The 144,179-nt window shown below is 44.2% G+C and overlaps 2 protein-coding genes across 4 annotated transcripts; both read left to right on the top strand.

The window, feature by feature from the left end:
• The first annotated feature begins 3,531 nt into the window (after positions 1-3,531).
• Positions 3,532-29,158, top strand: BCL7B (BAF chromatin remodeling complex subunit BCL7B). 3 transcript variants are annotated; one of them, XM_077480620.1, is made up of 6 exons: positions 3,532-3,755; positions 7,251-7,335; positions 10,427-10,502; positions 14,064-14,147; positions 25,815-25,894; positions 27,984-29,158. In XM_077480620.1, exons 1-6 carry the CDS (start codon positions 3,664-3,666, stop codon positions 28,071-28,073), a joined length of 507 nt encoding a protein of 168 aa, XP_077336746.1. In that variant the 5' UTR covers positions 3,532-3,663; the 3' UTR covers positions 28,074-29,158. The 3 variants fall into 3 exon arrangements, with proteins under 3 accessions (XP_077336746.1, XP_077336744.1, XP_077336745.1); XM_077480618.1 differs by having other exon boundaries at positions 3,540-3,755; positions 14,064-14,216; XM_077480619.1 differs by having other exon boundaries at positions 3,543-3,755; positions 7,251-7,326; positions 14,064-14,216.
• An 18,884-nt stretch (positions 29,159-48,042) lies between these two features.
• MKS1 (MKS transition zone complex subunit 1) lies at positions 48,043-135,407 on the top strand. Its single transcript, XM_077480617.1, has 18 exons — positions 48,043-48,216; positions 48,292-48,410; positions 55,631-55,695; positions 65,211-65,366; positions 66,500-66,597; positions 66,708-66,836; positions 89,874-89,978; positions 90,277-90,385; positions 91,696-91,752; positions 96,486-96,528; positions 97,261-97,323; positions 106,095-106,165; positions 108,974-109,043; positions 109,123-109,227; positions 113,492-113,625; positions 115,407-115,489; positions 128,094-128,191; positions 135,170-135,407. The coding sequence occupies exons 1-18, from the start codon at positions 48,140-48,142 to the stop codon at positions 135,271-135,273; spliced, it is 1,686 nt and encodes a 561-aa protein (XP_077336743.1). The 5' UTR covers positions 48,043-48,139; the 3' UTR covers positions 135,274-135,407.
• Positions 135,408-144,179: the final 8,772 nt, after the last annotated feature.

The raw sequence follows: 144,179 nt of genomic DNA, 5'->3' as shown, positions 1-144,179 counted from the left end.
AAATGTATTTATGGTGAAAAAAAAAAAAAAAAAAACAGCACACCTCTCTGAACAGTGTCTGGCAGGCTGTGGTTGCTGCTGCACAAAAAGTTGATCATCAACAGATCAAGAAACTTACAGACTCAGTGCATGGAAGACTTATGACTTTTATTGAAAAAAAAAGGGTGGCTATGTTGTTCACTGAATTTCTTTTTTTAAATGTTTATTTGTACATTTTGAGTTTATTTTCATCTGTTAAATTGAGAATAATAAACAAGTGAGAGGCGAAAATTTCCGTATTTCATTTAGTTGCATATTAATTCTGCACACTTAGGCTGTCCATACATTATACCATTTTCTGGCACAATTTTCCTTTAAATTTAACAAAACCATATCATATGAGGTCAAACCTAAACACTTGCAATTTGAATGTAACCAGTCAGGCCCTGCACTACATTTGAAGGTAAATCTAAAGGAAATTGAATAAGAAAATTGTATATGGGTTGCCCAATAATTGTGCACACATAGATTCTCCTAAGAAAGACAAAACCTCACTTTTACTTTCTTAAATATTCGGGTTTGAGGTTTATTAACATTTTGGATTGCCCAAGAGCACTGTAGTTGTTCAATAAGCAAATGAATCCTCTAAAATACAACTTGCAGAATAACTGTGCACACAGTGTAGATTGCCAAAACACCAGACCAGTGCAGCCAAAAGTTTTCCTGATCACTGCCACACCTGTCCCAGTGTCACCAGTCCTGTGTAAGCCAGCAACAGTGTTTCCAATCACCGCCAAACCAGTCAGTATCACCAGACCAGTGCAAGCCAGCAGTAGTGTTCCTCATCGGGACCAGATTAGTGTAAGCCAGCAACGGTGTTCCTCGTCGCCACCAGACCAGTGTAAGCCAGCAGTAGTGTTCCTCATCACTGCCAAACCAGTCAAATTGTCACCAGACTAGTGTAAGCTACCAACAGTGTTCCTCATCACTGCCAAACCAGTCCCAGAGTCACCAGACCAGTGTAAGCCAGCAACAGTGTTCCTCATCACCGCCAAAACAGTCAAATTGTCACCAGTCTGGTGTAAGCCAGCAACAGTGTTCCTCGCCACCACCAAACCATTCCCAGTGTCACCAGACCAGTGTAAGCCAGCAACAGTGTTCCTCATCACTGCCAAACCAGTCCCAATGTCACCAGATCAGTGTAAGCCAGCAACAGTGTTCCTCATCACCCAGACCAGTGTAAGCCAGCAACAGTGTTCCTAATCACCGCCAATCCAGTCAAACTGTCACCAGTCCAGTGTACGCCAGCAATAGTGTTCCTCATCACCACCAAACCAGTCAAACTGTCACCAGTCCAGTGTACGCCAGCAACAGTGTTTCGTGCCACTGCCAAACCAGTCCCAGTGTCACCAGACCTGTATAAGCCAGCAACAGCATTCCTCACCACCGCCAAACCAATCTCAGTGTCACCAGACCAGTATAAGCCAGCAACAGTGTTCTTCATCACCGTCAAACCAGTCCCAGTGTCACCAGACCAGTGTAAGCCAGCAACAGTGTTCCTCATCACCCAGACCAGTGTAAGCCAGCAACAGTGTTCCTCATCACCCAGACCAGTGTAAGCCAGCAACAGTGTTCCTCATCACCCAGACCAGTGTAAACTAGCAACAGTGTTCCTCATCACCGCCAATCCAATCAAACTGTCACCAGTTCAGTGCACGCCAGCAATAGTGTTCCTCATCACCGCCAAACCAGTCAAATTGTCACCAGTCCAGTGTAAGCCAGCAACAGTGTTTCGTGCCACTGCCAAACCAGTCCCAGTGTCACCAGACCTGTATAAGCCAGCAACAGCGTTCCTCACCACTGCCAAACCAATCTCAGTGTCACCAGACCATTGTAAGCCACTAGCAGTGTTCCTCATCACCGCCAAAGCAGTCAAATATGTCACCAGTTCAGTGTAAGCCAGCAACAGTGTTCCTCGCCTCGCCAACAGTCCAAGTGTCGCCAGACCAGTGTAAGCCAGCAACCTTGTTACATAGTTAGTCAGGTTAAAAAAGACACCAGTCTATCTAGTTCAATAAAAATAAAAAAACATACAATCCCATATACACAATCCTTTACCCACAGTTGAGCCAGAGGAAGGCAAAAAACCCCAGCAAAGCATGATCCAATTTGCTCCAGCAGGGAAAATAATTCCTTCCTGATCCCTCGAGAGGCAATTGGATATTTAATGGATCAACTTTTCCTATAAATGTTAGTGCCCAGTTATATTATGTACATTTAGGAAAGAATCTAGGCCTTTTTTTTTAAATCAATCTACTGAGCTGGCAAGAACCACCTCTACAGGGAGTCTATTCCACATTTTCACAGCTCTTACTGTGAAGAAACCTTTCCGGTATTTGGAGATTAAATCTTTTTTCCTCTAGATGTAACGAGTGCCCCCTTGTCCTCTGTGATGATCTTCAAGTGAATAACTCAAAAACAAGTTCCCTATATGGACCACTTATGTATTTGTACATGTTGATCATATCCCCCCTTAATCTCCTCTTCTCAAGAGGGAATAGATTCAGTTCCTCTAATCTTTCCTCATAGCTGAGCTCCTCCATGTCTCTTATCAGTTTGGTTGCCCTTCTCTGCACTTTCTCCAGTTCCCTGATATCCTTTTTGAGAACTGGTGCCCAAAACTGAACTGCATATTTCAGATGAGGTCTTACTAATGATTTGTACAGGGGCAAAATGATATCTCTCTCTCTGGAGTCCATACCTCTCTTAATACAAGAAAGGACTTTGCTCGCTTTGGAAACCGCAGCTTGCCATTGCATGCTATTATTGAGCTTGTGATCTACCAAAACCCCCAGATCCTTCTCCACTATGGATTCCCCCAGTTGTACTCCCCCTAGCATGTATGATGCATGCATATTCTTAGCTCCCAAGTGCATAACTTTACATTGATCTACATTAAACCTCATTTGCCACAGTGTTCCTCATCACTGCCAAACCAGTCCCGGTGTCACCAGACCAGTGTAAGCCAGCAACAGTGTCCCTGAATAAGCCACGTACCAGTTGGCTATAATTGAGCAGGTGGTGTGTTCCAGAGACAGGTCTGTGATTGGTCAGGGGGTGTGGTGGCTGAACAGTCTACCCAATACAGGCATGTAGTGTGTCTGCACAGTGTCCTGTACCTCTGAATGGCCAGCCAACAGATAAAACTGACCATTCTAATACAGAGGAGCTTCTGAACAAGGAAGAAATGTGACTGACAGGATAAACCAAGTACTTCAGATGGAAGAAATACATGAAAATGACAGAGACTCTGTTTATAAATGGCACACGTGAACACATACGAAAACATTCAGGGTGACATACACTTCTAGAAAAAGCTGTAAATGTAAAATTAATAAAATGACATTAACATGGTAAAAGATTATATAAGAATTTAGTAAATTTAGTTCCCATCTCCTTTAATTGATATCAGTCCTGCCTTCTCACAGAACTATTTGGCTGACTAGAATGCCATGTACTGCGCATGCTCGGGCACAGTTGCACTCAGGAGGAAGAACAGATAACTTTGTAAGACTTCCCGCCCAGTCCTATCTCCAGAGGCGTGCGTCTCGTCCTGCGACGTCACTGGCGGAGTGCTCTAAAGCCACGCCTATCCAGGCGTCAAGCAGCGGTGCCGAGAAGAAAATGTCAGGCCGCTCAGTTAGGGCAGAGACCCGCAGCCGGGCCAAAGATGACATCAAAAAAGTGATGGCGGCCATCGAGAAGGTCCGCAGATGGTGAGCGTTATTCGGGACTCAGGGGAAGTGCCCTCCACTAGACTCCAGGAGGGGAAGAGTCGCTCATGTAAATTGGGGCTCCAGGAGCCGGCAAATAACTTACTAAGAGGGAGGTGCTGATTGGCGGAGCTGCTGAGTGACGTGGCTAACAGCCTGTCAGGCGCCTCTGTTACAGGGCTGAGCTGTCAGTGTCTCATTTCAATAGGACAAGGGCGTGTCTAGGGGTAGTGATGGGATTGGTGGAGCTCAGCGGCAGGAGGGGCTCAGTGATTGGACGAGGAGATCCTTGAGAGATCGCTAAGCCTGTGGAAGGGGGTCTAGTGTTGGTTGCCATGGGGATGGGCGAGAGATGCAGTTGGAAGGGAAAGTTGGCTCATTCTGCTGGGATGTTTACTGGTGACGTAATGACTTGTGTGTGCTACGTCACCATCATAATGATTGAATATGTGTGGGGCCTGTATGGAGCCAACATGTTCCAAGGAGAACGTTGTGATTTATTAGATGTACAAATATTTCTCAGATCAATAGTCCAGCCATCATTCCAAAGGGCAGAGACCACCAGGAATACCGTTTTTAAAGGGGAACTCTAGATCCAGTATTTTATTTTTTTTATTGCTATGTTCCCATAAGATGGATTTCCTTTGTGTTGTCACTAAGGATGAGCTCAGGCGTGTTCGCACAGCCCACGTGTAGAGCCCACCAGGAAGTCAGCGCATCTCTGCGCTAATCACAAGCAGTGAGACATTGTTTTGTGCAGCTGCAGAGATCGGGAAATGTCTCACTGCTTGTGATTAGCACAGAGCAGTGCCGGCTTCCTGGCACGTGGGCTGTGCCAGCACACCGGAGCTCATCCTTAGTTGTCACCAGTTTAGAATTCTAAACTTTTAGGGCTCATCCACATCAGCTTGCACATCAAAACCCCAAGTATGATGTGTCGTCCCAATCAGTGCTGGGACAAGGTCATCTAGTGTCAAGGGGCGAAGATGCCAAATAGTGCCCACCTCGAAATGTATGAGCATTGTGTGTCAGCAAACCCCCCAACTGTGGGGGCCCCCCAACTCACATTTTACCACTGTGCCTAGGGCAGATGCCCCTCCTGCTCTGGGCGCAGTGGTAAAATGTGAGTTGGGGGGCCCCCACATGCTCAAATTTTTGCTCAAAATTCCTGCACCTAGGACTACCACTGGGCGCAGTGGTAGTTCTGGCAATGGTTACAATGCATCACATTGTTTATTACTTTCTTAACTTTTAATGAAGTGTCACAAAATGGCACTTCTTTCACGTCTGTGAGCCGTAGCGCAATCAGCGTGAAAATTTAGATTTGCTCCTTTTTGTTTTGCACCATACTACAATGCACATAAACAGTGTTCTACTGAGAACAGGACACATAAAGAACATTTATAGTCAACGTGTTCTTGCATTGATCTGTACAACGGATATGGTGTGAAGGATTACAGGAATATTAGTGGAGGGGTCATCCAAAGGGGAACCTGTTTTTGGAATGCCCTATACACACGGTCGGACTTGACGACGTCAAAATCCGTCAGATTTTTTTCAGACGGATTTTGACCCAAACTTGTCTAGCATACACACAGTTGCACAAAGTTGTCCAAAAATGAAAGGGACGTACCTGTACGCCCATTTGCCCAGCTGTGCCATTCTGTGGACTTAAACCTACAAGCGGCACTCGGCAAGTGGTTAACAACGCCTGCAAACGAAACACGGCTAAATGTTAACACCCGTTTACAAGCTGTTACAGGCATTTGGAGTTTCAAATGCCTCTGCACATCCGTCTTTGCTTTCCAAAATATTCTTCTAAACTCCACTGCCTAAAAATGACTATAAACGACCCTGTGTACATGTACTGATAAGATAACACAGAGGAGAGTTCAGGAGCAGCTGAAAAAAATGCCCAACTGCTCCTAAAGATCTCTTTACCAGCAGCAGTGTACATGAGGCGTAAAGCCCCATACACACTATCAGATTTTCTGCTGATTTTTGTCTTCAGATTTACCAAAACCATATAATATGAGGTCAAACCTTTAGGAGTTTCAATTTGTATGCAATCATGCAGGCCCTTGTACTACATGGTTTTGGTAAATCTGAAGGAAAAAATCAGCAGAAAATCTGATAGTGTGTATGGGGCTTTAGACTACTAAAATGAACACGAGGTTGGGTACCTGGGCTTTTTTTTTTTTTTTTTTTTTATATGACAGGTAGAAAGAAGAAGAAAGCAAAGGGGGGAGGAAGGATACAGATAGAGACTGGGGGAAAAATGGGGGGGGGGGGCAGTGAAGGAGCAAACTCGGTAGCCAGGGTGGGATTTTTAAGGCTGTTGTGGGGAGACCTGCCTTCATCTGAATCTATAAACGTATTCCAGTGGAGCCACGTTTTCTTATAATGTTCATGTTTGTTTCGCGTAGTTGGCACCAAGTCCTCAATTTTTGTTGATATCCTCAACCTTTCTAAGGCTACTTTCAGACTGGGGCATTGTGGGCGTTGGCAGTAAAGCAGAGCTATATTTAGCACCGCTTTACCATCGTTTTGGCAGCGCTATTTGGCCACTAGCAGGGAGGTTTTAACCCCCGCTAGCGGCTGGAAAAGGGTTAAAACCGCCCGCAAATCACAGCTGCAGCAGCACTTTGCCGGCGGGTTTGCGGCTTTGCCCCATTGTTTTCAATGGGAAGGGGCGCTTTAGGAGTGGTGAATACACCGCTCCTTTATGCGGCTTGCAGGACTTTTTTGACCGTCCTGCAAGCGCACCACTCCAGTATGATAGCACTCGGGCTTTCACACTGGAGACACAGGAGAGGCGCTATACAGGCGCTATTTTTAGCGCTGTAGCACCTGTAAAGCGCCTCAGTGTGAAAGTGGCCTTTGTCATGTTGGGATAGTGGGAGGGTCAGGTTCCTTCCATCGCAAAGTGAGAATTGTTTTCCCTAGACAATAATGTGAAGATTTTGATTGTAAATATACACACGGGGTAAATATACACACGGGGTAAATATAAATGTTTTATGGATGGCATTTCCCTACAGGCAGGCCCTTCTGATCTACAGGTATGTAGGAAACCCTCAGTGGTCATATCCTTCTGAGCACCCTACAAAAGTAAAGCCACAGATTTTCTTGTGTGTACTTTTACATGTTGCCCCCCCAAATTACATCCCACTGCTGCTACCACCCTTCTCTTTTTGGAGCAGTGTGGCTTGGGTAGAACGTGGTCTATATGTGAAAACTGCTGTACAGCAAGAAAACCAGCTTGGTATATCACCCAATGCACTGCAGTATATGTAATACAGGTAGTTTGTGCTCCATCATCTTTCCAAAAGATGTGAAAATGACCCCGTGTTTTTAGTGGACTTCGTTCTGAAGACTTGAATGTTAATTCACTGCAACTGAATAACAAATGTGTTAAAGGAGGTGAACAAGAAACATGAAAAATTCTAGTTTAAGCTTTGTATATCGATATCAGTATACTGTTTGCTTTTCCTGCAGGGAGAAGAAATGGGTAACAGTTGGGGACACCTCCCTGCGGATTTTTAAGTGGGTTCCTGTTATTGATGGAAGAGATGTACGTACGGTAAAGGCATTATGAACCTTCCTACCTGCACCTTGTGTTTTTCACTTGCATAAGCTGTGCATTGATCATATCATTCCATGGTGTCATTTGTGTGTATATGTATATGTATGTATGTATATATATATATATATATATATATATATATATTTTAGTGCCTTGCGAAAGTATTCGGCCCCCTTGAACTCTTCAACCTTTTTGCCACATTTCAGGCTTCAAACATAAAGATATAAAATTTAATTTTTTTGTGAAGAATCGCCAACAAGTGGGACACAATTGTGAAGTGGAACGAAATCTATTGGATAATTTTAAACTTTTTTTAGCAAACAAAAAACTGAAAAGTGGTGCTTGCAAAATTATTCAGCCCCTTTACTTTCAGTGCAGCAAACTCACTCCAGAAGTTCAGCGAGGATCTCTGAATGATCCAATGTTGTCCTAAATGACTGATGGTGATAAATAGAATCCACCTGTGTGTAATCAAGTCTCTGTATAAATGCACCTGCTCTGTGATAGTCTCAGGGTTCTGTTGAAAGCGCAGAGAGCATCATGAACACCAAGGAACACACCAGGCAGGTCCGTAATACTGTTGTGGAGAAGTTTAAAGCCAGATTTGGATACAAAAAGATTTCCCAAGCTTTAAACATCCCAAGGAGCACTGTGCAAGCAATCATTTTGGAATGGAAGGAGTATCAGACCACTGCAAATCTACCAAGACCTGGCCGTCCCTCTAAACATTCAGCTCAGACAAGGAGAAGACTGATCAGAGATGCAGCCAAGAGGCCCATGATCACTCTGGATGAACTGCAGAGAACTACAGCTGAGGTGGGAGAGTCTGTCCATAGGACAACAATCAGTCGTACACTGCACAAATCTGGCCTTTATGGAAGAGTGGCAAGAAGAAAGCCATTTCTCAAAGATATCCATAAAAAGTCTTGTCTAAAGTTTGCCACAAGCCACCTGGGAGACACACCAAACATGTGGAAGAAGGTGCTCTGGTCAGATGAAACCAAAATCAAACTTTTTGCCCACAATGCAAAACGATATGTTTGGCGTAAAAGCAACACAGCTCATCACCCTTTAACACACCATCCCCACTGTCAAACATGGTGGTGGCAGCATCATGGTTTGGGCCTGCTTTTCTTCAGCAGGGACAGGGAAGATGGTTAAAATTGAGGGGAAGATGGATGCAGCCAAATACAGGACCATTCTGGATGAAAACCTGTTGGAGTCTGCAAAAGACCTGAAACTGGGACGGAGATTTATCTTCCAACAAGACAATGATCCCAAACATACAGCAAAATCTACAAAGGAATGGTTCACAAATAAACGTATCCAGGTGTTAAAAATGGCCAAGTCAAAGTCCAGACCTGAATCCAATCGAGAATCTGTGGTAAGAGCTGAAAACTGCTGTTCACAAATGCTCTCCATCCAACCTCACTGAGCTTGAGATATTTTGCAAGGAAGAATGGGCAAGAATTTCAGTCTCTCGATGTGCAAAACTTATAGAGACATACCCCAAGCGACTTGCAGCTGTAATCGCAGCAAAAGGTGGCTCTACAAAGTATTAACGCAAGGGGGCTAAAAAAATTTGCACGCCCCACTTTTCATTTTTTTATTAGTTAAAAAAGTTTCAAAAATCCAATAGATTTCGTTCCACTTCACAATTGTGTCCCACTTGTTGGTGATTCTTCACAAAAAATTAAAATTTTATATCTTTATGTTTGAAGCCTGAAATGTGGCAAAAGGTTGAAAAGTTCAAGGGGGCCGAATACTTTCGCAAAGGCACTGTATGTGTGTGTGTGTGTGTGTGTGTGTGTGTGTGTGTGTGTATGTATGTATGTATGTATGTGTGTGTGTGTGTGTGTATGTATGTATATATATATATATATATATATATATATATATATATATATATATATATATATAATATATTTATTATTTTTTCTTTTTTTGTAGTTCAGTAAATTGTCACATTCTGGTGTCAGCAATTTCTGTTTGTGTTCAAACACGAGGCATACGGTATTGCACTGCACATGTTCATGCAGGATCTCTGTCTGTTATTTGCAAACTAAAACTTCCTGTGATGAAACTACATGTCTCACAATCCCTGGGTCTCTCAAGTCTAGTGCTGGCGCAGGTGGGAGTGAATTGGATCTGACAGTCACAAGCAGGCAGAGCCTTCACAGACACAGAGAGCTTACTATGAAGCTGGAAGATGGTTTTGTATTACATTAGCATCCCATATTTGTGATGTAACACAGAGCGGATGGCAATGCATGCACTGGATACTGTGATCTGGAACAAGAAGTTGTATTGTCTCTTTGGCAATTTAGGGACAAGCTAGTTGTAGCAAACAATGGACATAGGGAAATCAATCAGTCATGACACTACAAACTGCAGCCACAACAAATTAGCCCATTATTACAAGGTAAGGCAAACAGCACATGGGATATAACTTCCCTAATACCTATTTTAAAACAAAAACACAAAAAGGACAACAATCTATCTGTTCACTTGTTTGATTTTACTGGGTTGTAGGTGGGCTCTCGGCATCCTCATGTACAGTGTAGGGCTGCTGGTCCTGCATTGTACAGTCTGATAGCAAATCTGCAACCAATCGGGCAGCAAAGGGGATTGGGTTTGAGGGTCCGGCAAATGAGAAATATATTGGACTGCCATTTCTAACCTCCTTCTGAAAAATATTTGTTGCCTGACTTTTTTTGCTGATCCTCTGATTTCAGTATAATTCATGGAACAGCTATGCTAGCTTAGAAAGCCCTTGAGAAAAGTCAGAGGTCCTTTATATTTTCATAATTGTTCTGGGTCAGTGAGCATTAAAGAAAGAAGCTCAGCATGACAACCAGACACCTGGCATATTGAGAAGGAGAGGACATCTCCATGTTTTCCCAAGACAGGTTTCCATTCAAGAACATCCATGAAATGCAAAACAATCTGTGTGGCTACATGTACTGTATAGAACATTCTGAACAATACAATCATAACACAAATGTATGTGCTACAAAGTTCTCGCTGCGCCTCTTTTATAGTTTGCCTTTCTTATTCACAGATCGATTTAAACATTTCTCTTTTGCAGAAAGAGAAGGTGAAAGTAAGCACACCTCGGGGCAGCTCATCCACCTCCAACAACTCTCTCCTGCTGGAATTTCAGGGTAAGGTTCATTTTCTCTCTTACTCAAAAGCCACAAAGATTCTTTCATTTCGTCAGTAATTGTACTATATATTACTTCACATCTGACTAGTCATAATGTTTGTATGACTGCTGTCAAAACATAAGCTGGCAAGCTTCCTTGGAGGCAAGAACGTATGCTATGGTGAGCAATGGCAGTTTATTCTGAGCCCTGGCCTTGATTCATGAATTTCTTCATTGGTTCATTAATGTATTGGGTGCCCCCCATGGCCAATTGGAAAGCTCTGTTTAAATTGCAAAGATTTTTCTCAGTTTTACATTAAAGTGAACCTATAAATTGTCTGTACTGGGCACAGATAACACACACTCTAAAAGAGGATTTTATAATAAATTTGTGTTTAGCCTAGTGTTTTAGGGATCATATAGTGTAAACAGTAATCTAGAAGGAAGATATATCCTAAATGGGTATAGAGTCAGTTAAAGTTGACAAGGTTGTTGCATTTCATTTAAAAAAAAAAAACTTTACTGAAATATATAAGGGGTAGGGTGGCTGCCGTTCCTGACCTCTAATGCTAATTACATGGCTGCTATGTAGATCCCAAGACTTTAATACATTCTAAGCTTTTGGGGTGAAACTAATATAGACTGGAGTCATAAGTGACGTGCATGCCTTTGTCATTGACTGCAGTGAGGGGTGCGTCCACTCTCAGGATTAGGTCACAGTGACCAGATCGCTCCTGAGGGACTAAATATTTGGGGGGGGGGGGGGTGGGTGATCTGCGGACGAGAAGCTCCTCCTTCCTAATATGAGTTTTTGCAGGTTGGGATGTCTGCTTATGAAAAAAGATCTTGTGGTTTTGTACATATTGTCTTTTTTTATTATAGTCAGAACAAAAAAAATAAATATATAATAACATTATTTGGATGCTTTGGAAACTGTACATACAGTAGATCACTTATGCCAGGGTTTGCAAGGAAGATGCATTTGTTTGCATATCTTTTTTATAAAGGATAAACATAGGGGCCTACCTTTCTATCTGTCTCCTAGAGGAACACTTTTTTTTTTTTTTTTTTATTGTTTCAGATCTCAAGGAAGTCCTAAAAATAATTTTTGGTCTACAGCTCATAGAACATTAGTGTGATCAGTAAGTTATACATAAAATAATAATTCAAGGTCGGAAATTGTGGGAAATGTAGACTTTTTTTGGTTTTTAGATGAACGAATACTCAATTCTCAGTTCAACTAGGGCAGGGGGTCTCCAAACTTTCTAAACAAAGGGCCAGTTTACTATCTTCCAAGCTTTAGGGGGGCCGGACTGCGAGGTTTGATAGTAGAAAATGCCCCATTGTCAGTGGGAGTAAACAATGCCCTATCACTGGAATGAGTGGGAAGAATAGTGCCACACTCTTGAAGAATAATGCTCCATTGATGGTGTCAGTGGGGGGAATGGTGCCCATTATAGGTGTTATTTGGAGGAAATGTGGCCCACAGGGCCCTATAAAAGCAAGCAAAGGGTCACATTTGTCCCCCGGGCCACAGTTTGGAGACCACTGAACTAGGGGATTAAGCAAAATAACGGTAAGAAAAGGCATGCACTGACAACTGTTTGTTTAGTGCCAAGAATAAATCTGCATTGGTGTTCAGTGGAAAAGCAAAATCTGTATTGATATTCATTTTCAAAAATAAACTTGCATTGGTGTTTTCTTGTGCAAAATTAGGGTTGAAAGTGTTTGTCAATTTCACAGCTATCACAAGGAACAACATAATAGTTACAACTTGGTGACAACCACTAGTAAACATAGGCAATGAGTCAGCCTGATGGCCCATACCTTGACTCCCCACTAACAAACAATGCATTGTAAGGGTTGACAACTGTTGTCTGTTGCGAGGAGTAGTTCTGTCTGGAGAGCCTTGTTCATAATAAAATTATATGGAAGAATAATTAGAAAATAAAAAGGGGCGACCAATTCAGATAAAAGGGGGAAGGGTGTAGATAGAGAGAGGGACGTAAAGAAGGGGGGGAAAAAAGGATCATAGAGGGGAGAGCTGCTGGGGATACACTTGTAGAGAGGTAGATAATGGACAGAGGGTGAGAAACCAATGGATAGACACCTCAACCCTCCCTATGGTTAGGCTATGTATTAGGGTGACCCTGTCGGGGTTAAGAGCATAGTCATGAGGGTATCTGAAGTGGAGCCAATTGGACCACAACACCTTGTACTTATCAAAGGTGTCGTTGTCTAAAGCCAACATCTCCTCTCCTCCATTCTCATAGTATCGTTCATACTCAAGACCCATTGTGACCAGGGAGGAGTGGTGGTTGTCTTCCAAAAAGATGGAATGAGCTGTCTTGCTGAGACATAAAAAAAAAAAAAAAAAAAAAGGGAGGAGATTCTGTTTCTGCGACGTTATAGACCCAGGGAGTATCACGAGGAGGGCAGTCATGGGGGTAGGCGATAACGTTTTCTTGTGCAAAATGAATGCAATACAAATTAAATTGGTGTTGAGGTACAGTATTACACTTGCTTTTGGTGTTCACTTGGTATGTTAAAGAGGAACTGCAGTCTTTTCACATAATTTGTAATAAAACCATTGTTGCATTCTGAAGCTTCCTTCCAACCACTTTGCATATATTTATTTATACTGTAATTCTGTACTTGCCGAATATGATGGAGAAATCTTCCCTCCACGGAGTCTGGTTGCATCCATTTTAACTGTGGGTATCTGAAGCTACTGCCTGGATTTACACAGACACACAGAGGCAAGGCTCCAGCTCGGCAGCTCTCATTGGCCCTCTTTTGACTCACCCCCCTCCCTTTTTGGCAAACTCTCACCAGAGTTAGAGAGAGAGAGAGAGAGAGAGCTGTGCATGATGTCAAGCATTTTACCAGACACAAAACGGGAAGTGAGCTGTATTAGATATTTACTGGCAGAAAAAAAATATTTTGCTATCCAAAGTTAAAAGAACAAGGGCAGAAGATGGAAAGATGAAAAAATTACTGAAGATCCACTTCAAACTTACACGGCTGTTCAGTGGCAAGATTAAATCTGCATTGGTGTTCATTGGTAATACTGCTGCAAGTCTGCTATGCCCCAGCTTGTCATACTTTCCTGAGAGACTAGAGCTGATTCTCTCCATAGTGCCATCAGCACCACAACGCTAAAAGTATCATCAGACAATTCAATTTACTGCTTCAGCAGGCGGCACTGAAACAAATGTACTGTCGTGAATATGAATCTGCCAAAATGGTAGCTACTGGGGGAACACTGAAAGCGTTGATGAGATATGACTCTGCAGTGGTAGCCAGGGACAGACCCCTGGGACCTCAGTTGAGAAAGCTGGCTGTTGTGTGCAATAGGAGACCCTGAACCTTGGAGTACTTGGTAAACAATGGCTGCCTCTGATTCAGAGATGGAGTTTTGCCGCACACCCTTGCTTCCATCAATCAGTGCAACCAACCCTCTTAACTAGAAGTTGTTGTACTCTTGATGTATTTTATATTCTTCTGTAAGCAGTGAATATACTATATGATTTCCTTTTTTATTAATGAAGTGTGTTTTTCTTTTTTCTTTTTTTAACAGATGAGACCAGTAACCAAAGTTCCTTTTCTGATGTATACCAGCCAAAGGTAGAAAGCAGCAACTCCAGCCCAAGCCCCCCACATAGTGAGTCTCCCAGTCCAGTGCACACATCTGACTCTCAGCCCCCAACCCTGGGACAGGAGAGCTTGGCTGGTAAGAATATGTGATCCTGAGACGTTGTGTGAAGAGGCGACGAGGGGCGGCACCTGGATCACACTACTGTACTGTCTATGTGTCAGAGGGTTGGGTAGCTGTCAAACACACATTAGTGAACCAAATGTGTATATATTAGCACAGAAAAACTGATTGGTATATTTGATAACTGCAAAATCACATATTAAGTTGATTCTGTAGTTGTAATAAATATGGGAACTTTGTAAAGTTGGTCATATTTGTAAGGTGCTATAACCTACTGATCCACTTAGAATCTGCTTTTGGAGCTCCTTCACGGAGTCCCTACTTCATGTTATGGGGAGAATAAGCACTCTGCCTCTTGCATTCCACAGTCCAGTGCTCTGTGCCTGACTAGTCTATGAAAAGACTCAAGCCTAGCTAAGTTGGTGGGGGTTTAGCTCTGTAAATACCAGTTTTGCCTATTCATTGATACACTATATTGTCAAACGTATTGGGACAGCTGCCTTTACTTGCACATGAACTTTAATGGCATCCCTGTTTTTAGTCTGTAGGGTTCAATGTTGAGCTTCAACTCTTCTGGAAAGGATGTTCACAAGGTTAAGAGTGTGTCTATGGAAATGTTTGACCATTCTTCCAGAAGCACTGATGTGGATGAGAAGACCTGGCTCGCAGTCTCTGCTCTATTTCATCCCAAAGGTGTTCTATTGGGTTCAGTTCAGGACTCTGTGCAGACCAGTGAAGTTCCTCTACCCCAAACTCGCTCATCCATGTCTTTATAGACCTTGCTTTGTGCACTGGTCCAAATAATTTGATGGCGAGGGGATTATAATGTGGGGTTGTTTTTCAGGGGTTGGGCTTGGCCCCTTAGTTCCAGTAAAGGGAACTCTTAAGGCGTCAGCATACCAAGACATTTTGGACAATTTCATGCTCCCAACTTTGTGGGAACAGTTTGGGGATGGCCCCTTCCTGTTCCAACATGATTGGGCACCAGTGCACAAAGCAAGATCCATAAAGACGTGGATGAGCGAGTTTGGGGTGGAGGAACTTCACTGGTCTGCACATAGTCCTGACCTCAGCCCGATAGAAAACCTTTGGAATGAATTTGATTGGGTTGAGGTCAGGACTCTGTGCAGACCAGTGAAGTTCCTCCACCCCAAACTTGCTCATCCATGTCTTTATGGATCTTGCTATGTGCTATGGTGCCCAGTCGTGTTGGAACAGGAAGGGGCCATCCCCAAACTGTTCCCACAAAGTTGGGAGCATGAAATTGTCCAAAATGTCTTGGTATGCTGATACCTTAAGAGTTCCCTTTACTGGAACGAAGGGGGCCAGGCTCAACCCCTGAAAAACAACCACACATTATAATCCCCCCCTCCAACAAATGATTTGGACCAGTGCACAAATCAAGGTCTATAAAGACATGGATGAGCAAGTTTGGGGTAGAGGAACTTGACTGGCCTACAGAGTCATGACCTCAACCCAATAGAACACCTTTGGGATGAATTAGAGCAGAGACTGCTAGCCAGGCCTTCTCTTCCACATCAGTGCTTGACCTCACAAATGTGCTTCTGGAAGAATGGTCAAACATTCCGATAGACACACTCCTAAACCTTGTGGACAGCCTTCCCAGAAGAGTTGAAGCTGTTATAGGTGTAGAGGGTGGGCCAACTCAACATTGAACCCTACGGACGAAGATCGGGATGCCATTAAAGTTCATGCACGTGTAAAGGCAGGTGTCCCAATACTTTTGGTAATCTGGCATGTAATCTATGGGCGCTCTAAGGTTTGCAAACAGAATAGCACAAGTATGATCTTGCACATTATGGTACGTGTGTCTTCTCTGCCAATGTAATTCAAACATTTTACCTTCACAAAAGGGGTTTACTCTAACTGTATTATCTGTTACTTGTTATGCACAGACAAATGTCATGTTTTATACTATATATGGACCAATTTTTTAATCAATTTTGTATAGCAGTTTGGCAATCTATTAGTAATCTTGTTTATAATCCAGAAGTGGTCTTGCATGCAGCACAAACCAGCCTTAAGTTCTGATTCACTGATACATCCAAAATGAAAAGTGAAACAACACTACATCACATGAAAACGGTTAAAGCAAAACAAAACCCTCTTATCCTTTACAGTCAAGGAAGCTGCCATCTTAGCCTCTGCTTGATTTGTATTTGCCATAGTGCTACACATGTAATCAGTTACGACACCAGCTATTTGATGGCTTGTCAGTTCAGTTACAAGATGACATACGTACTCTGGTTTTGGGAAGCCTGTAAATCGATGGGTTTGGTTCCCCGTTAACATTTACAACTATATACTCTAAAGTTGCAAAATCTTAATCAGAATTTAGATATTCTTCATACTGATTTAATTTTGCTGTGCAGGCTGCCATTTTATGTTTGCAGCTATTGGATGCAAAAAGGTACAGGAAGCTGGTTTCAATTAACAAATCTGTTTTATAAGTATACATCTAACCCTTTTTACCTTATTTTTTTTTTTTCCCATTATTTTTCTAAAAAGTGAACTTATCCTTTAAAGACCTTCCTCATTTTCCTAACAATGGGAGATATTTACTAAAGCTGGTGCACACAGAATCATGTGCAGCTGGGGATAGTAACCAATCAACTTCAAGGTTCCAGTTCATACCGAATGCAGCTTTCAAAGCCACGACTTCATGCACAGATGTCAATGAAATAAAAACCTGACAGAGGCTTTAATCTACCCCTGGGCTATCCAAAACAAACAACAAAAAAGGCAGAAGCTGAGCTTTTAAGCAGACCTTGCTTATTTAAATTCTAGCCTCGTTTTGATCTGTAGTTGCCATGGTGCTGCACATGTGATCAGCTATGGCACCAGTCATTTGATGGTTTGACATTTGGGTTGAACACCAAAATAAGCACACTAGTAAATGTAACAGTTATCATGCTCTGAATGTAATTGTTTTGCAAAACTGTTAAATTAATGGGTTTAGCTTTACTTTAGAGTATAACTTTTTTTTTTTTTCCTGTTGTTTTTTTTTTGTGCCAGGAGATTTTCTTCACTTCCTGTCCCATAGCCACAACAGTGAGGGAAATCTGTGGTAGTCACCAGTATTACCAGAACTAGTGTCCCTATTGGTAGATTTCCCATTTATTCCTGTTCTGGCACCCACAAATGTGGCATTTCAATATTGGTGATAATGGACAGCAGGAGAAGTTGAGAGGGTGATGGCAATAAAAACCTGACAGGTGTACTAACCCCTCTCCACTACAATCCAAAACTAGAAAAAAAAATTGCCTTTAGTTATACTTGTCACAGATTCCCTGTCGCACGACACTTAAGTGCTCCTGTCAGTACACCAGTTCCTCCAATCTGGACCTTCAGATATTGGATATTACAGCCCATATATTGTAACTAAGAACCGGACGAGGCTAGCACAGATTGAACATGGAATCTTTATTAGAACAAGAATACAGGCTTATGTACAATTCAGAAGGAGGTTCTCCCCCCCTCCTGATCATATTACCCTACCAATTAACCAGAAACATAAATTAACATGAGGTAATTAACTAGTCATTTACCCAGCCTAGGTGGCTCAGAGGTTTGACCTTTCTGGTCAGCCTTGCCGTCTTTTAGCTGAGAAGACCAAACACACATTATTGTAATTCTAAACACATGACACCTTCACATAATAGCAAGAGCTCTCAGAATTAGAAGACGGTCTGTCTCTTACACTGCAGACCATGAAATCCACATCCAAGCTAATCAGGGATTGCAGACGTCCTAGCAACAGTCTACAAAACTTTTACAATGTTCAATCCTTCTGATAGAGTGGAATTAATGTATCATATATTTCTTGAGGGATATTGTTGAAAAATATTACTGTTCCGTTTAAGGTAATCCAAACCACATTCTTAATGTCCATCATTTTCTTGGTCACTCTGTGCCCCCAATAGACACAGGGTAACTTAGACATAGGAGGTGCATGGGGAGCTGGAACAAGGGTTTCTGGGTTCTACGGGCCCCCCACCCAAAGTGACTCCTGTCACAATACTTTTAATGAGGGACTTCCTCCCCCCACATATCAAAAAGCTGAAAATAAAAGAAACACCCGTTGGTGAAAAAAATTTATAAATTGACTGTGCCTCCCTTATGCCCATGGTGCTAAGGTGAGGGTAACTTCACCATCCTTCTGAGATGCTGGGAATGCTAAGAAGACCCTCCTGTACTGTGCTGTAGTAACATGGGATTCAGAGTAGTTGTCATTCCCTGGGATCTCTTTGGAAGGATTGTGATGTCCACTTCTGCAGTACAAAAGCTAAGGGAAAGGTATGTTTTAACTTTTTTTTTTTTTTTTCCTCAGTGGTTTAAGGTGGAAAATGGGTTCTGGAGTGGAAAGCCAGCTTTATTATCTCAAAATATTAATACCACATGGCAACCCTTCTGCCACTGTTTTCCCATTTGAAACTGGTTCAGTCAGAATCAGCATCAAATTCACACAAAAAAACTGCAACTATAACAACGAAAACCTCAAAGAATGTGTTCATGAAAACATGTTCTTTAATTCATGGTGCACAGAGACACTATAATGGATACAGCATTAAAGCTGCTATAGAAATCTATACAGGACATTGTACAAAGTGCTAAAAGTAACACAACCAATATATAAGACACAAACCATGTATATTGAATAAAGTCCATATATTTAATTGGAACTATATCTTTTAGTTCATACAACACATGTATCTTATTTAGAAGTCCAGGGATGTTTCCAAAACTACTGGAGATAAGGTAACGTCATCATGTTTGGGTGAAGCTGAGATGTGAGGCCTTGGAGACTGTTTACAGCAGCGTCTCCACAAGCCTGGAATTACCTGTTTTGTAATCATTTTTATTTTGTGTGCTTTTACATGTTAGTGTGTTCTTTTTGGGGTTTTAATAAAGAGATTTTTTTTTTTTTTATCTTTATGGAAAGTTTCCCCTCTTCTGAGCTACCCATCCCGGAGAAATATTATAATCAGTCCAGATCCTTGCCATTTATTGAGCTGCAAAAAATGCAGCATGTCACACCAGTGTTAGGCCAAGCGCACATCTATATGCAGGGCCGCCATCAGGGGGGTACAGCCGTCACAACTGTAGGGGGCCTGGGGCCTTGAGGGGCGAAGGGGAGCCGTGCTGTGCAGTACAGAAACGATTTCACAGCTTCTGCTGTTCTCGTCTCATTGAGCTCAGACATCAAGCTCTTTACTGCCACCTCTGGCTACTATGTGTATGTGCACCCCTCGTGTGATCTGTACTCTCAGCAACATGTCAGCTTTGAAAACGGGCTGGGACTAGGTAGGAAGACCTTCTTTACAAGTTGGGGCTGTGAGGGAAAGGGAGGGGGGCTGTTTGTGTACAGGGAGGAGCCAGAGCCTGGTGTGTTAACAGATTTGTGTATGTGTGGGGCTGGCATATATACAAGTGTGTGGGGGGGACTGACATATATACAGGTGTGTGTCGGGGGCTGACATATATACAGGTGTGTGTGTGTGTGTGTGTGTGAGCTGACATATATACAGGTGTGTGTAGGGGGGGGGCTGACATATATACAGGTGTGTGTAGGGGGGGCTGACATATATACAGGTGTGTGTAGGGGGGGGCTGACATATATACAGGTGTGTGTAGGGGGGGGGCTGACATATATACAGGTGTGTGTGTGTGGGGGGGGGGGCTGAAATATATACAGGTGTGTGGGGGAGCTGACATATATACAGGTGTGTGTGTGTGGGGGAGCTGACATATATACAGGTGTGTGTAGGGGGGCTGACATATATACAGGTGTGTGAGGGGAAGGGCTGGTGTTTGGATTCGGTGGGATGCCCCGTGGGCAAGCCCTGGGGAATCTTGGTGGTCAGGCTCGGGGGGTCCTAATGCTGTGTAAGGGGCCCCAAAATTTCTGAAGCGCATTTACATGCATTTACTTTATTGGGCATTACAGCACATGAAAATACACAGAAAAATAGTCATGTCTCATTTTTTAAACAGTACCACACCTCATAGATCTGACCAGCCTCATTGAATAACATTTCTTCTGACGACACATCTGTTTCGCTTGACAACACACAATAAAATCTAAGGCTGGGTTCATGCTATTGCGAATTAGATGTGGCTTACATCACATTCAGTTCGCAGAACATTTGAAAACATGTTGTTTTCAATGGGTATGGTTTACATATGTGCGTGGCATCCGCACTCCGCATTGCACAAAATTTGTGTGCATTTTCTAGGCAGTGCGGTGCGAATTGCAGGCACAGTATCTTCAGTGGGAAGGCATTTGATTTGCAGATGTGTTCTGTTCTGAACACGAATACTCAACCCCCCCTTCTCATTATACCTCCTCCCCCTCTCCCTGGTCAGCTGATCTGCAGCTACAACAGAGAGGAACCGCTGAATGAATCATTTTTATCTTTGGAGGGAAGCCGGAGCTGCAGTTCGCATCGGACATGTGTGAATCCAGCCTGAAGGTGTGAACAGGGCCTTATGCTGTGACTGGTGCATATAGAAAACAATCATTTTCTATGTATTTAACATGTGCTGTGATCATAGGGTGAATGAGCACTCAAGGTCCAGGGCTTGTTTACACGCATCACTCGATTTTTGACAGCTTAATTGGCTGTTTGAATGGGAATACTGCTCCACAATTGCGAGCCTAGCATTTGGCTAGTGGTTGCAGTGTTGCCCTCATTCACTTGGATATGTTGAGCTCGGGGGTACTGCCTAGCAAAATGTAACAGGGGGATCATTTTTGGTTGTATACATCCTAGAACAGCTGCCTTTTTCAGCTTAAAGCGGAGTTCCACCCACAACTTCTGCTGATCCGGTAACCCCCCCCCACGCCAGTGTTACATTTGGCACCTGTCTAATGCAGGTATTTGCTCCCACTTCTGGCGAAAGAGCACCACAGAATCTGCAGCGTAACTACACCATGTCCGGCCCCTCCTCCATCCCCCTGCTGTCTTCTGGGAGACACACAAGTCCCAGAAGACAGCAAGGACCAATCGGAACACACAACATGACTCGCGCATGTGCAGTAGGGAAACAATTTGTGAAGCTGCAAAGCTTCACTTCCCAATTCCCTTATTGAAGATGCCAGCGCCTCCACCCGGAGCCGAGGGACAGGTTGGCTTTGGGTAAGAACATTACGGGCACCCTGGACAGGTAAGTGTTCTTATTTTAAAAGTCAGCAGCTGCAGTATTTGCAGCTGCTGACTTTTATTTTTTTATGCTGCCGGAACTCTGCTTTAAAGTGTTTGTAAACCTCAGACATGAAGTATGGACAAAGCATATACACCTATAGTGTATACTTGTCTCAATCAAGAGCACTAAGTGGCATTTCTCTCCTCTCCATTTCTCTTTTTTTGGCTTTGTTCCTCTCCTATCAGCATGAGTCACTTCTGACAAGTTTTCTTGACACCAAGAGAAAAAAGGTGACAGGGATGGGAGCTTCAGCTGATTGACAGAATCAGCTCTGTTCCTGTTTGCTGTATAAAGGGGGTAGGTCTCTTCCTCCAATCAGCTCTCAGAGCTCTCCTCACTGAGCACTGCAGAGTGTAGCTTCAGCTGTCCACCCCCTTTTTCCTGAATGCTCAGACAGCTTAAAAAAGATCTGGACTTTCAGTGGATTTAGAGAAGCAAAGAAACTGCAGACAAATAGGTACAACTTATGTAGGGGGATTTGTTTTGTCTCTGTGTATCACCTGAGGCCAGTCTCTTCACTGGGTATATGGATGGGTATAAGATGGTTGGGGACAGTAAAAATGAATTTTTTACAATTTTATTTTTACAACTACGGTAGATAGATGGAGGAATGCCCTCTACCCCCGCCCCCACAGGACATTGTATTCTTATGGCGTGGGTTAACCACTGTCAGAATGCAGCTACTGATCGACAAAAGTTTTCCAAACATTCACATCCCAAATGGGCAGCCATACATAGATTCAAATTTGGCCAGTCCAGCTATAGCCAGCTTAAGTCGAGAACTTTCGCACACAGTGTGGAACATCACTGGTCATAAGCACCTGATAACCAGTAGTTTTGGTAACATCACCGCCCTTACACATAAGATATTTTTAATGTCTGTTATGGTGTCTTGAAGAACAACGCTATTGGTTATATAGTTGTGTTTTTTTTTTTGTGTTACTATAGCGTTGCACTTAAGTTGAAAACGGTATTAAACCCAAAAGCAAACTTTTATTATATTTCAGTTCATTAATTCTAAGATGTGATGGCTGTGTTAGTTTTCTTTTTTAGGCTTTATTTCCTTTATTTTCATCTGGAGATCCAGACAGTTTTTCAACAGAACAAGTTCTCCTGCAAATGTAGCAGTTACAGGGATGAGACAAACCATTTACAACTAAAGTGGAACTTTCGCTCATTGGAACCCTACCCCCCCCCTGGTGTCACGTTTGACACCTTTCAGGGGGGAAGGGGGTGCAGATACCCGTCTAAGACAGGTATTTGCACCCACTTCTGGGCATAGACTCCCACGGGAGTCTATGCTGTTTCCTGTCCCACCGCACTGTCTGCTGGGACACACACGGGTCCCAGAGACAGCGCGGACCATTCCCATTGCGCTGCACGACTTGCGCATGCGCAGTAGGGAACCGGAAAGTGAAGCCGCAATGCTTCACTTCCTGATTCCCACACCGAGAATGGCAGCAGCAGCAGCCGAGAGCCGAGCGATCGATCGGCCTCGGCTGCCGACATCACTGGACCCTGGGACAGGTGAGTGTCCATTTATTAAAAGTCAGCAGCTGTAGTATTTATAGCTGCTGGCTTTTAAGAATTTTTTGTTAGGTGGAATCCCTCTTTAAGCCTGGGTTCACACTGGTGCAATCACAGACATTGTATGTGATTCGCACCGCATTGCTTTGCACGTCACATGCAATGTCTGTGCAATGCGATTTCAGCCACTCAAACTGTATGGCTGAAATCGCATCATATTCACACCAAAATGGGGCAGGACCCTTTTTTTGGTCCAAACTGGAATCGGATAGCTTGGGTGTTCACACCCATGCGATCCGATTCCTGTACCAGTTCGCACTGCGATCTCCAAACCGATTTGGGGGTGTCATTAACTTTACATTGACACCCACAGCAGTTTGCAGATGTCTGTGGGAATTGCCTGAGATTCAGGTGTGATGCGGGAACCCGCACAGGAATTGCAGGGTTTCCCGCATCGCACTAGTGTGAACCTATACTTAATCTGCTTGCAACAGGATTTTGACAGGTTGACCACTCCACTGCAGTTCAGACATTAAAATGTAAATAAACGCAGGAACAAAAATATTCATAGTCATAGTAGTTGACTTCAGAAAAACTGTTAGGAATGCAACTTTCACATTGCTTGACCAAATTGTCAAACCATCAAATGTCTGGTGTCATAAGTGATCACATGTGTAGCATCATGCCAGTTGAAGATAAAACTGAGACTAGGATGGCAGCTTCCTTGGCTGAAAACTATAGATTTTAAAATGGTAAATCAATGGGTTTCATTCCAGAACTAAACCCATCATTTTAAGTTTCAAAAATGTTTACATTCCGCCACATTTCGGGAATCTAACTCACACTGGTTATGCTCTCAACCAAATTGCCAAACCATCTTCTGTATGTTCTATTATTTTATCCTTTAGACGGCTTTGACACCGAGCCGCGTTGGCTGTAAAGCGGCACTATTCGGCTTGCCAGCGCACCGCTCCAGTGTGAAAGCCCTCTGGCTTTTTTTTCAGGCGCTATACAGGTGCTGTAGTGCCTGAAAAACACTGACAGTGTGAAAGAGGTCTTAATAAAGAAATCCCAATTGTCAAAAAAAAAAAAAAACTGTCAAGCCATCAAATGGCTGGTGTCATAACTAATCATGTGTGCAGCATCATGGCAGTTGAAAATCAAACAGAGGCTAATATGACCACTTCCGTGGCTGAAAAGGATAGGAGGCTTTAGTTCTGCTTTAAGGTGGGCCTATGCTCAAGTATTAATTCAAAGTGAACCGTGGCAAAAAAAAAAAAAAACAGAAACAGATTCTTGCCTGGCATTGCAGACATTTTTAGCATGCACAGCAATTCTACTATTTGGTCTAGCATTCCAGGATCCTTAAACATCAGTGTGCTTGTCTGCCATAAACAAAGATTAAAGAGGAGCTCCGGTCTGCAAAAAAAAAATAAAAGTCAGCAGCTACAAATAATGTAGCTGCTGAATTTTCATACAAGGACACTTACCTGTCCAGGGATCCCGCAATATCGGCACCCCAAGTCGATTCATCAATTGGCTTCAGGTGCAGGTGGCGTCATTGTTAGTAAGGGAAACCAGCAGTGAAGCCTTCAGGCTTCATAGCCGGGTTCCTACTGCGCATGCACGAGTCACGCTGCGCTTTCTGGATGGTCCCACTGTTTTCTGGGACCTGTGTGTGTCCCAGAAGGCAGCAGGGGGAAGGAGGAGGGGCTGCAAATGCAGATCTTACCCGGTAGGTGGTGCTAACCCCCCCCCCCCATCTCCCACTCCACACTGTCCATTACTTTCATGGGTATCCTCACAATAAGGTGAGGGTGAGCCAGAGCCATCAGTCAGCTAGTTACTGTTTTCAGGGAAAATATTCAAGGCTGTTCACTGATCCTGGGGCATTAAACAGAGGACAAATGGTTTGCAATGACCTGAAGAAGCCTTCAACACAGGGTATCCATTTTTTTAACTGGTCATAGGTTCAGTTTATAGCCTGACATGGATAAATAATGAGCAATAACCAGCAATAGAAAGGGTGGCATACGTGACTTTTCTTCAGAAAATGCTGTTCCATACTCCGTCCGTTGAAACTTGCTTAACCATAGATCATAGCATTTTATTATATGATCCCTGCTGAAGGAGAGGATTTGCCAATCCGAATTCCAATCTTCCTCTGTAGTAGAACTGAAAGGACCACATACATACTGTACACCAGGGTTTCTCAACCTGGGTTCTGTGGAACCCTTGGGTTCCTCTATGGGTTGCTAGAGGTTCTCTGAGCAATTGTCAATTTCTGCCTCTCGGGTAACTTTTCAAGGACACCATTGATCTTTTAGTTATCTGTAAGGGGGTAATTCTTCCCGATAGCCACAAGTGTAAGAAGCATTCTTCTCATTGACCATCACACTAATGTATGATGAATTGTAGATTTTTCATTTTTAGCAGGGGTTCCCCAAGACCGGAGAATTATTTCCAGGGTTCGTCTGTGTTGAAAAGGTTGAGAAAGGCTGCTGTAGACTCTTGGTTTTATGAGCAGCATCATAACTACATTTTCTGGCCAGGCTCTATTATTCTTTATTCATCCTGCCATTGAAGTATAGGAATGTTATTTCCACTGTGCTACAATCTTCTTCTTGTGCCGTTTTTCTGAAAGTTGGTTCAAGCTATTCCTTGGCAACAATCCGTTTTACAAGCTTGTGTTAAGAAGACTTCTGCACAGTCTTTCTTCAAATTTATATCTTTTAATCTTGTTATGTAGACGGCATAGGAGTAATGTAGTGGAATATGTAATATGGGGGAGTGGATGGTAGTGACAGTTCATGAATACTATTTGATGCAGGATTTGATTCTTTGTGTATGCTTTTTCAGAGCCTTCTGTTGCTGTTTCTGAGGGAGCTGATGAACCACCTACCCTGACCAAGGAGGAACCTGCTCTGTCTTCCGCTCAGGTACATGTTGATGCTAGATGTTATAATACCATGTCCAATCCTAGTAGACCTTTACTTCCTAACAAAGCCACTCATGTGAGTCAGTCTTAATACCAATATCACATCATTTCTTAGTGTATTCAAAACATACTAAATTGTGGTGGATGGAGAAAATTCTCCCACCAGGACATTGTAGTCTGACAGCAGAACGCGGTGCCATCAGAATACACTGATCAACAGCTGCATCTGATCAGCAACAATAGTTTGCCAACTTCATTCAACAGAACAGGGATGGCCGCACACTGATCAAATTAAGCTGGTCTCTGCTGTCGTGTTTCAGTCCTTCCATGGCCACCTTTAAGTAGAATTATAGACCAAACCTTTTTTGCCATTTTGGATACAGCAAGGGATGGTTATAACCCATAATTATTTTATTTTTTTTGGCATCTGTGTCCCATTGCGGAGATTTTCCTTAAATTCCTGACCCATAGCCAAACAGGAAGTGAGAGGGGATCTCTGCAAATTAAGGGAATCCCTTGACCCCCCCCCCCCCCCCCCCAGGGGACCAAAACTAATGTCCCCATTGGAAGATTTCGCCTCTATTACTTTTCTAGGGACAACCCAAATTTGAGATTTTACTTTTACTTTCACTTTCAAAGATAATGGTAAACAGAACTAATAGGGAGGATGAATTTACTTAACAGGAGCACAGGTAGAAAAAAAAAAAACAGGTGTTCTAACCCCTTTCAACTCTTTCCAAAACAAAAAAAAAGTTTCGCCTTTAGTTGTACTTTTAAAGTAGAAGTTCAGCCTAAGACTAACTCGAAATGTACTGACGTCCACATTCTAAGACTAACCTATCTAACCCTGTGAAGAAAAAAATCTCTATACATATCTTTTCTGCAGCCACGCTAAGCTGTGAGTGGTGGCTTCTCTGTGTACGAGTGTGCAGGAGAGGCAGCCAACAATGGATGCCCCATAGTAACTTTATGGGCAACGTCCCTTTCCAGGCATTTCCCAGCCATTGTCGGCGGTTTCTTGCACACAGCATCTGCCTCTGGAGACTGGACCGGAGCAGCTGCAGAAAACATATGTATAGCGATCTTTGCTTTATAGGGTTAAATAGATTAGTCTTAAAATGTGGCTGCCAGTAGATTTAGAGTTACAATAAAACCTTGGTTTGAGAGTAACTTGGTTTGAGAGTGTTTTGCAAGACGAGCTAAATTTTTAAATACATTTTGACTTGATATATAGGTGTACCATCACGTCACAAAAGTGAAGAGAGGCGCCTCTACGTGTAGCAATGTGGTTACATTTAATGAAGGTACAACATTTAGCAACTCATATGGTTGATGATTAAAACAGGCACATCTAAGTATGCAGGCATCCAGGGTAAAGCTGTCCACATAGACCATCCTCCTCGACGCCATCGACGTCATCCCTTCCATGCTGCGCTCCACGAGCAGATCAATCGCTCTACTGCAGGGTAGTCTTCCTGGTCATGATTGCAGACTGACAACGGTGAGAGTCGACTGTGTGGGGGATGGTCTATGTGGACAGCTTTACCCCGGATGCCTGCATACTTAGATGTGCCTCTTTTAATCATTAACCATGTGAGTTGCTAAATGTTGTACCTTCATTAAATGTAACCATATTGCTACACTTAGAAACGCCTCTCTTCTCATTTATACTCTGTAGCTCCTGCTAGAGTTTGCTTCTAATCCCCTTGTGGAGGCTGGCATTTGCGCATGGACATTTTATGGTTACACAACCTATCACATTGCTATAATCTTTTTATATGGACTTTAAACTGAAGGACTTACGAATAAATGGTTGTGGAACAAATCATTTGAGTTTCCATTATTTCTTATGGGGAAATTTACTTTGATATACAAGTGCTTTGAATTACAAGCATGTTTCTGGAACGAATTATGCTCGCAATCCAAGGTTTTGCTGTAGTTAGTTTCAGGCTGAACTTCTATTTTAAGTTTAAAAGTACAGATTTTGTTGCATTCTGCCAATTGCATGTCTTAATAAGAAGGATGTGGTTACAATGTATCTAGCAGTGATGAATGATACCTAAATGCAAAATTCATTTTTTTCCTCTTAGCTAGAAGATCTGGATGAGTCTGGAGCACCACCACTGAAGAGAGCATGCCCAGATGTGCCTTCCCATCCAACAACAGCTTTAAAAAGCTAGTGCCAGTGTCAGCATGCTCAAAGCAGAACTAAACCCTCATGTCCTATCCTTGAGGAGGGTGCCATCTTAGCCTCTATTTACATTTGCAATTGTCATGGTGCTACTCATGTAAACAGCTATTGCACCAACCATTTGAGGGCTTAAAAGTTTGGCGGAGAGCAAACATACGCACACTGGCAAGTTTTACAGTTATCACTAGAGGCATGCCTTGAATATAACCGTTTTGTAAAACAGGGAACCCAATGGGTTTAGTTCTGCTTAAATTGTCTTGCTGTCAAAGTCTTTAAAAGCCTTAGCTGACAATGTTTGCACTTAAAGGGAATATGTCAGGATGGCTGTTATTTGGCACAAGTTCAGAGCTGGAGCCTCCACTGCGTTATGAGATCCTGGGCTGTGAAGGATAACAGATGTCCTGATAAGTTTCATTAAAGGCTGGATGTTGTGCAATTACTGACCATATAGCTTTCAAAGGGAGGAAATTGGAACCTACCTGACTGAGATGCAGTCCAGACTGCAAAGTGTAATGGTAAAGTTTTGCTTTATTGCCACATTTTTAAAGGCACTTTTAAAATAATGTTTTATCGGTCCCCTGAAATCTGCAGATGCCAACTATGTATGCTGTTTCCATGCAATGTTCTCATCTATCTTCATTGCCCTCCTTTATGGAGTTTATGAAGAATTATGTCTAACAGTTGTGTGTCCTACCCTGTGTGGCCTAATCATCACCTGGCCAGTAAACAGAATAGACTTACACAATTGCACTTTGTCAGACACCTTCCAGAAGATGAGAGAATTGGAGCTAAAGTACATCTTTTATCCATCATAAACAGTTACATTCTTTCATTTGAAAGAGGAAATTTGATCATAAAGAAGTCTCAGTGTCTCTTGCCTGCCACTAAGAATAGAAAAAAAAAATGTCCATGCATTATCAAACTATTTCATTCCTTAAATCTACAGAGATCCTATATATTGTGTTAAACTTATTTCATAAGAGTTATAGTACTACCTGTTCTATGACATTTAGAAGTTTATGAATGTGTTTCAGCACAACAAAAGATATTTTTAATAAATTAAGCTATTTGAAATGAGTTTCCTGGTTTATTTCTTATGTTAAAAAAAAAAAATATTTACACAGATAAATGGCACACAAGGCAAAGCTTTTTTTAATAGACTGAGTGGGAAAGGATTGGAACTTCTCTCTGCAATCCTGTTGAGAGATTTGCTCTCGCTTCCTAATATGCCTCTGGGACCAGATAAGAGAGAAAACCTTTCCAATAAGGACAAAAGCTAGGAAAAAAAATCAATATAGGAGGCTGGCCTTGCAGACGTTTTGCAGTCTCATTTTGCAAATGCCAGATGCCTAGCTGCCATTCTACTCCTCTTGCTTCAATACATTGGGGGTTATTTATGAAAGGCAAATCCACTTTCCACTGCAAGTGCACTTGGAAGTGCAGTCGCTTTAAATCTAAGGGGTAAATCTGAAATGAGTGGAAGCTCTGCTGATTTTATCATCCAATCATGTGCAAGCTAAAATGTTGTTTTTTATATTCCTTGCATGTCCCCCTCGGATCTACAGAGACTTTACTTCCAAGTGCACTTGCAGTGCAAAGTGGATTTTCCTTTAGTAAATAACCCCCATTGAGTCACTGGGAACAAATATTGAGAAAAGGACCTCGGACGTTTGTCTAACTTTCCTTCCATGTAAACTTGTTTGAGGTCAATGAGTACTGAAGCCAGTGACACACTATAATAGCCAAGCAATCAACAATGACATTAAGGGCCGGTTCACATTGGTCCAACAAGCACTGCAACTTTGATAGCACAAGTCTCATGACATGTCAAAATCAATGGTTCCCAATGAGAGTCTTAACTGGACCGACTTTGAAAATGGTTCCTGCACTACTTTGGTCCAACTTGGGCACGATTTCAGCCATCTTAACTGATCCGACTTGTGGCATGCGACTTGTGCTCTGAGATGACGTGAATGCAATGTTACCAATTTAAAATCCCCCAAAAAATGGGATGGGATCCCTCCCAAATCCACACCAGGGCCCTTGGGTCTGGTATGATCTTAAGGGGGAACCCCACTGCAATTTTTTTTTTTTAAAGCGGCATAAGGTCATTCTCACCCCCCAAGACCATACCAGACCCTTTCGGTCAGCAACGGAGGAGCGTTTTTATCTTTTTATCTTCGGGTTGGTGGCAGTGGAAGAAGACAGCGTGATTGATGTTGGATCCACATCGGGGGGGGCGACATTATTTTTAATAAAGGACTTTTATTAAAAGCCGTCTCATGTTTTTATTACATTTCACTGGGTTTTTCTTTTGGGTGGGGGTTACAATGGGGGGCATGATTCTTTTTGACTTGTCAAAAAGAATGTTTTGTTTTTATTTACACTACACTGTTTTTTTGGGGGTGAATGAGTAAGGCTACAATGTACCCCTACTCTTTCACACTGAGGGGCGGGATCTGGGGGCTCTTTTATTAAAGGGGGCTTCCATTTGAATAGAATAGAGTAGAAAAGAATAGAATAGAAAAAACAATAGAATATAATAAAATAGAATATAACCATCTTCCGATATTCAAATTTCTAATAGAATGCATTAGAATGCAAAATAATAGATTAGATCAGAATAGAAAAGAATAGAATAAAAAATGAAAAAACTGCAGAATATAATAAAATACAAAGAATATAACTATCTTCAGGAATTCAAATTTTGAGTAGAATAAATTTGAAATCGAATAGAATAGAAAATAAAAGAATAGAATAGAAAATAATTCAATAGAAAAAAAAATATTAGCATAGAACAGAATAGAAGGAAATGGAATATAACCTTCTTCCGAAATTTGAATTTCAAGTATTATTTTTATTATACAGGATTTATATAGTGCCAACAGTTTGCACAGGGCTTTACAACATGAAGGCAGACAGTACAGTTACATTACAATACAGGAGGAATCAGAGGGCCCAGCGAGTCACATTTTAATAGGTTACTGTAACAAGGTCCCAGGCCTCCTCTAGTCTAATGAGAACCTATGGAGCCAAAAACTGCTGACATCCTTCCATATAGAGTGGGTTGTAAGGCACATTGGGTGCAATGCAAGTTAGATTCATGGGTACCAGACACTTCTTGAATGCAAAGAGAATTTCTTTCTCTTAAACAGAACTTTGGGAGAGAGGGTTAGGGCCAGGACACTCTTAGGTGGTTGCAATGTTAATTGGCAAACTCAGAGACTTCTACAGGTAGACAGCCATGCAGGGAAAGGCATCCAGCAAGACGTCACATCTGCATGTGTAGGAATGCTGTCTCCTATAGCAACAGTTTATAACACAAGTTGTAACAGCTCTGTCACTTCTACTACAATCTCTTCTTGTAGTTCTTCAACCCGCTGAGCTCCCAGTCTCTCTCACTAGATTAGATGATTCACTGCCACTGAATCCCTCAAGCTCTTCCAATCTTCACTGTAGTATCTTCCTCAAGCGTCACTCCCGCTTCTCTGCTGGGTCCCTAGCTTGGCACTCCAGATACTTATCAAGCTTCACCCCACTGGCCTGCTCGGTCCCTGGCTTGACACACAAGGCTGCTCTACAAGGGTCACCCCTGCTGGCTGGGTCCCTGACTTGATAATCGCTGAAGATTCATTTTTCACCATCCCTGATTGGTGAGAATTCTGCTCTGAAACATGCTTCAGCTACTCATTGTGGTCCCTGGTAATGAGGTGGATGGTCCCTTAGTGGCGACAGCTTCCCCTCTACCTCCGATCATGACAGGTTCTCCGGCCGGCAGAACCGTCACTTCTGGTTGGACTGCAAGCCGCAATCTCAACACTGTGCTGCTCTCTTGCTTCTGGATAGGCCCTCAGACAGCCTAGCAGCCACACGTGCCCAAGATAGACCCAAACTCCGGCCTAACAGCCCAGGTAGTACAACACATGTCCACCCAGACAGCCGTCCAGGTGGCACAGAACATTGATCTTCTGACTCCACCCAAATATATAGGCTCTCCCAGCAGGCCAAGGGATTCAAGAAAACCTCTGCCCATCGGCTGGGATACCCCATATACTCCTAATCTGTCCTTGCTTTGCCCTTGTTTTATCCAATGCCACCAGGTGCCCGGGCACCTAGCAGCAGAAGAGAGAAGCGCAGCAATTCTAGGCTTGAAATAAATTGATCCCTAACAATGAGCTAAGGTAACTACACCGGGCAGGTAAATTTAGGACCAACCCTGCCTAAACATCATGGTGCTACATCATTTTTTGCTTAGAACACGCATTACAATATGTACAATTTTTCTTGAATGAAAACCACATCCACAGTTAGAATTTCGTACATTTGAGAAAAAATTTCCATCCTACTCCTAATTTTCCTAACACTATGGTTGATTTATGCCCACTAACTATTACAAAAACAGAGTTCTGAAAATAAAAACGTTAGAATGTCCCAGGGAATCCCCATTGTGTGATACGTAGATTACCACCTGCTGAAGCTGGCAATGTAGCACAGAATATCCATCCAGATCCTTTAAATGTGATTGCTGGAACCAACTCAATATCTGGATCTTATCCTAGACACAGCTAAAGCCAGAGTTTTTCTAACCCAGGAGAAACTTCAGACTGTCTGCTTCCAGACTTGGACAGTTCAGGAGTACGGACTCTTCGTTTCTGTATGAAAGTTTTTTTTTTATGTAGTTTGCATTTGCCCAGTTCCACTCTAGACACCTACAACATCCTGACATTTTGGGACAAGTCAGTCCAGTCCTTAGATTGATTTCCTTGGCACCGAAGACCATGTAATCCTTGGCGTGGTGGCTCAGAACACTGATCTGGAAGGTCCTCAATGGATGCCAGCCTTTAGGGCTGGGGTGGAGTCCTGGATACCCTGAGCAGGAGACTTGGACACAGACAGACTTTTAATTCCCAGTGAACATTCTGGAACTTTGGACAATTTGACTGTTCCTGCAATGCTGGACACCCTGAACGGAGGGTCACCTGATTAGGATTCAGCCAGATAGTGCCACAGCAGTGACATACATTGAATATCAGGGGAGAACTAGGAGTCTTGTTGTGGCAAGAGAGGTAAAAAGACATTCCTTTGTCATTCCTTCTTCAAGGAATCACTGATGGCACGTTTGCTTGGAATCCATTATTTACCTGTAATGAAGAAGAGTTACTATAGAGCAGGGGTCCAAACTTTCTGTTCTGGTGGCTCAGATCATTATACGCTGATCTACACATCTCTATGCCCCTAAATCCCCTTCGCCATTAGGTTTTTTTTTTTTTTTTTAAACATTTTATTGGGAAAAACAAGGGAAATAACATAAGCACATAGGAAAGTAAAGGACATTCCATCATATCCTACGGAAACTCATATCCAATGGCTGTAAAACAGCTAATACCATAAACAGTTATCAGAGTGAACATGTGAACACTTACATGCACAATCGAGGAAATAGATCTGAACCACAATTACCCTGGAGGTGTGATGTAGCCAGATCATGTGTGGTACTCGAATAAGGGTGGATCTAATCTCTCTTCGTAGTCGGAGTACCTTCCCCAGGCGACTTCCAAAGAGGCCCAGTATTATGGTGACATGTAAAGAGTAAATAAAGACAGCAGGGTACAAAGTACACTTCCTATACTACTCCTGATAAGCCATCACATTGGGATTCTTCAGACATACTTGGTACAATATTGTATCTGGTTCCCGTATTTTACACGTTGAGATGAATGTCTTCAAATTCTCAGGAATGCCTATGCGTGGGAGAGGTGAGGGGAAGGGGTAAACAAAGGGTCAGAGGCAGAGGAGGGGAAAAAGGAAAAAGAGAAAGAACGATGAAAGGAAAAGAAAAAAAAAAAAAAAACATACACACACACGAGGGGGCATATATAAGAGTGGGGTAATAATCCCTTAAGACACGGGGGAGAATGTCGCTCTCTGCTAAATCATCGATTCTGCCACTTCCCCCATCTCAGAGGTTGCCTTGACAAGTTCGTGAGGTATTCCGTAGAATAGAACCTAATTATATTCTTGGTGGTGCCATGACTCCAGTGTATTTTGGGGTGGACGTGAAATGTTTCCAGCAAGACCAAATTATGTTAAATTTTTGAGTTGTATCTCTGGAAATGTGAATCAGTTCTTCCATGTCGGCCATTTTGTTGATCCTATGAAACCATTCTTTCAGTGTGGGGACCCTGGGGGAGCCCCATAGGATGGGAATGCATTGTTTCGCAGCGTTAAGCATAAACATTGCCAGTGACTTGTGATACGTGCTGTGTGGTAGAGGTGTCAGGTGGAGCAGACATTGGGCTGGAGTTGCGTCTATCTGGTATGATGTCACCTGGGAAGTAATTTGACAAATGTCCTTCCAGAAAGCCTGTATCAACGGACACGTCCACCAAATGTGCATAAATGTTCCAATGTCATTCCGGCACCTCCAGCAGGTGTTAGTGGCCGATGGGTAGAATTTTTTAATGAGAGCGGGTGTGCGATACCACCTAACCTGAATCTTGAACCCGTTTTCTTGCGTGTTCACATTAAGTGAACCTGAATGGATATTCTGGAATATGTGTTCCCATTGATCATCCGTCACCGTCATCGAAAGATCCTCTTCCCACTTCCGGCAGGGCTTGCCCGAACTGGGACGTACATCCTCGAATAGGAGGTTATGTGTGATAGCAATAAGATGCCGCTGTGGGGCATTCTGAGTGCATAGTTTTTCAAATGTGGTGAGTGGCCTAGAGCAAACCGAATCTTTGTCTATCGATTTCAGGAAGTGTGCAATTAGCAGATAAGACCAGGGAGATATGGGTATTTTATCCATTTGAGTTGCAATGTCTGATGTCGCACGTAGTTTACCCGAATCGAAGAAGTGAAAGGCCTGAACGAGATTTTTCGACCAGCTGTCTACAAGGAATTGGGAAGACATCCCCGGGGGGAAGTTAGGGTTGAGCTTAAGTGGCGTGAGGGGGCCTGGTACCGACGAGAGCCTTGTTTGGGAGCAAATTTGCTTAAAGCACGTTAAAGTAGGACCTATCAGCGGATGTTGGTATAGTTCTGGCGGGATGTGGGTCTGCTCCAGCCACGGAATAGTAGCTAAAGAGAGACCGGTAAAGGAGGCTTCCAATGCGATCCAGTCCTTGTATTGACTGTGAAGATTCAAATCCGCTATTCTAGCTAAATGGATCGCCCTATAGTAATTGTAGATGTCGGGGAGGCTGATCCCCCCCAAGTGTTTAGGATAGGTGAGATGTCTGAAGTTAATTCTTGAGGTTTTTCCCGCCCATAAGAATTTGGTGCATATATTCCTATAGGACTTAAAAAAGGAGCTAGGCAGTTGTATAGGGATTGCCTGTAGCACATATAGCAATCTGGGTAGCACATTCATCTTTAAAATGACAGCTCTGCCAAACCATGAGAACGTGGGTCTATTCCATCTGACAAGGTCATCTGTTAATTTACACAGTAAGGGTAAGTGGTTTTTAGTATATAATTCAGACAGGTCCGATGGGAGATTAATTCCCAAATAAGGGATACAATCACTTCTCCAGTGAAAGGGGAAGTTAAGTTTGCATTGGTCTTTCGTCGTTTTATGTAGAGATATGTTCAAGGCATAAGACTTGTTGTAGTTAATTTTAAGATTAGCTATCGACTGAAAGTACTCAAATTCTTTAAGGACCACCGGTAGGGAGGTCACGGGCTCAGAGAGGAAAAGAAGAATATCATCCGCAAAAGCGGTATATTTAAATTCTCTATATGGGGTTTGTATCCCTTTGATATCTGGATTGAGTCTAATTTTTTGTAAGAGGGGCTCCAATGTTAAAATGAAGAAAATTGCTGAGAGAGGGCAGCCCTGTCTCGTGCCATTCAGGATGAGGAAGGCGTCTGACAGAGTATTATTAACCCTGACCCTAGCAGTTGGGACTGAGTACAGAGACATGATCAGATTGAGCATATGGGGGCCTAAGCCCAAGTTTAATAGCACCGCTTCCATGTAGTCCCATGCTACTCTGTCAAACGCCTTCTCCGCATCTAAAGATAGAAACATGGCCTTCTGCCCTGATTTAGTAATTAGATGGTGTAGATTAATGGCCTTAATTGTGTTGTCCCTCGCTTCACGGCCAGGGACAAAACCTACTTGGTCAGTGGAAATTAAAGAGGGAAGAAGTGGAAGGAGCCTGTTAGCCAAAATTTTAGAAAAAATCTTGATGTCCACGTTTAGGAGGGATATGGGTCTATAACTGCTCACGTTAGTGGTATCTTTGTCCGGTTTAGGTATGACCGTAATATGTGCTTCAAGGAGTCCCTTTGAGAGAGATCCAGAGAGGTGGGGGGTGTTGAATGCCTTTAGAAAGGGGGTCTGGAGGGTTTCCATAAAGATTTTGTAGTAAGCCGGCCGTCAGGGCGTCAGGCCCAGGACTTTTACCCGGCTTCATTTGTTTCACTGCCTTTACCCATTCTGTGGATGAAATTGGGGCTTCTAGGGCCTCTGAAGCGTCTTTAGGAATTTTCCCCACTGGTATGTTTTCCAGGTATTTTATAAAGTTTTGCTGCCTCCGTTGCGTGTCTTGGGTATGTGAGGAATGCCCATTCAAATTATAAAGGGACGCGTAATATTTTTCAAATTCACGCGCTATTGCAGGATTTGATTCGTGTACATCACCCGTTGTTGATCGGATCTGGTGGACGGTGTGCTTGGCTCTTTGCGCCCGCAGAGCTTGCGCCAGTAAATGGCCTGTTTTATTGCCCGATTCATAAAAGAGCTTCTGGGTTAAGATGTATTTCTTTTTGGCGTGGCGATTTAGTTCTTCCTGGATGCAAGTACGGGTTTCTGTCAATTCAACTTGGGTATCTAGGGCAAGGGAGCGTTTGTGTTGCGCCTCTAATTTTCTGAGTTTGGCCAGTAGGGCTGTCATTTTAGCTTGCTTCTCTTTACGCATTGCAGCTGCAATAGCAATCATTTTCCCCCTCACTACACATTTGTGGGCTTCCCATTGCAGTTGGAATGATGTGTCGGGTGTATCGTTCTCATGAAAGAAGTGTTTTAAACAGTCTCGAATTTCCATCTCCCTAATCTTATCCGTCAGAATGCTCGCGTCTAACCGCCATATATTGGATCGAGTCAGCTTGTCGGGAAAGGAGAGTGTTGTGGTGACAGGATGGTGGTCCGAGATTGTCATGGGTTCTATGGTAGCTCTCGTTAGATGTTGGAGACCCTGTTGCGAGACCATAATGTAGTCTAAGCGCGAATATCTATTATGAGGAACAGAGAAGAATGTATAATCTTTTTCTTTGGGGAAGAGTATGCGCCACGTGTCATGAAGAAAAGCCTCTTGTAAGCATTTCTTAATTTGCTTAATGGCCCGGAAAGGGATGCTGGAGGTGCCGGAGGACGTATCAATGAGGGGATCAAGTGGTACATTAAAATCCCCGACCAGGATCAGTAGGCCTGCTTGAAATTCGGATAGTCTGTTTATCGTTTCACGGAAGAAAGGCACTTGTGCGGTATTAGGACTATAAATATTAGCCAGTGTAATGTTCCTATTTCTAAACGTTCCCTTGATGAAGATGAACCTACCTTGTTCGTCAGCTAGCGTATCTGTTATTTGAATGTGGGAATTCTTAGCAAGGAGAATGGACACCCCCTTGCATTTTGAGGTGGGGGAAGTGGCATGGTAGCAGATGGGGAATCTAGGGCTAAATAATTTCGGGATTGACTTAGAGCAAAAATGAGTTTCTTGCAGGAAGACAATGTCTGCCTGCAAAGTTCGCATGAGGGAGAGCACTTGAGTGCGTTTCTCCGGGATATTAAGCCCTTTTACATTCAAAGATACTAGTTTCAGGCTATCGTACTGTTGGCGTGGAGTGGGGGCAGGCATTATCAGTAGAGGGGAGGAACGAAGAAGAGGACAGACAACAACAAAAAAAAAAAAAGGGGGGGGGAGGGGTGGTAGTCTGGATAGATGGGTCTTTACGGAATGGGGAGCGGGGAGACAAGGGTCAAGCCGAAGAGTAGGTTGAGCTCGTCAACCTTCTCGAGGAATCCAAATTCGGTATGGTCAACAGGGACTACCAGCGTCCGTTGTGTGGGGGTGGCGGACCGAGTAGCACGAGGGGAAACGAGCTCTGGGTCCCGATAAGGCCTAAAGTGACATATAGATGGCGGGGTGGCATATACAACAGGTAGAGAACCAAGAGGGGAGAAAGGGGCCATGAGCAACTTTATCTCCCTTCTATACTCAACCCCTACAAAAGAGCTGGAAGGAGGTCTACGTCATTAGAAGTAACAAGGAGATGAGAGGGGTAGCCCACCATAGGTTAAACTGGACACTAGAGGGTTTGTGCGTCCACTGGAACGCACACAAACAAACAGTGTGCTTAGGGTAGAACGTGGAAGGGTGTCATCCAGTGGAAGGTGGTAATACCTAAGGTGTACAGAATACCTGGGATTCAGAGTTTGCGCCCGACAACTGAAATGGCCTAATTCATGAGCGAGGTTAACTGTTACATGGTTGATATAGACTAGTACGCAAAGGGGATGACCTGTGTAGGGGCAGCGTATGGTTATGGTACTGGAAGCAACAGCCTAAATAACATGTAGGAGAACATAACTGGTGCATAACAAGACTTTAAATTGAGCAAGCAATCGCCTTGTTGGCAACAATGAGGTTATCAAAAAGAAAAAACAATTGGCATAACAAAAAAACAGAACAAAGTAACGAAGCCACAACGTTGGAACCAATATTCAAGCACCCAAAACCGCTGGACAAAACGAAAGAAGAAAGAAAAAAGAAGTCAACAAACACGAGGGTAAGGAATCTATGCATGTTATTCATCTCACAAGCCTTATCGAAACCTATGCGACCAGATTGCCTGGTGCGTCAGGTGGAACAAGGGCTTGGGCCCAAATGCATAACATAAATGATTGAATACCTGGCGAACGTTCTCCACAATTTGGGGATCTTCCGATCAGGGGAGGGACTCGCCCTCAGGTACACTATTCCGGATTCCTTCCCCTCGGGTGTTACCCTACGGCAAAAATCTTCATTGTGAACTGGACTGCGATATAAAACAGAACCAATGGTATACAATATAACATTTAGACTACATCCTAAGCTGCCAAGGTCTGTAGCCCAAAAACAGAAGATACAAGCAAGGGGGTGGGAGAGGAGAGTTAAAGTAGGCAGAGGTTTAAAGGAAAAGAGGATGAGAAGGTATAAGCAAGGGTGACAGAAGGGAAGAATAGAAAGGGAAGAACATGGTGGGGGAGGGAAAGAGTCGTAGCACCAAGGTAGCACATAACCCTCCCCTCTTCCCCCCCTAATATAGAGTCCTTGTGCTAAGAGTTTTCCACGTCATTCAATGCAATGGAGTGAGGATCTTCTGCAGAAATGTCTGTGGAAACAAAATTGCCTCGTGGACGAAGAGTCAATCTGGTGAGGAACCAGAAGTCTATGTGGGCAGGGGCTAGCCTATATGGGGCGACCAAGTCTACCGTAAGTAGAAAGGATCACTTAGTGAGGTTAGGAAAGTCCGATTGTAGGGCCTCCAGTCCTGCCCAAACCAATGTGGACAGGTTATAGGTAAGTCTGTTCCGAGGTAGGGCAGATGGTTTCAGGGAAATAATCGATCAATCTCAGGGCAAATAAGTCAGGTCATGTAAGTAAGAGCACGCTGAGTACCTGGTCAATTATGTCTAGGCCTTCGGTGAACTGGAGATGCGGTGGGACTGCCATTTCGTGGGGCGTCCAGGGGCCTCCGTGGCGAACGAGGAGGGGGAGGTTGTTGATGGTCTCTGCGCCGACGGCCCATGTGGAAGTTACCCGCTGCCTCCAATCCTTCCATGGAGGAAACTCTCGTTAAAGAAGGGAGCTTGAAATCGCTGTACCAATCAGGTAGTTCCACTGCAGGAATATCTAGGGCTGCGCAGAAGTGGTCTAAGTCCTCTGGTACCCTAAGGGTTGCGCTACGGCCCTGATGAGAGGCTGACAGGCCAAAAGGGAATTTCCAGCGGTACTGGATGTCTCTACGCCGGAGAACCTCCAGGAGGGGCCTTAGCTCCCTCCTGCATTGCAATGTGATACCGGAGAGGTCCTGAAAATTTTTAATGGTGGCTCCCCTGTACGTGAGCTGATTTCTCTCCCGGGCTTTGCGGAGGATCTCTTCTTTTAGCTGAAAGTCCATTAGACAACATATTGCGTCTCTCGGGGGGTCTGTATCTCTACCCCTCGGGCGAAGTGCTCGGTGAATGCGTTCGAAAGCCACTAGAGTTTCCAGGGGTCTTTCCAGCAGATCATTAAAAATATGAGTAACTGCTTGAGTGAGGTGATCAGGTTCAACTGATTCGGGGAGACCTCTCACCCTAAGGTTCCGACGTCTCCCCCTATTGTCCAAATCCTCCATGTGCCTGTTGATATCTCTTAGATGGATGGCGTGGGACCCAGTAATCTGCTGAACGTGGCACAGGGAGGCATCATGGCGGGCCTGGACAGATTCGATTTCTTCCACTCTGACTGACATGGAATGAATGTCCTCCCTTAAATCAGCAATCGCGGCGGATAGCGTGCCTTTAATGTCGGCAGCTACGTTCCTTAGATCGTCTATAGTTAGCATTTGAGGCTCCCGAGCTTCGGGGTCGGCCCTCGGGCGTAGCGGGCTCCTGCTGTGGGAGCGCGATCTACTCGAGGCCGCGGCTTGCGAGCCGCCTCTAGGCCTCGCGCGGAAAAGGTCCGGTATTTGCCTATTTGGCTGGGTATGCTGCTCCGAAGGGGAGCGGGACCTGGCCGCCGACATCCCCTGTGGTGGCCCCTGCTTACCACTGAGCTTCTGGCGTCTTTTCCCCGCCGTGGTTACTGTGTGCTGGGCCTCGTGGACAGGAGCTCCAGGACTACGCCGCCATCTCGGAACGCCGCCGAGCCACGCCCCAGGTTTTTTTTTAACATTCCTTCATAACTAAAAAGAAAATAGTTTTGTTTAAAATTAGTTAGACAGGCATTTGGGCGTATAATGGTAAGGAAACAAACACAAATTCTCTTATCAGTTTTAAAATGGTTATTTAGCTGTGTCGCAGTTCTGAAACACACATTGACAACCTAAAACAGCGTCTAAGTGGCCAATTACCATTTGGGAGGATTGACACCTATCTTTATGCAAAGATAGACTTTCTAAAGCCCCATACACACTATCAGATTGTCTGCTGGGTTTTTCCTTCAGATTTACCAAAACCATGTAGTAGAAGGGCCTGACTGATTGCATACACATTGAAACTCCTAAGGTTTGACCTCATATTATATGGTTTTGGTAAATCTGAAGGAAAAACTCAGCAGACAATTTGATAGTGTGTACCGGGCTTAAAAGTCAGAATTTGCATAGGATTTTTTCCTGTTTGGGCTCCATCAGCATTTTTGGAGTAGTGAAAAGTACTATGTGAACAAAGATGTGAGGGGTGTACACACTTTTGTATAAATACTGGATTGTATATACAGTATCTCACAAAAGTGAGCACACCCCTAACATTTTTGTAAATATTTTATTATATCTTTTCATGTGACAACACTAAAGAAATGACACTTTGCTACAATGTAAAGTAGTGAGTGTACAGCTTGTATAACAGTGTAAATTTGCTGTCCCCTCAAAATAACTCAACACACAACCATTAATGTCTAAACCGCTGGCAACAAAAGTGAGTACACCCCTAACTGAAAATGTCCAAATTAGGCCCAAAGTGTCAATATTTTGTGTGGCCACCCAGAGCTGTCTTTAATATTGATTGGACCCTGGGCAAAAATAAATGCTCTGAGACATACAATAAATAGCAGCTAGACTTAAAATCAGTTTACTGTATATAATCAGGCAGCAATTGCGATTGGTTGCCAGAGGTTACAGTGTATCATTACCGCTTACTGACTGGTTGCAACACACATTAAGGCTCACTGATTACTAGTTGCTAGAGGTTACAGCACATGATTTCTGCTTATTGATTGGTTGCTAGAAATTACTGTACAGTAATAATGCTCACTGATTGGTTGCTAGAGATTACTGTACAGTAATACTGCTCACTGATTGGTTGCTAGAGATTACAGCACATCTTCACCTCACTGCAGGGGGGCATGATATACATATGAATGCTGCCTTTAAGTACATATCAACGCCGTCGGCCTCGGCTATTTACATATGAATGCAGCTACTATTTACATATGAATGCTGCCATTATTTACATATGATTGCCGGTTGTTTACATGTAAACAGAGGGTCTGCAGGTGAATCATCTGTACACAACAATAGGGCAGAGCTGGGCAGCATTAGTAGCAACAATTTTAAACCAGGGCAGTTGGCAAGTATGAGGCAGCTACTTTGGGCTCCACAACAGTGACAGGGCCCAGGGGCAGCTGCCCCTTTTGCCCTGCCTTAAAGACGGCCCTGGAGCCACCATTATTTTATAGCATTGCCTTAACCCTCTTGGGCATGGAGTTCACCAGAGCTTCACAGCTTGCCACTGGAGTCCTCTTCGACTCCTCCATGATGACATCACGGAGCTGGTGGATGCGAGAGACCTTGCGCTCCTCCATCTCCTGTTTGAGGATGCCACGCAGATGCTCAATAGGGTTTAGGTCTGGAGAAAATGCTTAGCTAATCCATCAGCTTTAACCTTAGCTTCTTTAGCAAGGCAGTGGTCGTCTTCGAGGTGTGTTTGGGGTCGTTATCATTTTGGAATACTGCCCTGCGGCCCAGTCTCCGAAGGGAGAGGATCATGGTTTGCTTCAGTATGTCACAGTACATGTTGGCATTCATGGTTCCCTCAATGAACTGTAGCTCTCCAGTGCCGGCAGCACTCATGCAGCCCCACACCAAGACACTCCCACCACCATGCTTGACTGTAGGCAAGACACACTTGTCTTTGTACTCCTCACCTGGTTGCCGCTACATACGCTTGACACCATCTGAACCAAATACGTTTATCTTGGTCTCATCAGACCACAGGACATGGTTCCTGTAATCCATGTCCTTAGTCTGCTTGTCTTCAGCAAACTGTTTGGGGATTTTCTTTTGCATCATCTTTAGATGAGGCTTCCTTCTGGAATGACAGCCATGCAGACCAATTTGATGATGTGTTTGTCGTATGGTCTGAGCACTGACAGACTGACCCCCCCATCCCTTCAATCTCTGCAGCAATGCTGGCAGCACTCATACCTCTATTTCCCAAAGACAACCTCTGGATATGACGCTGAGCACATGCACTCAACTTCTTTGGTCGACCATGAAGAGGCCTGTTCTGAGTAGAAACTGTCCTCCTAAACCGCTATATGGTCTTGACCACCTTGCTGCAGCTCGGTTACAGGGTCTTTGCAATCTTCTTATAGCCTTGGCCATCTTGATGTAGAGCAACAATTCTTTTTTTCAGATCCCCAGAGAGTTATTTACCATGTGGTGCCGAGTTGAACTTCCAGTGATCAGTATGAGAGAGTGAGAGCGATAACACCAAATTTAACACATCTGCTCCCCATTCACACCTGAGACCTTGTAACACTAATGAGTCAGGCCGCGTACACATGCGGGGACTGTTCGCTCAACTTTGTCCGTCAAACAGTTTCAGCAGACAGTCCGCTCAAAATTAGCATGGACGGACTTGCCCACACACGACGAACGAACAGTCCGCTGAAACCGTGCGCGATGACATGAACGGCACGTACGATGGGACTAGAAAACGACGTCCTATACACTGCAATGCAAACTTCGGCGTGTAAATCCTTTCTGAGCATGCGCGGAACTTAGTTTTCGACGAACAAGCCTACACACGAGGGGACTGTTCGCTGAAACAAAGTTTCAGCAGACAGTTTTTCGGAATTTCCGAAAAACTTTGTTCAGCAGACTGTCCGCTGAAACTGTCCGCTGAAAGCCCACACACGAGCGGACTGTCCGCCGAAACACTGTTCAGCGGACAAAGTTGAGCGAACAGTCCCCGCGTGTGTATGCGGCCTCACAAAACACTGGGGAGGGAAAATGGCTAATAGGCCCCAATTTGGACATTTTCACTTAGGGGTGTACTCACCTTTGTTGCCAGCAGTTTAGACATTGATGGCTGTGTATTGAGTTATTTTTAGGGGACAGCAAATGTACACTGTTATATAAGCTGTACACTCACTACTTTACATTGTAGCAAAGTGTAATTTCTTCAGTGTTGTCACATGAAAAGATATAATAAAATATTCACAAAAATGTGAGGGGTGTACTCACTTTTGTGAGATACTGTATATATATATATATATATATATATATATATATATATATATATATATATAATATATACTGTATATATCAAATACACTGTCTGCACGCCACTAACTAAGCTGCCTAATCTCTCTTCATTCATTACACTATACGGCCGTGGTGTAAGCAGCAGCTTTATATAGTGTGGCGTGTGGACTTAGCCCCCTGAGCCATGATTGGCCAAAGGCAGGTGGCTCTCTCAGCAGAGTGCACTGTGATTGGCCAAAGCATGCAGCTCATGTGCATTAATCATCATACAGCAATGCACTGTAATCTGGCAGTGCATTATGGAGCGTTCCGCGGAGCTCGAATTTCCCACGAATGCCACATATGTTCGGTTAGTTTTATAAAAAACGAACACCCGATGTTTGAGTCGAACTGTGGGATCATCCCTAAACTATAGTTTCCTTTTACTGCAGGGAAAGAAGAGAAGATATGACATTATTCCTGCTGTTACAACTCCTTGGCAGAGCAAACTCTACAAATTCAGCAGTGCCTACAAACTGAGAGCAACTGAGCATGTGCAGAGTAGGGTGAGACAGTGTATTACCGGATTTTAACCACTTGAGATCTGCGCTATAGCCAAATGACGGCTACAGCGCGGATCTCCTTTTCCGGGACGACGTCAATAGACGTTGTCCCGTGTACGAGCGGCCTGCGCGCCCTGTGATCGGCGAGTCCATGAGACTCCCCTGATCACCGATCCGTGCAAGGGGTCGATCCCGACCCCTTATCACGTGATCAGCTGTCAGCCAATGACAGCTGATCATGTGATATTACGGAGCCGGTAATCGGCTATTATTCCTTCTCGCGCTGACAGCGCGAGGAGAAAAAAAAAGCCGATCACCGGCGGCCGTGATCGGGACATCAGTCCCGATCACGGCCAGCCCTGCTAGCGCCCACCTGCCCCCTGCCAGTGCCCACCTGCCCCCTGCAGTGCCACGCTTATTAAAAGTAAGTGCCCCCGTCAGTGCCACCCAGCAGTGCCCATAGTGCCACCCAGCAGTGCCCACAGTGCCACCCAGCAGTGCCCACAGTGCCACCCAGCAGTGCCACCCACAGTGCCACCCGCAGTGCCACCCACAGTGCCCACAATCTGCCTCAAAGGTGCTACACCCCAGTGCCACATATCCGTGCCCATCAGTGTCATCTACCAGTGCCCAGCAGTGCCGCCCATCAGTGCCCAGCAGTGCCACCTATCAGAGCCACCTATCAGTGCCCATCAGTCCCATCTATCAGTGGTACCTATCAGTGCCCATCCGTGCCACCCATCCGTGCCATCTTATCTGTGCCCATCAGTGCCGCCTTATCTGTGCCCATGGGTGCCGCCTTATCTGTGCCTATTAGTGCCGTCTTAACTATGCCTATCAGTGCCCACCAGTGCAGCCTATCAGTGCCCACCAATGCAGCCTATCAGTACCCACCAATGCAGCCCATCAGTGCCCACCAGTGCAGCCTACCAGTGCCGCCTAATCAGCGCACTTCAATGAAGGAGAAAAATTACCTGTTTGCAAAATTTTATATCAAACTATTAAAACATGATTTTTTTTTTTTTTGCATCTTTTTTTGTTTGTTTAGCAAAAAATAAAACTCCGAGCTGTAACTAAATACCACCAAAAGAAAGCTCTATTTGTGGGAAAAAAATGATAAAAATTTCATTTGGGTACAGTGTTGTATGCCCGCGCAATTGTCATTCAAAGTGCATCAGCGCTGAAAGCTGAAAATTGGTCTGGGACTGAGGGGGGTTTAAGTGCCCAGTAAGCAAGTGGTTAAACAGTATAGACACTGTGATGTAAATGATCCCATAGCACGAAGCTAGAAGAAATGAAAAAAGAAGATGTTACTGACTGTACCTCTGTGATTTTTTTCAGTACTCCTGATTTAGTGAGTATATAAAGTCTAATGCCGTGTACACATGACCGGACTTTCCGTCGGAATGAACTCTGACTGACTTTTCGACTGACTTTTTCGATGGAGTTCCGACGGAGTTCCGCACACAAGATCACACAAAAGTCTGATTGTTTAACATGATAACATACGACGGGACTAGAAAAAGGAAGTTCAGCAGCCAATAACTGCCCTTGCGTCGTTGTTGGTCCGTCAGACCTGCATACAGACGAGCGCTTTTCTCGTTAGGAACTGGTTCTGGCGGAAAGATTTGAAACATGTTCTATTTCTAAAGTCCATCAGATTTTTCTACAGAAAAGGTCCGATGAAGCCCACACACGATCAAATTGTCTGATGCATTTGTTCCGTCTGAACTTTGCTGTTGAAAAATCCGGTCGTGTGTACACCGCATTACAATTATAGCAGTTGTAAACCCCACTTTGCGATTTTAACTTACAGGTAACCCTATAAAGGCAGCTTAGCTGTAGGTAAAATGAATATCTACTAAACTTGCACGGTTTACGAGATATTCACCTTGCATGCAGTCGCTGATATCAGCAGTGCATGCGCTCTGAAGGACCGGCTTACTGTGCCAGAACTTCAGAGCTTCTTGGCAGAACCGAGGGCTCCCACGCGCATTTCCGGTAGCAGTGGCGGCGGCTTCGGTAGCGGTCCCAGAAAACAGCAGCGGCTCCCTGCTGTCTTCCGGGACCTGTGTGTCTCCAGAAGACAGCGGGGGGGGGGGGGGGGGGTGGAGAAGACACCGGAAGTGGCGTAGATATCCACGTGTGCCTCGGGTATCTATGCCCGGAAGTGGGAGTAAAATATGTGTATTAGACAGGTATCTGCTCCCCCCTGAAAGGTGTCAAATGTGACACCGGAGGGAGGGAGGAAGCGGAAAAGTGGAAGTTCCATTTTTGGGTGGAATGCCGCATTAATATACCATTGAAGCATATATATATTTTTTTGTATCGATTTGTACAGGCTTCCTCTCCTCAGCTAATCCTAAACATCTGAATTATTCGGTGTGAATGAGCCAGCTGCTTTCACGCTGAAAGCACCAGTCGTTAGCAGTTTTAGCGTTACAAATAGCGCCTGTAATCTGCCTCCCATACTCTGCAATGGGGGCTTTCGTACTGGGGCGGTGCGCTCCCGGGACCTAGAAAAAGTCCTGCAAGCAGCATCTTTGGGGCGGTTTGGGAGCGCTCCCAAAACGCCTCTGCCCATTGCAATGAATGGACAGTGCTTTGGAAATACAGCAAGATGGGAGTTTTTAAACCCTTCTTTGGGGTTAAAAGCGCCCCGCTAGTGGCCAAAAAGCACCGCTAAAACAAACTGCGCTTTTCAGCCGCTAGCGGGGCATTTTTAACCCCAAAGAAGGGGTTAAAAACTCCTGTGTTGCTGCATTTCCAAAGCGCTTTTTAGGCGCTTCAGAAGTGCTGCCCATTCATTGCAATGGGCAGGGGTGTTTTTGGGAGCGCTCCCAAACCGCCCCAAAGATACTGCTTGCATTACTTTTTCTAAGGTGCTGCAAGCGCACCGCCCCTGTGTGAAAGCCCCCATTGCAGAGAATGGAAGGCAGATTTCAGGTGCATTACAGGTGCTATTTCTAGCGCTAACACGCCTGAAAACTGCCTCAGTGTGAAGGGGGTAACCATGGGGAAATATGCCCGCATGGCACACATGTACTGCATGTTTTTTTATTTTTTATCTTGCCATACACTTTATAGTGGCAAAGCTCGGTGTATTCCTGGAAGTCAGTCAGTCTTTCTCCCTGACAACCCACTCTCTCCCTGTACAGATTGCTGCTGCCTCACACATTCTAATTCCCGCGCTCTACTCTCAGCTTGTGCACGCGTTCTCGTGAGCGCGCACGTTCAGGTTACCGGGGAGACCGAGACGCGCGGCCTGGTAATGGCGGAGGAGTGGAACCAGGACACCGGGGAGGTGGTGTACAGGTCCCGGGATCCGGTGAAGAACCTGAACATCAGGTAACCTGTGTGCTGACCTGGGTGAATGTTTTTTTTTTTTTTTTTAAACTCTGACTAACGTGTGTGTATCCGCAGGGTGCTGCTGCAGCGGGTGACCCCGGTCAGTGCCCTGGTCCAGCGGGTGCAGAAAGAGGAGGAGGAGGGGGGCAGAGGAGACATCGCACTGCGGACACTGAGCTCCAACATCGGCACAGGTAATCCCTACACTCCCCATCCTCCTGTTCATGTCATATTGGATTGGGGGGTCTTCTTTCTGTAGATGGGAAGAGGCTGGATGACTGAGGTACACTGTACTGATCCTGAGCACCCCAATACTGGGCACATTTCACCCCCTTCCTCTTCAGGCTGATTTTCAGCACTGTCACACTTTGAATGACAATTAGGCAGTCATGCAGCACTGTTGAAAGTTTTTATCATTTTCTTCACACAAATAGAGCTTTCCTTTGGTGGTATTTAACCGGGACATACTAAAAGGAATGACAGAATGGAATGCCCATAGACTTTAACAGGGAGATGGAATGCCCATAGAGAATAATGGAACAAAGTGGAATGCCCATAGAGAATAATGGAAACAAAATTCAGTTTGTGACAGACTCTTTTGACATATAAATGTTTTTTTTTTTTTTTTTAAAGACCTACTTTTAAATATCAGTGGCCATGTTTAATATTGAGATTAGATGGAATTAATGTTGTTTTTTATGGCATAACAAAGGTAAATGACAGAGTGGAATGCCCATAGAGTATAATGGGAAGTCAAATATAAACTCATTTGCAGGCAAATCTGAGTGACATAGCAATTTATCCTTTACCACAGCTGTTCCTCACGTAGAGTAGCAGATTGTAAGATTGAGATTATTTGGGATTACAGCTGTGTTATATTGAATTACAAACATATGACAGGGTGGAATGCCCATAGAGTATAATGGGAAGCAAGATGTGTCCTGGAGTCAAAACCATTGGTCATATCAGATCAATCTATAGCAGACATACTCTCTATGTCCAGTGGTGATGTCCAAAATTCAGATTAAGTGGGATTATTATTGGTTTCTATGGAATGACATACATACAGTGCCTTGCAAAAGTATTCGGCCCCCTTGAACTTTTCAACCTTTTGCCACATTTCAGGCTTCAAACATAAAGATATAAATTTTTAATTTTTTTGTGAAGAATCACCAACAAGTGGGACACAATTGTGAAGTGGAATGAAATCTATTGGATAATTTAAACTTTTTTAGCAAATAAAAAAACTGAAAAGTGGCGCGTGCAAAATTATTCGGCCCCTTTACTTTCAGTGCAGCAAACTCACTCCAGAAGTTCAGCGAGGATCTCTGAATGATCCAATGTTGTCCTAAATGACTGATGGTGATAAATAGAATCCACCTGTGTGTAATCAAGTCTCTGTATAAATGCACCTGCTCTGTGATAGTCTCAGGGTTCTGTTGAAAGCGCAGAGAGCATCATGAAGACCAAGGAACACACCAGGCAGGTCCGTAATACTGTTGTGGAGAAGTTTAAAGCCGGATTTGGATACAAAAAGATTTCCCAAGCTTTAAACATCCCAAGGAGCACTGTGCAAGCAATCATTTTGAAATGGAAGGAGTATCAGACCACTGCAAATCTACCAAGACCTGGCCGTCCCTCTAAACTTTCAGCTCAGACAAGGAGAAGACTGATCAGAGATGCAGCCAAGAGGCCCATGATCACTCTGGATGAGCTGCAGAGAACTACAGCTGAGGTGGGAGAGTCTGTCCATAGGACAACAATCAGTTGTACACTGCACAAATCTGGCCTTTATGGAAGAGTGGCAAGAAGAAAGCCATTTCTCAAAGATATCCATAAAAAGTCTTGTCTAAAGTTTGCCACAAGCCACCTGGGAGACACACCAAACATGTGGAAGAAGGTGCTCTGGTCAGATGAAACCAAAATCCAACTTTTTGCCCACAATGCAAAACGATATGTTTGGCGTAAAAGCAACACAGCTCATCACCCTCAACACACCATCCCCACTGTCAAACATGGTGGTGGCAACATTATGGTTTGGGCCTGCTTTTCTTCAGCAGGGACAGGGAAGATGGTTAAAATTGAGGGGAAGATGGATGCAGCCAAATACAGGACCATTCTAGATGAAAACCTGTTGGAGTCTTCAAAAGACCTGAAACTGGGACGGAGATTTATCTTCCAACAAGACAATGATCCCAAACATACAGCAAAATCTACAAAGGAATGGTTCACAAATAAACGTATCCAGGTGTTAGAATGGCCAAGTCAAAGTCCAGACCTGAATCCAATCGAGAATCTGTGGAAAAAGTTGAAAACTGCTGTTCACAAACGCTCTCCATCCAACCTCACTGAGCTCGAGCTGTTTTGCAAGGAAGAATGGGCAAGAATTTCAGTCTCTCGATGTGCAAAACTGATAGAGACATACCCCAAGCAATTTGCAGCTGTAATCGCAGCAAAAGGTGGCTCTACAAAGTATTAACGCAAGGGGGCCGAAAAATTTTGCACGCCCCACTTTTCATTTTTTTTATTAGTTAAAAAAGTTTCAAAAATCCAATAGACTTCTTTCCACTTCACAATTGTGTCCTACTTGTTGCTGATTCTTCACAAAAAATTAAAATTGTATATCTTTATGTTTGAAGCCTGAAATGTGGCAAAAGGTTGAAAAGTTCAAGGGGGCCGAATACTTTCGCAAGGCACTGTATGACAGAGTGGAATGCCCATAGAGAATAATGGCAAGCAAGATGTGACCTGGAGTCAGAACCATTGGTCATATCACATCAATCTTTAGCAGACATACTCTCTATGTTTGTTAGTGATGTCCAAATTAGACATTAAGTGGGATTATTTTTTTTCTTCTATGGAATGACAGATAAATAATAAAAAGGAATGCCCATAGAGTATCATGGGGAGCAAGATGTGACCTGCAGTCAAAACCATTGGTCCTATCAGATCAATCTTTAGCAGACATATTCTCTATGTCCAGTGGTGATGGCCAAAATTCACATTAAGTGGGATTATTATTGGTTTCTATGGAATTACATACATATGACAGAGTGGAATGCCCATAGAGTATAATGGGAAGCAAGATGTGTCCTGGAGTCAAAACCATTGGTCATATCAGATCAGTCTTTAGCAGACATACTCTCTATGTCCAGTGGTGATGTCCAAAATTCAGATTAAGTGGGATTATTATTGGTTTCTATGGAATGACAGATAAATAATAGAAAGGAATGCCCATAGAGTATCATGGGGAGCAAGATGTGACCTGGAGTCAAAACCATTGGTCATATCAGGTCATTCTTTAGCAGACATTCTCTCCATTTGCAGCAGTGATGTCCAAATTTGAAATTAAATGGGATTATTTTTGTTTTATATGGAATGACAAGACATATGACAGAGTGGAATGCCCATAGAGTATAATGGGAAGTAAATCGTTTTGACTCCAGGACACATCTTGCTTCCCATTATACTCTATGGGCATTCATTTCTATTATTTATCTGTCATTCCATAGAAACCAAAAATAATCCCACTTAATGTTTTTTTTTTGGACATCACCACTGGACCTAGAGAGTATGTCTGCTAAAGACTGATCTGATATGACCAATGGTTTTGACTCCAGGTCACATCATTCTCCCCATGATACTCTATGGGCATTCCTTTTTATTATTTATCTGTCATTCCATAGAAAACAATAATAATCCAACTTAATCTGAATTTTGGACATCACCACTGGACATAGAGAGTATGTCTGCTAAAGACTGATCTGATATGACCAATGGTTTTGACTCCAGGTCACATCTTGCTCCCCATGATACTCTATGGGCATTCCACTCTGTCATATGTATGTCATTCCATAGAAACCAATAACAATCCCACTTAATCTAAATTTTGGACATCACCACTGGACATAGAGAGTATGTCTGCTAAAGACTGATCTGATATGACCAATGGTTTTGACTCCAGGTCACATCATTCTCCCCATGATACTCTATGGGCATTCCTTTCTATTATTTATCTGTCATTCCATAGAAACCAATAATAATCCCACTTAATCTGAATTTTGGACATCACCACTGGACATAGAGGGTATGTCTGCTAAAAATGTATGTGATATGACCAATGGTTCTGACTCCAGGTCACATCTTGCTCCCCATGATACTCTATGGGCATTCCTTTCTATTATTTATCTGTCATTCCATAGAAACCAATAATAATCCCACTTAATCAGAATTTTGGACATCACCACTGGACATAGAGGGTATGCCTGCTAAAAATTTATGTGATATGACCAATGGTTCTGACTCCAGGTCACATCTTGCTCCCCATGATACTGTATGGGCATTCCTTTTTATTATTTATCTGTCATTCCATAGAAAACAATAATAATCCCACTTAATGTCTAATTTGGACATCACTAACAAACATATAGAATATGTCTGCTAAATACTAAGCACTGCTAATACGTGGCACTGATGACAGATGGCACTAATACGTGGCACTGATGACAGATGGCACTAATACGTGGCACTGATGACAGATGGCACTAATACGTGGCACTGATGACAGATGGCACTAATACGTGGCACTGATGACAGATGGCACTAATACGTGGCACTGACAGATGGCACTGGGGACAGATAGCACTAACAGATGGCACTGGGATGGATGGCACTTTTTTTTCCTTAACTGACGGCCGCTGCAGCCATTGATCTCTCCCTTCTCACACGCTGTCTGTGTGAGGAGGGAGAGCGGCGCTGAGAGATGATCTCATATGTTTACATATGAGATCATCTCTCATTGGACACGCTGATCGGGCTGTAAACGGCCGCTGTGATTGGCCGTTTACAGTGATCTGGGACTGGCTGTGTCTGGGGGACACGGCCAGCACAGAACTTCCCGGATGCGCGCCCGCGGCGGCACGCAGAGGGGAAGTAAACAGGAGGATGTCCAGGGACGGCCTCCCGGCAGTTAGCGTCTGCTCTGTAGCTGTCTTTTGGCTATAGGGCGGGTGTGAAGCAGTTAATCAATAAACAAAAAAAACACTGAAAATTTTGAAAAAAATCCATGTTTTTCTCAGTGTTTGTTAAAATTTTGCAAATAAATAAATGTTCTTCATAAGTTTAGCCCAAAACTTATTCTGCTACATTTCTCCAAATCATTTAATGGAGGGGAGGGGGGGGGGGGGTTATGGTGTAGGGTTGTTTTTCAGGGGGTGGGCTTGGCCACTTAGTTCCAGTAATAGGAACTCTTTAACTTCTTGCCGACCAGCTGCTGTCATTGGCAGGTTGGCTCGTTCCCACAAATCGCCATAGCTTTATGTTGTGTGGGATCTTGCTTTTGTGGGCGCGCGTGTGCCTCCCCCCCATCGGCCAGCAGGGAGAGCCAATCAGAAGGTCGTGACAGTGTCCGCCTGCCACCTGTGATCGTACCACGCATCAACAGAACTGGGATCTGCCTGTGTAAACAAGGCAGATCTCCGCTCTGGCAGGGGAGATCACACAGATCTTGTCATTTTGCTATGCAGGAAGACAGATCTGTGTGTTTCCCCAGTCACACAGTCCCCCATACAGTTAGAAAACACAAACATTTAACCCCTTCCTTGCCAGTGTCATTAGTACAATAACAGTGCATATTTTTAGCACTGATAACTGTAATGTCACTGCTTACCAAAAAAGTGTAAAAAAAATGTCAGTTGTCTGTTCTGTCCGCCGCAATGTCGCAGTCCTGCTAAAAAATCACTGATCGCTGACATTACTATTAAAAAAAAAAAGCCATAACTCTATCCCCTATTTTGTAGATGCAATCTTTTTTGCGCAAACCAATCAATAAACGCTTATTGTGATTTATTTATTTTTTTTATTTTTATTTTTTACCAAAAATATGTAGCATTCATATCGGCCTAAACTGATAAATACATTTTTTATTTATTTATTTTTTTTACTTTTTTTTGGGGGCAATGGTTTATAGCAGAAAGTAAAAAGTTTTTTTGTTTATAGTGCAAAAAATAAAAACCGCAGAGGTGATCAAATACATGCTCACAAGTCCAGCTGCTGCGTCCTTTGACACAAACAGCAGGACTCGGCCCCACCCCAAGCATCACTGGATTTGATTGATAGCAGCGGGAGCCAATGGCTCCTGCTGCTATCGATATATCCAATGAGGACGGAGACAGTGGCTGTAGTCGCTGTGCTTGTGCACATCACTGGAACAGGCGGGCTCAGATAAGAAAAAGGGGGGCTCTGGGGGCAGCTGCAGCACAAGGTTTTTCACCTTAATGCATAAAATGCATTAAGGTGAAAAACTTGGAGACTTTACGACCCCTTTAAGATGTCAGCATACCAAGACATCTTGGACCATTTCATGCTTCCAACTTTGTGCGAACAGTTTGGGGATGGCCCCTCCTGTTCCAACATGACTGTGCACCAGTGCACAAACAAGGTCCATAAAGTTATGAATGAGCGAGTTTGGGGGTGGAGTAACTTCACTGGCCTGCACAGAGTCCTTACCTCAACCCAGTTTGTGATGTCACTTGGGGATGGTGCCACCAGGTGACATTGCCAGGTGGCCCCTCCCCTTACCTATATAAGGACTGTCAATTGGCGGAGCCTGTAGTCAGCGGTTTAACCTTCATCGCTTTTTTTTTTCCCCGTATCTGGCGGTGTCGTCATGATTGATGATGGTTCTACATCGGGGGACATTGTTTTTTTTTTTATCTTTAATAAAGGAATTTCAAAAACTGTGTGTGTGCGTTTTTATTTCTTTTTGATACTTTTTTGGTGAATGGGTAGGGGTACTATGCATTTTTTTTTCTTTTATTCAGCTGTCAGCGGGGAAGACTTTGAAAACTGATGACTCACCCGTTGTTAAGGACACTGCGGCCGGCTTCCTCGCCCGCTCCTTAACAACCAGCTATTTACTGTACCCTGATTGGGCAAAGCTTTGCTCAATCATGGCTTAGAATGCACTGTGCAGTACGCAGTCCACTGTGGGGCGCTTGGTGGGCAAACATCTCGACTAGCGCCCTGCAAATTTGCTAGTTCACCGAACAGGTGATGCTCAACAGACAATGCTCTGCTTGAACTGTTCACCCAACTCTAGTGTTTGAGAGCTTGTGGCTGCCACTCATTGCCTATTGCACTTCACTATTGGCAAGTTACAGGTCAGTGGTAAGCTGCGGCAGGGGCTGGCCAGGTTTTTGGACATAGCTGGTGCTTGCCACAGATCTGCAGTTTTCACACTCCGCTAGGATTTTCAGCATATACAGATACATGGAAGAGCCTGCTATGGAATACAAAGTCTACTTTGTTAACTTGTATGTGACTTCAGCCTTTTAAATAATATTACGACTTTCAACTTTTCAATACGGTGTATATTTTGCTACATAAGATTGTGTGTTTTCATTTCCTTTAAAAGGTGGACATCTACATGGTGACGAGGAAGAAATTGTGATTTCCTGGCAAGAGAAGCTTTTTAGTGAGGTAATCCCATTTAATTGAATAAAAAAAAAAAGAAAAACTATCAGTCGATATATTAACATGCAAAGTGGAAGCCCGGGTGATAACTATCTTTATCCAAAATCTGCTCACATCCCCTTGTAACTCCTATTCCAACCACCCTGTAGAAGAAAACAATGCTTATACTTAACTATTCTCAGGGCACTCTGGTCATGTGATTGGCTGCCAGCGGCATCTTCACAGCCGACAACTGATGTCACATAGTAAGCCTATAGATGACATAACCACTCAGGCATTCCAATACGTTGCCGGAGATCTCTCCTCTCCCTTGAAGCCAGCCACTGGGGGTATTGCATCACGTGACAGGACCTTGTGCCATGAGAATAGGTAAGTATAAGCATCTTCCTTTTTATAGGGTAGTTAGAATAGGAGTTACAAGTGTGTGGGGGGGTATAAGAGTAGATAATTTTAGTCCGAAATTCCACTTTAAAGCAGAACTATACTCACCTCCACTATAGCGATGCACTGTTGGTCGCTGAACTCTTTAGTTGGTTTTCCTCTGGGTTCTGATTTTTGGCTGTTTTGATTGGCTGGATCAAGATTACATCACTCTCATGCATATGCTGGAGTTCAAGTGGTTGTAAACATCAGACATGATATATAAACAAAGCATATCCCTCTATAGTGTATAGTTGCCTCAATCCAGAGGATGTAGAGAAGCGAAAACTGCAGATAAACGGGTACAACTTATGTAGGAGGATTTGTTTCATCTGTGTATCACAGGCCAGTCACTTTACTGAGTATAAGTAAGGCTTTACAACCACTTTTATTCAACCCAGCAAATGCCAAAATAGTACATTGAGCTGAGCACATGCATCTCAGTATACAGTGTGAACTGGCATGTAGTACAGTATATCTGCAAGAATATATAGTATGCCTCTTCTGTACTAAAAAGCCTGCTTGATAGCAATTTTGTCATGCAAGTTCCACTTTAAATCTAGTTTTCAGTTGGCATCCCAGCCTAGGGGTCACCTGCAATCTGACAGCAGCTGGCCAGCCAACTGCCTGAGGTCAAATACTGTCACCTGCTTGCTGAGTGTGCAAGGCTGCGGGGGGGACGTATCTGATCTCTGCAGAGGCCACAGGTCTTACACAGAGCACATCAGTTCTCATCTGAAGACTATTGTCAGGCACAGGCTTTTCTGCTGGGGCTGGGTGTTCTTTTCCTAAGAAACCAATGGTACTTTGTGTTAATGCACATTTGTTAACACACATTATGTCTCATGTTAACATACAGTGTATTAAAGCAGCCCACCATTGCACTGGAATGCACACAAAAAAAAAACAGACCTGCACCATTTTTCTCAGGCATAGTGCACTGCAAAACACAATAGTGTGTTACCGTACCTTGTGATACGTTGGGGTGCCAATTGAAAATGAATGGCACTGCAATGTGCTAATATGCGTATGGTGCATTGCAAGGCCAAGTGCTGTAACTGTGTCAATAGACTTTAAGACTTTGGATATTTACTGTTTTGCTGCACCCTTATTTTATCATTTGAACTAACACAATGTTGGCTTTAACTGACAGTCTGACACGTTTGAATTGACATGTTCTCTGACCTGATTGCAATATTTTTTTGTTTAATAAATTTTTATTGAAGTAAAAAGTGACAGACAAAAAGTGAACATACAACATCTAATATGGTCCAAGCAATGCCACACAAGAAGTTTTAATGGTCTATCCCAGCAGAATACCACCTCTAGAGGTCTATCGCAATATATATATATATAGGATTCTACGCACATAAGAAAACCCTCAAATGCGCAAAATGCATTGGTAGAGTCAGGGTATGTACCCTAATGGGGATACTAGATTGTAGGAATGCATGGGTGGAGCCAAAGAGAGAAAGAAGAGAAGCAAGGGGAAGTAGGGGTCCATAAAGAAAGGGGTAGAAAAAAAGGGGGGGGGGCGTTGGCATGTGTGGTATCAATACAGAAAAACCTTTATGACTATATCATATGGGTCTCAAAGAAATAAAGATAAATCGGAACCGTGCAAAGGTTGATTGTTCAGTGAAAGGCTGCCGGAAGAGCCTCCTAGGGGAGGAGGCCACCGTCTCCGTGTATTTGAGTGATAAGATCTTTGTAGAAAGGGGTGGATGTAAATTCCATCCACGGGGTCCAGGTTAGAGTGTGTCGCTGGGAGGTGTTCCTGTTGCGATGGGTGATGTCCTCCATAAGATGGACTTCCGAAACTTTTTCCATCCAGGTTTTCATTGAAGGAATCCTGGGTTGCCCCCAGAGGGAGGGTATTAGGGCCTTGGCTGTGTTGAGCAGGTGTGGTACGAGTGAGCGTTTATAAGTTCCAATGGGCTCGTTGGTTGCGTGGAAAAGGACAGTCCAGGGTTCATTAGGGAGGCTAACACCTGAGATTCGCTGTATAAGCTGGAGCATCAAGGACCAGAAGGGGCGAATAAGTGGGCATGACTACCAGATGTGCGCGTGGGTTGCCGTGTTACCACAATTCCTCCAACACAATGGGGAATTAACAGGGAACATCCGATGTAGCTTTGATGGTGTGTAGTGCCATCTGGGGAGCAGTTTATAATTGACCTCTGCCATTTTTTAATCGAAAGACGTTATATGTGTTAGTCATAAGACTTTTTCTTTCTTTTTGGTGTTTTGGAAGGTTGGTTTCCAGGTCTGATTCCCATTTAGCCAGAAATGCTGGAGGTTCTTCCATATGGAGTTTAACCACTTGCCGACCGCCGCACGACGATATACGTCGGCAGAATGGCACGGGCAGGCATATTGGCGTATATATAAGTCCATGCCTGCCCGCGGGTGGGGGGCCCGATCGGGCCCCCCCCCGGTGCCTGCGGCGGTCGGCATTCGTTCGGGAGAGATCAGGGATGAGGGGACGGCCATTCATTCATGGCCACCCCCTCGCGATCTCTCTCGACGAATGGAAATCCCCCGTGACATCACTTCCTCTCCTGTAATGTAAACACAGGAGAGGAAGTGATGTATTCTCTCCTCCGTGTCGGTATTTTCCGTTCCGACACGGAGGAGAGCGGATCGGTGAGTTGCACCAACACTCTACACACACAGTAGAACATGCCAGGCACACTCACACCCCCCCTTTACCCCCCGATCACCCCCCCAATTACCCCTGCCCCCCAGTCACAGTGACACCAATGTCATTTTTTTTTTTTTTTTTGCATTGGTGTCATTTGTGACTGTAATAACTGTTAGGGCAGTTAGAGTTAGCCCCCTTTAGTTCTAATGTACCCCCCTAACCCCCCCAATAAAGGTTTAACCCCGTGATCACCCCCCGTCGCCAGTGTCACTAAGGCTGGGTTCACATTGCAGCGGTTTATGAGAACGAATGTGATTCGCACCGCACTGCAGTGCAAATCACATCCGATCTCTGTGCGATTCGAGTTCAGCCATTCGCCGCACCCGCCGCACCCGCCACACCCGCCGCACCCGCCGCAAATTCGCACGGGACCCTTTTTTTGGCCCGCAGCAGAATCGGATCGCATGGGTGTTCACACCATGCGATCCGAGTTTGCAGATCGCACTGCGATATGCGAACTGATCTGGGGGTGTCAGTAACATTTCACTGACACTCCCAGCAGTTCGCATAGGGCAGTGTGAACTGCCGCCGGGAGGCATGCGATGCGGGAACCCGCCGCGGATTCGCGGCGTTTCCGCATCGCTCCAGTGTGAACCCAGCCTAATAAGCGATCATTTTTCTGATCGCCGTATTAGTGTCACAGGTGACGCTAGTTAGGCAGGTAGGTATTTAGGTTCGCCGCAGCTTTTTATAGCGCCAGGGACCCCCATATACTACCGCATAAAGCCCCCTGATTGCCCCCTAGTTAACCCTTTCACCAGTGATCACCATATAACTGTTACAGGTGACGCTGGTTGGTTAGTTATTTTTTTATAGTTTCAGGGCACCCGCCATTTATTACCTAATAAAGGTTTAACCCCCTGATCACCCGGCGGGTGTCATTTGTGACTAATAACTGTTAGGGCAGTTAGGGTTAGCCCCCTTTAGTTCTAAGGTACCCCCCTAACCCCCCCAATAAAGGTTTAACCCCGTGATCACCCCCCGTCGCCAGTGTCACTAAGGCTGGGTTCAGATTGCAGCGGTTTGAGAACGGATGTGATTCGCACCGCACTGCAGTGCAAATCACATCCGATCTCTGTGCGATTCGAGTTCAGCCATTCGCCGCACCCGCCACACCCGCCGCACCCGCCGCAAATTCGCACGGGACCCTTTTTTTGGCCCGCAGCAGAATCGGATCGCATGGGTGTTCACACCATGCGATCCGAGTTTTCAGATCGCACTGCGATATGCGAACTGATCTGGGGGTGTCAGTAACATTTCACTGACACTCCCAGCAGTTCGCATAGGGCAGTGTGAACTGCCGCCGGGAGGCATGCGATGCGGGAACCCGCCGCGCATTCGTGGCGTTCCCGCATCGCTCCAGTGTGAACCCAGCCTAATAAGCGATCGTTTTTCTGATCGCTGTATTAGTGTCACAGGTGACGCTAGTTAGGCAAGTAGGTATTTAGGTTCGCCGCAGCTTTTTATAGCGCCAGGGACCCCCATATACTACCGCATAAAGCCCCCTGATTGCCCCCTAGTTAACCCTTTCACCAGTGATCACCATATAACTGTTACAGGTGACGCTGGTTGGTTAGTTATTTTTTTATAGTTTCAGGGCACCCGCCATTTATTACCTAGTCTCACTAGTGTACCCCTAAATTTAGGGGTGTCTACTTTCCAAAATGGGGTCATTTGGGGGGGGTTTGTGCCATCTTGGCATTTTATGGCCTTCAAAACTGTAACGCCCTTAGAAAGCCTGAAGGCGGTGCTTGGTTTTCGGGGCCCCGTACGCGGCTAGGCTCCCAAAAAGTCCCACATATGTGGTATCCCCGTACTCAGGAGAAGCAGCAGAATTTATTTTGGGGTGTCATTTCACATATGCCCATGGCATGCGTGAGCAATATATCATTTAGTGACAACTTTGTGAAAAAAAAAAAAAAAAAAAAAAAAGTTTGTAATTTTCCCGCAACTTGTGGCAAAATATAAAATATTCCATGGACTCAACATGCCTCTCAGCAAATAGCTTGGGGTGTCTACTTTCTAAAATGGGGTCATTTGTGGGGGTTTTGTGCCATCTTGGCATTTTATGGCCTTCAAAACTGTAATAGGTAGTGAGGAGTGAAGTCAAATATTTACGCCCTTAGAAAGCCTGAAGGCGGTGCTTGGTTTTCGGGGCCCCGTACGCGGCTAGGCTCCCAAAAAGTCCCACATATGTGGTATCCCCGTACTCAGGAGAAGCAGCAGAATTTATTTTGGGGTGTCATTTCACATATGCCCATGGCATGTGTGAGCAATATATCATTTAGTGACAACTTTGTGAAAAAAAAAAAAAAAAAAAAAAAGTTTGTAATTTTCCCGCAACTTGTGGCAAAATATAAAATATTCCATGAACTCAACATGCCTCTCAGCAAATAGCTTGGGGTGTCTACTTTCTAAAATGGGGTCATTTGTGGGGGTTTTGTGCCATCTTGGCATTTTATGGCCTTCAAAACTGTAATAGGTAGTGAGAAGTGAACTCAAAAATTTACGCCCTTAGAAAGCCTGAAGGCGGTGCTTGGTTTTCGGGGCCCCGTACGCGGCTAGGCTCCCAAAAAGTCCCACATATGTGGTATCCCCGTACTCAGGAGAAGCAGCAGAATTTATTTTGGGGTGTCATTTCACATACGCCCATAGCATGTGTGAGCAATATATCATTTAGTGACAACTTTGTGTAAAAAAAAAAAAAAAATTTTTTTTTTGTCATTATTCAATCGCTTGAGGCAAAAAAATAAAATATTCAATGGGCTCAACATGCCTCTTATCAATTTCCTTAGGGGGTCTACTTTCCAAAATGGGGTCATTTGGGGGGGTTTTGTACTGCCCTGCCATTTTAGCACCTCAAGAATTGAGATAGGCAGTCGTAAACTAAAAGCTGCGTAAATTCCAGAAAACGTACCTTAGTTTGTAGATGTGACAACTTTTGCGCAAACCAATAAATATACAATTATTGACTTTTTTTTTACCAAAGACATGTGGCTGAATACATTTTGGCCTAAATGTATGATTAAAATTGAGTTTATTGGATTTTTCTAATAACAAAAAGTAGAAAATATCATTTTTTTTCAAAATTTGCGGTCTTTTTACGTTTATATCGCAAAAAATAAAAATCGCAGAGGCAATCAAATACCATCAAAAGAAAGCTCTATTTGTGGGAAGAAAAGGACGCAAATTTTGTTTGGGTACAACATTGCATGACCGCGCAATTACCAGTTAAAGCAGCGCAGTGCCAAAGTGTAAAAAGACCTCTGGTCATTTACCAGCAAAATGGTCCGGTCTTAAAGTGGTTAATGAGGGCTCTGTAGAAAGTTGAAATGCAGTGCAAGGGAGGATCTTTCAGGCTGAAAACTTCTTCAACGCAATTTAAATCTTGTATCCCCCTCAGTGGTTGGGGCAAGGTTCGGAGGAAATGTTGAAGTTGGAGATATCTCCATTTATCCAAAAATGTGACAGGTTTAGAGCCAAGGATTTCGGGCAATGGTTTAAGAGTATTGGAGCGGAGAATATGATGCAATAGGAGGGGGCCTTCCGGAGACCAGGTCTTAAAGCCCGGATCGAGTAAGCCAGGTAGGAAGTATGTGTGTCGGAGGAGTGGTAGTAAAGGAGAGTCATAGGACCAAGAAAACTTTCTATGTAAAGCGTCCCATATCTCCAGGGTTGAGATGGTGAGGGAGGAGGTTAAGCCCGCTAGGTGCCTTTGGGAGCGGGGCAACCAGGGAATAACCGTGAGGTCAGCTGAGCATAAAGAGCGTTCCAAATGCACCCATAATTTAGAGGTAGCAGCAAATTTCCATTCTACCATTCTAGTTAATGTTACAGCATAGTAATACATCTTAACGTTTGGGAGGGCCAGACCCCCAGAGTCCTTGGAGCAAAATAAAATATCTCTAGATACTCTGGGGCGACTGTTCCTCCAGATGAAGCGGGAGATCATGGTTTGTAGTGTGGTAAAGAACCCAACAGGCACACCCAATGGTAGCATTTGGTAAAAAAATAGGACTCGGGGAAAAACATTCATTTTGATAATGTTCACTTTACCTAGCCACGAATGCGACAGATTTTTCCATTTTCTTAAAGCGGGAGTACTGCAGCTGCTGACTTTTAAAATAGTGACACTTACCTGTCCAGCGCGCCCGCGATGTCGGCACCCGAAGCCGATCTCTAGATCGACACTCGAGTGCTGCCGCCGCCATCTTGGGTATGGGAATCAGGAAATGGAGCCTTTCGGCTTCATTTCCCGGTTCCCTACTGCGCATGCGCGAGCCGCGCTGCGCAATGAGGACGGTCCCCGCTGCCTCTGGGATCTGTGTGTTTCCCAGCAGGCAGTGGGGCACTTGCGGAAAGGGGCGTAATGTACGCCCCTTTCCGCAGAGAGCTAGCCCGGAAGTGGGTGCAGTTACCTGGATTATCCAGGTAACTGCACCCCCCTCCCCCCTGAAAGGTGCCAATTGTGGCGCCGGAGGGGGGGGAGGAATCCGATGAGCGGAAGGTCCATTTTAGGGTGGACCTCCGCTTTAAGTCGTCTCTGATATTATTCAATAAGGGGATGTAGTTAAAGAGGGAGTGGATGCTAGGTGTGAGATATATACCCAGGAATTTCATGCAGTGGGGTACCCATCTAAAGGGGAAGAGAGGTCGTAATAGCGTCTCCTCCTGCCTAGAGAGGTTGACATTCAGGATTTCTGACTTGGAGAGGTTAATTTTAAAGTTGGACAGCGATTGGAAGGTAGAGAAAGCTGACATCAAGTTAGGAAGGAAGATTCGCGGTTGTTGGATAAAAAAAAGGATGTCATCCGCATAAGCTGCATATTTATGGGTCTTGTTACCTACCTGAACTCTGAATGCTAATGTTCTGTCTAATGGTAGCCAGGAATGGTTCTAAAGTGAGTGCAAATAGGAGAGGGGACAGGGGGCAGCCCTGCCTGGTTCTATTAAAGAGTGTGAATGGATCGCTAAGAGTGCCATTTATGCTGAGTTGCGCCGTGGGGTTGGCGTAGAGGGAAGAGATGCGGCTAAACATTCGAGGGCCCAAGCCAAACTGTCGTAGAGTGAGTTTGAGAAAGTCCCAATCCACCCTATCAAACACTTTTTCAGCATCAGTAGATAAAAGTAGCGTGGGTTGGGCACATCTCCGCACATATTGGATTAAGGATATCGCCCGTAGGGAATTATCTTTGGCCTCTCTAAAAGGTATGAAGCCTGTCTGGTCAGATGAGACCACCTGATTGCAATATACCCTTCCAGTGGGTACTCTGATGTCCAGGGTGGGGCACACTTTTTAAAATAGGATTGCTTTGGTTTTAATGCAAATGGGATTTCGTCTGATCCAGTATTGCGATTACCTGCTGGTTTAGGGTACTTCTATATAGTATAATGAGGGAACCAACTTGGTATTGTTCCCTTACCTGCGCAAATATATCAATTGAACAAACTTTATAAATTTTGTGTTTATATTATTAATTTAGGGGCTCCTCGTTGTGAGGTAAGAAAACCTAGTAAATAGAAAAATGGTGATGAACCGCACGCGCACCCTATTATTCCATGCTACATAAACAATAAAGTGCAATATCATGAGTGACCGCTAGATGTCCCTAATGGATTAATTGCCATGGGTGACTATAAAAATTATTGTTATTTATTATTATAATCATTAATAACCAATTGGGCATCAAAATTGCCACCTATTGTTACCAGTAGGTGGCAGGTATTGTGCAGTGTCCAGAAAACAGCATTAAAAATGAAAATGTCCAAAAATTTTCATCAAATGGTTTCCAGTAGTGCATATGATTTCATAAATCTGACAAACAAGTGACTAAAATCTTCCTCCACCAACACCGGTCACACTGCCTACTCGCTGGACTTGCACGACCCCCGATTAACTAATAACCAATTGTGAAATTTCAATGCACAATTGGTTATTAATGATTTATTACAATAATTTGTATGCTCACCCATGGCAATTAATCCATTAGGGACATCTAGTGGTCATTCATGATATTGCACTTTATTGTTTATGTAGCTTGGAATAATAATAGTGTGCAGGGTTCATCACCATTTTATTTTCCTACTTCTATATAGCCCTAGGAAATGTTTGCCCATTCATGAGGAGTTCATTTAGGTTAAATGGTTTAGTCTTTCAGTGGTTCATAACATATTGGTATCCATTACTTCCAGATTAGACAACATTTTAAGCTGGTTTGGTCAGGTATACTATCTCATTTGAACAACGGATCAAGGTAGGAGCATGTAAAGATCTGTTTTATATATGGTATTGTTTGAAGAAGGTTGGTGGTAAATTAAAAGTAGAATTAAAATAACTCCTTATTCGTTTTGGGATGGATTTACAGGTATTTTATGCATATTTTGGATGTTTTTCTAGTTCGAGTATGAGCTGTATAAAAATGAAGCTGCTTGCCGGACTCCTCTGGATCGTCAGTATCACCAAGACATACTGGCTATGGAACACAGTGGCGGACGAAAGAACAGACGTATCTTTACCTATACAGACTATGATCGATATACCAACCTAGAAGAGGTATCGTTGAAAAACAAAACAGCTGATTAATTATGCAGTATCAAACAATTATTTGTGCCGCACTTGTACCCTCTGTGCAACAAACTAAACATATGAGCATGCATGATCAGTAATGACAACAAATATATATCTAAATGTGATATATATCTATATATACCATTCAAAATACATTTTGGGATCTTTGAACCTTGCAAACTGTGTGTCTACAAGGAATCCGAAAACCATCCAAACCGTGACCTGACCTTCCCATGTGTGCACACTCTTACCTTGATAGATGGACCTTTACATTTTACAGGTCTGCTAATGGCATTTGATTAACAAAACAAAAAAGACCTACAAATTAAAGTTGTCAAAGAAGGAGAGACTTCTAATTACCCACTCACTTAAATAAAGTGGGGCTTTATGGCCAAAAATATAATGCATATAGAAAAATGGCAGCCCATGTATGTGAGCCTACAGGATGTGGTAGAAATTTGGTAAAAAATACCAAGTTCAATCTATAAAAATGTAACAAATTTTATTATACGCAAAAATAATGCACTGGTAAGTATAGTATAAGACAGGAACCATCCACCATCACCAATAAAAAAGGCACTGTTACAAAAAGGAATCTTTGCATTGGCTAAAAGCCTCTGTGAAATATAGGGGTTTTCATTGCTGGCCTCAAACCAAAGAATCAGCACGCCCGCCAGGCGAATGCCATTCTGAAAAGAAGAGTTCAGTAATTGCAACATACATATTTCTCTGTACAACAGCAAACCCCAGCTGATTGGCTCTTGCACAGCCTCTTTTTGTTAGGGCTTTCAAGAACAAGTCAATTATAGCAGTATAAAGGGGTCACTGTAGGCTGCTCTCCTGAATTGGACTACAAACTGTTTCTCTCGCTTTCCATCCCCATGACATGAAGATGGCTAGAAAAGCTTGTCTGAGATTTCTATTTAGTGCGTAGGATTATAGGGTCGTTGGGTATTTTTCTGTACTTGCATAAATATATTTGGCCTAATAAAAGTAAATGAATGCAGCTACCACATCCAAGGACTGGTAAGCTGCAATGTATTCCATTTCTATTCTTGGGGTTAGATATACTTTAGGCACAATTTCTTCTTCTTATTATCTATATTTTTTTTATATAGCACGCTCAGTCAGTAACCACCTCTGAAAAAGAGACCCCCACATTCTTGGCAGAACGAATGGCAAACGTCCGCCGACGTCGACAAGACAAAAGACAATTGTAAGTGATTAGAGCTAAAGTACATTTATACCATTGATCCATGATAATAATTGAAATGAAATGTTTGGATTGAATTAATACCTGTAATTAACCCTTTCTTTAACTTTCAGGGATGGAGCTGGGATACGCAATCGGCTTGTTATTTTGGATCCCTCAGAAGAGTTTATCAAAACTAACCACATATTAAATACTCCAGTACAGACTATGTACATCATGGCAGATCTCGGTCCCAGGGGAAAGTGAGTATTTCCAGCCTTGAGTCTCTGTGACTTCCTCTCTCAGGAGTGTCCCAGTCTAGGCTGCTTGGTTCAAAGGGAGCAGGTAGCTAAGATTAGGAAAGCAGCAGCTAACCTTACTGACATATAATAGCCCAATAACACTGCCCACATGCAAAAACGCTTAATTTAAGCATGCAGGCACCTGTCAGTTTTGAGCTGCAATGAGGTGCAGCAAGGAGCAGTGTGATGTGCACTTTACTGCATTAGACAGTTACTTTTTTTTCTTTTTTTTGCCTTGCGGAGCCTTCCTGTGTGCAGAGATCACATGCAGCATGTCTGCATTTTATCACCGCTCACTGCACCTCCAGGCTGTGTTGCAATGCTAAGAGGGCCAATAGAAAACAATTATTTTCTGTGTGCCCTAGTGGAGCCTGGTGTTCTTGCAGCAAAGAAAAATGCTAGTCGTAGCCCAAAGAGACCAGAGTGGAATGTTTATTTGAGGATGGAAAACAGTGGATTGGCTCACATTAGTGCCTAAAATAGCTTCCAAAGGGCAAATCTAGCACTGTAGCTGCAGGATAATGCGTAAAAATTGTTGGATAATCCACCGGCTGTTTATATTTCTTGTAGATTCTGCCTGCATGATATGCTTTTTTTTATCGTACATAGAGCTGAGACAACTAATTGATTAATCGACAACTAATCGATTATGAAATGAATCGATTAATCAGGCAGTAACATAATGGGGTTAAAAACTAAAAAACTAAACTGTGTCCTTTATAGTACAAAAATATAATCACTACTGTAAATATTACTTTCACTGTTCTACAGTAAAAAAAAATTAACCCCTTCCAGTAGTGATTATCTGCTTTTTTTGTACTATAAAGGGCTAATTTTAGTCTTGTTAACCCCATTATGTTACTAAACGTCTTGGGCCTGTTTCACATCTATATGTTTATTGGTGCTTTTTGCAGAAACGCACTACAGTTCATTTACATGGTTTCCTATGGGACACGTTCATATCTGTGCTTTTTTTCAGTCGCTACATATTTGGAAAGGGTCAGGGACTTTTAGCGCAAAACGGTGCTTTTTTGGTTCAATATACTTCAATGGAGAAGCTGCAGAAAAGAATGTAATGCGTTTTTGCAGCAATTTGTGTTTTTTAATCTGCCCAAAAAAAATGCAAAAACCGCAAATTGCAGTAAAATCACGTGAGCAAAAATCAAAACGCACAGCAAAAAGCACTTCAGAAACAGATCAAAAGCAAAAACTGCATAGGTGTGTACCGAGCCTTATGCTGGCCTCACGGATCAATTTTCAGGTGAGACTATTCAGATGAAAAATCTTTGTACATTCGCTGAATGAAAGAATGTTGTTTGATATTTCTACTTCATTTATGAACAAAAACCACATACACTGTCTGAAAATTCCTTTGACCAAGAAGTTTTCTATTATTTCCAAATTTTCCCGTCACTGTGGTTGAAAATGAACGTTAATTTGACCCACTTTTTTTTTATTTATTTTTTTAAGGTTATTAACCGATTAATCGAAACAATAATCGGCCAACTAATCGATTATGAAAATAATTAATTGCAGCCCTAATCGTACATCACGGGAAACACAGAGCAGCTATAGTAATTACTATCTAGGTTATACGCCACTTATAGGTGGATGGACACTGGCACACCCAAAAGACAGGAAATCCCCCTCTATATAACTCCTCCCATACAGGAAGTACCTCAGTTTTTTTCGCCAGTGTCTTCAAGGTGATGCTTCAATTTACATCATGAGTGTGTATCTGCATGTGCCAATTTACCTCTCTAACCAGAAGTTTCTGCGGTTCGAGGTAGAGGGTGGTCATTTTCATTTCATGGCCTTGCCCCTTGGGTTAGCCACAGCCCCCCGGGTGCTCAAAACAATTCTGGCTCTGGTATTGGCAAGACTAAGAGTCCAGGGTATAACAGTAATGGCATACCTAGATGATCTATTGCTTATGGATCAGTCGGCTGCAGGTCTAGACCGGAATGTGGCCAACATGGTTCAGTATTTGGAACACTTGGGTTAGATTCTCAACCTAGAGAAGTCAACATTGCGACCTGTGCAAAGGCTCAAATACTTGGGTCTGATCATAGACACAATCCAAGAAAAAGTATGTTTGCCTTGGACGAAAGTCAGTGCCATAAGGGATTTTGTCTGGGTTTTGAACGGAAAGAAGGGCCCTTCAATTCGCCTTTATATGAGGTTAGGGAAGATGGTGGCTTCATTCAAAGTGATCCAGTGCCCAAGGGAAGTGGTTGGGAATCGAGAAAGCCTTGCCCATCAATATCCTAGAGATTCGAGCAGCTCGTCTGGCTCTAGTGTCTTGGACTTCCAGGTTTCAGGGTCGTCCCACCAGGATCCAATCCGACAATGCCACAGCTGTGGCTTACATCAACCACCAAGGGGGTACCAGGAATCGGATGGCCCAGAAAGAGGTGGACCATATCCTGACATGGGCAGAGAAACTTACCTTTTCTGTCGGCAGTCTTCATTCCAGGAGTGGAGAAATGGCAAGCAGTTGTCCCCGTTGGAATGGTCCCTACATCCCAAGATTTTTTCAGCAATTTGCCAAAGGTGGGGTACCCTGGACATAGATCTGTTGTCATCTAGGTTCAACAAGAAACTGGACAAATTTGTGTCAAGGACAAGGGATCTGCTCGCATTCGGAGCAGATTCGTTAGTGATTGCTTGGGATCAGTTTTTGCTGATTTATACATTCCCTCCAGTTCAGCTTCTACAGCGACTTGTACGCAGGCTCAGAGAGGAAGGGACGCCAGTAATATTGTTAGCCCCAGTGTGGCCCAGAAGGGCCTGGTATGCAGAAATTGGAAGATTGGCAGTGGGGAAACCATGGTCCCTTCCACTCCGTCCAGACTTGCTCTCACGAAGTCCAGTATTCCATCCTGCTTTACTGTCGCTTCATTTAACGGTTTGGCTATTGACGCCCAGATTTTAAAAGATTGAGGGCTTTCTGGCTTCTCGGCCTTATCTGTATTTTTTTCAAAGACCAATTGCTTCGCATTTCTTGGCCTGGGCCTTTATACAAGGGGAAGTTCGTATAACTCCACCAGTTAGGCCACCCTTGTGTACCTGGGATTTAAATCTAGACTTGGCTACTTTGCAGAGACAGCCTTTTGAGCCTATTCCGCATATTTCTCTGATCCTTTTGACAAGGAAATTGTTTTTCTCTTATATTCACCGATCGACACAGCTCCTCTCTTAGCCATTGGGTTGTTTGCCCTATTACTAGGAGATACTAGGCATTAGTTGTAACACAACACTCAGAACTCTTAGTTCCGCCCAGGGGGCGGTCCCTTGAGCAACAACCCTCCAGTCTGCCAGACAGACCTCAGTTTTATTTTGCCTAGTGAAGGAGAAGGACCTAGGAACCCTGCGGGCCCATCGGTCCATGCTTTTTTTTTTTATGCACGGTCCATGCTTTTTTTTTTTATGCAGAAGTGTGATTTTTGCGCAAGATGAATGATCCTGTGATCTACTATCAACAGCCGGCTGGGTGACTCTTATCCTTGTAGTCTCCCCAGTCCGGCCATCGAGTGTGTGCAGGCCGCAGTTCCGCGCTCGGCAGGCCACGTCGAAAACCTCAGCTCCAGAGGTGGTCGTGAGCTTTTATGCTCCGGGGCATACATATGACCGGGCTACTGATGTCTGCGTCACAGTATGCCAGGCCAACAGCCGCCCTGTACTGATCAATGAGTGGGTCTGTGATGGAATGTCTCCCAGCTCTTCAGGACTGGTAACTAAACTCTCCCTGCCTCGGCGGGGCTGAGCAGCTGGGCATTCCCTGGGAGGTCGACTCGGGGGTCCCTCACCTCCCTCTCTTCTATCCCCTGTGCCTATCTTCCCCCCCCCCCCTCTGGGGGGATGCTGTGTGTGTGTGTGTGTGTGTGTGTGTGCCTATACAGGGACTCTCCGGGTTAGGGGAATGCGCTGCCTAGCTGTGTCCTGCGTCCTGTTCTTCATGCACCTGGAAGGTGTCTGTGAGGTTTTGCTGATGTGTTCACTGCCATCGTTTTCTTCCTGTACCTCATGGAGATGCTGGCGGCCATTTTAGGTGTGGGCAAAGGCAGCATGCTTTCCTGGGCTTCAGTGGCCATTTTCCTAGTGATCCCCCTATACAGGACACTGGCGGTCATTTTCTGGAAGCCTGAACACGTTTTTTTTTCAGTGTTTCTGTAGCAGCAGCATGTGCTCTCACAGCCATTTCCCCTGTGTTTTATGTCTTTGTACTGGATGCTGGGCGGCCATTTTATTGAAGCCTGAGCACATTTCAGAGCGCTATTTGCAGCGGCTGCCACCGACACAGCTTTTGTTTCCTCTGCACCTGGGAGCCCACAGGGACTACAGGCACTGCTTGTGGGATAGCACAGAACTCCTCAGGGTGGTGAGTCCAGGGGGAAGGAGCCCCTCAGCCAGTGGCAGCAAGGAGGGTGGGACTGTCACTGTCCTAAGTTCCCTTCGGGTGGCAGAGAGGGTGGGGTCAGCATGGCTTCAGAAACTGATGTTTCTTCCCCTGAAATCCAGGAAATTGCAACCGGGTCACCTGCAGACTGCACAGTGCCCATGAACACCCTGACGCGGGTCCTCAATTCGTTCGTTGCCAAGATGGAGGCGGTGCATGGGAAGAAAGGTGCACTAAAGCGGCCCCGCCCCCGTCCTCTGAGGAGAGCTCTGACGCAGATTCAGATTCTTCTGAGGCTGGTGACTCATGCTCTGTCTTGTCAGATGACGCTGACCAGGACCATTCGGACAGTGAGGATGAGTCCCCGTCCGGGCCCGGGCGCGACAAAATGCTTGTTGGAGCACTTATTACAGCTGTGCGTGATACCCTGAAGATTCAGGAGCCAGCAGATCCCTCTGCTGATGTACCGGTCCCTTTTGGGTCCCACAAGCCAGCACGTTCACCTAAGGTGTTACCGTATCTGGCTTATTTTGACAAGTTCATTTACAAGGAATAGGGTCGCCCGCAACTGACCTTTTCGGTCCCCAAATACATGGCGGTGCGTTACCCTTTTGAGGAGAGCCTTCTCAAAAAATGGTTGGCTCCTCCGGTCGTGGACCCCGGTTGAGGGGACTCCCTGCATTCAAGGATCCCACGGACAGGAAGGCCAAGGCAGTGGCTCGTTCCTTGTTTACGGTTGTGGGGTCAGCCGTGCGACCAGTACTGGCATCCGTACTTGTGTCACAGACACTGACCGAGTGGGCAAAACTTTTGCACCGCGAATTGGGAGAGCAACAGGCTTCTCCTGTCTGTGTGGAACTAGCAGACCAACTAGTGCAAGGCCTTAAGTACGTCTGTGACGTGGCCCTGGATACTCTCCCTCTGTTATCCATGTCTTCAGTGTCAGCTGTGGTGCTGAGTCGCCTGATTTGGCTAAAATGCTGGTCTGCTGACCAGGCATCCAAAAAAGCCCTGACGGATTTTCCCTTCCTTGGCGACCGGCTCTTTGGAGCCTCCTTGGATGACATTATTAAAAATGTCACCGGTGGTAAGAGTACCCTACTGCCACAGGCCAGGAAGGCTAAGGAGCCATGCCTTAGGCAAGGGCCCTCTTTTTCCGCTCACAAACAGCTTTTTCGTCCACCCGGAGCTTCAACAAGAATCCCCAGCCCGACAAGACGACCATGGACGATCAAAAACGTCCCTGGAACCGCAAGCCTACCAAGCCTGCGAATAAGTGTGCTACCGCATGAAGGGTCGCATTCGGGGGTTTGCAGCCCGGTGGTCCTCTCGGTTATCCGACCAATGGGTCTGCGATCTGATTTCCTCCAGGTACAAGATAGCGTTTCTCTCTTGGCCGCCAAACCCCTCCCAGCATACCCGTATCCCCGGTTCGCCGGGAGGCCCTCTTGGGGGCAGTAAGGGACCTGCTGAATCGTGGGGTGGTTGTACCGGTTCCGGAATTGGAGCACTTCCAGGGATTCTACTCAAATCTGTTTGTGGTTCCCAAGAAGGAAGAGGCACGTCCAATCTTGGACCTAAAAGCCCTCAATTACTTTGTAAAAGTGAAGAGGTTCAGAATTGAATCAGTTCGCTCTGTAGTCGCTGCACTCCATCAAGTGGACTCCCTGGCATCCTTAGACATCCAGGATGCGTACCTGCACATACCCATATGCCTTCGACATCAAAAATTTCTGCGGTTTGCAGTCGGGGGGGGGGGGGGGGGGGGCACTACCAGTTTGTGGCTCTTCCTTTTGGTCTGGCATCAGCCCCCAGAGTCTTTACCAAGGTATTGGCTCCAGTTTTGGCGTTCCTACGGCAATGTGGGCTTGTGATCATGGGATACCTAGACAATCTCCTCCTGAGGGCATCTTCCGCCTCAGAAATAGAGGAGGATTTGGCGATCACCATGCAGACCCTGCAAGAATTTGGGTGGCTCTTGAACCTAAAGAAGTCGGTGATTGTACCGACCCAGCTTCTGGAGTACCTAGGCTTGCTGCTGGACTCCATGGAAGCGAAAGTGTTTCTCCCTTCAGACAAACTGCAGACTCTCAAATCTGCTGTAAAACTGCTCATGAACCGCAAGTGGTTGTCGCTCCGCTTTTACATGCGAGTACTGGGACTCATGGTAGCCTCCTTCGAGGCAGTACCTTATGCCCAGTTCCACACCAGAGTCCTGCAGAAGGAGATTTTGACAAAATGGGACAAATCTCGGTTGTCCCTGGATCGACAGATCCAGGTGAGCCAGTCAGTCAGAGACTCACTGATCTGGTGGTTGAGGTCCCTGGTGATTCAGTCCAGAAAATCGTTCCTACTTCTGAAGTGGACAGTGATCACAACGGATGCCAGCCTATCCAGCTGGGGGGCTGTAATGGGAGCTCAGGGCCTCTGGTCGACGGAAGAATCCAAGTTGCCGATCAATCTGCTCGAATTGAGAGCGATCAGGCTGTGCCTCTCCACATGGTTGATGAGACTGTAAGGGCGTCCGATCAGGATCCAGTCAGACAACGCCATTGCGGTGGCATATGTCAATCATCAAGGGGGAACAAGAAGCTCAGCCGTTGCACGGGAGGTCACTCATTTACATCCCGGGAGTGGAGAACTGGCAGAGACGGACTATATGAGTCGACAGATGCTGGACCCAGGAGAATGGGAATTGGGAAGAGTGGGGAACATCAGACGTGGATCTTCTGGCCTCCCGTCTCAATCAGAAGGTGCCAAGACTCGTGTCCAGGACGAGATCCGTGGGCAGGCGCGTCAGACGCGCTGGTGGCTCCGCGGGATCAGTACCAGCTGATCTACGCCTTTCCTCCACTGAATCTGTTACCACGCCTGCTTCGCAGAGTGGAAGCCGAATGGATCCCATTGATACTGGTTGCCCCAGATTGGCCTCAGCGTCCTTGGGACGCTCCCTGGCTACTGCCGTTGCGAGAGGACCTTCTGTCTGAAAGTCCGATTCTCCATCCTGCTTTACCATCGCTGGCTTTAACGGCATGGCTATTGAGAGCCAGGTGTTGAGGAACCAGGGTCTGTCGGACTCGGTGATCCCAACTATGTTAAGAGCACGAAAATTTTCTTCCCGGAAGATATACCATCGTACCTGGAAGGCTTACATCTCTGTGTGAGGAGAAAGGATGGCATCCGCGCTCCTTTTCTATATCCAGGATCCTACTGTTTTTTTCAGCAACGAGTAGACCAGAAATTGGCGCTAAGCACCATTAAGGGGCAAATTTCAGCTTTGGCTGTCTTTTTTTCAGCGACCCCTGGTGTCTCACTCCTTAGTGCGTACCTTCCTTCAGGGGATACGACATGTCCCTCATGGGGCGTCCACCGTTACCCCCATGGGATTTGAACCTGGTGTCGCGCTTCAAAAAACGCTGTTTGAAAATATCAGGGAGATTCCCCTGTTGACTCTTTCCCAGAAAGTGGTCTTTCTAGTGGCCATCACATCGGCCAGGAGGGTTTTCGGAACTGGCGGCCTTGTCCTGCAAGTCGCCCTATCTGGTTATCCTCAAGGATAAGGGGGTGTTGCGTCCGCAACCGTCTTTTCTACCGAAAGTGGTCTCGGCTTTTTATATCAATGAGGACATTGTGTTACCATCTGTGTCCTAAACCGAAGCACCCTAAGCAGGAGGATGCTGCGTTTGGGCGCAGTGTGCTGCAGGCGGCAATATAGAGCCTCACATCTGATGGCGGTCTGTATTGTGTGTGTCTCCTTCCCCTCAGGGGCATTGCTTTGAGACATCCCAGATGGTAATTACTATAGCGGCTTTGTGTCCCGTAATGTACGATAAAGAAAAATAGGATTTTTCCTACAGCTTACCTGTAAAATCCTGTTCTCGGAGTACATCACAGGACACAGAGGTCCCTCCACTATTTATTGGGATATTCATTGCTTTGCTACAAAACTGAGGTACTTCCTGTATGGGAGGGGTTATATAGAGGGGCGCTTCCTGTCTTTTGGGTGCGCCAGTGTCATTCACCTATAGGTGGCGTATAACCCAGATAGTAATTACTATAGCTGGTGTGTGTCCCGTGATGTACTCCAGGAAAAGTATTTAAGAGGTAAGCTGTAGGGAAAATCCTATTTTTATGGTTCTTAAAGCAAACCCTTAACTATTTGATAACAATTATTATTCTTTCACAAATTAGCATACATTTCACATTAATAATTTACTACCAAAATTAGTGTGTGTTGTAAATTGCCTCCAGCATTGCTCTTGTTTCTTCTTGCTGGAGGCGGCCATTTTGTTGAAGCCCAGAGCAGTCACTTCCTTATTGAAAACTCTCCCCCTCTTCATACTCTGAAAAACTATATGCCACTTCAATTATATAAAGCATGTATACACTAATGAAAGTGCCAACAAAATTAATATTGGGGCACCACATCCAAAAAATGCTATATAGAAAATATTAATATGTGTCGTGAGGAAAAAGACTTTCCCGGTATTCCCCCCCTCCCAAAGATGACTCTGCAACATTGACAATTTTATAAAATTGCATACAGATTAATCATACCTCCTTGAGGAGGCATTCTATATGTACATCTAAGTATGTTTATGTAATTTTAGATCACTGTACTAACATTGAATTGTTAGTACAACAGCTCTGACCTGTGCGGTCAGGTTTTTTCATTCAACACTGAGTTGAATGTGTAAAAAATAGTGTGTGGGGGAGGCTTTACACTGCGAAAGTTCACAGGCAGCTGGTGGCTAAAGGGGAGAGAATGAGAATCTCCATGTAAATTTAACTAATTTAACAAATATTTTTTGTCTCTCTAGCAGCAGCGTTTGTCCTGTCACCTCTCCTGCTTTTCTCTTCTCCCTCCTTAATCTGTGTTCCCTCATCACAGTCTGTGTCTTATCTGTTCCTTTCTTCCCCCTTCGGTAAACATAATTCCTAAAGCTGTCAGCTGATTGGCCTCTAGTGGCTCTGATTTTAGGTACAGTGCTGAAAATAAAGAGCAACTGAGCATGTGCAGAGCAGGGCAAGACAGTGCATTACTGCATTTTAAACAGTATAGGCATTTGTTTTTAATGTATTACATAGCTATATCTGCAGAAGGGGTCGGCCTAACTAAAGTTCCACTTTAACTCCAGTCTGCCACTAAGCCCAATACAATGGTACCACACTGATGCTGCTGAATACCTTAAGTTCCTTTTTTTTACAAAATTTAAAAACATCCAGATGTAGGGCAGTAGTCACTGGCTATATCCTGACCATGGCTGGATGGTGGCGCTGTACACAGCATTGTTTGTTTTCTTGGGACTTGTTATTTCAAGTAAAAGTCAATGATAAGAACGAGAGCTCAGTCTACTGACAGCTACATCATTTGGTGTGGAATTCACTTTTAAAAGTTGCATTTTCATACTCTCATATGTCATTAGTTGTAACACAACACTCAGAACTCTTAGTTCCGCCCAGGGGGCGGTCCCTTGAGCAACAACCCTCCAGTCTGCCAGACAGACCTCAGTTTTATTTTGCCTAGTGAAGGAGAAGGACCTAGGAACCCTGCGGGCCCATCGGTCCATGCTTTTTTTTTTTATGCACGGTCCATGCTTTTTTTTTTATGCAGAAGTGTGATTTTTGCGCAAGATGAATGATCCTGTGATCTACTATCAACAGCCGGCTGGGTGACTCTTATCCTTGTAGTCTCCCCAGTCCGGCCATCGAGTGTGTGCAGGCCGCAGTTCCGCGCTCGGCAGGCCACGTCGAAAACCTCAGCTCCAGAGGTGGTCGTGAGCTTTTATGCTCCGGGGCATACATATGACCGGGCTACTGATGTCTGCGTCACAGTATGCCAGGCCAACAGCCGCCCTGTACTGATCAATGAGTGGGTCTGTGATGGAATGTCTCCCAGCTCTTCAGGACTGGTAACTAAACTCTCCCTGCCTCGGCGGGGCTGAGCAGCTGGGCATTCCCTGGGAGGTCGACTCGGGGGTCCCTCACCTCCCTCTCTTCTATCCCCTGTGCCTATCTTCCCCCCCCCCCCTCTGGGGGGATGCTGTGTGTGTGTGTGTGTGTGTGTGTGTGCCTATACAGGGACTCTCCGGGTTAGGGGAATGCGCTGCCTAGCTGTGTCCTGCGTCCTGTTCTTCATGCACCTGGAAGGTGTCTGTGAGGTTTTGCTGATGTGTTCACTGCCATCGTTTTCTTCCTGTACCTCATGGAGATGCTGGCGGCCATTTTAGGTGTGGGCAAAGGCAGCATGCTTTCCTGGGCTTCAGTGGCCATTTTCCTAGTGATCCCCCTATACAGGACACTGGCGGTCATTTTCTGGAAGCCTGAACACGTTTTTTTTTCAGTGTTTCTGTAGCAGCAGCATGTGCTCTCACAGCCATTTCCCCTGTGTTTTATGTCTTTGTACTGGATGCTGGGCGGCCATTTTATTGAAGCCTGAGCACATTTCAGAGCGCTATTTGCAGCGGCTGCCACCGACACAGCTTTTGTTTCCTCTGCACCTGGGAGCCCACAGGGACTACAGGCACTGCTTGTGGGATAGCACAGAACTCCTCAGGGTGGTGAGTCCAGGGGGAAGGAGCCCCTCAGCCAGTGGCAGCAAGGAGGGTGGGACTGTCACTGTCCTAAGTTCCCTTCGGGTGGCAGAGAGGGTGGGGTCAGCATGGCTTCAGAAACTGATGTTTCTTCCCCTGAAATCCAGGAAATTGCAACCGGGTCACCTGCAGACTGCACAGTGCCCATGAACACCCTGACGCGGGTCCTCAATTCGTTCGTTGCCAAGATGGAGGCGGTGCATGGGAAGAAAGGTGCACTAAAGCGGCCCCGCCCCCGTCCTCTGAGGAGAGCTCTGACGCAGATTCAGATTCTTCTGAGGCTGGTGACTCATGCTCTGTCTTGTCAGATGACGCTGACCAGGACCATTCGGACAGTGAGGATGAGTCCCCGTCCGGGCCCGGGCGCGACAAAATGCTTGTTGGAGCACTTATTACAGCTGTGCGTGATACCCTGAAGATTCAGGAGCCAGCAGATCCCTCTGCTGATGTACCGGTCCCTTTTGGGTCCCACAAGCCAGCACGTTCACCTAAGGTGTTACCGTATCTGGCTTATTTTGACAAGTTCATTTACAAGGAATAGGGTCGCCCGCAACTGACCTTTTCGGTCCCCAAATACATGGCGGTGCGTTACCCTTTTGAGGAGAGCCTTCTCAAAAAATGGTTGGCTCCTCCGGTCGTGGACCCCGGTTGAGGGGACTCCCTGCATTCAAGGATCCCACGGACAGGAAGGCCAAGGCAGTGGCTCGTTCCTTGTTTACGGTTGTGGGGTCAGCCGTGCGACCAGTACTGGCATCCGTACTTGTGTCACAGACACTGACCGAGTGGGCAAAACTTTTGCACCGCGAATTGGGAGAGCAACAGGCTTCTCCTGTCTGTGTGGAACTAGCAGACCAACTAGTGCAAGGCCTTAAGTACGTCTGTGACGTGGCCCTGGATACTCTCCCTCTGTTATCCATGTCTTCAGTGTCAGCTGTGGTGCTGAGTCGCCTGATTTGGCTAAAATGCTGGTCTGCTGACCAGGCATCCAAAAAAGCCCTGACGGATTTTCCCTTCCTTGGCGACCGGCTCTTTGGAGCCTCCTTGGATGACATTATTAAAAATGTCACCGGTGGTAAGAGTACCCTACTGCCACAGGCCAGGAAGGCTAAGGAGCCATGCCTTAGGCAAGGGCCCTCTTTTTCCGCTCACAAACAGCTTTTTCGTCCACCCGGAGCTTCAACAAGAATCCCCAGCCCGACAAGACGACCATGGACGATCAAAAACGTCCCTGGAACCGCAAGCCTACCAAGCCTGCGAATAAGTGTGCTACCGCATGAAGGGTCGCATTCGGGGGTTTGCAGCCCGGTGGTCCTCTCGGTTATCCGACCAATGGGTCTGCGATCTGATTTCCTCCAGGTACAAGATAGCGTTTCTCTCTTGGCCGCCAAACCCCTCCCAGCATACCCGTATCCCCGGTTCGCCTGGAGGCCCTCTTGGGGGCAGTAAGGGACCTGCTGAATCGTGGGGTGGTTGTACCGGTTCCGGAATTGGAGCACTTCCAGGGATTCTACTCAAATCTGTTTGTGGTTCCCAAGAAGGAAGAGGCACGTCCAATCTTGGACCTAAAAGCCCTCAATTACTTTGTAAAAGTGAAGAGGTTCAGAATTGAATCAGTTCGCTCTGTAGTCGCTGCACTCCATCAAGTGGACTCCCTGGCATCCTTAGACATCCAGGATGCGTACCTGCACATACCCATATGCCTTCGACATCAAAAATTTCTGCGGTTTGCAGTCGGGGGGGGGGGGGGGGGGGCACTACCAGTTTGTGGCTCTTCCTTTTGGTCTGGCATCAGCCCCCAGAGTCTTTACCAAGGTATTGGCTCCAGTTTTGGCGTTCCTACGGCAATGTGGGCTTGTGATCATGGGATACCTAGACAATCTCCTCCTGAGGGCATCTTCCGCCTCAGAAATAGAGGAGGATTTGGCGATCACCATGCAGACCCTGCAAGAATTTGGGTGGCTCTTGAACCTAAAGAAGTCGGTGATTGTACCGACCCAGCTTCTGGAGTACCTAGGCTTGCTGCTGGACTCCATGGAAGCGAAAGTGTTTCTCCCTTCAGACAAACTGCAGACTCTCAAATCTGCTGTAAAACTGCTCATAAACCGCAAGTGGTTGTCGCTCCGCTTTTACATGCGAGTACTGGGACTCATGGTAGCCTCCTTCGAGGCAGTACCTTATGCCCAGTTCCACACCAGAGTCCTGCAGAAGGAGATTTTGACAAAATGGGACAAATCTCGGTTGTCCCTGGATCGACAGATCCAGGTGAGCCAGTCAGTCAGAGACTCACTGATCTGGTGGTTGAGGTCCCTGGTGATTCAGTCCAGAAAATCGTTCCTACTTCTGAAGTGGACAGTGATCACAACGGATGCCAGCCTATCCAGCTGGGGGGCTGTAATGGGAGCTCAGGGCCTCTGGTCGACGGAAGAATCCAAGTTGCCGATCAATCTGCTCGAATTGAGAGCGATCAGGCTGTGCCTCTCCACATGGTTGATGAGACTGTAAGGGCGTCCGATCAGGATCCAGTCAGACAACGCCATTGCGGTGGCATATGTCAATCATCAAGGGGGAACAAGAAGCTCAGCCGTTGCACGGGAGGTCACTCATTTACATCCCGGGAGTGGAGAACTGGCAGAGACGGACTATATGAGTCGACAGATGCTGGACCCAGGAGAATGGGAATTGGGAAGAGTGGGGAACATCAGACGTGGATCTTCTGGCCTCCCGTCTCAATCAGAAGGTGCCAAGACTCGTGTCCAGGACGAGATCCGTGGGCAGGCGCGTCAGACGCGCTGGTGGCTCCGCGGGATCAGTACCAGCTGATCTACGCCTTTCCTCCACTGAATCTGTTACCACGCCTGCTTCGCAGAGTGGAAGCCGAATGGATCCCATTGATACTGGTTGCCCCAGATTGGCCTCAGCGTCCTTGGGACGCTCCCTGGCTACTGCCGTTGCGAGAGGACCTTCTGTCTGAAAGTCCGATTCTCCATCCTGCTTTACCATCGCTGGCTTTAACGGCATGGCTATTGAGAGCCAGGTGTTGAGGAACCAGGGTCTGTCGGACTCGGTGATCCCAACTATGTTAAGAGCACGAAAATTTTCTTCCCGGAAGATATACCATCGTACCTGGAAGGCTTACATCTCTGTGTGAGGAGAAAGGATGGCATCCGCGCTCCTTTTCTATATCCAGGATCCTACTGTTTTTTTCAGCAACGAGTAGACCAGAAATTGGCGCTAAGCACCATTAAGGGGCAAATTTCAGCTTTGGCTGTCTTTTTTTCAGCGACCCCTGGTGTCTCACTCCTTAGTGCGTACCTTCCTTCAGGGGATACGACATGTCCCTCATGGGGCGTCCACCGTTACCCCCATGGGATTTGAACCTGGTGTCGCGCTTCAAAAAACGCTGTTTGAAAATATCAGGGAGATTCCCCTGTTGACTCTTTCCCAGAAAGTGGTCTTTCTAGTGGCCATCACATCGGCCAGGAGGGTTTTCGGAACTGGCGGCCTTGTCCTGCAAGTCGCCCTATCTGGTTATCCTCAAGGATAAGGGGGTGTTGCGTCCGCAACCGTCTTTTCTACCGAAAGTGGTCTCGGCTTTTTATATCAATGAGGACATTGTGTTACCATCTGTGTCCTAAACCGAAGCACCCTAAGCAGGAGGATGCTGCGTTTGGGCGCAGTGTGCTGCAGGCGGCAATATAGAGCCTCACATCTGATGGCGGTCTGTATTGTGTGTGTCTCCTTCCCCTCAGGGGCATTGCTTTGAGACATCCCAGATGGTAATTACTATAGCGGCTTTGTGTCCCGTAATGTACGATAAAGAAAAATAGGATTTTTCCTACAGCTTACCTGTAAAATCCTGTTCTCGGAGTACATCACAGGACACAGAGGTCCCTCCACTATTTATTGGGATATTCATTGCTTTGCTACAAAACTGAGGTACTTCCTGTATGGGAGGGGTTATATAGAGGGGCGCTTCCTGTCTTTTGGGTGCGCCAGTGTCATTCACCTATAGGTGGCGTATAACCCAGATAGTAATTACTATAGCTGGTGTGTGTCCCGTGATGTACTCCAGGAAAAGTATTTAAGAGGTAAGCTGTAGGGAAAATCCTATTTTTATGGTTCTTAAAGCAAACCCTTAACTATTTGATAACAATTATTATTCTTTCACAAATTAGCATACATTTCACATTAATAATTTACTACCAAAATTAGTGTGTGTTGTAAATTGCCTCCAGCATTGCTCTTGTTTCTTCTTGCTGGAGGCGGCCATTTTGTTGAAGCCCAGAGCAGTCACTTCCTTATTGAAAACTCTCCCCCTCTTCATACTCTGAAAAACTATATGCCACTTCAATTATATAAAGCATGTATACACTAATGAAAGTGCCAACAAAATTAATATTGGGGCACCACATCCAAAAAATGCTATATAGAAAATATTAATATGTGTCGTGAGGAAAAAGACTTTCCCGGTATTCCCCCCCTCCCAAAGATGACTCTGCAACATTGACAATTTTATAAAATTGCATACAGATTAATCATACCTCCTTGAGGAGGCATTCTATATGTACATCTAAGTATGTTTATGTAATTTTAGATCACTGTACTAACATTGAATTGTTAGTACAACAGCTCTGACCTGTGCGGTCAGGTTTTTTCATTCAACACTGAGTTGAATGTGTAAAAAATAGTGTGTGGGGGAGGCTTTACACTGCGAAAGTTCACAGGCAGCTGGTGGCTAAAGGGGAGAGAATGAGAATCTCCATGTAAATTTAACTAATTTAACAAATATTTTTTGTCTCTCTAGCAGCAGCGTTTGTCCTGTCACCTCTCCTGCTTTTCTCTTCTCCCTCCTTAATCTGTGTTCCCTCATCACAGTCTGTGTCTTATCTGTTCCTTTCTTCCCCCTTCGGTAAACATAATTCCTAAAGCTGTCAGCTGATTGGCCTCTAGTGGCTCTGATTTTAGGTACAGTGCTGAAAATAAAGAGCAACTGAGCATGTGCAGAGCAGGGCAAGACAGTGCATTACTGCATTTTAAACAGTATAGGCATTTGTTTTTAATGTATTACATAGCTATATCTGCAGAAGGGGTCGGCCTAACTAAAGTTCCACTTTAACTCCAGTCTGCCACTAAGCCCAATACAATGGTACCACACTGATGCTGCTGAATACCTTAAGTTCCTTTTTTTTACAAAATTTAAAAACATCCAGATGTAGGGCAGTAGTCACTGGCTATATCCTGACCATGGCTGGATGGTGGCGCTGTACACAGCATTGTTTGTTTTCTTGGGACTTGTTATTTCAAGTAAAAGTCAATGATAAGAACGAGAGCTCAGTCTACTGACAGCTACATCATTTGGTGTGGAATTCACTTTTAAAAGTTGCATTTTCATACTCTCATATGTCATTAGTTGTAACACAACACTCAGAACTCTTAGTTCCGCCCAGGGGGCGGTCCCTTGAGCAACAACCCTCCAGTCTGCCAGACAGACCTCAGTTTTATTTTGCCTAGTGAAGGAGAAGGACCTAGGAACCCTGCGGGCCCATCGGTCCATGCTTTTTTTTTTTATGCACGGTCCATGCTTTTTTTTTTTATGCAGAAGTGTGATTTTTGCGCAAGATGAATGATCCTGTGATCTACTATCAACAGCCGGCTGGGTGACTCTTATCCTTGTAGTCTCCCCAGTCCGGCCATCGAGTGTGTGCAGGCCGCAGTTCCGCGCTCGGCAGGCCACGTCGAAAACCTCAGCTCCAGAGGTGGTCGTGAGCTTTTATGCTCCGGGGCATACATATGACCGGGCTACTGATGTCTGCGTCACAGTATGCCAGGCCAACAGCCGCCCTGTACTGATCAATGAGTGGGTCTGTGATGGAATGTCTCCCAGCTCTTCAGGACTGGTAACTAAACTGTCCCTGCCTCGGCGGGGCTGAGCAGCTGGGCATTCCCTGGGAGGTCGACTCGGGGGTCCCTCACCTCCCTCTCTTCTATCCCCTGTGCCTATCTTCCCCCCCCCCCCCTCTGGGGGGATGCTGTGTGTGTGTGTGTGTGTGTGTGTGTGTGTGCCTATACAGGGACTCTCCGGGTTAGGGGAATGCGCTGCCTAGCTGTGTCCTGCGTCCTGTTCTTCATGCACCTGGAAGGTGTCTGTGAGGTTTTGCTGATGTGTTCACTGCCATCGTTTTCTTCCTGTACCTCATGGAGATGCTGGCGGCCATTTTAGGTGTGGGCAAAGGCAGCATGCTTTCCTGGGCTTCAGTGGCCATTTTCCTAGTGATCCCCCTATACAGGACACTGGCGGTCATTTTCTGGAAGCCTGAACACGTTTTTTTTTTCAGTGTTTCTGTAGCAGCAGCATGTGCTCTCACAGCCATTTCCCCTGTGTTTTATGTCTTTGTACTGGATGCTGGGCGGCCATTTTATTGAAGCCTGAGCACATTTCAGAGCGCTATTTGCAGCGGCTGCCACCGACACAGCTTTTGTTTCCTCTGCACCTGGGAGCCCACAGGGACTACAGGCACTGCTTGTGGGATAGCACAGAACTCCTCAGGGTGGTGAGTCCAGGGGGAAGGAGCCCCTCAGCCAGTGGCAGCAAGGAGGGTGGGACTGTCACTGTCCTAAGTTCCCTTCGGGTGGCAGAGAGGGTGGGGTCAGCATGGCTTCAGAAACTGATGTTTCTTCCCCTGAAATCCAGGAAATTGCAACCGGGTCACCTGCAGACTGCACAGTGCCCATGAACACCCTGACGCGGGTCCTCAATTCGTTCGTTGCCAAGATGGAGGCGGTGCATGGGAAGAAAGGTGCACTAAAGCGGCCCCGCCCCCGTCCTCTGAGGAGAGCTCTGACGCAGATTCAGATTCTTCTGAGGCTGGTGACTCATGCTCTGTCTTGTCAGATGACGCTGACCAGGACCATTCGGACAGTGAGGATGAGTCCCCGTCCGGGCCCGGGCGCGACAAAATGCTTGTTGGAGCACTTATTACAGCTGTGCGTGATACCCTGAAGATTCAGGAGCCAGCAGATCCCTCTGCTGATGTACCGGTCCCTTTTGGGTCCCACAAGCCAGCACGTTCACCTAAGGTGTTACCGTATCTGGCTTATTTTGACAAGTTCATTTACAAGGAATAGGGTCGCCCGCAACTGACCTTTTCGGTCCCCAAATACATGGCGGTGCGTTACCCTTTTGAGGAGAGCCTTCTCAAAAAATGGTTGGCTCCTCCGGTCGTGGACCCCGGTTGAGGGGACTCCCTGCATTCAAGGATCCCACGGACAGGAAGGCCAAGGCAGTGGCTCGTTCCTTGTTTACGGTTGTGGGGTCAGCCGTGCGACCAGTACTGGCATCCGTACTTGTGTCACAGACACTGACCGAGTGGGCAAAACTTTTGCACCGCGAATTGGGAGAGCAACAGGCTTCTCCTGTCTGTGTGGAACTAGCAGACCAACTAGTGCAAGGCCTTAAGTACGTCTGTGACGTGGCCCTGGATACTCTCCCTCTGTTATCCATGTCTTCAGTGTCAGCTGTGGTGCTGAGTCGCCTGATTTGGCTAAAATGCTGGTCTGCTGACCAGGCATCCAAAAAAGCCCTGACGGATTTTCCCTTCCTTGGCGACCGGCTCTTTGGAGCCTCCTTGGATGACATTATTAAAAATGTCACCGGTGGTAAGAGTACCCTACTGCCACAGGCCAGGAAGGCTAAGGAGCCATGCCTTAGGCAAGGGCCCTCTTTTTCCGCTCACAAACAGCTTTTTCGTCCACCCGGAGCTTCAACAAGAATCCCCAGCCCGACAAGACGACCATGGACGATCAAAAACGTCCCTGGAACCGCAAGCCTACCAAGCCTGCGAATAAGTGTGCTACCGCATGAAGGGTCGCATTCGGGGGTTTGCAGCCCGGTGGTCCTCTCGGTTATCCGACCAATGGGTCTGCGATCTGATTTCCTCCAGGTACAAGATAGCGTTTCTCTCTTGGCCGCCAAACCCCTCCCAGCATACCCGTATCCCCGGTTCGCCGGGAGGCCCTCTTGGGGGCAGTAAGGGACCTGCTGAATCGTGGGGTGGTTGTACCGGTTCCGGAATTGGAGCACTTCCAGGGATTCTACTCAAATCTGTTTGTGGTTCCCAAGAAGGAAGAGGCACGTCCAATCTTGGACCTAAAAGCCCTCAATTACTTTGTAAAAGTGAAGAGGTTCAGAATTGAATCAGTTCGCTCTGTAGTCGCTGCACTCCATCAAGTGGACTCCCTGGCATCCTTAGACATCCAGGATGCGTACCTGCACATACCCATATGCCTTCGACATCAAAAATTTCTGCGGTTTGCAGTCGGGGGGGGGGGGGGGGGCACTACCAGTTTGTGGCTCTTCCTTTTGGTCTGGCATCAGCCCCCAGAGTCTTTACCAAGGTATTGGCTCCAGTTTTGGCGTTCCTACGGCAATGTGGGCTTGTGATCATGGGATACCTAGACAATCTCCTCCTGAGGGCATCTTCCGCCTCAGAAATAGAGGAGGATTTGGCGATCACCATGCAGACCCTGCAAGAATTTGGGTGGCTCTTGAACCTAAAGAAGTCGGTGATTGTACCGACCCAGCTTCTGGAGTACCTAGGCTTGCTGCTGGACTCCATGGAAGCGAAAGTGTTTCTCCCTTCAGACAAACTGCAGACTCTCAAATCTGCTGTAAAACTGCTCATGAACCGCAAGTGGTTGTCGCTCCGCTTTTACATGCGAGTACTGGGACTCATGGTAGCCTCCTTCGAGGCAGTACCTTATGCCCAGTTCCACACCAGAGTCCTGCAGAAGGAGATTTTGACAAAATGGGACAAATCTCGGTTGTCCCTGGATCGACAGATCCAGGTGAGCCAGTCAGTCAGAGACTCACTGATCTGGTGGTTGAGGTCCCTGGTGATTCAGTCCAGAAAATCGTTCCTACTTCTGAAGTGGACAGTGATCACAACGGATGCCAGCCTATCCAGCTGGGGGGCTGTAATGGGAGCTCAGGGCCTCTGGTCGACGGAAGAATCCAAGTTGCCGATCAATCTGCTCGAATTGAGAGCGATCAGGCTGTGCCTCTCCACATGGTTGATGAGACTGTAAGGGCGTCCGATCAGGATCCAGTCAGACAACGCCATTGCGGTGGCATATGTCAATCATCAAGGGGGAACAAGAAGCTCAGCCGTTGCACGGGAGGTCACTCATTTACATCCCGGGAGTGGAGAACTGGCAGAGACGGACTATATGAGTCGACAGATGCTGGACCCAGGAGAATGGGAATTGGGAAGAGTGGGGAACATCAGACGTGGATCTTCTGGCCTCCCGTCTCAATCAGAAGGTGCCAAGACTCGTGTCCAGGACGAGATCCGTGGGCAGGCGCGTCAGACGCGCTGGTGGCTCCGCGGGATCAGTACCAGCTGATCTACGCCTTTCCTCCACTGAATCTGTTACCACGCCTGCTTCGCAGAGTGGAAGCCGAATGGATCCCATTGATACTGGTTGCCCCAGATTGGCCTCAGCGTCCTTGGGACGCTCCCTGGCTACTGCCGTTGCGAGAGGACCTTCTGTCTGAAAGTCCGATTCTCCATCCTGCTTTACCATCGCTGGCTTTAACGGCATGGCTATTGAGAGCCAGGTGTTGAGGAACCAGGGTCTGTCGGACTCGGTGATCCCAACTATGTTAAGAGCACGAAAATTTTCTTCCCGGAAGATATACCATCGTACCTGGAAGGCTTACATCTCTGTGTGAGGAGAAAGGATGGCATCCGCGCTCCTTTTCTATATCCAGGATCCTACTGTTTTTTTCAGCAACGAGTAGACCAGAAATTGGCGCTAAGCACCATTAAGGGGCAAATTTCAGCTTTGGCTGTCTTTTTTTCAGCGACCCCTGGTGTCTCACTCCTTAGTGCGTACCTTCCTTCAGGGGATACGACATGTCCCTCATGGGGCGTCCACCGTTACCCCCATGGGATTTGAACCTGGTGTCGCGCTTCAAAAAACGCTGTTTGAAAATATCAGGGAGATTCCCCTGTTGACTCTTTCCCAGAAAGTGGTCTTTCTAGTGGCCATCACATCGGCCAGGAGGGTTTTCGGAACTGGCGGCCTTGTCCTGCAAGTCGCCCTATCTGGTTATCCTCAAGGATAAGGGGGTGTTGCGTCCGCAACCGTCTTTTCTACCGAAAGTGGTCTCGGCTTTTTATATCAATGAGGACATTGTGTTACCATCTGTGTCCTAAACCGAAGCACCCTAAGCAGGAGGATGCTGCGTTTGGGCGCAGTGTGCTGCAGGCGGCAATATAGAGCCTCACATCTGATGGCGGTCTGTATTGTGTGTGTCTCCTTCCCCTCAGGGGCATTGCTTTGAGACATCCCAGATGGTAATTACTATAGCGGCTTTGTGTCCCGTAATGTACGATAAAGAAAAATAGGATTTTTCCTACAGCTTACCTGTAAAATCCTGTTCTCGGAGTACATCACAGGACACAGAGGTCCCTCCACTATTTATTGGGATATTCATTGCTTTGCTACAAAACTGAGGTACTTCCTGTATGGGAGGGGTTATATAGAGGGGCGCTTCCTGTCTTTTGGGTGCGCCAGTGTCATTCACCTATAGGTGGCGTATAACCCAGATAGTAATTACTATAGCTGGTGTGTGTCCCGTGATGTACTCCAGGAAAAGTATTTAAGAGGTAAGCTGTAGGGAAAATCCTATTTTTATGGTTCTTAAAGCAAACCCTTAACTATTTGATAACAATTATTATTCTTTCACAAATTAGCATACATTTCACATTAATAATTTACTACCAAAATTAGTGTGTGTTGTAAATTGCCTCCAGCATTGCTCTTGTTTCTTCTTGCTGGAGGCGGCCATTTTGTTGAAGCCCAGAGCAGTCACTTCCTTATTGAAAACTCTCCCCCTCTTCATACTCTGAAAAACTATATGCCACTTCAATTATATAAAGCATGTATACACTAATGAAAGTGCCAACAAAATTAATATTGGGGCACCACATCCAAAAAATGCTATATAGAAAATATTAATATGTGTCGTGAGGAAAAAGACTTTCCCGGTATTCCCCCCCCTCCCAAAGATGACTCTGCAACATTGACAATTTTATAAAATTGCATACAGATTAATCATACCTCCTTGAGGAGGCATTCTATATGTACATCTAAGTATGTTTATGTAATTTTAGATCACTGTACTAACATTGAATTGTTAGTACAACAGCTCTGACCTGTGCGGTCAGGTTTTTTCATTCAACACTGAGTTGAATGTGTAAAAAATAGTGTGTGGGGGAGGCTTTACACTGCGAAAGTTCACAGGCAGCTGGTGGCTAAAGGGGAGAGAATGAGAATCTCCATGTAAATTTAACTAATTTAACAAATATTTTTTGTCTCTCTAGCAGCAGCGTTTGTCCTGTCACCTCTCCTGCTTTTCTCTTCTCCCTCCTTAATCTGTGTTCCCTCATCACAGTCTGTGTCTTATCTGTTCCTTTCTTCCCCCTTCGGTAAACATAATTCCTAAAGCTGTCAGCTGATTGGCCTCTAGTGGCTCTGATTTTAGGTACAGTGCTGAAAATAAAGAGCAACTGAGCATGTGCAGAGCAGGGCAAGACAGTGCATTACTGCATTTTAAACAGTATAGGCATTTGTTTTTAATGTATTACATAGCTATATCTGCAGAAGGGGTCGGCCTAACTAAAGTTCCACTTTAACTCCAGTCTGCCACTAAGCCCAATACAATGGTACCACACTGATGCTGCTGAATACCTTAAGTTCCTTTTTTTTACAAAATTTAAAAACATCCAGATGTAGGGCAGTAGTCACTGGCTATATCCTGACCATGGCTGGATGGTGGCGCTGTACACAGCATTGTTTGTTTTCTTGGGACTTGTTATTTCAAGTAAAAGTCAATGATAAGAACGAGAGCTCAGTCTACTGACAGCTACATCATTTGGTGTGGAATTCACTTTTAAAAGTTGCATTTTCATACTCTCATATGTCTTCTGCTCTCATTTCTAGGCTGGGATTCAAGGAAAATGAACATGTCCTTTGTACAATACGTGTAGATGGTAATGGAGTCATCACACTGAAGCCTGATGTCACTGGAACAAAAGGGCCCTACAGGTATATGCACCCGTATTGTTGTAGCTTAGGACAGGACTTGACAAATCCTAGATGCAGGGTAGTTGGTGCATCTCCAAATTGCAGGTGTCACTTGATTTGTTTTAATGCTTTTTTTTTTATTGTCATTAGTACCCTAGCTTCTTGAAAATATGTTGTTTCCAACAGTGCATTTGTTGGCCAAGGCATTTCATATGATATTTTCCATGCTTGGCGCAAGGCGATTAGAGGAGTTTTCAGAGATCATATTCATTTCATGGGATCACATTAAAGCCATTAACATCCTTTGCATTCCTCTTAGGTTGGAAATAGAGAATCAAAAGCGTGAGCTATGGAGATATTCTCTGCACCATGTTTCGGAGTCTGTCCAGAGGGAGGAACAAGAGCGGGAAGAAGCCGTGTACAAAGATGTAAGGGGCAGTGGATGAAGAATGCTTGAGGATGTATGGGGCCTGGAAAGAGGAAATAGTTTGGTTTAAGCACTGCAACTTATATTCAGGAACAAAGACAATATAACACATTATATGAGTATAATTATAATAAGAGTGCTGCGGTGTGTACTGTCTTATTAATTAGGACTTAAAAGTCAAAAGTAGTTTAAAGAATAATTGCAGCCTTAGGCCTTGTTCACATGGGGCTTATAAATGCATGGCCCATGTAAAAAAATCAGGATGAACTTGGCCGAAAACCGAAATGGACAGTTTTTTTTTTTTTTTTTTTTAAATTAAAATAATGTAAATAATGTGGCTACCGTTTTGTATTGAAGTCAATGAGACCCAATTTTGTATTGGGGTCAATAGTGGGGATTTTTGCCTTGAAGTCAATGGGAAGTGCTTTTGCCTTGAAGTCATTGAGACACAGCATGCCAGTATCAGCACTTTTTGTTTTTATCGGCAAAACCCTAATTTCAGCTGAAGATTTTCAGTGGCCGATATATCGGCGTATCCCTAATAGACCTGTTTCTCCAACCTTAGGATATCACCAATACTTTTTATCCATTCTCCTAAGGTCAGTGTACCAATAGCAATTTGCGACCCTGAAAGAGGGCTCTTACAATCGCCTCTTTAATAAACGTCTCCATGTCAAGTTCCTCCAAAATACTTTAAGATACAACTATTAGGATCCAACGGAATCGTAACTTGAAACACTGAATGAAACAAATCAACCACCCCAGTTATGTAGCTATTTACATAGTTCCTCCATGTCCACTAGGAAAACGTATTGTAATCCCAGGCTTTTACCAATTTCCATAGAACTTGTGAATTAGGACATTGTTTGCAAAAATTTCAAAAAAAAAATACTACATAAGGAAAATTACTCCCTTAACACAACTTCTGCTATATATTGAGCATTTTAGTGGGAACCACAGATTGTTGTCTGCTTAGGAGACTGACGTGAGAGTACCAGGATTTTGGTGTTTTATAAGTACCGTGTCAGATGCTGGTATTTCTCCAAACATCGCTATTTGAAACAAGCTGCAGTGTTCTCTACGACATCTCTGATTGTGTCATGTTATTTGGATTAAAGGGCACAGGTTTAGGATGTGTAGGTTAGATTAAAATTCCATAGAATTCTCCTACAACTAGTTTGGCAGCCATATTGCATGGAGAGGATGTGTTGGCCATTTTAACTAGATATACCATACCATATTCCTTTTTTGATTGGTCTTTGCAGTCTGTGTTATGATTATGATTTTACTCTCCCAATACTTTCTTTTCAGTTGTATGGAAGGCATAAAGAATATCTGAACAGTCTTGTGGGCTCAGATTTTGAAATGGTGAGATAACCAGTAATTCTTTTTCTTTAAGCTCAGTGATTTTATTTAGTTTAAATGGAATATTTTTCAATAAAAATAACAAACATGTTATACTTATCTCCTTTGTGCAGTAGATTTGAGCAGCCCAGATCCTCCTTGGGTCCCTCTTCTGTGCTGTGAGTCCTGGCCCTTCCTTCCTGTTGTGTGCCCCCACAGCAAGTGGCTTGCTATAGGAGCACGCAAGCCGAGTCACAGCTCCCTGTGTCCATTCAGGATGGAGCTGCAGCCCAGCCCCGCCCCTCTCTCTCGATTGGCTGGCTGACTGACTGACTGACTTTGACAGCAGCGTGAGCCAATGGCGTCGCTGCTGTGTTTTAGCCAATCAGGAGGGAGAAACTTGAACTGCCGAGACACTTGTGGACATCGCTGGCCCGAGATGGGGCTCGAGTAAGTATTTGGGGAAAAGTTTACCGCTCAAGGTGGTGGACTTGTGGTTATACCCTGCTTGAAGTGAAGGCTGTGGGTGCTGGCTCTACACTTCTAATGATGAAAAGGAAATGTCTGGACAGCCGCACTCCAATTAAATGCCTTTATTGTAGAAAATCAATCAATTCCATACATGACAGCAGAGGTACAGGTACAAGAGCAGCTATGACTAAGCACCGATGATGGTGTGAAATGCGTCAGTTGCTGTTGTACATGTATAGAATTAATTGATTTTCTACAATAAAGGTGTTTAATTGAAGTGCAGCTGTCCAGACATTTCCTTTTCACCAAGTATTAGGGAAGCTGAGGGGGGCTGCTACACACAGAAGGCTTTTTATCTTAATGCATAGAATACAGTAATGCCCTGTACACACGGTCGGACATTCCGACTACAAAATCTGTCGGATTTTTTCAGAAGGATTTTGCCCCAAACTTGTCTTGCATACACACAGTCTCACAAAGTTGTCGGAAAATCCAATCATTCAGAACGAGATGACGTAAACCACGTACGATGGGTCTATAAAGAGGGCAGTAGCCAATAGCTTTAGTCTCGTAATTTATTCTGAGTATGTGTGGCACTTTGTATGTCGGAATTGAAACAATCGGATTTTGTTGTCTGAAAATTTTAGATCCAGCTCTCAAACTTTGTGTGTCGGAAATTCTGACGGAAAAAGTCAGATGGAGCCCACACATGATCGGATTTTTCAACGACACGATCCAATCGCACATTTTCCATCGGAAAGTCTGACTGTGTGTACAGGGCATAAGATAAAAAAAACCTTCTCACTTTACAACTCCTTTAATATTACAGCAGATGCTATACTTCAGATATGCAAATCACAGCTTTCCCTGTAAAAGTCAAACTTGGTGTCACCTCAAGCCTCCATATTGGGCAGTGTGGCTTTCCATCCCAAAGACCATTAGGGAGTCTTAAAGGTGGAATTTTAACAGGAAAAAAAAATCAATATTTGCACATCATCTGTCTATATTTCTGGCTTTACTGATTGTCTCTGCTAAAAATAAAAAATTTTCTTCGTAAAATGCTTAGTATTTGCTTAGTATATGCTTTTTTGACATATCTACTGCCATTCTGAGTAGTTGCTTCATGTTTTTTATTTACATAGTAAAATTGAATAAAGACAACAGTCCATCCAGTTCAAACTTTTTTTTTAGTACTTTAACCACTTCCCGTCCGCCATAAAGCAATATGACGTGCGCAAAGTGGTTCTGTTATCCTGACTGGACATCATATGACAAGATCAGGATAACCCGCGATCGCACGCCCAGCGTGGCAATCGTTGATGTGGTGTGTCAGTCTGACACACCACATCTCTAATCTGGGTATAGAGCCCCTGACAGAGGCTCTTTACCACGGGATCGGCTGTGCCCAATCACAGCTGATTATGGTGTAAACAAGAAAAGCCGTATATCAGCTTTTCCTCTATCGCGTCTGATAGACACGTAGAGGAAAGCTGATCGGCCCCTGTCCTGACATGGGGCGTCTGCACTGATTGATTATCAGTGCAGCCCCCCCCCGGATGCCCACCAGGGATGCCACCCGGGATGCTGACCATGGATGCCCACCTAGGACCACCAAGGATGCCACCCAGGACCACCAGGTATGAACTTTAGAGGTGCCAGTCAGTGCCCATTGTAGATTCCAATCAGTACCCAGCCGTAAAGCCTGCCAGTGCCTCCTCATCAGTGCTGCCTATCGATGCACATCAGTGCCGCATATTAGTGCCTCATCATCACTGCCAATTATTGCTGCCTTATCAGTGCCCATCAGTGCAACCTTTATCAGCGCCCATCAGTGAAGGAGAAAAACTACTTATTTACAAAATTTTATAACAAAAACATAGAAAAACTTTTTTTTTTTTTTTTTTTTTTTTTTTTAAATGTTGTCTTTTTTTGTTGTTTTTGTTTAGCTAAAAAACAAAACAAAACAGTGGTAATCAAATATTACCAAAAGAAAGCTCTATTTGTGGGAACAAAATGATAAAAAAAGATTTTGGTAAGGTGTTACATGACTTCCCCCCAGGGAGGGGGGGAAGTGCTAAGTATTGAAGTGGTTAACCACTTCGCACCCAGGCCAATTCTGACATTTCTCTCCTACATGTAAAATTCCTAATTTTTTTGCTAGAAAATTACATAGAACCCCCAAACATTATATATGTTTTTTTTAGCAAAGACCCTAGAGAATACAATGGCGCTCATTGCAACTTTTTATCTCGCACGGTATTTGCACAGCAATTTTTCGAAACGCGTTTTTTCATGCTTAAAAAAAAAAACAGTAAAGTTAGCCCAATTTTTTTGCATAATGTGAAAGAGGAGGATACGCAGAGTAAATAGATACCCAACATGTCACACTTCAAAATTGCACGCGCTCGTGGAATGGCGCCAAACTTTGGTATTTAAAAATCCCCATAGGCGACGCTTTAAATTTTTTTACTGGTTACATATTTTGGGTTACAGAGGAGGTCTAGGGCTAGAATTATTGCTCTCACTCTAACGTTCGCGGCGATACCTCACATGTGTGGTTTGAACACCGTTTTCATATGTGGGCGGGACTTGCGTATGCATTCACTTCTGTGTGCGAGCTCACGGGGACAGGGGCGCTTTAAATTTTTATTTTTTTTGTTAATTTTTTTTTTACACTTAAAAAAAAAAAAAAAAAAAAAAAATTGATGACTTTTATTACTATTAAAAGGAATGTAAACATCCCTTGTAATAGGAATATGGCACGATCTGACCTATTTACAGTGAAATATGGGGTCAATAAGAATAAGAATAATAAAAAAAAAAACGATCCTGGCTTCCTAGCCAGATTGGCGCCGTTAATTTGAATACCGAGGCCGGGCGTGACGTCATAACATCGTGCCCGGCCTCCGAAAGATCATAGAGACTCCGGGGACAATCTAGTCCGCCGGAAATCTCTATGATTACTTGCTGGGGCCGGCGGATCCTGTGACCGACTCACCGATGGAAACGGTGAGTCGGTAGAAGCACCGGAGGGCGGCGGGAGGGGGGGCGTCCGATCCCGCTGCCTGTAAGAAAGATCAAGCGGCGTAACAGCCGCTATGATCATTCTTATGGTGCAGGGAATCGCCGGCTAAAAACGGCAATATCTGAATGATGTCTGTGGCCTCAGGCATCATTTAGATATAACCACCGAAACCCCATGACGTCAATAGACGTAGTGTGGGAACCAAGTGGTTAAAGAAGAGTTGCAATTCGGGGGCGTTCTCAGCACCAGTATCTTTTTTTTATTTTTTTTATTTTTTTTTTTTTTTCAGTTTTTTTTGTTTGTTTTTACATTCTTACATTCATTACATCACTTTTTGCGTGCTAACTGCATAAGGCCTCTTGCACATGATACTCCTGTTTTAAGCATCTACTTTTTTTTTTTTTTTTTTATATATATATTTTGTATGTATTTTTGTGTATATGCGTTTGCCCATCTTATTCTCGCATTCTTGTTCTGCACAATATGTAAATTGGCATGTGTGTGCATGAGGTTTAAATTACTGACCAAAAACGCAGACTTTTCTATTAATTTTTTTACTAAGAATGCATGCCACTTGTTTACGTGTCTGCGTGCATAGGCGCATTACAATTAATGGGCTGTATTTTAGCTGTACTGGGCTTTTTCAAGCTGTAGTGTGCAAGAGGCCTAAAGGTCTCCTGCAACTTTACCCTCCCTTTTACCAATTAAGTCACCTTGCCAGTGCTCCCCTGCTGCTTTTTCCTTGCTTGCAGGTGACCACATTACCCATTGTTTTCAGTTATGGGGGAGCATACCACCACCCACAATGTAAGTTTACACAGTTCTAACAGCCAACTGCTACGCTCAAGCTTTGTCACATGACTGGGGTAGTGGTTTTATCACTCTCCCTAGCCTCTGACACTGGGAATTTTTTAGTGATGGCTGTGACAGAAAAAAGTTCTGGTGTGCCATAGATGGTTCGAATCTCGACAAGTTTGGTAGAAACCGGCTAAGATTTGAACCATGTATGGACAGGCTGAATGTAACCAAGTTGATCGATTGATCAACTTGGGTACAACTAGCCTGCTGTTATAGCCGCTAGCAAGAATCATTGCCTTCTCTCGGCAGGGACGGCTCAATGGTTCCAACAGAGTGTACTACCACTTTAAAGCACATTTTATTCTTAGTACATTGTTGCTTCAGTTACATTGCGCTTAACTTATTCTAGATATCTCTGCTTTGCAATCCTGATTACCGGTATGCTAATTTCTCTATTTTCTAGCCTCCAGCTGGTACTCTGAGAGTTTTTATAAATGGAGAGATTGGTAAGCAATTTAAATTGTTTGTGCATGTATAATATATACTGTACCCGATTCTTACAGTTTACTGTATGATGTTTTTAGTTGTGTTGCCCATTCTGTTAAAACAAACTCTCTAACTATGCTTGCTATGCTATAGACAAAGCAAACCACAGGAGAAATGAATTATTTGAGTCAAGAATGTATGATCCTAACAAATCATTTGTACTGAAATGACAGTATATAGAGGTGATAGTTTTGGGTTGGTTATAATTGGTAAAAACCCTGAGATACAGGTTCTCTTGTCCTATTTATAGTAAAATTATAGTCTGAAAATTTCATATTTTGTCATACATACACTTTACCTGCATAGGGTTAGGAGAACACAAGCGACCATGGTGATATGGGTTTTAATCTCATTTAAAGTAATACACTCAAATTCTCCACTGATATCTGCAGTGCTTGGCAACCTAAAGTGTGCTGATAAAATAAGAGCATAATTATTTCTACAGAATTCTTGTATGGCATGGTTAAATTCCAGTACCAAATATTTCCAGCAGGTGGTGGCCGTTCTCTCTTCCTTTCAGGCTTTATACTGTAGAACCAATGTGAGCTGGAGCTACTGTCCTTAAATCTTGTTTTCTTAACATGTATATTTGAAACTGTCTCGCAAATTTTTTAATGTGTTTTCAATTGAAACACTGTTGCTTTTATTAACATATGTTGATTTTTTTTTTTTTTTTTATCTTCCTTTTTTAGTGTCTGCTCAGGAGTATGAATGTGACAATCTTTATGTACATTTCTTCTTAGAGCTGCCTAAACGTAAGTATTTAGTATAGAACGTGGGTTTGTATGTTAAAGTACAACTATAGGCAAAAATGTATTTTTCATTTTGAATAGAGAATAGAGCAAGGGAGAATTATAACCCCTGTCAAATATTTTTTTTTTTCCCCTGTATTCCATTGCACAGATTTTCCTTCACTTCCTGTCCCATAGCTAAACAGTAAATGAGAGGAAATCACTGCAATTTAAGGTAATTCCTTGGGACTCCCAGCCCACCAGAACTAGTCCCCATTCGAAGATTTCCCCTATATTACTTTTCTGGAGACAACCCAAAATTTAGTTTTTTTTCTTATACTTTCACTTTGAATGATAATGGTAAACAGGGCATATGGGGAGGTATTTTGAAATGTGTCTAAATATTAAATTGGACCTATAAATAAAAAATGAAGATTTGCTGTCTTATAGGGAATATTTAGTAAGGTTAATTGTGGCTAAGCAACATCTCTAAAAGTCTACCTTTTTGTTCTTAGGCATAGCAATGCATTTGTTTCCACGAAAGGCCAATAAATAGAGAAACCAATCCTTTTTACGAATTCAGTGTAATCTTCTTACAAATCCAAAGTTGAAAAAAGTTTGACCCTTACCACAATGGGTGGACTCCCAGTCAATGGAGTCGTTAGCGCGAGCACACAGCCCTCTGCGGGTTTTTTTTGCGTGTAATCCGTTCCGTTATGATACTAGACGTATAGATAAATGTAGATCCTTCGGAAGCGATCGACATAGATTACGACAATTCCGTGCGTCCTCCTTCCCTTCTCGAACACCGTAGATAGTGGTAATCCGATCTCCCTGTGCATCTGAAGTTTGTTTATAGCTCCCCAGCAAATCCTCCGATATCAGGGTTTTACAATGAGCAAACCTGTGGTAAAACACAAACTACTCGGGCCTCTCGGCCACGAGTAGAAGGAAGGGGAAAACAAAGAAGGACTCCAATCGTGAAAGTACCGTTTGGAAAACGACAATTTATTTAAAAGATCCTTTTCGAACATACAGCAGACCAATGACCGAATAGGTCCGATGCTAAAGAAAACTTTATAGTATACAATAGACCAAAAGGTACGACCGAATCGGTCTAACTCTAATACATAAAAAAATACATATGCATAAAAAAACGGTTAAAAATGAAAACAGATATACACCCGTGCTAGGGAATATTCTAAGCGTGGTGGTATCAGCACAAACAGCCCGACATGTTTCGTAAAAACTTACATCCTCCTGGGGCACAGGTGATATGCTGATCCATCACATCTAAATAGCGTTACAATTAGACCAAGCCTCGATTATGTTCGAAAGGGGGGAGGGTCAGCATTCCGGCCGAACCAAGCCTCACTTCCGGACGGTAACCATTTTTCCGAAGGCTATACAACCTATCACTCGTTCTACAACCCATTGGTCCCGCTCAGGTCGCCATTTTCATGGAGACCAAAACCACGGTCCAGGTCCTGAACGGAGTATTAAGATTAAAACAAACCTCGATTCTATTCGAAAGAGGTGGAGGTCAGCATTCCGGCTAGACCAACCCCACTTTCGAACGGCTAATTTTTCCTCGATAGATATAGAAATGCACTGAATCCCTCATCTCTCAAATCATTGGTCCCGCCCCGGTCTCCATTTTCGTGGAGACCGAACGCGGTCCAAGTCTGGAACAATACCTAAGCTTGAGTTATATTTTCGTATAAATTGAATCTACACATGAACTGCACACCTCTAACTAAAAAGCACATATCAAAGAGTATACAACTACTCCTATTTGAATGGCCCACGGTGTCCAGTTCATACTTATGAAATCATTTTTCTAAATAAAAAAAGGAAGTGGTCCCTCCTCATTTAATTCAAAAGTGAAAGGAGACCCAAAAGAATGAAAAAATAAATAAAATAAAAAATGAATAAAAATACCTATAAGGCGCACCCTATCTATGTTACATATCTATTGTAATTCATACCCCTCATGCGTCATCTATAAAAGCATTAATCTCTATATCTACATTTAGTCCAAAAGGCTTAAGGCTCTTAATTTTATATATCCAGCTCATTTCGAGTTTTGAAATTGCCCTCTTTTTAGGGCCTCCCCTCCAAGGTAGCTGTAATTTATCGATTCCCAGGAGGGATGTCCCCCTAGGGTCACGATCATGTACCTCCAAATAATGTTTTGAGACCGGGTGTCCTTTAAAACCCCTTCTAATGTTACCCAAATGTTCACCCAATCTCACCTGAAGGGGGCGTAATGTGCGACCCACATAGTGGAGCCCACAGGGACAAGTTAGGAGATATACCACACCCTCTGTAGAGCATGTTATAAATGTTTTAATAGGGAAGATTTGTTTAGTACTTCCTGAACAAAATTCTGTTGTTTTCTTTACCTTTATCTTATTAATGGAACACACACACAGCATTTATTGCATTTAAAGAATCCTATCAAATTCTGAAAGAACATAGGTTTAATTGTCGGGGGGTCACATACATTGGGTGCGATTTTTTTTTTTTTGTCTAATTGATGGCACACCCCTAAACGCCACCTGTGGTCTCTCTGGGAGAAATTAACCCAGAATTTGGTCATTTTTAATTATGTGCCAGTGCTTACGCACAATTTTCTTGACCGAAAAGTGTTGTTGAGAGAATCTAGTAACAAATGGGCACTGGAAATTGCTGTTAATACTATTCCCCCTCCACCACCGTTCTCTCTTTAAGTAAAAGGCTACGGTCAATCTCTCGTACCTCCCTCAATTTTTCTTTTAAGTCTCGTTCTTCATAGCCTTTGGCTAATAATCTCTCTACAAGGACTCCGGCCTGTGTATCAAAATCTTCCTCCCGGGAGCAGTTACGCCTCATTCTAATAAACTGGCTTTTCGGAACGGACTGTAGCCACGCTTTATGGTGGCAACTGTCACGTGGGATAAATGCGTTACGATCAGTGTCCTTGAAAAACGTGGCTGTCAGTAGATCATCTCCCTCATTCCAGATTTTCAAATCCAAAAAATTGATGGTGTGTTGACTCGCTTCATACTTAAATTCTATCCCTCTATCATTCCTATTAAGTTCCATCATGAACTCCTCAAGTGACTCAAAAGAGCCATTCCATAGGAGGAGGACGTCATCTATGTACCTAGCCCAAAGGGCCAATTCAGGTCTTTTATCCGAATAGATGACGTCCTCCTCCCGTTTCCCCATAAAGAGGTTCGCCAAACTGGGGGCAAATTTGGCCCCCATGGCTACTCCCCTTTTCTGGAGGAAGAAACCTCCTGCATGCCAAAGGAGTGGGGACCTCCTCAATACCCCCGATGGGAAGAACAACAATCAGAACAGTGGGGTTTTCCCAGGGAGGGACAGAACGTAGAAAGACCAATAGAACCCAGAGAGGAAAGAGAGGTGGACGGAGATCAAAAAGCAAAACGAAAAAGGGAATAAATGGAGAGGGAATTTTCAATCTCAGTAGTGTCATTCTTACTGAGGCTGAGATTTCCGTTTTAGATAAGGGGCTAAAATATGCCCCCCCCTAAGGCTCTCAATAAATTCGAAACGTATATGGATATACAAAAATACACCAGGAAATTGAACGTTAAAAGGTATATGTTGTCCAATACACAGGAGAGGAATGCGATTAGCCAGACTGATATTAAACACTCTGGTTTAAGTAACGCATCCCTCTTTAACCCCCCTGGTGGTCTATCTGCATCTATCAGGGTCTTTAGGGACGTTGTCCTTAGGGATCTTGAATGTCTGAAAATCAAAGAGACAAAGAGGGCAAGGGAACTACAATTGGGTCTCAATCAGCTTTGTAACCAGAAAAATCTGGTTATTAGACCCGCAGACAAGGGAGGGGGGATTGTGATATTAAATAAGGAGGACTATTTAGGTGAACTCAATAGAATTGTCGGAGATACTGATACATATATTCCACTACCCGGGGATCCAAGATTTAAATATAAAAAGGAACTGGAAGATATTGTTAAGCGAGGCTTTGAGACGGGTATTGTAAATAAAAAGGAGAAGTCCTTTTTAGTCCCTGTCTCTTCTAGGATACCCGTCATGTACTACCTGCCTAAGATACATAAAGATCCGGTTCACCCACCGGGTAGACCCATTATTAGTGGTATCTACTCATTAACGTCAAGAGCCGGGAAATACATAGACGGGTTCCTACAACCTCTAGTTAAACTTTTACCTGCTTATATTAAGGATACACGTCATATTATTAATATCCTAAAAAATTGTCAATACCAGGAGGGTATTTGGATGGTCACAGCGGATGTGACATCCTTATACACAGTGATCCCACATGATTGGGGCCTTTGGTCAGTAAAGTATTTTTTAGATAAAAACTCAGGTTTGGTGGACAAACAGAAGGATTTCATTATGGAACTCCTAGAATATGCCATTATGCATAATTTCTTTTGGCATGCAGGAGGTTTCTTCCTCCAGAAAAGGGGAGTAGCCATGGGGGCCAAATTTGCCCCCAGTTTGGCGAACCTCTTTATGGGGAAATGGGAGGAGGACGTCATCTATTTTGATAAAAGACCTGAATTGGCCCTTTGGGCTAGGTACATAGATGACGTCCTCCTCCTATGGAATGGCTCTTTTGAGTCACTTGAGGAGTTCATGATGGAACTTAATAGGAATGATAGAGGGATAGAATTTAAGTATGAAGCGAGTCAACACACCATCAATTTTTTGGATTTGAAAATCTGGAATGAGGGAGATGATCTACTGACAGCCACGTTTTTCAAGGACACTGATCGTAACGCATTTATCCCACGTGACAGTTGCCACCATAAAGCGTGGCTACAGTCCGTTCCGAAAAGCCAGTTTATTAGAATGAGGCGTAACTGCTTCCGGGAGGAAGATTTTGATACACAGGCCGGAGTCCTTGTAGAGAGATTATTAGCCAAAGGCTATGAAGAACGAGACTTAAAAGAAAAATTGAGGAAGGTACGAGAGATTGACCGTAGCCTTTTACTTAAAGAGAGAACGGAGGTGGAGGGGAATAGTATTAACAGCAATTTCCAGTGCCCATTTGTTACTAGATTCTCTCAACAACACTTTTCGGTCAAGAAAATTGTGCGTAAGCACTGGCACATAATTAAAAATGACCAAATTCTGGGTTCATTTCTCCCAGAGAGACCACAGGTGGTGTTTAGGGGTGTGCCATCAATTAGACAAAAAATCGCACCTAATGTATGTGACCCCCCGACAATTAAACCTATGTTCTTTCAGAATTTGATAGGATTCTTTAAATGCAATAAATGCTGTGTGTGTTCCATTAATAAGATAAAGGTAAAGAAAACAACAGAATTTTGTTCAGGAAGTACTAAACAAATCTTCCCTATTAAAACATTTATAACATGCTCTACAGAGGGTGTGGTATATCTCCTAACTTGTCCCTGTGGGCTCCACTATGTGGGTCGCACATTACGCCCCCTTCAGGTGAGATTGGGTGAACATTTGGGTAACATTAGAAGGGGTTTTAAAGGACACCCGGTCTCAAAACATTATTTGGAGGTACATGATCGTGACCCTAGGGGGACATCCCTCCTGGGAATCGATAAATTACAGCTACCTTGGAGGGGAGGCCCTAAAAAGAGGGCAATTTCAAAACTCGAAATGAGCTGGATATATAAAATTAAGAGCCTTAAGCCTTTTGGACTAAATGTAGATATAGAGATTAATGCTTTTATAGATAACGCATGAGGGGTATGAATTACAATAGATATGTAACATAGATAGGGTGCGCCTTATAGGTATTTTTATTCATTTTTTATTTTATTTATTTTTTCATTCTTTTGGGTCTCCTTTCACTTTTGAATTAAATGAGGAGGGACCACTTCCTTTTTTTATTTAGATTTTATTTAGAAAAATGATTTCATAAGTATGAACTGGACACCGTGGGCCATTCAAATAGGAGTAGTTGTATACTCTTTGATATGTGCTTTTTAGTTAGAGGTGTGCAGTTCATGTGTAGATTCAATTTATACGAAAATATAACTCAAGCTTAGGTATTGTTCCAGACTTGGACCGCGTTCGGTCTCCACGAAAATGGAGACCGGGGCGGGACCAATGATTTGAGAGATGAGGGATTCAGTGCATTTCTATATCTTTCGAGGAAAAATTAGCCGTTCGAAAGTGGGGTTGGTCTAGCCGGAATGCTGACCTCCACCTCTTTCGAATAGAATCGAGGTTTGTTTTAATCTTAATACTCCATTCAGGACCTGGACCGTGGTTTTGGTCTCCATGAAAATGGCGACCTGAGCGGGACCAATGGGTTGTAGAACGAGTGATAGGTTGTATAGCCTTCGGAAAAATGGTTACCGTCCGGAAGTGAGGCTTGGTTTGGCCGGAATGCTGACCCTCCCCCCTTTCGAACGTAATCGAGGCTTGGTCTAATTGTAACGCTATTTAGATGTGATGGATCAGCATATCACCTGTGCCCCAGGAGGATGTAAGTTTTTACGAAACATGTCGGGCTGTTTGTGCTGATACCACCACGCTTAGAATATTCCCTAGCACGGGTGTATATTTGTTTTTATTTTTAACCGGTTTTTTATGCATATGTATTTTTTTATGTATTAGAGTTAGACCGATTCGGTCGTACCTTTTGGTCTATTGTATACTATAAAGTTTTCTTTAGCATCGGACCTATTCGGTCATTGGTCTGCTGTATGTTCGAAAAGGATCTTTTAAATAAATTGTCGTTTGCCAAACGGTACTTTCACGATTGGAGTCCTTCTTTGTTTTCCCCTTCCTTCTACTCGTGGCCGAGAGGCCCGAGTAGTTTGTGTTTTACCACAGGTTTGCTCATTGTAAAACCCTGATATCGGAGGATTTGCTGGGGAGCTATAAACAAACTCCAGACGCACAGGGAGATCGGATTACCACTATCTACGGTGTTCGAGAAGGGAAGGAGGACGCACGGAATTGTCGTAATCTATGTCGATCGCTTCCGAAGGATCTACATTTATCTATACGTCTAGTATCATAACGGAACGGATTACACGCAAAAGAACCCCGCAGAGGGCTGTCTGCTCGCGCTAAGGACTCCATTGACTGGGAGTCCACCCATTGTGGTAAGGGTCAAACTTTTTTCAACTTTGGATTTGTAAGAAGATTACACTGAATTCGTAAAAAGGATTGGTTTCTCTATTTATTGGCCTTTCGTGGAAACAAAGAGTCCATTATTATTATAAAAAGATTCCTTTCTTCTTCATTGAACTTTACACAGGATTTTTTGATTTTTATCTCAATTTGTACTGGACTTTTTATTTTCATTTTTTCATGTAACTTTAGCGCAACTTTATATATAATTTGTTTGAGTTTCTTCATATCTGGATATTAGATGGTTGTAGTTGCAGCATTTAGGTTTACCCCAAGCGCGATATTCTTCTTTTGTTTTATAGCAATGCATTTACTGACATGTGCCATGGCCTAGGCTCCTCCTGTTTGTGCAGCTTCATAGCTGCATATTGGTAGTGTGAGATCAAGTAAGACAGGGGTAGGCAACCTTAAAGAGATGGAGAGCTACCTGAACATGGGAGAAGTCACAGTTTACCGGGCATGGTGTCCCCCCTGTGGTGCCTCCTCACACCTGATTTAGACTGCTAATTGTCATATTACCATGTCGCAATTACGTGCACTGCATGGCAATCATTGGTTTAAATCAGGTAGTGAGAAGGCAACATATGGCCTCCTCACCACCTGTTAACACACAGTCTGATCGTTTTTAAGAGGAGCAGCAGTGCCTGCCGAACTTGTGAATGAGTTGCATTTGGCAGTGGCATCTTTAGGTCTTGTTTACACCTAAAGTTGGGGTTTGGTAAAACAGGCTATAATAGAAGTCTATGGCTAAGCTGTAGGTGCACCCACCCATCTGTGTGAAAGCAGCCCTATACTATTATACAGTCAGTGTATTGCTTCCTGCTGCTGGCACCACTCTGGAGACCGCTAGTAGGTAAAGAGGTGGAATGCAGTTGGTATCACTCCACTTGGTATAAGAGCCAGCACTACTGAGGAGGCATCGGCTTATGTGGCTCTTTCTTCCTACTACAGCTCCAATTTTACAAGTAGTCCCTCTGCATTGCACTCTGATGCTCTAGAATGGCAGGTCAGCAAGCCCAGACCAAGATCTACCAGTCATCTGTCCATGATCTACTGGTTGCTGACCCCTGATCTAAGACCTATCCAGCCAATTCCTATACCTAATGACTGCTGTGCTCACAAGGTTTGTGATCTTGTGCACTGTAGTGAGTGTAGTTGTCACTACTGATGGCCTGCTAGAGAGCATGCTTCACCCGAGGACCTGCAGTGCATGAAACCCCTTGCTCCTACTCTGTCATTACGTGGATATGTTCTTCCACTCCTACTGCCTGTTGAATTTTGTCCCAATTTATGCAGCTACTGTCTTGGTATCTATGGCTCCGCCAATCATGCTTCCTATTGATTACCAAGGTGGAAATCATTTATCAGTTCATTGGAGCAGCAGTTATCAGGGGATTTATCCTAAAACTATTTCTACTATTTATGTTTCTGGTACTGATGAAGTCACAAGAAGATAATTTCTTGGCATCCATTACTACTCATCTCTTCATTGAATTGAATCATCATTTTTGGACTTTTCACCTGCTCCAAATGGCAGCTGTGTTCTAGGTGTTTTTTTTTATCTTGGAAATGTACCATTTTGGTGCCTGGAGGCATACTCTGAAATTATATGCTGAACTGATGTTTATCTTTAAGTACTTGGTTTTTATGTCTTGGCTTTGCAGATTGGTCCAGTCCTGCCTTCCAGGATCTCTCAGGAGTTACTCAAAGCTGTTCATCTAAAACCTTAGGATGGGTAAATATCTTCTGGCAATTTTGTGCTTTTTTTCCTTTGTTTTTTTCATTTAAAGCAGACCTGTATTTTTATGTTTATTGGGTAATTATTGCAAAATGGCTAAGGTGCCTCCTTACTCTCATTCCAACTATGCCATTTATCTCTTGCATAGAATGATAAAGTGCATTCTGTTCTGCATTGGCTACTTACTGAGCACTTTTTATGGGGGCAGACATGCAGGCTCACTCTCGCTGCCGATGGCTCCTGCTGCTTTTTCTAAGTGTATGAGGAGAGAGAGTAGATCTGCTGCTCTCTGGTACAGTGCTGAGTCAAGGAGAGGCTATGCTGATCCTATGCCACTTAATTTGCAGACATCCAGAAAGATCATTGGCATCAGTTGTTGCTTACGTGAAAGATTTAAAGAGGAAGTAAACCCTGATGGGTTTACTTCCTCTTTCATTCCCTGCAAAGGCAAAGCATAATGGACTACTATGCATCGCATAGTAGCCCATTATGTGTCACTTACCTGACGCAGGAGCCAGCGATGTCACCGCTGTCCCCTGTAGTCCGGCGCATCCATCTTTTCGGTGGGGTCTCGCAGCTCCGCTGCTGTCATTCGGCAGAGCCGCGATGACGTCACTCCCGCGCATGCGCACGGGAGCCGACACACGCGGCAGCTCCGTTGTTGGAAATGCCGCGCTCAATGCGCCTGCGCGCCGCTGTCTACGGCGCATGCGCCATAGACAGCGGTGCCTGTCTTCGGGCAAATATCTCCTAAACCGTATAGGTTTGGGAGATATTTCTTGGACCTACAGGTAAGCCTTAATCTAGGCTTACCTGTAGGTCAAAGTGGTTTGTAAGGGTTTACAACCACTTTAAAGACTTTACGAGAGACTATGCTTGTGCCATGCAAGTGGTTCTTCTGAGTGAGATTGGTGCCAGAACTATTGGGGCATCATCAGACAGGAAGCTCAGCACTGCTCAAGGAACCAATAGCAACTTCTGGGGGGGGGAACTCTAGTTTAGAAAGGCTGGTCCAAGGCAGCTCTACAGCAGATAAATACAATAGTTTGCAATTGTACACTTTGTGTAGAAGCAGCCATCTTTATTGATTTATGTTGATTTGTTTATATCAGGGCTCGACAAAACCCGGTCGCCAGGTCGCATTGGCGACTAGAAATAGCGACCTCGCGCCTGGGGCAGCACAGCTGGGGGTATCCTGTGTCTGTGGACCCCCCCAGCGTGATCGCGTCGGGCCGTTCCGCCGGCGGCCGAAAATTTAGGCCGCGGCTTTGAGGCCTTCTGCGGTCCTATGATTCCTTATGGAATCTGGCGCCCTCTTGTGGTCGCCGTTGGTATGACAAACCAGCAATGTTAATGAAGATTCCTCTGCCTGTATTATATTACCTGCCTCTTCTTCCCTTTATTTAGAACCCCCTAAACATTATATATATTTTTTATTCTAACACCCTAGAGAATAAAATGGTGGTTGTTGCAATACTGTCTGTCACACCGTATTTGTGCAGCGGACTTACAAGCGCACTTTTGTTGGGAAAAATAATTTAGTTAATAAAAAAATAAGACAACAGTAAAGTTAGCCCAATTATTTTTTATATTGTGAAAGATAATGTTACGCCGAGTAAATTGATACCCAACATGTCATGCTTCAAAATTGCACCCGCTCATGGAATGGCGACAAACTTTTACCCTTTAAAATCTCCATAGGCGACGTTTAAAAAAATTCTACAGGTTGCACGTTTTGAGTTACAGAGGAGGTCTGGGGTAGAATTATTGCTCTTGCTCTACCGATCACGGCGCTACCTCCTATGTGTGGTTCGAACACCGATTTTTATATGCGGGCAGGACAGGGCGCGTTTAAAAATTATTATTTTTTCTGCTTTATTTTAACTTTTTTCTTTTCCACTGTTCTTTTAAAAAAAATGTTGTGTCACTTTTATTCTTATTACAAGGAATGTAAAAATCCCTTGTAATAGAAAAAGCATGACAGGTCCTCTAAATATGAGATCTGGGGTCAGAGAGACCTCACATCTCATATTTACACTAAAATGCAATTGAAAAAAAAATTGTCATTTGAAAAAAATAAAATGTCCCTCTAAGAGCTATGGGCAATGACTTGGAGACGGGGGGGGGGGGGGGGGGGGGGGGCGGCGACGGCGCTGCTATCTTCCCCTCACTCGTCTCCATGTCAGGCCAGGGACAGGTCCGGATCGTCGTCACGGACCTGGCTCCTAACTTTTTAAGCTGGCTCCTAGATTCCAAGCAAATTTGTCAACCCCTGGTTTATATTTTTTAAATACACTATGGAGGCTGTATGTTCCACGTCTAATGTATATGCTGTTCAGCATTGTACCCGTCTGTGTTGACAGTCACAGCCATCCTAGAGAACAGATTTTCTATTTTTTTTTTTTTTTTTATGCTTTTACTTATTGTACCATGTAAAGGGCACACATGTAAGTACTAGCCGTTGTCCTCACACTTTCAGACTTAGTTAATCAAACGTTGCAAAGAGCATTCGAGAATAAACCCAACTTTTTCTATTTGGTCATAGGCCAGAACAAAATTAGTTTTCTTTTTACCGATGAAACTGGACCCTCTGGAGAAAAAAAAATTGGAAAACAAACTGGGTATACAAACCCCTCAGAGATGACAACCTGCATGAGAACTGAAAATGGCATATTTTGTCAGCAACTTCTCTATTTTCCTGTACAGAACACAAGCTTGAAATGCATCTTTATATTTATTTCCTCTTCTATTAAATCTTGGCTACATTTCCATCAGTCTTTATTGTTCTGATCCTTTTTTTCCCAGGACAATGTGGCCTATTTCTGCTATCCATTCAGCTTTGAGATTTTCCTCTCTGAGGAGGTAGAGGCTGAAGGTGAGTAGAGAGAAAATTACAGAAATCCAGTTGTAGGGGAAAAAAAAAAAAAAAACATGCAATTTTTTTTTTATTTCAGAGGTGCCACAGTGGCCAGTAATTTACTTTGAAGTCCTCTCTCTGGACTTTTGGCAAAGGTATCGAGTTGAAGGCTATGGATCTGTTGTCCTGCCACATACTCCAGGCAAGTAAACAATTGCAGTTTGTTCCACACCAAGTGTATATTATTATTATTATTATTATTATTATTATTATTATTATTATTATTATTATTACAGGTACTTGTATAGCGCATCATTTTATGCAGCGTTTTACATACATAATGTACATTCACATCAGTCCCTGCCCTCAATCTAAATTCCCTAACTCATATTCATGCATACACATACTAGGGCCAATTACTTACAGTGCCTTGAAAAAGTATTCATACCCCTTGAGATTTTCCACATTTTGTCATGTTACAACCAAAAACTTAAATGTTTTTTTGAGGGGGATTTTATGTGATAGACCAACACAAAGTGGCACCTAATTGTGAAGCGGAAGAAAAATGATAAATGGGTTTCATTTTTTTTTCTTTTACAAATATGTGAAAAGTGTGGCGTGCATTTGTATTCAGCCCCCTTTACTCTGATACCCCTAACTAAAATGTAGTGGAACCAATTGCCTTCAGAAGTCACCTAATTAGTAAACAGAGTTCACCTGTGTGTAATTTAATCTCAGTATAAATACAGTTTTTCTGTAAGGCCCTCAGGTTTGTTAGATAACCTTGGTGAACAAGCGGCATCATGAAGGCCAAGGAAGACACCAGACAGGTCAGGGATGAAGTTGTGGAGACGTTTAACCACTTAAGGACCAGGCCTCTTTTTCAGATTTGGTGTTTACATGTTTAAAACAGTTTTTTTTGCTAGAAAATTACTTAGAACCCCCAAACATTTTATATTGTTTTTTTTCTAACACCCTAGAGAATAAAATGGCGGTCATTGAAATACTTTTTTTCACACCGTATTTGCGCAGCGGTCTTACAAGCGCACTTTTTTTGAAAAAATTCACTTTTTTGAATAAAAAAATAAGACAACAGTAAAATTAGCCCAATTTTTCTTTATAATGTGAAAGATAATGGTACGTCGAGTAAATTGATACCCAACATGTCACGCTTCAAAATTGCGCCCGCTCGTGGAATGGCGTCAAACTTTTAGCCTCAAAAATCTCCATAAGCGACATTTAAAAAATTCTACAGGTTGCATTTTTTGCGTTACAGCAGTTGCTGCCGTTACCGAGATATCCCTCTTCAAAAATAGGACGTACATCGTCGTGCATTGGTCGGTAAGTGGTTAAAGCGGGGTTAGGTTATAAAAAAAAAAATATCCCAAGCTTTGAACATCTCACGGAGCACTGTTAGATCCATCATCCGAATGAGTATGGCACAACTGCAAACCTACCAAGACATGGCCGTTCACCTAAACTGACAGGCCAGGCATGGAGAGCATTAATTAGAGAAGCAGCCAAGAGGCCCATGATAACGCTGTAGAAGCTGCAGAGATCCACAGCTCAGGTGGGAGAATCTGTCCACAGGATAAATATTAGTCTAGCCAGGAGCAGGACACCTACCTATTCCTGTGATTAGAAGACTCTCTGTGGCATTGTTTCAGGGGGAGCGGTTTCCCTCTAGTGTTCCAGTGTGGGATGTCATGTTACTTTCTTAATCGGAGACAAGACAGTGCAAAGCATCTTGGGACATGTAGTCCATACAAATAGGATAGGATGTGAAACTACAACTACAAGCTGGCTGATGGAGAAAAGCAGACCATTGGGAGAGACTATTAGAGGGAAGGCTGGAGGTCTGGCGTGCTCTTTTGGGACCGGGTTGGATATGCATGCAGGGAATCGGTTACAGGGTGAACTGCAGCTGAGTCGCGGCCTGCTCTGGCGGGATTACCCAGCATATATTTGGAAGGGCGCCTGCATACAGTTCGCCTACACTATCCAGTGGCAGCCCAGAGGCCACTCCTGTTCCATTCATCCTGCAGAGATATCGGATTCGTGCAAGCCATGGTGCAGTTCGGTGGAAGCTGGCTGAGCCACATTCCTGAGAGCTTATCCTCATCATAAACCATAATCATCTTCTGTTCCAGTGTGCTGAGCGGGCAATGACCCAGTCTTATAGACGCTATATAGACACCATTGTCTCCTGCACTCATTACCATCTTTAGTTCAAGGATCGATCTATACCAACATATTATAGACACTATATACAGACATCTTTACCATCCATTGTTCTGCTGTTGCTTGTAGTTCCACAGAATGTAACAGCTTTAAGTCAGTGATCACTGTGAATCTAGTTACAGTTTTGATTTACACAGGAATATTGTCTGCTGGTTATACACAACCTATTGGATCAGCTACTTTGCTTTTACCATTCAATATTTCTTGCATGCAATGAAACGCCTAAGAGCTAGCTGAAGATTAACTGGATTGTCACACAGCAACACAGGACTACTTTCACCTCCCTCCCTACTTCAGAGATTTGTTTTGCTGAAGCTTGTAAGGCTACAGTTCACCAAGAACTCTCTGTAAGAGCAGGTTGAATTGTAATACTGTTCCTGTTTGCTAAAAGCTGTACTTGTTTATCTCCTGTTCTGCATTTATGTGTGAATAAGCAGTAGGGAGGGGTCTGACACTCATAAGAGACATTCCTCTGCTTTCCTATAGCCTATTCACATAGGCATTATATGCTGTTATTTGAGCATAGAGAGATTATAGTGTTTAATGTTTTGAATCTTAGAGGTGATAGTTGTTTACGATCAATAACATTCTTTGGGGGACTACATTTTAAGGAGTAAACTTAAGATGACTCTTTGATTTATTTTCCTATCATCTCATTGAGTAAACTATTTCTGATTTAATCAATTCTGGTCCCTTTTCTTTCTTACTGCTGTTATCTAGTGGGGGAAAAAAGGTTTGAACCCAGGGTGTCAGAGATGGCAGAGGACTCACAGGGTCAGGGCAACCAGAGGGGTACTGATTTATCTTGCAAACCTTAAGAGGGCAGCGCTACATTAGTCATGCACTCAACAAATCTGGCCTTTAAGGAAGAGTGGCAAGATGAAAGCCATTGTTGAAAGAAAGCCATAGAAGTTCAGTTTTCCAGTTTGAGAGAAGCCATGTGGGGGACACAACAACCATGTGCAAGAAGGCGCTCTGGTCAGATGAGACCAAAATGTAACTTTTTGGCCTAAAAACAAAATGCTATGTGTGTCGGAAAACTAACCCAGCACAGCACCTAAACACACCATCCCCACCATGAAACATGGTATTGGCAGCTTCATGTTGTAGGGTGCTTTTCTTCAGCAGGGACAGAGAAACTGGTCAGAGTTGATGGGAAGATGGATGGAGCCAAATGCAGGGCAATCTTAGAAGCTGTTGGAGTCTGCAAGAAACTTAAGACTGGGGTGGAGGTTCACCTTCCAGCAGGACAACGACCCTCAACATACAGCCAGAGCTACAATGAAATGTTTTGCATCAAAGCATATTCATGTGTTAGAATGGCCCAGTCAATGTCCAGATCTAAATCCAATTAAGAATCTGTGGCAAGACATGAAAATTGCTGTTCACAGACTCTGTCCATCCAATCTGACAGAGCTTGAGGTATTTTGCAAAGAAGAATGGGCAAAAATGTCACTCTGTAGATGTGCAAAGGTGGTAGAGACATACCTAAAAAGACTTGCAGCTGTAATTGCAGTAAAAGGTGGTTGTACAAAGCATTGACTCAGAGGGGCTGAATACAAATGCACACCACACCTTTCACTTATTTATTTGTAAAAAACCTTGAAACCCATTTTATAATTTTCCTTCCACTTCACAATTATGTGACACTTTGTGTCATTCTATTACATAAAATCCCAATAAAATACATTTACGCTTTTGCTTGTAACATGACAAAATGTGAAAAATTTCTAGCGGTATAAATACATATTCAAGTCACTGAACCAGCATATCTTTGGTGTGTGGGAGGGAACCATTGTACCTAGCAGAACCCACGCAGCCACAGAGAGAACATGCAGATTTCAGGTAGGTGGTGCCGTGGTTCGGATTTTAACCGATGACCCTAGTACTGCTAAGTGGAAGTGCTAACCAATGAGCAATAGTCCAACAAAATCACCAATATGTTTCATAACTTAAAAAAAAAAAAAGGCACATAGCTGAAATATACAATTGAGCCTAGTCCTAGTCTAAAATCGGTTAAAATGTTGTTTCTGGTTCATAAACAAACAGCTAGCCCTGAAGTACGTAATTAAAAAAGCATTTGATGAAACTCCACCTTTAAATATAGTATAATGTAAATATACTTGTAATGAAACAAAATGATGAGGCTATTCTTCCAGAACTTATGGCCTCATGAAGTGTACACATGCAGAATAAAACAGACTTCTATTTTATCTTATCCCAAGGAATGCATGAGATTGCTGCACAAACATGGCGGCCTGTAGAGCTTGGGATAGTGTCAGAGCTCAGAAGGTTTTTTATCGGGGGATCCCCAGAATTGGAAGATATAGCTTATGTTAGAACACCCGGAACTTTCCAGGTAAAGCATAATTTTAAGGACGTGTACTGTATTTGGTTAACTTTGACTGTCATATGATAAATCTGTTATCCGTGGAGATGTTACTTCTGGAGCCAATATTGAGATGTTGTGTTTTAGCGGTGGTGTGCTTCACTATCATTCTTAAATGTTCCATTTGGAATGCTGAAATGTAAATACCACCCTGTATGTGCAGCAGTTCCTCTTTAACCACTGTTCGAGGCTCCGTAAGGCATAATTTGGTTTAAAATGGCCTTTTTGTCTCTTCACAAAGTAAGTCCTTTAACATGGTTAGAGGTTGTATTAAATATCAACCATGTTTATCTGTTAGGGGGAAAGGTACATAATTAGATGTGTTGACAATGCCGCCCCCCCCCCCCCAACTTTAATTTTATGTTTCTTAGGGGGGACAAGCTATAGTACCATTTAGTCTATTCTACAAATTGCGGCTTGCTGGATTTTTAAGGGCCCTACAGGATTGGGTTTTTGGGTTTGTGAATTAAGATTAATCTGCACTGTAAGGAAAATAAAAAAATGAATCCTTCAAATGCAAATGGGGAACACAGCCTACCCCATCAGGGATTCACCTTTACTTCAATGTCCCTGTACTGCACCAGTCCATTTTACTCCCTTTTAACAGTAATCTGATGATTTGTTAAACCTTTTGCCTACCTCTATGCAATGCAGTAAAGGTGTTCTAAAAATGCCCACTATATGATACTTGTATTTTTTTCAGACAAGAAAGCCTTGGAAGTTTAAATCTGATTAGTGATGATGGCAGAGTGCATTGGAAGACAGAGCTTGATCTCTGAGAAAATACTTCCAGTACACTCCGCTGCACACAATACCACAACCCCATTCGCTCCCAACCAGTCAGTGCAGAGATATCTGCATGTTAATATAGTGGCTGCCAGGGCTGCCAGCAGATTCTCTCACCCCTCCTCTCCTGTGCAGACGCAAGTGGGTTGAGGAGCTAGGGGATATATGTACAGCAGCCAATAATGATCTGAGCTACCAGAGATGTGTGTGCATAAGGGTGGTATGCTGCATGGGATCTGAACAGCTAGGAATGTGTGTGTACAGGGTTGATCTGCTGCCAATTTTCTTCCCAGAGCTGCTGATCTTCATTCTATCATCCAGTTATTTGCTTTGTTTTTTTGTTTTTTTTTGTTTTGTTTTTTGTGTGGTAACAATTTTCATTGAATCTGGGATGCTTGGCTGGTGTCTACCTTTGCAATCCCAAGTGTGCTTTTGTTTATTTATGCCCCAGTTCTTTCTTATTTTTTTTTTTTTGTTCCTTTGTGTTTGCAAACCTGTAGCTAAACAATGTACTGTGTTAATGTTTCTAATGTATAAGGAGAGACAACAATGGTAAGTTTTCTCATTGTAATGGTTTATTGTTGTATGGTATGCAAGAAAACTATAAATCATCTTAACAAAAAAAAAAAAGTAGCTTGTTATACTTTATAGCATTGACAATTTATGCAGCACTTTTACATATATTGTACATTCACATCAGTCCCTGCCCTCAAGGAGCTTACAATCTAAGGTCCCTAACTCACATTCATACCTATCTATACTAGGGCCAACTTAGACAGAAGACAATTAACCTACCAGCTGTATTTGGAGTGTAGGAGGAAACAGGAGTACCTGGAGGAAACCTGCACAGGGAGAACATGCGAACTCCAGGCATACAGTGCAGTGGTTGGGATTCAAAGTGAGGACCTTAGTGTTGCCAGTCGGAAGCGCTAACCAATGTATTTTCTAATACCATTTCCCTGTAGGGAGAGCGACTGAGTCGCTTTGGATTCAGAACAGAGACAACTGGCAAGGTGACATTTCGCTTTCACTCTATACACCAGTCAAGGTAAGAGTAAGAAATTTATACAGGAGGTAGCTGTGATTCAAAAGACAAATAAGAACTGCAGTCTACTTGTGCTTTGCGGATCCCAGTAGTGTAATGATATACAGTAACTGCAGCTGTGGTTTAATGGGATCATCTCACATCGTGCACTGTGGGGTCATTGTATGAGTATCTTGGAGACAAACTTTTACTAGCTCCTGTAGCTTGATGTCTTTGAAATCCCCTACAAGCATACAAAAAAGTATTTCTCTTATATTCACCGACCAACACAGCTCCTCTCTAACTAAATGGGTTTGTTAGCCTGCCATTAGGAGAACTAGGCAAAAATTGTAACACAATACACAGAACTTTAGTCCCGCCCCGGGGGGCGGACCCTGTGCTAAACAACCCTCCCTGCTCCCAGGCAGAACTCCGTTTTATTTTGCCTAGCGAAGGAGAATGACCTAGGAACCCTGCGGGCCCTTTGGTCCATTTTTGTGACGCAGGTTTGAGGTTTTTTGCGCAAGATGAAAGATCCTGAGATCTTCTATCAACAGCCGGCTGGGTGACAGGCTGGTTAAGTTATCTCTGTAGTCTCCCCAGTCCGGCCATCGAGCGTGTGCAGGTCGCAGCTAAGGCTCGGCAGGCCACGACATGCCTCAGCTGCAGAGGTGGTCGGTGAGCTTCAATGCTCCGGGGTATACATATGACTGGGCTACTGATGTCTGGATCACAGTATACCGGGCCAGCAGCTACCCTGTAACTGCGCAGGAGTAGGTCTGTGATGGAATGTCTCCCAGCTCTTCAGGACTGGTAAGTATGGCTCACCCTGCTTCGGTGGGGTGAGCAGCTGGGCATTCCCTGGGAGGTCGATTTGGGGGCCACCTCACCTCCTTCTCCTCTCTCCCACGTACCTATCTTCCCTCCTTCCCCCCTCCGGGGGGTGGCTGCATGTGCTGCGGGCGGTGTGTGTGTGGGGTTCGCTGGGTCTCTCACCTGTAGGGGGCTCTGTGCGGCTAGCGTTGGTCCTGGTCCCGGTCGGGGGGGGTCCCAAAGGGTGTCTGTGGAGGTGTTTTGACTGTTGGCAGGCAGTACTGTTCTGTGATTTTCCTGTCACCGCATGGCGCTGTCCGGCGGCCATCTTGGCTGTGGGCGAAGCAGGTTCCCCTTGTGAGCCTCAGCAGCCATCTTCTATAGGATTTTCCTATTAGTTGCATTGGCGGCCATTTTCTTGAAGCCTGAGCACTCTTTTCACCGCAGTTCTCTTGTGACAGCCTCACATGTTGTTTCCTGTGTATACAGGACACTGGATGGCTCTTCCCTGAATGCTGGTGCAAGCTCTGCAGAACATTTCACCGCTATCCTATACAGATGCTGCCGACGCAGTTTCTTCACTCTGCAACTGGGTAACCTCCTGGGGACTACGGGCACAGCTAGTTACATTCACAGAACGCCCCAGGGTGGTGAGTCTGGTGCTGGTACCACTACCCCCCCCCCCCCCCCCACGCGGCGGCAGCAGGAGGGTGGGACCTTCACTCTCCTAAGTCCCTTTGCAGGTGACAGACAGGGTAGGGTCAGCATGGCTTCAGAAACTGGTGTTTCTTCCCCTGAAATCCAGGCTATTGCAACCGGGTCACCTGCGGATAGTGCAGTGCCCATGGACACCCTGACGGCGGTCCTTAACTCTTTTGTTGCAAAAATAGAGGCGGTGCGTGGAAGGAAAGGTGCACGCAAACCATGATCCCGGTAGAGGGGGCTCCTGCATTCAAGGATCCCCTGGGCAGGAAGGCCGAGGCAGTGGCTCGTTCCTTGTTTACGGTTGTGGGGTCAGCCGTGCGACCAGTACTGGCATCCGCACTGGTGTCGCAGACACTGACTGAGTGGGCAAAACTTTTGCACCGCAAATTGGAAGAGCAAAACGCTTCCCCTGTCTGCGTGGAACTAGCAGACCAACTAGTGCAAGGCCTTAAGTACATTTGTGACGATGCCCTGGATACTCTCCCTCTTCTATCCATGGCTTCAGTGTCAGCTGTGGTGCTGAGGCGCCCGATTTGGCTTAAATGCTGGTCTGCTGACCAGGCATCCAAAAAAGTCCTGACGGATCTTCCCTTCCTTGGCGACCGGCTCTTTGGAGCTTCATTGGATGACATTATTAAAAATGCCACGGGTGGTAAGAGTACACTACTCCCACAGGCCAGGGCGGCTAAGGAGCCACGCTGCAGGCAAGGGCCCTCTTTTTCCGCTCACAAACAGCTTTTTCGTCCGCCTGGTGCTTCAACAAAACGTTCCCAGCCCGACAGGATGTCCGCGGACAGTCAGACGCGTCCCTGGAACCGCAAGCCTAACAAGCCTGCAAACAAAAGTGCTACTGCATGAAGGTTTGCCTCCACCCACATTTCGGGTGGGGGGTCGCCTTCGGGAGTTTGCAGCCCGGTGGACCTCCCAGTTATCCGACCAATGGGTCTGCGACCTGATTTACACAGGCTACAAGATAGTTTCTCTCTTGGCCACCAAACAGATTCTTCCCCTCCAGCATACCTGCGTCCCCGGTTTGCCAGGAGGCCCTGCTAGGGGCAGTAAGGGACTTGCTGAATCAGGGGGTGATTGTACCAGTTCCGGAATCGGAACGCTTCCAGGGGTTCTACTCAAATCTGTTTGTGGTTCCCAAGAAGGAAGGGGTACGTCCAATCTTGGACTTAAAAGCCCTCAATCACTTTGTAAAAGTATAGAGGTTCAGAATGGTATCAGTTCGCTCAGTAGTCGCTGCACTCCATCAAGGGGACTCCCTGGCGTCTTTGGACATCCAGGATGCGTACCTGCACATACCCATATGCTTTCGGTATCAAAAATGTCTGCGTTTGGCAGTCGGGGGCGCCCATTACCAGTTTGTGGCTCTTCCTTTTGGCCTGGCATCAGCCCCCAGAGTCTTTACCAAAGTACTGGCTCCAGTATTGGCATTGCTGCGACAACGCGGGATCGCGATCGTGGGTTACCTGGACGATCTCCTCCTGAGAGCATCTTCTGCCTCAGAATTAGAGGAGGATGTGGCGATCACCATGCAGACTCTGCGAAAATTTGGGTGGCTGTTGAACCTAAAGAAGTCAGGGGTTGTACTGACCCAGCGTCTGGAGTACCTGGGTTTACTATTGGACTCCGAGGAAGCGAGGGTCTTTCTCCCCTCAGACAAATTGCAGGCTCTCAGATCTGTGGTCAAACTACTGATGAACTGCAAGTGGTCGTCACTCCGCTTTTGCATGCGAGTACTGGGGCTCATGGTAGCCTCCTTCGAGGCAGTACCTTATGCCCAGTTCCAAACCAGACTCCTGCAGAAGGAGATTTTGAGGAAATGGGACACATCTCCGTTGGCCTGGATCGACCGGTCCAGATGAGCCAGCCAGTCAAGCACTCTCTGATCTGGTGGTTGAGGTCCCCGGCGATTCAGTCCGGGAAATCGTTCCTTCCTCTGAACTGGACGGTGATCACTACGGACGCCAGTCTCTCAGGCTGGGGTGGAGTGATGGGGATTCAGTTGGCTCAGGGCCTCTGGTCGACGGACGAATCCAAGTTGCCGATCATTCTGCTCGAATTGAGAGCGATCAGGCTGTGCCTCCACACGTGGTTGACTTGTCTTCAAGGATGTCCGAACAGGATATAGTCCGACAACGCCACGGCTGTGGCATACATAAATCGCCAAGGGGGGGAACAAGAAGCTCAGCTGCTGCTTGGGAGGTCACTCACATACTTCGGTGGGCAGAGCGACACGTTCCGGCCCTGTCAGCCATTTACATCCCGGGGGTGGAAAATTGGCAGGCGGACTATCTGAGTCGTCAGATGCTGGACCCAGGAGAATGGGCGTTGCATCTGGAGATATTCAGGCTGTTGTGCCTGAAATGGGGCACACCAGATGTGGATCTATTGGCCTCCCGTCTCAATCGGAAGGTGCCGAGATTCGTGTCCAGGACAAGAGATCCATGGGCAGATGCGTCAGAAGCGCTGGTGGCTCCGTGGGATCAGTACCAGCTGATCTACACCTTTCCTCCACTAAAACTGTTGCCACGTCTGCTTCGCAGAGTGGAAGCAGAGGGGATTCCAGTAATCCTGGTTGCCCCCAGATTTGCCTCAGCGGCCCTGGTACGCAGACCTGGTGCGTCTGGAGGCAGACGCTCCCTGGCGACTGCCGCTGCGAAAGGACCTCCTGTCTCAAGGTCCAATCTTTCACCCTGCTTTACCATCGCTGGCTTTAACGGCATGGCTATTGAGAGCCAGGTGCTGAGGAACCGGGGTCTGTCGGACTCGGTGATTCCTACTATGTTAATGGCACGGAAATCTTCTTCACGGAAGATATACCATCGTACCTGGGAGGCCTACATCTCCATGTGTGAAGAGAAAGGATGGCATCCGCGCTCCTTTTCTATATCCAGGATCCTGCTGTTTCTTCAGCACGGAGTAGACCAGAAGTTGGCGGTAAGCACCATTAAGGGGCAAATTTCAGCCTTGGTTGTCTTTTTTTTCAGCAAGCCCTGGTGTCTCACTCATTAGTGAGTACCTTCGTTCAGGGGGTGCGACTTGTAGTCCCTCTGGTGCGTCCGCCATTACCCCCATGGGATTTGAACCTGGTGTTGTCGGCGCTTCAAAAGCCGCCGTTTGAAAGCATCAGGGAGATTCCCCTGTTGACCCTTTCACAGAAGGTGGTCTTTCTAGTGGCCATCACATCGGCCAGGAGGGTTTCGGAATTGGCGGCCTTGTCGCCTTATCTGGTCATCCACAGGGATAAGGTGGTGTTGCGTCCGCAACCGTCCTTTCTGCCGAAGGTGGTCAATGAGGACATTGTATTACCATCGTTGTGTCCTAAGCCGAAACACCCTAAAGAGGTGGCCCTTCACGCTTTGGACGTGGATAGGGCTCTAAAGGTGTATTTGTCTGCCATGGCTCCCTTTCGGAAGTCAGACTCACTGTTTGTTTCAGTGGCTGGTCCAAAGAAGGGTATGGCGGTCTCGTCGGCCACCATTTCCAGGTGGATCAGACAGATTGTAGTCCAAGCCTATGTCTTGAAGGGGCAAGTGCCCCCCTTTCCAGTCACGGCCCACTCTACAAGAGCTATTGGACCATCTTGGGCCTTCCGACACCAAGCGTCTGTCGCTCAGGTGTGTAAGGCGGGACCTGGTCGTCTGTCCATATGTTTACCAAGTTCTACAAGGTAGGCTGATGCCTGTTTTGGCTGCAAAGTTTTGCAGGCAGCCGTGTAGTTGCGATTGAGATTTTTTTTCCTGTTTTTGCATCACTGTTTGTTAATGCACTGTTGCATTACTTCCGCAAAAGGTTGCAGTGTTGGGGATCTCTTCTGTTGAGAATGCACGGTTATGGCAGTGTGTTTTTCCGTACACTGCTGTTTTTTGTGGGTTTAGTTTCATTAGTTCCCACTTGCCATGGTGGATGAAGTTTTAATGCTGTTTTTTCCCATCCCTAGTTTGGCACTGCTTGGGGATGTCCCATTTAATTACAGAGAGGAGCTGTGTCGGTCAGTGAATATAAGAGAAATTAGCATTTTTGTACTCGCCGTAAAATCCTTTTCTCTGTAATTCACCGACCGACACAGCACCCACCCCTCCTCTTCTCTACGTTATACTGCTTGTTGACGTACTGAGTTCTGCCTAGGAGCAGGGAGGGTTGTTAGCACAGGGTCCGCCCCCCGGGTCGAGACTAAAGTTCTGTGTATTGTGTTACAATTTTTGCATAGTTCTCCTAATGGCAGGCTAACAAACCCATTTAGTTACAGTGAGGAGCTGTGTCGGTCGGTGAATTACAGAGAAAAGGATTTTACGGTGAGTACAAAAACCCTATTATTGATTCCTATTTCCCTATCAGCGATGGCAGAAAAGCAGTCTAGCCCATCCAGCTTCAGGAGCCCAAGGGTGGGTGCACATCTTTGACAAATAGTTCTGCTAATGGAGAGTGGCTACAAATGTTTTAAATTGCCCAATAAATTACTTCCAAAAATGCAGCACTAGTGACTGGCGACTTATTTAACGCTGTTAGTGCCAGAGCATTTGTTTTTTTCTTTTATTGCATTTTAGGCCTGAATCTTATTTAAAACCCAAAACATACAGTACCCGCAGCTGTAATGGTCTCTGAGCCTTCTATTGCTGAAGTTTTCTCGGACAAAGAGTCTTATGAATCTCTGATGGATGAATTTGTTCCTGAGGAGCACGAAGGACCTGCTATAGCTCCTAGGCTTAATGATACCATATTGGTTCTTATTGATTCAATCTGTCACTCTGAAAATAAAACAGCAATCGCTTCTACTAGTACTGTTACTAGTCTGGATCTTGGAAGGACTCCAAGACCAGCAAAATTTTTCCAGTACATTACTTACTTAAACCTGTTCTGTATGGAGACAGGTAAACTCCTTAAGATTAAAAATTAAGTCCCCCCAAATGCTTTACAGAATAGTATCCACTGACCGTACCTGTTGAGGATGCACCAGTTTTTAAGGAACCCATTGACAAGCTTTTGGAATCTCTTTCCAAAGAGTTGTTTTCACTATTTCTCAAATGAGTCTCCTGTCTGTGATTATGTGCAGAACTCTTTTGCTAAAATGTTAGTCCACGGAACAACAATGTAAATTTGCTTGCTATGCATCAATTTGGATCGTAAATGCCTTTTTGGTGCCTCTTAGAACTCCCTCATAATGGATGTCGCAGGGGGTAAAAGTACTAATTTGCCCCAGAAAAAGGAAGCCTAAGCAACAAACTAGAAAGGACTACTTCCCCTTCTAAATGGCAAGAAAAGTTCCTTTCATTATTCCCAAGCTTGAACCTTCAAGGCCAGACCCAAGCCAGGGGCTCGCCCAATTCATTATCAAACTCTGGCCTCTTAATTATCCAAACCTTCAGAAAACTCCCTTTTGGCATGGGACTTGCAGACCTCAATGCCGCTCTTGCAGATCTCTTGATCCAAGTATTATTGCCATTGTTGTAATGGAAGGTTTTTTTACTCCAACCTTTTTTACTGGTCAAAAACCAAAGTGGGCATTTGACCCATCTTTGATCTCAAGACCTTAAAATTTCTTCATTTAAGTCCAGAATTTTTGCATGGAACCCCCCCAGGTCTGTCAGTCTCCCTCTGTCAGGGAGACGTTCTAGACTCTGTGGACATCATGGTTGCGTATTTGTATGTCCCTATCTTTACAGCGCACCAATGCTACCTCCATTTTGCTGTGGAAGCACAACACTACCAGTTTGTAGCCCTGCCATTTGGTCTCTTTCCTGCATCCTGGATTTTCTCCAAGGTGATGGCCCCTATGGTAGCCCTACCAAGCTTCCAGGGTATTCCTATTGTGGGATAACATGATGATCGCCTATTGTCAAGACCTTCAAAAGGGTTACTTGAACCCTGAACTTTCAGAAATCAGTACTGGAACTCACAAATGGCTACGGTATCTAGGTCTCAACTTACACGCAGGTTGTTTTTTTTATCCACAGGATTCCAGCGGCTTAATCCGCACGCCCTGACACAGCAGAGTTCAGTGACACTGCTCCCGGAGTCATCGGCTTCTACAGCCCTGCCAGCACTCTCTGAAGCTGCTTCCATGTGGGATGGCTCGGCTGCTGCTCCTCCACCAGCCCCAGAGGAATCCTCTGGCTCTCCAACTATTGCTCTCTTCTCTGCATTCCATGCTGGCTTCGAGTCATGGGCCACCAAGATGAGACCCTCTCTTCACACAGAGCTGGAAGCTTTAAAGCAACAGGTCTCAGCTTCTGAAACTGTGGTGTCAGCTATAGCTCTCACTCAAGAGGACCATTCTACTAGAATTCTAGCCTTGGAAAAGACATCCACCACCCACCTCCATCGCCTTCGCCAACACCAGCTCTGCATTTATGACAGCGAGAACAGGAGCAGTCGGAATAACAGTCGGCTCAAAGGTATCCCAGGAGTGACAGCAGGTACTGACTTAAAACCAATGGTCCTTGCAATACCCATTGAACTGGATAGAATCCATACAGTTGGAGGACCTAAAAGGGACCGTGCTGATCGCCACAGAGATGTGCTCTGTCAGGTCCACTACTATACGCTGAAAGAAGAAATAATGCGTAAAGCGTGCCGCCTAGATCCAGTGCGCTTTGATGTTTCCTCCATCACACTTTGTACATCCACCATGTAGTCTGTCTCCTGCAAAAATGTATCCATCTAGCGGATGCTACCTACACCTGGGGCCATCCCTTCAGCATCAAAGTGACCAGAGGGGACCATAAATATGTCTTGTCAGATCCAAATCCACTTACTGAATTTTTCCAGTTCCCCGATCAGGACCCAATCAGCGTCCCGAAGATGCTTGATCCTCCAGATGATTGTTGCAGGCCAATGGGCAATGCTCCTCTTTTACAGCAGAGTTGCCGTCCCAGATCCATGTCCACTGAAGATTTTGCAGAATGCTGTCAATGGAGGCCTTATATTTCCTTCCCGCTTGATACCTTCATGTGTAGCTGTGCGCTTTCCTCCTTCCACATCCTATTGACAGGCTTACAGAGACACCTCATACTCAGGTTTGCCCTTTGGGCTACTCACTATTGAAGGAGTGATATTTTTTCCTATTCATTAGCACACTGTTGACTTTTTTATTTTACAAGCATTTATCCGACCCTCCACAGGCTCTATGGGGTTGAAGGGGTAGGGGAGAAATGCATTAAGGTCCTCTCTGGAATGTTGTCCCAATCACACATGGACCCCGACTGTCTAACCTTCTGACTCAACAGACGCTTCATCTATGGGATTGTACAAATTCTGCTCTTTACCTATCGCTCTCTATAGGTAGAGAGCCCTATGACTCCTTTTTTTGGGACCCCGGCTTTTCTGCCAGCCCTTCACACACCAAGGTTTGGGACTTAGAACCATAGGAGACTAGCTCAGATTCATCAGACAGACCCTTCTGTAATGACACGTGCCTCCATGCTACCAGTCGCTAATTTAATCCAATGGCTACAGCGTCGGCAGGCCCTGTCGTAAATATGCACTTTTCCCTCCCTTTCAGCGGTACAAGCTAAACCTACAGAATTTGAATCTCTTCTTTTACAAGAGGACCCCCCGTTACATGTGGTCTGTCAACTAGGGCTGCAACTAACGATTATTTTCATAATCGATTAGTTGGCCAATTATTGTTTCGATTAATCGGTTAATAACCTTGAAAAAAAAAAAGTGTGGTGTATAATTTAGTTAATATGTAAAGTTTTAAAAAAAGGCAATTTATTCTTAAATATCTCTATGCAGTAGTAAATATAAATAACCAACTATATGGTTAGGAAGCAAAATATCTAATCCACTCTGAGAATAACAGACAGAAGAGATATACTGTATATATATTAAAGGAGATATATACTGTATATACTATTAGAGGAGATATACTGTATATACTATTAGAGGAGAGAGATACTGTATATACCGATACTATTAGAAGAGATATACTGTATATACTATTAGAGGAGAGATATACTGTATATACTATTAGAGGCTATATACTGTATATACTATTAGAGGAGAGATATAATGTATATACTATTAGAGGGGATATATACTGCATATACTATTAGAGGATATATACTGTATATACTATTAGAGGCGAGATATACTATTAAAGGGCCAATCTAGTAAATATCATCAGACTCATTAACTTTAACCCCATTTTGTTACTGGCCGATTAATCGATTATGAAAATAGTAATCGATTAATTTCATAATCGATTAGTTGTCGATTAATCGGTTAGTTCTTTCAGCCCTACTCTCAACTATACTCAGTGCTCCTGTCAGGGTCATCCCAAGATCTGCCCTCCTACGCCCAGGCATGGGACTCTTGAGCTTCATCATCCTATTCCTCATTCTGACTAGCTGAAGTGTTTCACCTTAACCCATAAACTTTCTTTGGCTACTAAACACCAGGAAACTGGATTTAAGGCTACCACTAGATGGTATAGGTGCCCATCTCGAAACTTGCTGGCACTGTGATTACTCCCCCCATCAGATTATTCTGGCAGCATATCTTTAACCTTCACTGCAAATTGATGACGACCTCAGTACAACACTCACCTGAAATTGCTTTCCTGCCAATACATCCTGGATCCTTCAAATCCATTAAAAAAAGACATCCTTCAACATTTCTTACTCGCAGCTGGAAGAGTTATACCTTGCCATTGGAAGACGCAGACATCCCTTTCCTAGGGGAGTGGGCCATGGAAGTTGACTCAATCAGAGACCTTGAGTGGCTGTTGGTGCAGGAAGCTAATAGGGAAGAACAGTTTTCACTATCCTGGACCTCTTGGTCTATGTTCCACTATTCATCTGAATTTGTCATTTGGGGAAGGGGTGACCCCTAAATATCTCCTCTGGACCGTATACCAAACTCCTTTTTATTCTGTGCTCTTGGTCTACCTACCTTTTTTTTTTTTTTTTTTTTTTTTTTTTTCTCTCTCTGTCTCTTTACTTTTTATTCTTGGCATAAAAAGAAGAATCAACATAGGCTCTTCAACTAAGTGCTCCCTACATCATATCTTTGCATAGTAAATTGACTCCTATAGGTCAAACATTCTTCATGTTCACTTTTGTGTCCTATTATACTTTGCTGGTCCTCCTAATTGTTTTCACGAAAACAGGTGGCTGTTACATTATGCTTTAATATACTGTATGTCTACAGATGCTTATTGTATTTTACTTTTTGAAGTTGAAAGATCTTTGTAATATATTCTATCACACTTTATATACATCTGTGTATTGCTCTGTTTTTTGTTTTGTTTTTTCTTGATACAATAAATTGAGATTGAACTAATATAAGGATACTTATCTGTGCAGGGGGCCTGCGATGTCGGCACCCCAAGCTGAATCCGCTCATCGACTCCGGGTGCAGGCACTGGCATCTTCACTAAGGGAAATAGGAAGTGAAGCATTGCAGCTTCACAGCCTGTTTCCTACTGCGTATGCGCGATTCGCTCTGCGCTTTCTGAATGGTCCCACTGTCTTCCAGGACCTGTATCTCCCAGAAAGGGCCAAAAGTTTTGTAGATCACCACACGGTGATCTTACACTGAAATGGGAGTGGGTACCTGGTTTTGACAGGTATACGCTGCGCCCCTTCGCTCCCGTAAGGTGCCAAATGTGGCAGCGGAGGTGGGGAGGAAGCAAACGAGCAGAGCTTCCCCTTTTTGGATAGAGCTCCACTTTAAGCAGAAACATCTAAATGACCTAGGAAGTAACAAAGTTGTTTATACTTCCCAGATAACTTCTGCATTTAGAAAAGCTAAACAGGAGTTCAAGTGTGAAATTGCAGCGCTATAGGTCTGACTCAATAGGCGGCTTGTTAGACCTCTGCAGCAAGACAATGGATTTCCCACAAAGAGCAACGGTCCTTCTCTGCAGCATACTAACAGAATGGGCTTTTTAACTTGGGCTGTGGTGTTTGTATACAGAAAACAAACTGTCAGGGTCTGATTACATTTTGCAGTGGATTACCACACGTACTGTTGTGTGTTAACATGCGTTGCAAAACATTCCAAAAAACAGGCATGTAGCAATATAAAGGTGTAATATGGGCTCCAAGACTTTGTACATAGTTTGTTTTAAAGTGGAGGTCTGCCCTAAAAAAATAAAAAAAAATAAAAATTACATAAATGGGCTCTTTGAAAAAAAATATTTTTTTTTACTTACCCAAAACACCTGTTGCTAGGCAGTCTTCCTAATCTGCCACTTCCTTCTCCGTGGAGCTGTTCCTTCTCTTCATCCCTCGCATGGTGTTCTCGTAAATGGGGCGCACTGTCTTCTGGAACCTGTGTGTGTCCCAGAAGAGAGCTGCCCATTCACAAAGCACTGCGCAACTTGTGCATGCGCAGTAAGAAATGGGCAGTGAAAGCCGCAAGGCTACACTGCCTGTTTCCCTTAGATAGAATGGTGGTGCCGTCACCCGATCCAATGGACGGATTGCCCTCTGGGGGGCGACATTGCAGGCTCCCTGGACAGGTAAGTGTCCTTATTAAAAGTCAGCAGCTACAGTGTTTGTACCTGCTGACTTTAAAAAAAAAAAAAAAATTCAGCTGGAACAGCGCTTTAATTTTTTTTAATCTGGAATGTATCCAGCTATATTAAAATGAAAAAAATGTGTGTGCCTGCTAAAATCATGTACATCTATGTATAAAAAAGGACACAACCTGTGTTGCCGACGTGCTCTCTTATATTTATGAAACTTAGTTGTGCAGCCTGATGTATTGTTAGGGGGAAAAAAAAGGTTTACCCCAACAGCCAATAGCATATTGTCAGTTCTGTTCTGTTTCTTTGTTATGACCTGTATTCTGAAATATTTCAATAAAAATGTACTGAAAGTGTAAAATAACTGTTTGTCAGACTCCTCGAAATCAGCTGTCTTTAGATCAGTAGCCCTGAATATATGGCACCTTCAATTAAACAGTTTCTGTGCTGCTAATCTCCAGAAACATTTACCTGGCCTTACATAAATGTTAATAATAAAAACTATTTTACATAAGTCAGAAAATATTCTCTGTTTTTAGGAATGCTTTGTTTTGTGTATACCTGCTGTCATTTAAGGCCTTTCTGAGTTGTCTTTTTTTCTCCATTCATGTATGTTTTGCTCCTTAGGGCCTTCCTTGACAGCAGTTCTCTGAGGAAAAGAATGCAAAGTGTGTTGGATCGCCTGGGAGGCTCTAGTCAGCAAAGCTCCATTCTCAATGTCCTTGGTATGTATTTCAGTTCCTGCATTTTTATATGTTAAACTAACCCACCTAGTGGCCATTTTTGGTGTAGAAAATTTTACAGTAGAAGTCAATCAAATAAACTATACTGAAAGAGTAACTCCACTTTCGTGGGGAACAAAAATAGCAAATAAAAAAAATATAGCCTATACAATTGCGACTCAAGTCATATTGCAATTGAATGTTATTAAAAATTAGAGCTGCCACTCGTCGTGGCAGCTCCAAATTTTAATAACATTCAATTGCAATATGACTTGTCGCAATTGTATAGGCTATATATCCGTATCTCCCGCTCTCCTCCGTGCTGCTGCCTCCCTCTCTTCTCCCCCTCCGTGCATCTGTCCCTCTCTGTGCCGCCATCCCCCTTCTCTTCTCCCCCGCCGTGCATCTGTCCCCCTCTCTCTTCTCCCCCCTCGGTATCTCAGGATGGAGAGCGGAGGTAGGAGCCCGTAAACCCGGCTCCTTCATTTTCAGAATGGACGGAGTCAGTGACCACTGACTCTGTCCATTCACATAATTGAAACATTGTGACCTCCTGTGATTACGATGTCTCAGTTAATGAATGGAGAGAAGCCGCTGTCTTGTTCTTATTTTTTGTAAGGTTATCCAAAGGATTAATTGACTAATCAAAAAAACACTAGATTAATTAAAAAAATAAATAAAAATAATCGTATAGTCGATGACTATTCGAAAAAATAATCGATAGATTAGTCAACAGACAAACTAATCGTTAGTTGCAGCTCTATTAAAAATGTACCTTTCCTTTTCAATATGTAGCTCTGTAATTTTCTGTAAAGTGTAATGCAATATGGCTACCTGGAGGTATAAAGAATCCAGTTTATTATATAAATTAACATACAAACGCATAATCATGTGTAAGTGTATATTCCATACAATTATGATAACTAGTACAATTCATAAAAATATATATCTATACATACAATATAGACGAGTTGCCACATAATTATAAACGATTAATATCAAAAATTATACATACTGACAGATATCAGTTCAATCATAGGGACATGGCATATAATAGCTATGCATTTCATGGATTGATACACTCTTCATGAGCATGCGCGTGAGTTCAATAAAAAATATAATAGGAGTTGCTGTATGGTCTGATCCTACCCAAGGAAAAAATAAAAAAAATCATAAGAAATCATACATTTTTTTTTTTTATAAAAACCCACTCTCTACCATACTTACAAGGTTGACTACATAATAAAAGTGTTATGTAGATCAAGGACCCCCAAAGGGGAGCGGAGGTGGTGTGAGGGGCCTGCTGTCCCTCAAGAAAATCATACAGGAGAGACAAATATATGTATATATATTTTATATATTTATAGTATGACACATGCAAGGTGTTCTGTGCTCGGTAAAGAACGGGGATTGAAGTACTAGAACAGTGATGGCGAACCTTGGCACCCCAGATGTTTTGGAACTACATTTCCCATGATGCTCACCTACACTGCAGAGTGCAGGAGCATCATGGGAAATGTAGTTCCAAAACATCTAGGGTGCCAAGGTTCGCCATCACTGTACTAGAAAGTATTGGTGGTAGCCAAGGTGTAAGAAGTGAAAAGTGATGAGGATATAAACGCATCACAAGGAGAGGTTGAATAAAAAAGTGCAAAAAGTTGAAAAGTGATAAGGATATAAACGCATCACCAAGAAGGGTTGAATAAAACAATCTAACATAGGTGATACTAAAGGTGAATTATAATTACCAATTAAACAGTGATCAGTTCATAGGGTCCAGGGATCCAAGGTTATTCCTGTAGTGAACCAAAGTGAGTGACAACACACCAGAGTGAATCTGACGTCCCTGGGTGAAGCCTGTAAGACCCCTTTCACACTGGGGAGGGAGGTGCGTCAGTGTTGAGCGCTGCAATTACCGTTGGATTTGCGGCCCTATGCGGTAAAACCGCCCCCAGTAGCGGCCAAGAAAGGGTTAATAAAAACCACCGCAAAGCGGTCTTCCCGATGGACTTTCAGCGGAGTTCCAACGGACTTGGCCACACACGAACAGACTAAGTCCGTTCGAAAGTCCGTTCATTTTGAACGCCATGACGTAAGATGGGACTAAAAAAAGGAAGTTCAATAGCCAGTAGCCAATAGCTTCCCTTGCATCGTATTTGGTCCGTCGGACCAGCATACAGACTAACGGTTTTCCCGATGGGAATTGAGTCCGTCAGACAGATTTGAAACATGTTCTATTTCTAAGTCTGTCTGATTTTTTTTTTTTTTACGAAAAACGATCAGATTGTCCGAAGGACTGATTCCGGCGGACCTAGTCTGCCAGAAAGTCCGGTCGTGTGTACGCGGCAATAGAGCACCTTTTTCTGTGCTTGCTGTGGGTAATATAGGAACACCTCAGCTGGCTTGGGTCTGCTAGGGTGAGAAATTATCTATTTTGCAGCATCAGTGCCCATAAATGCAGTTGTTCTTATCTTATATGACAGGCTCATACCATCCAACTTTGGAACTTTAGAATGAGTGACACTTGGAGATGGATGGGGATGATGTGCGTCACTCTGTTACTAAAATTGACATAACTAAATTGCGCTGAAATTTGGGTGCAACTTAAAGGCACGAGATTGAATAGAGTCATATTGTATACACTGTTACAGTGCTTGTATTCACAAAAACTCCATAAGTACTGTGAGTGAGAGACTCACAAAAACCCAAAAAGATACAAAAAAAATACCCTGAGAACTAATACTGCAGAATGCAGGCCAGCTGGGGGTATGCTGTTGCTCAGACACACTGTAGATTTAAAACTTTAGTCGGGTTCCAAATTTCAGCTACAGAGCATATAACTGTACAAAACACATCACTAATATTCAAGTTAACAAGTCTACACAATCTCTGCACTGTGTTCTCAAGAATTATGGATCGCTTTTACAATAACAAATAATGTATCTGTCTCACCAGAGTGGACTATATAGTTTGGAGTAATATTTGAAACACTCCTATAAGGACTTGCATGTATGCTGTATATTAAAGCTGATCTCAGGAAAAACTATAAATCTTCTTTTTCAGTAGGCCTTGAAATCAATGGGGCAGTGTGGCTATACCACTGGCATAGCACTGCTGCAGCAACACTTTGCAGGCGGATTTAACCCGTTTTCGGCCGCTAGCCGAATAGAGCTGATAAAACTATGGTAAAGCGATGCAAAAAATAGCGCCGTTTTACTGCCGGTGTCCCATCATATAAGGTCCCCCATCAGATAGTGTCCGCTGTGTACTGCGCATGCGCAGTACACAGCAACACAGATTCCGAAAATAGCCGAGGATGAACGGTGCCTGTGCCGTGAGTCCAGGTTCTAGCCCCACCATCCAAGTGGACATGGAGTAGGAATAAAAAAGAGCCGAGCGCAGCGAGGCCGAGCCCGAAGCGTGGCGAGCGAAGCTCGTCCACGAGGGGCCCTCTAATTTTCCGAACCCTATGTCCGCTTGGATGGTGGGGCTACCACCTCCACTCACGGCGCAAGCGCCTTTCAGCTTCGGAGATTTTCCGAAGCTTCTTCTGCCCCATACTGCGCATGCGCAGTACGGGGCAGACACTATATGATGGCAGGACACTATTTGCCAGAACACTGGTGCCGCTCCCGTCCCAGTGTGAAAGGGGCCTAATACTTACCTGAGCCCTTCCTTGATCTAGCGCTGTGCCCATCTACAGCAGTACTAGTCTCTCTCTCACCTCACAGAACAGTGTTAGAGTGGGAGCCATTTGCTCCTGCTGTTGTCAATTAAATCCTATGAAGAGATGGTGGCTCCAAGCTGTGTTTGTGTGTGTGTCTATGGATGCACACAGCCTGGCTCAGGAGCAAGTTCACATATGCACCCCCTAGCAAGCGGCTCACTTTTGTGGTGGAGAAAGAAGAGGAGGAACCAAGAGTGCCAATGGGGGGCCCCAGAAGAGAGGGTTTGGGGCTGCTCTGTGCAATATCATTGCACAGATCAGGTAAGTATATACCTGTTTGTTATTTTACAAAAAAGAAAAGCTTTAACAACCTGTTTAATAAAATAATTGTAAGCATCATTGATAAGAACATGTTCTGTTTATATTTAAAAAGATCCCCAGTACTAAAGTCTGTTCAAACTTTCTGCACAGGCAATGACTTTCAGTGCCAGAGTTTCTTTAGCACTTACCATAATTGTTCAGCATCTTTACCTAGTGAAACCGAGATATACCAGGCATAAAGTTGCTCCACAATTACTGTAAGGGTTAAAAGCATATTGTTTTGTAGTTCCACACCTCTGCATTGAGACTTGTGCTTCTGACTTTTCCTCCACTTGTTTCACTTCCCCATTTAAAACATTCCAAGGATCAGGTTGTGAGTATAACTTTGTTAAAAATTCCACTATAGTCCCACAGAATCTAGAACTGTCGGGAGGTATGCATACACACATATACACACTAATCACATATGTACTGACACACACATACACCCTGGAACACATAAACGCCAACATACACTTATATACACTAACACACACACGATCTAACATACCACCCCAAACTAAGATCTCACAACAGCTACCTCCGCTTTCATAAGTGTTGATGAAGCAGCCGGGTCTGTTGGCTCCCATCCATCTGGAGCTCTCAAGAGTCCTGTCCTCCTCTCAGGGGTACTAGTGGCTTCCTACAGCAGCTGCCTCTGGTACTGCCCATCCTGTACCTCGGGTGTCCATGCCACTGCCTGAGTAACATGTACCGGCACCCACACACCTTGTTTGGTTTGGGGTGCAATTGAGAGCAGGTCACAGCTTGGATTTGTGGGACTCTGGGACTTTACAAAAATTTCAAGACAGTCCTGTGGAATGCGGGACTGTTCGAAGGTATGCAGACAGTAACGTGACGCAAATGCTTCACTGATTACTTGTCTTATTACATAATCTGGTTTAATAAAATGCTTCTATTTTAAAGGATTTGTGATTGGAGCATATCGAGTAAAGCCATATGAGACCTGTAGCTGTTGTTGTAGTTTGCTGGGACCTCATACATACTAAAGCTATTTTGAACTCCTTAAGCACCCCCACCACAGCTGTTTAATGTAAGTAGATTAGAAGAGGACCGTAATACTTACCTTTTGGGCAACTCATGGTTCTGGTGCTGGGGCAGGGGGCATTGGTGTATAGGCAGAAACAAAAGGGAATGCATGACAACATGGACTTTCTAGGAACCCAATGATTAAAATAATTGTATTAAACGACATAATCCATGAAAAAATTCATAAAAGCGTGAATTAAAATACATATTCAGATCAATCTTCTAGTGTAAGCATGTAAACTAAACCAATCCCATAATAGCATTATAGCATCAACCAGTTGTAGCTGGACATGTTTCGCAAATAAGCAATCAATGCCTACATACATCTTCCCTTCTCATGTAGTGCTGACCTTGCATTAGAACTAGAAGTTATCTAAGGTAGCATTATTTTAATCACGCTAAGCGCTTTTTAATGTTATTTGTAATTTTAAATTTCTTTATTGTATATCCAAGGACACAGGGTATCTTAATCTCTGTTATGATATGCTGCCACCTTCAGGCGATTGGACACCTTACCCCCAAGGCATAACCCTCCTCGTTAGAAAATCTTTTTTCTATTACTAGTGTCTTACGTGAAGGTCTTGTCTGTGCTTTGGGCCCCCATGGGGGGTTCTGCGGTATGGAATGCGTGAGTAGCCCTAGCAGTAGCGCTGCTGGTTCCTTTCTATCTGGCCTTCCTTAGGAAGAAAAATGTTAATTGTGGTCTTTCACCTCTTTTTGTTTCGTGGTTGGGTGTGGTCCAAGAGGCTCAGGGTACCAAAAATGCATAAAGGTGGAGAGCTCTTCTCTGCCCCCTGCAGTTATTCCAGTCTTGCTGGGCCGCATGCGCAGTTTGATCTGGTTACGTCACGAGTGGTGTGGTGCATACTGGCGGCTGCTATCTTGGATTTCATGTATGCTGGTGGTGCGGGCTCTCTGTAGGGCTTCAAGTCGCAGAATAATGTCCCTTAGTGGGACTATAAGTGACAGTAGAACAAGTACTCTACTCTATCTGTGGGACTGCAGGCTGCGGATCAGTGTTTTCCACTTTGAGACTACAGGTCGCAGCAGAGCTTTTCTTGTGTGGGACTAGTCACAGCAAATATTAAAGGGGCCTCAAAACATTTCCTTGTGAGGCCAGTGGCGCACTGGTGGGATTAGAAAAATCTCCTGGGGCAAATATCGAACTAGTGTTTGGCACAGTGCCCTCTCCTCCCCCCTCCCTCTTAATGGAGGAGAAACCAGTGGATGATTGGGTAGAGGAAGGGCATAGAAGAATCCTCATCTGGAGAATCTACTCCTGAAAGAACCTTAGGGTCAAAGTTTAACCCGCACCCAAAAAGGCTTTTAAGAGTTTTCTTATGTTGGTAGTCCGGACCAATTTCAATTTACCACTTCCGGAGTTCTCTGCTCCAAAGGCCGTCACAACATCCAAAGTGAAGTGTTTTTTGGGTCTCTTGTGCCAAGTGGCTGTCCTGCAGAATAATATATATAGGGGGTCACTCACTCAGCATAGGCTCCATCCCCAAAATGCCTTGCATTGTTCTCAATTAATGCAAAACTTTCTCTAATTGGAAAAATGTGGAGATTGAGACTTCACCGCCTCCCCTCTCCATTTCATTGAGAAAAATGCAAGGTGTTCTGTGAATGGTGCCTATGCCAAGCAAGTGATCCCTTTTGGAAACTATGCAGCAAGGCAGCCACTGGGCATGCATTGATCACTGTAGTAGTGGTGCCTATTACAGAGATTGTTTGCTTCTTCGGCGGTCCCACAGGTAGGACATAAACATACTTACATTGGTCCCATTTCGGCCAATATAACTACACAATGGATTTCATTCCTGGAATTCAGTTCTAAGAGTTATTACCTTTTTTTTTCTGCATATCTACCTGAAAACAAACGCCAATTTTTTGTTATTTTACAGATGCTTTCCAGAGAGCGCGACGACGGATGCAACTGGCTAGAGAGAGCCTTCCGAAGGCCATTTTGACCACTTCAAAAACATCACTTGAGCAGTCGACAGCCTAAAACCACTCTCTGTAACAGTAGTTTTAGCCTACAGACAGGCTTTAAAATTGTGTACATATTATAAATATTACAATTATTGTTCCTTACATTTTGTACACAGCTGTCCAAAGTTAATATAAAGTGTTTTTTATGTATATGTCTCTCTTTATACTTTTTATTACTAAAGAGCAACTCTGCTGCAACTGGATTTCTCAGTTGTGTGTGGGGCTGGGTTAGATCTCCCACAAAGTGTTTACTTTTGGTCTGGATTCTTAAGGTAACATCACTCATCACTTAGTTGTGGGAGACTGCTCTGAACCAATCATGGTCTAAGATGACATTCAACGAAATGTTCTAAAACGATAAAAGTCACTCTTGGCCACAGCACTGCTGTGTTAATGATCTATGAGAAGTCACATAACACACCCGCAGTAAAATGGTTTCTACGTTCTCTGAGTGCATGTCTTTAAATGATCGTGATCTAAAACTAGTCAGTCTCTTAATGTACTGTGCCTCACTAAGCTGGTTATAGATGGTTAAAACTTTAGCCAGTGCAGCAGGGATTTGAGATGCTAACCATTTATGGGCAGGGTGATTGTACTCAAGTTGATCCATCAAACAACTTGGGTACAACCAGCATCTTGAATTTTTACACGTGATCAATAATCACTGTGCTCTCCCAGCAGGGACGGCTCCCCGTTCCCCATCCCCCCACTGGCAGAACACAATATATCCGGGAGAAATTCCTTCATCAACACTGCAGGTGTTGATAGGGGAATAAAGCAATTTTCATTCCCGCTACCTGTGGTTGCAGGAATGAAAAGCGCATCATCTTTGGCCTGCTTGGTTCTCAGCTGCAGCTCCCAAACTTTTAGCAATAAAAATCCTGGAGGCGTAGAGATTTTTTTTTTTTGTTGTTTTTGTTTTTTGCCATGTTTTATTGTGGACATATTTCTTCAGCTCTGACCCTGTCTAAAATAAAAAAAAATGGCCTAAAGCATTAAAGCTTAATTTTTCCTTCTAGTAAAAAGTACATTCTGCTCCCCCTTCTTCCTGCACAAATCCCACAATAACTCAAGTATTTAATGCATTAAATCTGAGTCAAAATGTAGCCTCCTTCTACACTAAGAAGTACACCACACTGCTACACATTCCCCATGACTCCATTATGTAATGCTGCACATTACATAATCCACCACACTTTGTATTAGGACCCCTTTGCACCTGTCCATTCTGATATTACAGGTACTTGTATAACGCCGTAAATTTTTACACAGCGCTTTACATATATATTAATACATTCTCATCAATCCCTGCCCTCAAGGGGCTTACAATCTAAGGTCCCTAATTCACATACATACACATACTAGGGCCAATTTAGACAGAAGCCAATTAACCTACCAGCATGTCTGTGGGATGAAACCGGAGTACCCGTAGGAAACCAACGCAGGCAAAGGGAGAACATTTTTTATGACAAATACAAACAACCCCCACCCTGATGTTGTGATTTTCCAGTGTGGAGGGCGAGGGTTAATAGAACTAAGGGTCTGTCGCCGTCTCTCATCAAGAGAGCCTATCTATGCTTGCCCTTTTGCTTCATTCATAGAAGACATACTACAGCTTCTATGAATACAACTCAATCTATAAATGACGGGGTGGGGGGTAAATGATTGGTCCCACCCCCTCCATTCATAGAGTATGATAGTATGGCTTTTATGACTGGAGCAGCTGGGCAGAAAGGAGGGGCATAGTCAGGCTCTTTTGATGAGAGCCTCTATGACAGCCCCTTAGTTGTATTAACCCCCCCCCAGGAACACATCCTACTGATTGTCAACCATGTCCCTTGTGCTGATTTTTGTTTTTTATTTAAGCTACATTTAGGCTTTAAATGACAAAACAGCTCTGTACCTAGGTGTATTTCAACATTTGGCTAAATGAGGATAGTGAGTGCTTCAGTTTATTGTTGTTTTTTTTAAATATCTATGCAATGGGACAATCTTGAGATTACTACTTTGACTTTCAAACTAATGAGAACACTTGAAAGAAAATCAGCACTATTTTGGCACATCAAATCGTTCGAAAGATATAAGAATGAAAAGATTAACCCATTGGGTCTCAGGGTCCAAATTTTTCCAAATATAGACCTAATTAGCAATGAATGTAAAACAGAATGGGAGGCCAACCTAAATGCTTGCTCTCAGCAAATGATGACTATCCTTGTCGAGGAGTACACCAGGCAGATTGAACTCCTCGACAAGGAGATTCACACCTTGGAAATGGCTTTACAACCTTATGCGTCACATACCCTAGCTGTAGAAACCCGGACCAAACTCCGGGATGACTTATCCATCTATAATAAAAATATTTTACGCAAGAAGGAATCCAAATACTGGAGGGATAAATTTGCCTTCTCAGAGGGACGAGCCTATAAATGGAGTATTAACACACAATCCAAAAAGAATGTTAATGGAAAGATACATCTTCCCAATAAGAACACAAATAAATCCAAGGACCTGTCTAAACCTAATGAACCAACTAAACAGGTGCAAAAATCACGGGGAAAGTTCAAAAGGAACCGTAGCAACAAAGATTCCCCTGAAGGTAACACTAAAAAACGCATTACCGATAACACCCCAACAGGGAGACCCGAGAACGGTCGGGATCTGCATACAGATGCACAGGAGGCATTTGCATTTGGGGAAGTCCCATGCAAATACCCCGACGACATAGGCACTTCCACATGTGACAATGGGTCACGCAGTGGGAGAGAAAGGGATGCCCCGATATTCCAAGGGGAACCTAATCGTAATATCGAGGTTATTTGTAACAATGGGACATCTAATGGACATGCTACGGACATTGTAGCACCCAGCCTAGAACTATGTCAGAGCTCTTTAAACTCGAAACGGGGATTCCCCTCACCCCATCCAAACAAGGGAACAGGAAATTTGGACGCATTTGTCACACGGATTCAGGTGAATCACTCAGTGTGATTAATCTTTCGTCCTATGCACTATCTACGGTTGAAAGTGATGTTCTGGCACGCGGCCTGACATTTTGCCCACAGGCAAACCTAGACCCCTTCGGGGCCATTATTGATATCCAACTATTTGCACGCAGGCTCCTACTAAAAAGCCTGCATGCAAAAAGTATCACCGACACCGATATTACCGACTGGTCAAGGTTTAGTATGAGGGAATTTAAGGCCCTAAGGGACTTAACACTCCTATACGAAGAAAACAACACAGTGGACCTTATAGACCAAATAGACTTGGAAGCGCTACTCGAAACGGCTGATGAATCCACACATAGAATTCAGCATAATTTTAAGAAACCCTCAGGGAAATTTCCTCCCTTGAGTTTAAACTCAAATATCGACATATTTGTTAAATTAGTAGCTAGGGACATCTGTAAATTGGCATACAGGAAATCGGATCCTGATAATCTAAACAAAGAGGAAGCTAAAGCCCTTGATATGCTGACAAAAAATGCCAACATTACAATAAAACCCTCCGATAAGGGGGGGAACATAGTCCTAATGGATAATTCGGACTACGTACGGATGTGTCAAGATATCTTAGACAACAAAGAATGGTACAAGGTCATTTCAAGTAAACTAATACAGACCTACTATGATAAATTCTATAATTTCATTGACACAGCCCTTACTAAGGGAGGCATTACAAGGGAACAACATGCCTTTGTTAGAACGAAACATCCTAGGGTACCTACCTTTTACAGCTTACCCAAGATCCACAAATGTCAATCACGACCACCCGGTCGGCCGATTGTCTCGGGGAGAGGTGGAATAGCTGAAAATCTCAGCAAAGTCATCGACTCATATTTGCAACCATTTGTCACATGTATGCCTTCGTATGTGAAGGATACGACACATCTGTTACAGACAATCGAAAATGATACCCTAACTGACAAGTCTATTCTGGTGGCCATTGATGTGGAGGCTCTATATAGCTCCATCCCACACAATTGTGGGGTTGAAGTGATACGGAACCTACTCCAAACCAGCGGTAAATATGCATGTGAGGTGAATGAATTAATCGCAAATGGTTTGAATTACATCTTACATCATAATTTTTTTCTATTCGACAATTCCCACTACCTCCAGGTGCAGGGCGTGGCCATGGGTACGTGTTGTGCCCCGGCTTACGCCAACCTGTACCTGGGGGAGTGGGAAAAATCCCTCCTGGGTGGTGAGGGCCTTGTCGGGTACACGCGTCACATTGCTATGTGGCGCCGGTGCATCGATGATGTCCTCATCATCTGGGAGGGATCAGAGACGGCTTTATTGGAATTTGAATCTTGTATCAATACAAACAAGTACAATTTAAAATTTACCATGATGTATGACACCCAGAGCATCACGTTCTTGGATGTCATCATAGGCCGCACCCCAGAAAATTCTATTTACACTTCACTATACCGGAAGAGCACAGCGGGCAATACGGTGCTACATGCCGATAGCTTCCATCCCATCGCCTTAAAACAGTCCATACCATATGGGCAGTACCTGCGTCTTCGCAGGAATTGCTCCAATGATAGCCTCTTCAGAGAAGAAGCTTATAAACTTCAGATTAGATTCTTAGCATGCGGGTACAGCCGCTCATGTTTACGGAGGGCGTTTAATAAGGTGGTAACCCTACCTCGTAAGGATCTTCTGTTTTCCAAAAAGACACGCGATGACCCTATGGGCAATCTACCTAGGATCACGATGCGCTTTACCAAACAACATAACATTATCTACAACATTATTCAAAAATATTGGTCCATCCTAACTGATGATCCCAAAATTGGACGTCTTGTCGCTACACGTCTCTCTATTTCTTTCAAGAGGGCTACATCACTGCATGACAGATTAGTGCAAAGTGAGTATATGAGTGCGGCAAAGAGATCCAAACACTGTTCAGTTTTTGGCTCTTTTCCTTGCAATCATTGCTCATGCTGTAAGTACATTAGACGGGATAAGATCTTTTGCCTACCAAATGGTGGCATCTTTCGACCTATTCATTTTGTAAATTGCCAAACACGTGGAATAGTATACCTTATGGAATGCGAATGTGGGGCATACTATGTGGGTAAAACCAAGCAGGAATTCCACCGTCGCGTATCCAAACACGTGTACAGTATGGAAATCGGCAACTATTATTTGCCAGTTGGTCGACATGTTGTAACAGTACATAATTATAAGATGCCGAAATTCACATTTGTGGCCTTAGATCGCATACACATACCGGCCCGAGGTGGGGATTGGAACAAGGTCTTATTGCAACGGGAACAGAGATGGATACACAACTTGGACGCCACCTCTGCCCCGGGCTTAAACGAATCGATCTCTTTTGCCCCCTTCCTTAAAGGTTTTTCCTCTGGAAGGACACAATAAAGCCTCCCTTGCTTTGCAGTGGGGGCCTCACCTCTCCCCTACCCGGGCCTCTCCTTTTTCCCTTCATCATTATATCTCAGGCTCTTTTTCTGTATCCGCCAATAGATTATTCTGGATTTTTTTGTATATGCAATGTATCCTTATATCAATAATTACCCAGAAAAACCATGTGTTTAACTGTCATGCGTTTCAATTGATGTACATTTTACTATAGTTTGCATATTTGCTCCGCTCAGGCTCTTGACAGAGACTTATATTTACATGACAATAGATGCCATTAAACTTTGAAGAATATTATAGAATTATACAACTTGATTGGTGAATTCCACTTGGCTTTTTGTGATGGTATGCCCCGACCTGCCATCTACCTCTCCTTTTCCCCCACCCTTGGATCTTCTTCCCCTTCACGAGCACAACCTCCTTTTTAATTTTTTTTTTTTTTTCTGTCCTCTTGAAGATCCCGGGTGGGTGCTTAGGGGGTACCTGGCTAGTCTCGGCTTTTTGACATCGCTTAATTTTTATTTTTATTTTATAATATAACAACTTTTTTTCCTTCCGTTGAGAATATGTCTCTCTTCCCTCGAAATCTCCAACGGTCCTTTGCCGAGTTACAGATGGGAGGAGGGGATAATGTGTCTGCCCCCTGCTCTGACTCCCCGGCAAGGGCAGGAGGGGTTTCTGCCTGTATTTTACGGACAGGCCTCTCCATTGGTTCCCCCTCCCCCCTTGTGGAGGGATGGTGGACATATATTCCCTTGCCGGTGGCATCCTCGGACACTTCCGGGCGCATACCTCGGGCGCGTCCGCTCGTTTGGGCGAACGTGCGTGATATATACTTCACGCGCGTCCGTTCGATCGAACGGACGTGCGCGACGTTGTGACGCCACGTTTTTGCGACGGAAGTGACGAAATTTCGGGGCCGGTTTCCGGTCTTCCAGGACGGCGGGGCGGCCACACGAGGCTGATCCTATTCAGGCAGCCAACACGTTTGGATACGCCGACTGATTGGTGGGCGTTTGCACCTGCAGCCAATCTCCAGGCTTTATATACGAACCTTCATTCATAGGAGGTGTATATTCATCCAGGAGGAAAGAAACCTGTACCCGTGGTTAGGTGAGCACTTATTTCCCCTTTGTACTTGACCTATATTTGGTGATATACTGCACCAAAACAAGCCCTTTTTACTGGCTGTTTAATATGAGGACTGATCCAAACTAATTTACAGATCGGACTTCAGGAAATACGTTGTAGGGACTGCGCCAGTTACCACTTGTGGATTAACGCCTAAGTCGCCGTCCCTCATCTTTACCTTCTGGAACAGTTTCCTATTAGGTCTTACAATTCAGGTAATAATCTCACCACCTGCCTGGCTATTCCAATGACGCTAATACACCGGTGTGGTATTTTCCCACACACCACATTTACACACTTTTCTTACATGTATATATCATCATGCACTTGACACTCCTATTAATCATGTCCCTTACCACTGTCACCTAGTTTAGCGCATCTTGTTTTTGCACACTTTCACATGTGGTGTCTTCTTGTTTGTTTGTTATATGACCTGCATATATTATTATTTACTCATGTTTTCACTTTTTCACCATTTCTTTGCGCACTCTTTCTTTCTCTGTCTAAGCGCATACTCACACCGTTTTCACACAGCCCACTTCCCATCACCTTTATTCCTCTTTTTTTTTTTTCCCTATTTTCTTTTCTCCCGTCCCCCTTCTTCTGCGTATTAGAGCTCACACACTGACACACATTTGCAAACCCACTCATCCCAGGCCATCTTTTCCTTCGTTCCCCTCTTTCTTAGGCTCCTTGGACTCCCAGGCGTGGTTCCCTTTCCCCCCCTCTTCTTTCTCTCTTTGTCCGGGTTTTAGAAAGCATGTTATGTGGACATTTGGACAATTGGGGGTGCAAGTGTGTATATGTATACATATACATGTGCACAACCTTTGGCATACATAACGGGGATATGATATTATTATCCCCATATTATGTATGCACTCCATGTCTCCAACACTAAATAATCCTTGCTTTCAATTATTTAATTAATTAATTTTTTGCCATTGTTGGGATTTTGCTGCAGGTGTGACCCGCCATATCTTCGGTGTACCCTTACTCGCACCTACCCCCCCGGAGTTTCCTCTTCTGGGGGGCAAGGCAATAGTGTGACCTCCCGTGAGTCACGCCAGTGGGTGTGTGACACTGCCTCTTCTTCCATCTGGCATCTTGGCAATACATACGGACCAGGTACCACTCAAGATGTGTAAAGGAAATTGAGACATTGCCTTATGGGAGAACCTTTCTTCTGAAGCACTACAATCCATCTTACCTACCTGGAAGTACATTATTGGGTAAACCATTTTTAAATAGATATTGGGTATCCCTAATATGTATAACACCGGATTTATTTATTCAGTGTAATCTTGTTTTTCTTTTAACAGACCACCATCTCTGAAGAAGACCCCCTCTGGGGTCGAAACGCGTTAGCTTTATGCTCTCACTGTTATCTACTCATACAGTGTAACATAGTTGTGTCTGTTATTTTACTTCCATGTGACATTATATGTACTTTATATACATGATTTTGTCTGTTATCCAAGTGTTCAGGTGAAGCTCATGTTTGTTTTTACCAATTATTATTATTAAAATACCTTTTATACTACTTCTACTGGCTTCTATTACTGTCTCTTGCTGCCTAAAAACCCCGCTTGTGGGGGAACTAGTTCTATTTGTATCTACTTGGGGTGAGCAGCACCCTCCTAGCTTCTTATAGCACTGTGTTCTTATTTGATTGTTAATGGGACAATCTTTTAGGCTCCCTTCACACCTCAGCACCTTGGTGTGTTGCATTAACTTGTGCGTTGTGTATGTATTGCACTATGGCAACCTATTCATTTTTAATGGGCTGGCAACACACTCCAAGACAAGAAGCAACAAACCTGCAGCAAATTTTAAATCTCCTGCAAAGCAGGATACTGTTTTTGTGCTTTGGGATGCCATTTGGGATAAAGAGCAGTGCAATGCATTTTGCAGTTATACAAATCTAAAGCCTCAAACGTGAGAATATCAGACGAATGATCTTCCATTTTTTTATTTTTTTTTGCATGCTAGTCTCGTATAAAAAAAACAAATGGGTTACTAAAGTTATGACAGAATACAAGTTCTGAAGTGATGTCGTGTATTCTTTCATTTCCATGCATGCGCAGTCTTGGCCACTCCTATTTTTTTGTTGTACAAATAACACACTAATTACACAAAAATTGTTTGTTCTGTTATCTTATGAGAAGATTTTTCGTGCTTGTTCCTTGGCCTGAAGGGTGCTTGGGAAAGGGAAAGAAAGGTGTAAACACTTCTTACCTGTTGGGTGAGCTGTATCGGAAACATTAGTCAGTCCGAGTGCAACAAAAGAAAAGCAGATGTCTCCATGTCTGTTTCAATCGAGAAGATTTGCTGATTAGATCAATTGAGCCCCCGGTTCACACCGATGCGATGCGGGAACCGCACAGGAAATGCTGCG

This window comes from Lithobates pipiens, unplaced genomic scaffold (genome assembly GCF_037356315.1).
Source record: "Lithobates pipiens isolate NorthernLeopardFrog02 unplaced genomic scaffold, aLitPip1_a1.2 Scaffold_16, whole genome shotgun sequence".
Taxonomy (NCBI): domain Eukaryota; kingdom Metazoa; phylum Chordata; class Amphibia; order Anura; family Ranidae; genus Lithobates; species Lithobates pipiens.
The sequence above is the reverse complement of the archived record's forward strand: the minus strand, read 5'-3'. Positions and strand labels throughout refer to the sequence as shown.

What these genes read in the sequence shown, in the direction of transcription:
- BCL7B (XM_077480618.1), top strand. Translation starts at nt 3,664, where the DNA reads ATGTCAGGCCGCTCAGTTAGGGCAGAGACCCGCAGCCGGGCCAAAGAT. An exon ending in ATCGAGAAGGTCCGCAGATG is followed by an intron (nt 3,756 to 7,250) that starts GTGAGCGTTATT and finishes CTTTTCCTGCAG; the next exon opens with GGAGAAGAAATGGGTAACAG. An exon ending in GGGACAGGAGAGCTTGGCTG is followed by an intron (nt 14,217 to 25,814) that starts GTAAGAATATGT and finishes ATGCTTTTTCAG; the next exon opens with AGCCTTCTGTTGCTGTTTCT.
- MKS1 (XM_077480617.1), top strand. Translation starts at nt 48,140, where the DNA reads ATGGCGGAGGAGTGGAACCAGGACACCGGGGAGGTGGTGTACAGGTCC. An exon ending in GATATACCAACCTAGAAGAG is followed by an intron (nt 65,367 to 66,499) that starts GTATCGTTGAAA and finishes TTTTTTATATAG; the next exon opens with CACGCTCAGTCAGTAACCAC. An exon ending in GAACACCCGGAACTTTCCAG is followed by an intron (nt 113,626 to 115,406) that starts GTAAAGCATAAT and finishes ATTTCCCTGTAG; the next exon opens with GGAGAGCGACTGAGTCGCTT.